Genomic DNA, 101,866 nt, shown 5'->3' on the forward strand with positions numbered 1-101,866 from the left:
AGCAAAAAATGAAAACCTTCCTGGCTCAGGGGCTTCAGTACAACTCGGATCAATCAGTGACTGATAGCTAAACTGTAATGACCCACGGATGATCCTTAGGATGCCAGGCTTAAAGTTAAAAGCAAGAAAAAATCCAAACAGGAAAAGTAAAGGCTGCATACTGTGGAGAAGCAGACTTCACAGAATTAGTATAGCCAAGTTACTAAACAACAGCAATAAAACCCGGAGCAGGGACAGTCAGTATCCAGAGTTGCAACAATATAGTATCTGAACTGTTCAGTTATAAGAGGCAAAGAAACAGGAACATGTGACCCATACACAGGAAAGAAAGAAATTTCCTTTGAGGGCATCATATGCTGAACTTGGTGGACAAGAACTTCAAAGCAGCTATTATAAATACATCTAAAGAACTTTAACCATGTTTAAATAATTAAAAAGACTATGTGATGATAAGGATATGAAAAAGAAACTATCAATAAAGGATAGAATGCATACACACACACCCCAAATGAAAATTCTGGACTCAAAAAGAGTGAAGAAAAATGAACAAAACCTTAGAGAAAGTGGTACACCATCAAGCACACAAACACACTCATGATGGGTATACCAGACAAGGAAACAAAGGGACAGAAAAAATATTAGAATAAATAATGCTGATAATGTGTCAAGTTTGATGAAAACAATCTATGCATTCAATAAACTCAAGGGAATACAGCAAATTAGATCCAGCCACATGAAAAGGATTATACTCCATGACCAACTGGGATCTATCTCAGTCATGCAAGGTTGGTTTAACATCAATGTAATCAAAACTGTTTAGGGATGCCTTGGTGGCTCATTTGGTTAAGTGTCTACCTTTGGCTCAGGTCATGATACCAAGGTCCTGTTATGGGGTCCCACATTGGGCTCCCTGCTTAGCAGTGTGTCCTATTCTCCCTCCCTTTGCCCCTCCCTGCTGCTTATGTACTCTCTCTCTCTCTCTCTCTCTCTCTCAAAATCCTAAAAAAAAAAAAAAAGAACCCTGTTTAAAAATACATCTAATAAATGCAAAGACATCCCATGTTCATAGATCAGTAGACTGAATATTTAAGATAACAATACTCCGGGGCACCTGGGTGGCTCAATGGGTTAAGCCTCTGCCTTTGGCTCAGGTCATGATTTCAGGGTCCTGGGATCGAGCCCCACATTGGGTTCTCCGCTCCACAGGGAGCCTGCTTCCTCCTCTCTCTGCCTGCCTCTCTGACTACTTTTGACCTCTGTCTGTCAGATAAATAAATAAAATCTTAAAAAAAAAAGATAACAATACTCCCCAAACTGATCTGCAGTTTCAGTGTAGAGCCCTATCAAAACTCTAGCTGGCATTTTTGCAGAAATTCACAAGCTGGTTCTGAAAATGAAATGGAAATCGGCCATGAACAAAACAATACTGAAAAAGAACAAAGTTGGAGGCCTTATATTTCTCTATTTCAGACTTTGCTACAAGGCTACACTAATCAAGACTCTTGTACTAGCATAAAAATACACGTAGATTGATGGAATAGAATTCAGAGTCCAGAAGTAAACCCATTCATGTAAGGTCAGTTTGATTTCCAACAGGAATACCAAGACAGTTAATGGGAAAAGAATAGTCTTTTCAGAACGTGGTACCAGACAACTGAATGTGAAAGAATCTGGTTGGACCCCTATATCACATCACGGACAGAAGTTAATTCAAATGGATCAAAAACTAAAATTTAATATGTAAAACTAGGGTGTCTGGATGGCTCAGTCGGTTAAGCATCTGCCTTTGGGGACGCCTAGGTGGCTCAGTTGGTTGAGCAGCTGCCTTTGGCTCGGGTCATGATCCCGGTGTCCTGGGATCGAGTCCCACATCAGGCTTCTTGCTCCTTGGGGAGCCTGCTTCTCCCTCTGACTCTGCCTGCCACTCTGTCTGCCTGTGCTCACTCTCGCTCTCTCTGACAAATAAATAAATAAAATCTTTAACCCACTGAGCCACCCAGGCGCCCCTAAATAAATAAAATCTTAAAAAAAAAAAAAAAGCATCTGCCTTTGGCACAGGTCATGATCTCAGAGTCCTGAGATCAAGTTCTGCATCAGGCTTCCTGCTCAGTGGGTAGTCTGCTTCTGCCCCTCCACCTGCTTGTGCGCTCACTTGCTCTCTCTCTCTCTCTCGTGTGCATGCATGCAAAAATAAATTTAAAAAAAGAAGTGTATGGGGGCCTGCTTCCCCCACCCCCTCTGCCTGACTCTGTGCCTACTTGTGATCTCTCTTTCTGTCAAATAAATAAATAAATAAAATCTTTAAAAAAGTGTAAAACAGACAAAAACTGTACATCTTCATGACCCTGGTTAGTGATTTTGTAGCTATGATAAAAACAAAAGCACAAACAATAAAAATTCATGAACTTCATCAAAATCAGAAACTTTGTGCTTTAAATGAGACCACCAAGAAAGTAAACAGAAAATGCACAGAATGTGGGCACCTGGGTGGCTCAGTGGGTTAAGCCTCTGCCTTTACCGCATCGGATGGTGATCTCAGGGTCCTAGGATCGAGCCCCACATCGGGCTGTCTGCTCAGCAGGGAGCCTGCTTCCCCCTCCCCCTCTGCCTGCCTCTCTGCTTACTTGTGATCTCTCTCTCTGTCAAATAAATAAATAAAATCTTTATTTAAAAAAAGAAAAGAAAATGCACAGAATGGAAGGAAATATTTGTGAATCATATATCTGAGAAGTGTCTTGTATCTAGAGTATATATGGAACTCTTACAACTCAGTAATAAAAAGATAACCCAATTAAAAGCTGGGCAAAAGTCCCAGACAGATATTTCTCCCCAGAGAATCTGGAAATGGATAATTTTAAAAATATGCTCAACATCATTAGTCATTAGGTAAATCCAAATCAAAGCCACAATGAGATACCACTTTACAACCATTAGGATGGCTATAATAAAAACAAGTGTGGATGTGCAGAAATTGAAACTCATACATTGCTGACTGGGCTATAAATGGCGTAGCCACTTTGAAATACAACTTAACAGTTCCTCAAAACTTTAAATGGAGATACTCTATGACTAATTACACTTCCGAGTATATACCCAAAGGAAATGAAAACATGTCCTCACAAAAATTTGTGCACAAATGTTCATATGCATAATGCTATCAAATAGCATTATTTATAATAGCCAACAGGAATCAATCCAAATGTCCAACTGATGAGTGAATAAAATACACTATTTCCATATAATGGAATAGTATTTGGCCAAAAAAAAGGGGGGAGGAATTGAAGAAGTGATACATACTATAGTATGGAAAAACCTCAAAAACTTATGTGAAGTGAAACAAAAGAGCACATATTGTATGGTTCTATGTATATGGAAATGCCAATCATAGGCAAATCTATAAAGACAGAAAATAAAATGGTTGTCCATAGGGCTGATGGGGAAAGGGAAGCAGATAATGTGGAATACTATACACTGAACATATGTGTCCCCCCACCTCCCAAGTTCGTATGCTGAAACCTAATCTCCAATGTGATTATATTTGGAGGTGGGGCTTTTAGGAGGTGATTAGGTCATGAGGGTGGTGCCCTTATGAGTGGGATAAGTATCCTTATAAAAAGAGGCCCCAGAGGACTCCCTCGCTATTTTCATCCACTAAGGTTATAGCAAGAAGATGGCTGTCTATGAACAGCAGGAAGTGGACCCTTACCAGTCACTGAATCTGCCAGCAGCTTGATTTTGGAATTCCCAGCTTCCAGAACTGTGAGAAATAAATTTCTGTGTTGTTGTTTATATGCAACCCAGTCTGTTTTATTTTTTTCTAGCAGTCTCAATTGACTAAGACAGGGAGTGGCTGCTAATGGTTTATGACGTTTCTTTTTAAGATGATGGAAGTGTGTTCTTAACTCAGTGAATACAGTAAAAACCACTTAATTTTATGTAATTTTAAATGGATGAATTTTATCTTACTAAGTTATACCACCAAAGTTGTTTTGAAAAAATGTGTAAGGATTTTCAAATCTGTTTTGAAAATGATGAGATGAGTAATCTTTAACATACCATGTTTGCATAATGATTACCCTAACTGTATAATAACAAATTTAGAAAAATTATAGTCATAAAATTATTTGCTTTTCTTCTGATACCTTGTCCTCTTCCAGTCTAAGAAATTAAGAATATACAAGCAGAATTATATGTGAGAATTATACGATTATCAAGTATTTTTAAAAATCTTGAGGGAGGGCGCCTGGGTGGCTCAGTGGGTTGGGCCGCTGCCTTCGGCTCGGGTCATGATCTCAGGGTCCTGGGATTGAGTCCCACATCGGGCTCTCTGCTCAGCAGGGAGCCTGCTTCCTTCTCTCTCTCTCTGCCTGCCTCTCAGTGTACTTGTGATTTCTCTCTGTCAAATAAATAAATAAAATCTTTAAAAAAAAAATCTTGAGGGATAAATATCAGATTTACATATTTGAGACATTTTAAAAGGGTCAGCAATAAAAACATAATGCTGAAATAATTTTCTAAAATACAGATAGGTGGGGTTTCTGGGTGGTTCAGTCATTAAGCATCTGCCTTCAGCTCAGGTCATGATCTCAGGGTCCTGGGATTGAGTCCCACTTCAGGCTCCCTGCTCCATGGGGAACCTGCTTCTCTCTCTGCCCCTTTCCCTGGTTATGTTCTTTGTCTCTCTCTGTCAAGTAAATAAAATCTTTAAAAAAATACCACAGATAAATAAGTAGAAGTAGTTTATGAGATCATATGTGGGTAAAAATCATTGTAGCATTATTTGTCTTTAAAAAGCTTTTGATCAGGGCACCTGGGTGGCTCAGTCAGTTGAGTGGCTTCCTTCAGCTCAGGTAATGATCTCAGGGTCCTGGGATCGAGCCCCACATTGGGCTCCCTGCTCAGCGTGGAGTCTGCTTCTCCCAATTCCTCTCACTCCCACTCAGTTTCTCTCTCAAGTAAATAAATAATCTTTTTTTAAAAAGCTTTTGATGAATTATAGAGGCACTGGCATATTTTTCTATCAAGAATAAAATATATGGGGCACCTGGGTGGCTCAGTGGGTTAAAGCCTCTGCCTTCAGCTCAGGTCATGATCTCAGGGTCCTGGGATCGAGCTCCGCATCGGGCTCTCTGCTCAGCAGGAAGCCTGCTTCCCTTCCTCTCTCTCTGCCTACTTGTGATCTCTGTCTGTCAAATAAATAAATAAAAATCTTAAAAAAAAGAACAAAATATATAATATAGCTATAATGTCTATATTTAAACAAATGGTACACAGCTAGATTTCTAAAAAACAGTTTAGTTAATTTCCTCTATCCTGAATGAGGATAGTGAATGATCTTTTAAACAGAACTGGGAAGCTCTCATGTTTTCAGGTGGATCATTCTTAAAAACATATACATTAATTTATTTAATTTCAGGTGAGAATGATAAAAACAATAGGCTTACTTCAAAAACTTAACTCAGTTTCTCATATGCTCTGTGTAAAAAATCTTAGTCATGTTTAGGATTCCTTGTTATTGTTGCCAAATCTAGGATAATTTACCATCTCTCCCTGCTGGACATTTATCACACTACAAGGAAGTAAGAGTACGACCTTTGCAACTTAGCCTCTACAAGTGCAGAGAAAGCTAGAATAGGGAAAATGAGTATATTGAGCTGAATGGGGAATTAGAGGATAGTTATGGTTTTCTGCTTTTCCCAACTTCAATGAGCCATTTCTCTTATATTTGGAAGTGAATTGAGCTGAAGGCAAGAATTTGAGGATTCTTGGACTATGACTTAGGTTCTAAAGGGTCAGATAATAATTAAATATTGCTGGGATCTATACTTGAAAAACTCCACCCCTAACAACCATTTATATGAGAGTAGACATATTGGCTAATAATTACATTAGCTCTTTTTAACCTAGGTCTTAGATTTTTCCTTGACTTTAATGAGCATTAAATGTTTTTTGTAACATTTTCTTACTGTATCAACAGTAGTTTTAACTTTGACTTCTTAAACATTTTATATTTTGTACTTTTATACTATTATGTTTCCTTAAGCACTTTTTAAGACTAGTTTTGGTATGATAATCTTTGTTTTACATTTTACTACTTTTTCTTATCCTGGTAAAATACACACAATATTTATATTTGTAATCATTTTGAAGTATACAATTCAGTAGCATTATATACACTTACAATGTTAACCATCACCAATATCTAGTTTCAGAACCTTTTCATCACTCTCCCCAAAATGTACCCATTAAATGACTGCTCCTCATTCTCCCTTCTCCTTCCAGCTCCAGGCAACCACCAGTCTGTCTCTTTCTATGTATTTGCCTATGCTGGATATTTCATATAAATGGAATCATACAATATGTGGCTGTTTGTGTCTGGTTTCTTTCACTCAACATTATGCAACAAGTATTAGTACTTCATTCCTTTTTATGGCTGAACAATATTCCATTGTATGGATATACCACATTTTATTATCCATTTATCATTTGAAGGACATTCAGGTTGTTTTCATCTTTGGCTATTGCAAATAATGTGTCTGTGAACATCCAAATTTTTATTTGAACACCTGTGTTTCAGTTATTTTGGGGTATATACCTAGGAAGAGAATGACAGGTCTAGAATTACATGTAATTCTACATTTAACTTATTGAGGAACTGCCAAACTGTTTCCCAAAGTATCTACACCATTTTACGTTCCCATCAGCAATGTGTGAGGGTTTCAATTTTTCTACTTCCTCACTAACACTTGTTATTTTTCATTTAAAAAAAATTATAACCATGCTAGTGGGTGTGAGGTGTTATCTCATTGTGGCTTTGATTTTCATTTACCTAATGATTAATGACATTGAGCATCTTTTTGTGTTTTGTTGGCCATTACATGTCTTTCGGAGAAATGCCCATTTGAGTCCTTTGCCCATTTTTAAAAATTGTGTTGTTAGTCTTTTTGTTGTAGAGTTGTAAGTCTTCTTTAAATATTCTGAATACAAGATGCTTATCAAATATATGATTTGAAAATAATTGGTTGCCTTTACACTCTATTTTTTCAAAGATTTTTATTTATTTACTTGACAGAGAGAGGCAGTGAGAGAGGGAATCCAAACAGGGGGAGTAGCAGATGGAAGAGGGAGTGGGAGAGGGAGTAGCAGATTACCTGCTGAGAATGGAGCCTGATGTGGGGCTTAATGAGGAGCTCAATTCCTGGGACCATGACCTGAGCCAAAGGCAGACACCCAATGATTGAGCCACCCAGGCACCCTGCCTTGATACTTTCTTAATAGTGCCCTTCAATGCACACAGTTTTTAAAGATTTTATTTATTTATTTGAGAGAGAGAGAGAGAGAGAAAGAGCATGAGTGGAAGATGGGGGAGAGGGGGATGGAGAGGGGCAGAGGGGAGAGAAAGGGAGAGAAACTCAAGTAGACTCCATGCTCAGCACATAGCTGGATGTGGGGATTGATCCCAGGACCCTGAGATTATGACCTGATCCAAAACCAAGGAGTTAGACACTTAACTCACTGTGCCACCCAAGTACCCCACAATGTACACATTTTTTAAATTTGTGGGACAATTTATTGTTCCTGAAATATGAGCAAACTCGAGTCATCCAGGAAAAGCTTTACAAAGAACAATGAAAGACTTCAGCATACTCCATCAGAGTTCCCTGGGATTGTGGTTAAAGTACAGACTCTGGGGTCATATCCCAAACCTACTTAATTGGAATTTCTGGCATTTTATTTTTATAATTTATAAAAATAATTTATAATTACCTGCCCCAGGTAACTCTTTTTTTTATTAACATATAATGTATAATTTTTTCAGAGGTACAGGTCTGTGATTCAGCAATCTTATACAATTCACAGTACTCCCCATAGCACATACCTCCCCCATGTCCGTCACCCAGCCACTGCATCCTTCCCACCCCCCTCAGTTTGTTTCCTCAGCAACCCTCAGTTTGTTTCCTGAGATTAAGAGTCTCTTCTGGTTTGTTTCCCTCTCTGGTTTCACCTTTTTTCATTTTCCCCTCCCTTCCCCTATGATCCTCTGTCTTGTTTCTCAAATTCCTCATATCAGTGAGATCATAGGATAATTGTCTTTCTCCTATTGACTTATTTTGCTTAGCATAATACCCTCTAGTTCCATCCACATCATTGCAAATGGAAAGATTTTTTGATGCCTGCATAATATTCATATATATTTATATCTATATATCTATCTATATATATATCTCACATCTTCCTTATCCATTCATCTCTTGATGGACATCTAGGCTCTTTCCATGGTTTGGCTATTGTGGACATTGCTGCTATAAACATTGGGGTGCATGTGCCCCTTCACATCACTACATTTGTATCTTTGGGGTAAATATCCGGTAGTGCAATTGCTGGGTGATAAGGTAGCTCTATTTTGCTGAGTTCTTTTATTACATAAAAGGGTATTGAATTTTGTCAAGTGGTTTTTCTGCTTCTATTTTGAGATGATCATATAGTTTGGTTTTTGATCTTTATTCTATTAATACCATGAATTACATTGGTTATATTTGTATGTTTAGTCAGCATTACATTCCTAGGGGCAAATCTTGTCTGTTCATGGAATACAATACCTATTTATGTGGCTGGATTCAACTTGATAGTATTTTATTGAAGATTTACAACATCTATATTCATGAGTGCTATTGGTTTGTAATTTTCTTGTGATATTTTTGTCTGGTTTTGATATTGTGGTAATACTGGCCTCATAGAATGAGTTAAGACATGTTTTCCCCTATATTTTGGAAGAGTTTGTGAAATATTGGCATTATATCTATATATATAGAAAATGAAACAAGGTGAAACCGGAGAGGAAAACAAACCAGATGTATATCTATAGATATATCGATATCTAGATCTAGATTTAGATATTGATATCTAGATCTAGGTATCGATATATCTGGAGATATATATCTAGATATAGATATAGATAATCTATATCAATATAGATATAGATAGATTGATATCTAGATCTAGATAGATAGATATAGATATAGATAGATATAGATATATATCTCACAACTTATTTTTTCATTCATCCATTGGTGAAACCTTAGGTTGTCTCCTAAGTCTTGTCCAATGTCTTAGCTATTGTAAATAATGCTGCTATGGACATGGAGGTTGCGGTTATCTTTTTGAATTAGTGTTTCTGCAAAAAATCCTTCCCATATGTTTGGTTTTGATGTCACACTTTACTCCTTTCTATATTGTGTATTTATTTAAAAACTATTATAGCTATAGTTATTTTAATACTTTTGACCTTTAACCTTTTTGCTAGGGTTAAGTGGTTAACACACCATCATATTACAGTATTAGAGTATTCTGAAAATGACTATATGCTTGCCTATACCAGAATATTTTATATTTTCATATGTTTTCGTGTTACTTGTTAGTATTTTTTAATTTCAACTTGATCTCCATTCAACATTTTTTGAAGATTTTATTTATTTATTTATTTATTTATTTATTTTTTAAGATTTTATTTATTTGTCAGAGAGAGAGAGATCAAGCACAGGCAGACAGAGTGGCAGGCAGAGGCAGAGGGAGGAGCAGGCTCCCCGCCGAGCAAGGAGCCTGATGCGGGACTCGATCCCAGGATGCCGGGATCATGACCCGAGCCGAAGCCAGCTGCCCAACCAACTGAGCCACCCAGGTGTCCTGAAGATTTTATTTATTTATTTGAAAGAGAGTGTGTGTGCACAAGGAGTGGGGCAGGGGCAGAGACAGAGGGAGAAGCAGACTCCCCACTGGGCAGGGAGCTTGACGTGGGGCTGAATCCCAGGACCCTGGGATCATGACCTGAGCTAAAGGTAAATGCTTAACCGACTGAGACACGCAGGCACCCCCATTCAACATTTCTTATTTTTTTTATTGTTATGTTAGTCACCATACATTACATCATTAGTTTTTGAAGTAGTGTTCCATGATTCATTGTGTATAATGCCCAGTGCTCCATGCAATACATGCCCTCCTTAATATCCATCACTGGGCTAACCCATCCCCCACTCCCCTCCCCTCTAAAGCCCTCAGTTTATTTCCTAGAGTCCATAGTCTCTCATGGTTCATCTCCCACTCCAATTCACCTCCCCCTTCATTTTTCCCTTCCTTCTCCTAATGTCCTCATACTATTCCTAATGTTCCACAAGTAAGTGAAACCATATGATAATTGACTTTCTCTGCTTGACTTATATCACTTAGCCTAGTCTCTGCCAGTTCCATCCATGTTGATGCAAAAGTTGGGTATTCATCCTTTCTGATGCCTGAATAATATTCCATTGTATATATGGACCACAACTTCTTGATCCATTCATCTGTTGAAGGACGTCTAGATTCCTTCCACAGGTTGAGTATTGGAGACATTGCTGCTGTGAACATTGGAGTGTATGTGGCCCTTCTTTTCACTATATCTGTATCTTTGGGGTAAATACCCAGTAATGCAATTCCTGGGTCATAGGGTAGCTCTCTTTTTAACTTTTTGAGGAAACTCCACACTGTTTTCCAGAGGGGCTATACCAACTTGCATTCTCACCAAGAGTGTTAAGAGGGTTCCCCTTTCTCTGCAACCCCTCCAACATTTGTTGTTTCTTGCCTTATCAATTGTTGTCATTTTAACTGGTATAAGGTGGTATCTCAGTGTGGTTTTGGTTTGAATTTCCCTGATGGCTAATGATGATTAATACTTTTTCATGTGTCTGTTAGCCATTTGTATGTCTTCTGTGGAGAAGTGTCTGTTCATGTCTTCTGCCCATTTTTTTGACGTGATCATCTGTTTTGTTTGCGTTGAGTTTGAGGAGTTCTTTATAGATCTTGAATATCAGCCCTTTATCTGTAGTGTCACTTGCAAATATCATCTCCCATTCTGTGGGTTGACTCTTTGTTTTATTGACTGTTTCCTTTGCTGTGCAGAAGTTTTTATCTTGACGAAGTCCAAAAAGTTCATTTTCATTTTTGTTTCCCTTGCTTTTGGAAACCTGTCTTGAAAGAAGTTGCTGTGGCTGATGTCAAAGAAATTACTATGTTCTCCTTAGGATTTTGATGGATTCTTGTCTCACACTGAGTTCTTTCATCCATTTAGAGTTTATCTTTGTGTATGGTGTAAGAGAATGGTCGAGTTTCATTCTGTATATAGCTGTCCAATTTTCCCAGCACCATTTATTGAAGAGACTATCTTTTTTGTATTGGATACTTTTTCCTGATTTGTCAAGATTAGTTGACCATAGAGTTGAGGGTCCATAATGCAGATCTAGTGATGATGAACTCCCTAAGTTTTTGTTTGTCTGGGAAAATCCTTATCTATGTTTAATTTCTACAGGATAATTGACAGATAAAGTATTCTTAGTTGGCAGGGTTCCCCCCACCCAGCACTTTGAATACATCATCCTACTTTCTCCTGGCCTGTAAGATCTCTGCTGAGAAATCCATTGAATGAGTTATGGGGGTTTCCTAATAAGTGACAAGATTCTTTTCTGTTGCTGCTTTTAAGATTCTATCTTTGATTTTTGACAGTTTTATTATAATCTGTCTTGGAGAAGATCATTTTGAGTTGAATTTGTTTGAGGACCTATGTACTTCATGAACTTGGACAGCCAGATGTCTGTCTCAACTGCGTTCAATCTTGGATTTTTTTTTCTTGCTTAAACAGTATGCTGGAACTTCTCCATTGGACTCTTCGACTTACACATAGGCTCTCTTAGCCATGGGTGATTGTACTGAATCTATATATCAAACTGAGTAAAATCAACATATTAAAATAATGAGTTTTCTAACTCATGAACATAGTATACCAATCCATTTATTTAGGTTTTTTAAAAGTTTCAGCAATACTTTGAAATTTTCTGTCTTCTGTAACCTTTAAAAAGCATTCTTTTATTTTTATTTTTGTCTTATCATTTTTGCTAATCTCAAGAAAACAGAACAAAAACACCAAACCACATTTACTTGGTTTTTCTGTTAGACATGATTTTTCTTAAATTCTGTATTCTTTCTCTATCTCCATTTCTTCTACCCAGTGTACACAGAAGTACCTTGAGGCATCATACTATGGTTAATAGTAAATTGAGGGCAAAAATAAATTGAGAGAGGTATAGTTGAGATCATTGTATTTATTACAAATGGCTGAAATTCTCCAGATAGAATTTGAAGGCTCTGAGAGAGATTTTTCATCCTACTACATGCTAATAGTATCAGATTCCACACTTCTTTCTTTAATATACTTTGATTAGGGGAATAAATTTTAGCAAAAACCACTTTGGTTATTAGTTATCTCTGTCACTTAAGCAACCTGTTAGTACCTTGGCCATCTTATAAAAGAAAAACTTCTGGTACTGTATTTAAGGAGGTGGTAGACCAGAGGAGGCTTTTTCTTAGCAGAATTTCGACATGAGGTTCCAAAGTCTAATGATATATAGCCTTTGCATTTATTCATTATTCACAAATTAACTCCTTCTCTAGAGGTTAATTTTCACTATGTCTTTAATTCTGTTTAAGAATCTCATCAGGAGGGACGCGTAGGTGGCTCAGTTGGTTAAGTCGCTGCCTTTGGCTCAGGTCATGATCCCAGAGTCCTGGAATCGAGTCCCACATTGGTCTCCTTGCTCAGCGGAGAGTCTGCTTCTCTGCCTGCCACTCTGCCTGCTTGTGCTCTCTCTCTCTCTCTCTCTCTTTCTAATAAATAAATAAATACAATCTTTAAAAAAAGAATCTCATCAGTAATTTTTTAGAAGTCCCATTTCTGAAAAAAATCATTCAGACTAAGTCCTGGTTTGGAAATTTAGGCTGATTCCTTTGAGAGTTCTTTGGAATCTCATTTTTTTAAAGCCTGTCTTCTAGTTTAATGTACCTTGGATCTTATGAAGTACATATATTTACCTTATCTTGTTTGAACTTTAGAACTCTGTAAGGCAGGTAACATTAGACAAATATGTACACACAGAAGCTCCAAGAAATTTCTTCTGGCTTTCCTCTAACTTTACATATTTGAAATCACCTTTTTCTTGGAAAGCTCCCAACGTTACCTAGCATAGGAATTGATTTTTAAGATTAGTGCAAAACTTGAAAAAAAAAAAAAGATTAGTATAAAACAGAAATGGCAATTTTCTAATTTAGAAGTATTCACATCATTTAGTTCTCATAATTGGTATGGTCAGTATCTACTACAGTTTCTAGCCTGTCTTTTCTATTGATTTGCCTCTGCTTGCTCCCTCTGAAAAGTTTCAACAGAAAGCTTGCACAAAATCCTGAGATGAAGATTATTTCTATAACTATTTTACTGCATTTAAAATCCCTGTGATGTGCACCTGGGTGGCTCATTAAGCATCTGCCTTTGGCTCAGGTCATGATCCCAGGGTCCTGGGATCGAGCCCCACATCGGGCTCCCTGCTCAGCAAGAAGCCTGCTTCTCCCTCTGCCACTCCCCCTGCTTGTATTCACTCTCTGCTGCCTCTCTCTGTCAAACAAATAAATCAAATATTTGAAAGAAGAATACCTGTGCTCAGGCAACTAAGCATACAGATCATTTTAATTTATCCTTATTTATCTCCAAGAACTTTATGGGATAATAAGGAAAAGAAAATAATGAGATGGCTGAAACATTTAAATCATCTACCTATTTGTCCTAATTCTGCCTTCTGAAAGTGCAGAGAATAAGTTCAGTTCCTCTTACACATGGTAGCTCTTTAAAAATTTTAAGATGGGCGGGCGCCTGGGTGGCTCATTGGGTTAAGCCTCTGCCTTTGGCTCAGGTCATGATCTCGGGATCCTGAGATTGAGTTCCACTTTGGGATGTCTGCTCAGCAGGGAGCCTGCTTCCCCCTCTCTCTCTGCCTGCCTCTCTGCCTACTTGTGATCTCTTTCTCTCTCTGTCAAATAAATAAATAAATAAAATCTTTTTTAAAAAGTTTTTTTTTTTTTTTTTTTTAAGATGGCTGTGGCTCCTTTTCTTCTACACCCCAATCTTTCTCTTTTTCCAGGCCAGTGTAAACAACTAGACCTTTATGGTCTTGGTATCCTTCAGAGCATGCCATCTAGTTCATTGATATTTTACTAAATGGTACCTACTTTATTAATTCAGCCTCAGATTAGACCTTGTTTGGTAGCCACGTTCACTCATACAATAGAATATCATAGAGTAATAAAATGTATTAATCATAGTTCCTTGCATTGGAATGGATGAATCTAACAAAAATAATGTTGAGTGAAAGAGGCCAGACACAGAAGTATTATATGTATATAATGTATATAATGGTTCAAAAACAAAACAAAAATAAACTAAGCTATTACTCTGTAAGCATTATCTGATGATTAACTAATGCTTAGGTGGTAAAGCTATAAAGAAAGATGACATGATTTTCATAAAAGTCAGGTTAACGGTTGCCTTTGTGGAAGAAAGAGGACTTTGTGATTGGCAGGATTATTCTGGGGTGTTGGTAATGTTCTGTTTCATGAGCTGGGTGCTGGTTGCATGGTTGATTCTTGGCAAACTATTGAGCTATATATCTCTGTGTGCTCATTTTTCTGTATGTGTTATTCTTTACAACACAAAGGTGTTTCTTAAAATGCAATGTTTCACTGCTTTTAATTTTTTAAAAGATTTTATTCATTTATTTGACAGAGATCACAAGTAGGCAGAGAGTCAGGCAGAGAGAGAGGGGGAAGTAGGCTCCCCATTGAACAGAGAGCCCGATGCAGGGCTCCATCCCAGGACCCTGGGATCATGACCTGAGCTGAAGGCAGAGGCTTTAACCCACTGAGCCACCCAGGCACCCCTGCTTTTATTTTTATGCTATTCCTGTAATTGTCACTTTCTCAAAGATCATTGATAGTGATCCAATAGTCTCATCTGTAAGTTCTTTGGAGTTCTAGGGTCCATCCAGATAAAGAGACATTATTCCTGGTGTTTCAAACAAGAAATTTAATAAACAGAATTAGTTACAAAGATTTTGAAAAGAATGGTAGAGCAAAAGGAGAAGGGGAGAAAAAAGGAGGAAGAGGTGATACAGAGATCAGAAACTAATATTTCTGGAGTGAAACTTGTATCTACTACTGTACTGTTAGAGACATTATTATAATCGAGTATAGATCTACCAAAATAGAATCACCTTAACCAAGTGTAGAAACTACTATTGTTGGCACTACAGGTCCTGCCAGCAACTACTACCAATCAGAGCCAAAAGCAGGAACCATCTCTCTTCCACCAGCCTTCTGATCTCTTGCTGGTGCCTCCTATTGGAAGACCCTAAGAGCAAGTTAAGTTGGCAAGAGAGCCTGGGAAATGTAGAAAGCAAAGTATAGAGTGGTCAGAGTAAAGTTGAGGGACAAAGGGTAACTAACAGGCACAGGCCCTAGAATTTCATTTTTACAGATTGCTGAGGTGTTGTCCTTAGAGTTGCTTAACTCATTTTTTGGATACAACATTCATACCAGTAATTGTTCTACCCTTTCTAGACCAATAAATAATCATTTTCTAACACAGAGAAAATAGAAGAATAATAGGTATTGGGTAAATCTGCTCTCTCTATTTCATTCTTTTAAGTTTGAGTGTCTGAAAGCTTTGAACAAAAACTTGACATAATAGTATAGTGTGTAAGAGAGCAGATTCTAAAGCTAAATTGCCTAGGTTCAAATCTAGACTCTGCTATACTCTAGGTATGTGGTCTTGGGCAAGTTACTTAATCTCTCTGTATCTTACTTTCCTTATGTATAAAATAGGAATAATAAAAGCACATTCCTGGGGCACCTGGGTGACTCACTGGGTTGGGCCTCTGCTTTTGGCTCGGGTCATGATCTCAGGGTCCTGGGATCGAGTCCTGTGTTGGGCTCTCTGCTTGGTGGGGAAACTGCTTCCACCTCTCTCTCTGCCTACTTGTGATCTCTCTCTGTCAAATAAATAAATAAAATCTTAAAAAAAATAAAAGCACATTCCTTTCAAGGTTGTGATAAGAATTATATGGACTCATATATGTAAAGCACTTAGAACAGTGCTTAGTATATAATTATCACTTGGCAAATGTTAACCATTATTATTATTACTTCTTCACCCAACTTATCATCATTCAGTACATTAAGTACCTGAGGAAACATTTTGCTTTAAATTATAGTAGTTGATGAACTCAGGATTCTTTTATCTAGCAATTCTCCTTTGAAGTAAGAATCTTTAGTTAAGATGCTGAGGATTTGCAGGGAGAAGTTGTGAGATTGAGAAAATGGTTAACCTGATTCTTGTTAATGGTTGCCATTGGTATATATTGTCAGAAAATAGCACCAAGATACATTTGACAATTCAGTGACTAGCCACTAAAGGGGAAAAAAAGGAGAGAAGCATTGGAAGGGAAGTGGAATCAGATGTCAATGGTCTACTTTTGTTAAATAGGAATAAAGATGTCTGTGGATTCTATAGCTACCAACAGAAGAGTTCTAGGGTAGACATTTAGAGATGAAAGAAAAAAGTACTTGACTATTAATTAGGATGAATGTCAGAATGCTTCATCACAAGCCTGCAATTACTGAACTTCTGTAATCAGTACTATTTCTGATTTTATAAAATCTCAATGAATATATTTCCTCTTTTAGAGAAACTCAGAACTGTTTGAGTCATCTAGGTTAGTTTCTCTGAATGCTTGTCCTAGGAGGAAAAACTTGTTAGACTGGATGATAGTATAACCAGAAAAGAAGATTCAGTATTAATAGCATGAGCTAGTTTACCTATGAGAACTTTAAAAAAAAAAGATTTTATTTATTTATTTGACAGAGAGAGAGAGATCACAAATAGGTAGAGAGGCAGGCAGAGAGAGGGGGGGTGGGAAGCAGGCTCCCTGTTGAGCAGAGAACCTGATGTGGGGCTTAATTCCAGGACCCTGAGATCATGACCTGAGCCGAAGGCAGAGGCTTAACCCACTGAGCCACCCAGGCGCCCCCCTATGAGAACTTTTTTAGGATACAAGATAGAATGAGGAAAGTGTCCTAGTTATCTTCTGTTGTGTAACAAACCCACCCCAAAATCAAAACTATTTTTATCTCCCACACATTTGTGAATTGACTAGGCTTGGCTGGGCAATTCTTGGCTAGAGTTAGATTCATCGAAGGATGTGATTGGGCTTGGATATTCAAGATGGCTCATTCACATCACTGGTTGATAATGCTAGCTAGCTGTGGGTCAGGGGCTTAGCTTGGGCTGTCAACTGGGGTGGCTACATGTGCCTTTTCTTTGTGGCCTGAGCTTAGCATAGTGGCTGGGTTCTGAGATGGAGGGGTCCAAGTTGCTCAGGTAACAGATATAAAGCTTCTTATGACCTTGCCTCAGCATTTACACACTTACATCTATCTGTAGGTCAAAAAAAGTCACAAGATCAGTCAAGCTCCAAAAGGAAGAGAAGGCTATGGGATAGGTCACATAGGGCATGAATATAGGGAGATGGGCTCATTGGGGGAAAACCAAGGGAAGAAAAGATAATAATGTATACATTTTGGCTTGTAAAGAAGTGTCAAAGTAACAGAGAAATAGAATGAAATAATGCCACTGAGGAATTATTGGAGAATATCCAGCATGGGAAAGAGTGAAGACAATTATCATGTGTCTAACTATGAATAGGCACTGTGATTACAAAGATGAATAAAACGGCCCTCCAGGAGTTAAGGATTTTGCTGGAAATATTTTGAAAATATCTCCTGCCAGCTGCTTTGCACTATGTGGTGGGTGGGTGGGCAAATGTTACCACAAGAGTAGTAGTTTTCTTTTGTTCAAGAGGGAGAATTATGGGCAGGGTCTTAGTCATAAGTTGCCCTTTGCACTAAGCTAAGGAATTCAAATTCATCTTCAATGGTATGAGAACCACAAAGAGGTATTAAATAGTGGAGTAACATGATTAGATTTGGGTTTTCAGAAAGCATCCACTATAGCATGAATATATTGGAGGGGACTAAACCTGAAGCAAGAAGACCAACAAGACCTTTGCTGCAATCAAGGCAAGACAAGGGCCTGAACTAAGGGAGTAGCAATAAGAATAGAGACAGATTAGAAAGATATAATTAGTAGAATCAATAGCGGACTTTGTGACTGACAAGATAGTAATGTGTTATCAGCCTAGTATTCTCAGGTTTCTAACCTAAACTACTGGGTAATTAAAATGGTACTGTTCACTGAGTTTGGTTTAATCAGAGTGCTTTGGCTACAAACAGAAAAAAAATTAAATTTAAAGTGAAAAAATTCTGACTGATTAAACTACAAAAAAAATGGAATTTATTGGAAGGATAGGTCACAACTGAAGGAAGTGCTGGGTCAGACCTTAGAAAGGACAGGAAAAGAGCAACTATGGGTTTCTCTGAGAGCAAGAAATTCTGGTTGTCTCTTTAAGGTGCTGACATTAGATAACCAAACCCTAACCAACTTTCATCTCCATATGCACTTGAGATTCAGTTTTCTTAAGAGACTCCAGCCTTGTTTGGATCACACACCCCACCACTGTGGTGGAAAGGAGGAAGTGCTGTATTCATATTTTCACAAGAACCAGTGAAGAGACTTCAGCCTTATTTGTATCACATACCCCACCACTGTGGTGGAAAGGGGGAGGTGCTGTATTCATATTTTCACAAGAACCAGTGAAATGGTAGAGGGCCAGTTTCCTCCAAAGAATGATACCTGCTTTTTGTAGAATAAGGACCAGTAGGATGTTAGGCAGACAGTAGTCTATTCAGGGGAGAAGGATGTGTATGTGTGGTAGGGGGAGGTGGCTATATGGAAAGGAGCTATGGGGAAGAGGTACTCAATTTTAAGCATGTTGGACTTGAGATGCCTGTGGAATACCCAAAAAGTTATCATAAGGAGGCTCATTTAAAAGGTGGAAAAGAGGGGCACCTGGGTGGCAGTGGTTTGGCCCTCTGCCTTGAGCCCAGGTCATGATCTCAGGGTACTGGGATCGAGCCCCACATTGGGCTCTCTGCTCAGTGGGGAGTCTGCTTCCCCTCTCTCTCTCTCTCTCTCTCTCTGCCTGCCTCTCTGCCTACTTGTGATCTCTCTTTCTGTGTCAAATAAATAAATACATAAATAAAATATTTTGGAAAAAAAGGTAGAAAAGAGTAGTCACTAACTCATTGTGTTGCCATTTCCATGCATGTAGGTATTTAGAATGGATGCTGACCCATAGAAGAACAAGTAAGTGTTGCTTCCTATTATTATTACATGGTCATCCTTCCAAAAAGTATTTATTGAATACTTACTATGAACTAGGTACTGGGCTAGATGCCTGTGGTAGTTGTGAGAAGGAAATAAGAGAATGCATAAAGAACGGTTAGCACAGTGCCCCAAGTGGAAATAAGCAGCAGCCAAGAGGTAGAGAAAAGATTATTGAGCAGAGGACGCACCCTGCTGGTTAGTGAGGGTAAAGAAAGGGAGAATATATATATATTTATTTATCTTTTTTAAATGTCAGAGAGGAGTTTATATTTGTGATTTCACTTTTTAAAAAAGATTTTATTTATTTGACAGACAGAGATCATAAGTAGGTGGAGAGGCAGGCAGGGCGGGGGGAGAGCCTGCTTCCTTGAGCCGAGAGCCTGATGTGGGGCTTGATCCTGGGAGTCTGGGATCATGACCTGAGCCGAAGACAGAGGCTTTAACCCACTGAGCCACCCAGGCGCCCCTGTGATTTCACTTTTAAGATAATATGAACTACCTCCAAGTCTTGTAGTAAAAAATGCATACTGTAGTGGACATATTATATAGTACAGAAGATACTCAATGTATATTTGTTAACTTAATAAATAATTCTCCTATTGCATTCCCAATGTCATAAGTAAATCAAGAATGGAGGAAACAGAGTAGGAAGATACTCGGGAGAAGATATTTTTGAGGCTTGGCTAGTGATAACACTGTCAACCCCCACAAGAAACCCCTTACTAGCCCTATAGAGAAAAGCTTTTCTCCGAGAAAAATCCACCACCAAAGATTTCTCATGTGGAGACTTCTTTAACTCCCATTTTTTCCTCGTGTCCCTACTGGGTCTTATCTCTGAAGAAGAGTGTTTCCAATATAAATGTTAAGATCAGTCCTCATTCATTCAACAAATATTTACAGTCCTATACTTATGTATTGGTCAGTTCAGGCTATCATAACAAAATATTGTAGACTTGGTGGCTTAAACCACAGACGTTTATTTTCTCATGGTTTTGAAGGCTGGAAAGTCCAAAATCAAGGTGCTGGCTGATTCAGCATCTGTGAGAATTCTCTTCCTGATTTGCAGCCACATTATTGCTCTGTCCTCAGAAGCCTTCCCTCAGTGAATGCCCATGGAGTGGTTGGTTGGAGAGAGATGAGAGGGGAGAGCAGAGGAAAGTGGAGTGAGGAGAGAGGAAAAAGAAAGAGGGTGCAAGTAAGCAAGAGAGTACTCGGGTCTTTCTTTTCTTCTTACAGGAACACTAATCCCTTGGATCAGGGACCTACCCTTCTGACCTCTTCTAACCTTAACCTTCACAAAGGCCCTATCTTGAAATACAGTCATACTGGGGAATAGGGCTTCCACAGACAAACTTTGGAAAGATACAATCATTTAGTCCATAGCATAGGTATAGACATTGTGATGTTAGAGTGAGAAAAAAAAAGTTCCTGCTGTGGTTTGTCTCCACAGCAAGCATATAGTGTAGCAAAGTGGTTGTGGAATCACACAGGCTTAAGTTTGAGTCTGGCCGTGTGCTCTTGTACAAGTAACTTAACCAATATTTCTTTCATCTGTCTTATAAGCTCAAGAAAACAAGAGTGCCTAGTCCACTCAGTCACTTAAGAGCTATTTGTTGAGCAACTATTATGTGCATGCTATTCTGCTAGACCCATAGGGTTCTTATGAAGGGGAAAGGACATCAAAAGACATAATATTCTTAGTATAGTGTTAGTATTCCATCAATGTAGGTTATTATTACAAGGCAGAGCCTCACTGAAAATTGAATTTCAGGGCTGGCCTTCCAACTCAGCATTATTAATTCCCTCCTGGTATGCCTCTTACCTCTTAGCCCTCCCCCATCCCTGACATACAAACTCTGTATTTCCTCCTCATTTCCCTCTCTCCATTCATTTAACATCTAAGGAGTCATCCAAATTGGACACATCCATCATCTTTGGTTTTTCTCTCACTTCCCCCACAACTAATCGGTCACTTCATGGGAGCACACTGGCTCGAAAGAGCTGATAGAGCTCTTCTCAATTCCACATCTGGTGATGTCCACTTGGTAGTTTGAGATCCACTGTGGGGGAAGAATTTATACTGTGGAAATCAACAAACACTATAAATCAGGGCTTTTTTTCTCTTTTCTTTTCTGGTGTTTACCAGTATATCCCTGCTTCTTACTGTTGCTCAAATCTACCACCTTTCAGTTCCCACTACTACTGTCCTACATATGGCTCTTATTTCATATCTAACCCTTTGCTAGAGGCTCCTAAATGAACTTACCTTTGCCTTTCAAACCTCCATACTGCCATCTCAGCTCATTTTGTAAATGCGGGTTGGATGTTGTGTCATCTGCTTGGAACCCCCCATCGCCCAGAGGATTGAGTCCACCTCCTCTTTAATGTGGCATTCAATGCTCTTTACATAATCTTCCCCTCCCTACCTCGATCCAGAGAGTGTTCCCCTGCCTTGTTCCCTCTCTCTCTCTGAAAAATAAATAAATAAAATCTTTTAAAAATAAAAGTAAATAAATATTTATTTGAAAGGAAGATAGAGAGCATGAGAGCATGAGCAGGGGGAGGGGCAGAGGGAGAAGCACTCTCCCGGATGAGCAGGGAGCCAGATATGGGGCTCTATCCCAGGACCCTGGGATCGTGAACTGAACCGCAGGCAGATGCTCAACCAAGTGAGCCACCCAGGTGCCCCTCAGTAAGCAGAAATATTTGGGATATTTTGACCTTGGTGAGTTTGAATAGAAGAAAAGATGAGACAGCATAGGTTCCAAACCTGGCTCATCTCTTGTGGGAGTCAGGAAAGATGACCAGAGATTCACATAGCTGGATGAAATGGTTCCTTTGCTTTCAGCAAAATGACACCTAACCGACCCCAGACTAGCAAAGAACTTTCTGAGAATGTCTTGTAGAAGAGAAAAATAATGATAGAAAAGGACTTGGCCTCGCCTGGTCTCTGCCCTCACTGTTGGCCTTCCTACCCGAAGTAGGAGGTATGAGGAACTTGAACACAGGAATCTGGGGAGCGTATCAGTGTGTGGGTTGGTAGCTTGTTGGTGCTTCGGGTTCATTATGCTCGGTCTGCTATTGTCCTCGTTCCCTCACAATTAGATTGTTCACAAATGGTTGTTCCCCAGCCCACTGTTTCTGAGGCTCAGCCTGTCAGGGGTGGAAAACAAAAACAGGGCCTCCAAATGGCAAAAGGACTTAAGAGAAAACAGCAGAGCTGGCACAGGATTGCCCAGTGATGTTTAACCCACTGTGTGTATGTCCTTGGGCCCTCCAGTCCTGCCCTGGGGGGACCAGAGATATTTCACTGGGCTTGTTGGTGTTTAAAGACTATGGAAGCAGAGAATTTTATACAGTTCTAGCTACAATGCTACAAGAAGCAGAAGTGCCATGCATGGTTTTATGTCACTCTCTGAATTGGGCTCAAGAGGCCCTCACTCTAAGTGCTCTATGTAAAATAAAAGCAGTTGGCGCAGCTGTTATCATTGTACTCCTTGGTCTTCAATTAAGGTACAGGCAGAAAATGCAGAATATTTTTCCCACTTCAGTTTAATCGTACTTTGGAAGCAGGAAGCTCATTCACTGCTACCTTGGTGTCTCTCTTTCTTTCTTATAAGATTTTATTTATTCATTTGACAGAGAGAAAGACAGCGGGAGAGAGGACACAAGCAAGGGGGGGGTGGGAGTGGGAGAAGCAGGCTTCCAGCTGAGCAGGGAGCCCGATGTGGGGCTCCATGCGAGGTGAGGGGGCTCGATGCAAGGTGGGGGGCTCAATGTGGAACTCACTGAGGGGGGGTCTTGATGTGGAGCTCAATCTATGACCTGAGCCAAAGGCAGACATTTAACAACTGAGCCACCCAGGCACCTCAGTACCTTGGTGTCCCTTAACAAATCTTCGCACTACTGTGCACAGAGTAGATGCTTGGTACACATGAAACCAGGAATGAGATTAAAGATTCCTGCCTGACAGCCATTAGTCTGGTCAAAACACTATTCTCACCTCCGCTCTCCACCCTCCCTAGTTCCTTTTGAGCCTTGCCCCAGCCAAAGACCCTTTACCTGCGCAAAGTGGTCTGAAATCCATCCTCTCTTCTGCTGGCCCATCCATTAGATTTTCTCTTAGCCACAGTTTTGCCTTTTCTTAGGGACATGTAGGGTACCCCAACTTGCAGGACTTGCCTAGGGGAAAATGCTATGGGAAGAAAGTTGGAAAAAAAAAAAAAAAAAAAAAAGAAAGTTGGAATGACTTGTCAGGGTCTAGAGATTTCCTAAAAATCACCTGCCCTATGTCTGCATTGCGCTCTTCATCATGTGATGGAAAACAGGACTGGTAGGGGCCTGGCTGCATTAGAGGGAATCCTTTACCTTAGAACAGAATGTTATTGACATGCACTAATTTCCTCTCTGGTGCTGACATTCTTCAGAAACTTCAGTCTGTATAAGAACAGCTCTCTGGCATCCAAGTGTCATTTCCGGTGTCCCTCTTCCAATCATGGCCCCTTTCCCATCACTCTTCTCAGTACAGGCATCTTCCCCAGAGCAGTTCCAGCAATGGGCCCATGAAACTGGCTGAAGACCTATAAAATTTTATTCACATCTGTTGATCCTTGACAGGTTTGCTGTGGTTCTGTACTAGCTAAGCAACACTAGCTAACATTTATGGAATATTTTCAGTGCACCAGCCCGTGTGTGAGGCACTGCACACAGAGCTCTCATCTCATCCTCGTATCTACCCTAGGTCATGAGTAATTTCATTATTTTCATTTTAACAAGAGGGACACTAAAGTCTATAAGCAGGCCTTGGAGTCAAGATCTGAACCCTGGCAGCTGACCTCCAACAACCGTGCTGGGGACCCCAATACTATGACTAAGGTGAAGTATTAAAATTAGTAAGTGCTCAATAAATATTTGAATAATTAAATAAATGACTGGAGGTCTCTCTTTTCCAAAGGGCTTCCTCAAGGCCTCCCTCGGGCAGAATCATGTGATTTTACAGTTCCCTGGCCCATTGCTACAAGCAGGGTTTAGACAGATGGCTAAGAGCAATTATGTTGTGCTTGACATTTTTCAAGTACAATTGAGTCCTACTTCAGAAAAGTAGAGAGCAGTTCAAAAGTGAAATTACCTTCTCTGGGCTGTTGAATATGAGTTAGCTCTGCTCAGGCAGCATGGTTACCCTTAGCCACTCTCAGGAGGAAGGCTTAAGACTTGGGGAGTAGGTACCCCAAACTCACAACCTTAATAGCTGCAGCTTTCTAATGAGTAGAGGTGATGGTAAGACAGGGAGAACACCCAGAACCTCAAGTATGATCACATGATTTAAAAACAAGTATTGGGCCATTTCACCTCTCTGTGCCTCCGCAACACCATTATGGAATAGGAGCAGTCTCTCGGGCTTGCTTTCTATTTCCAAAGCAAAACCCCAAATCAAAGTACTTGTAAGACTGCAGAAGCCCTCTGAAGGCGTAACTGCTTGTGAGCATTATCTCCTGAAGTTGGGGGGTGTACTGCAAAGAGGTGTGTAATGGAAATAATTCAGGTGAAATAGCAGATTGACGAGGGGGCAGTGAGGGACTGCTGGGGTAGGATTTGCGTGTTATTGGTAAGAAGGTGGTAGTGGGGGATTATTATTCATAATGCACTTTACAGCCATTCTTCAGTGCAGTCCTACAAATTGACAGAAGACTAAAAGTAATGAGGCCAAGTCTGAAAGAGTCAGCCAGTGGGTAGTAAGTATGAATAGTCATGGAAATGAGAAAGTAACAAATAGACCTCTTGGGCCCAGTGCAGTATATCTCTAAGAGCCTTGTTCCCTGCTCTAATAGCTGTTTCCAAGAAGACTCTGACCCCATGCTAGGACTGTGGAGGGCTGGAGAGCTGGGCTGCTTGGGTGACATTTGGGGCTGCTCAACAGTGTACTTTGGGAAGGACTACATTGGGCTCGCCCCAATGCCCCTCTGTACTCCCATTGCCTTAGAACACATCTCTCATTCTACTTTGTTTGAGGAGATGTCTGTCTCCCCTATTAGAGAATGAGCATGGCTTAGTCATCTTTGTATCTTGGTTTGGTGTTGGAAACGCTTTACAGGACAGGCCCCCCCTTATGTTTCCCCCAACTCCAGGATCCAAATCAATTCAAGCTGTTCTTAGTCCCGGATGGCCTCATAATGGGCAGATCAAGCATATGCTTAGGAAACCAGCTAAATAGAGGCATTAAAGATTTTTTTTTAAAGAATTGGTTATTTGGGGGCGCCTGGGTGGCTCAGTCGGTTAAGTGTCTGCCTTCGGCTCAGGTCATGATTCCAGGGTCCTGGGGTCCATCCCAGAGTCAGTGTGGAGTCTGCTTCTCCATCTCCCTCCGCCTCTCCCCTCACTGGTGTTCTCCCCTTCTCTCTCAAATAATAAATAAAATTAAACATAGAGTTTGCCATATAAGCCAGCAATTCCATATAACCTAGCAATTCCTATACTTGGAAAAACTGAGAACATATGTGTGTACAAAAACTTGTACACAAATATTCAGAGCACAAGAGAGGACACAAGCAAGGGGAGTGAGAGAGGGAGAAGCAGGCTTCCTACTGAGCAGGGAGCCCAATGTGGGGCTCGATGTGAGGTGGGGGGGCTCAATGCAGGGCTCAATCCCCTAATGACTAATAACCTAATAGCCCTAATAAACTAATAAGCTAATAAACTAATAACCCCAAAGTGGAAACAACACAAATGTCTACCAAATGAGGAATGGATTAAGTAAAATGTGGTCTATCCATGTAGTGGAATAGCATTCAGCCATAAATTGGAATGAAGTACTGATACATGCTATAACATGTGAGAACCTTGGTAATGTTAAGCCAAGTCAAAGAAGCCAGGCACGAAAAACCACATATTGTATGATTCCATTTATATAAATGTACAGAACAGGAAAACCTACACAGACGGGAAGTAGATTAGTGGTTGTCTAGGGCTGAGAGGGAGCTGGGAGTGACTGATATGGGGTTTTGGCAGGGGTGGGTAGTGATGAAATTGTTCTCAACTTGCTTGTGGTGATGGCTGCACAACTTCAAATATACTAGGAGTCATTAAATTGTATACTGGTTTTTCCCCCCACATTTATTTACTTGAGAGAGAGAGAGAGCCCACAGAGGGAGAGGGAGAGGCAGGCTCCCCACTGAGCAAGGAGCCCAAAGCAGGGGCTTGATCCCAGAATCCTGAGATCATGACCTGAGCCAAAGGCAGAGGCTTAACGACTGAGCCACCCAGGCATCCCTAAATTGCATACTCTTCAAGAGTGAATCATATGTCAATAAAAAAGAATTACAGTAATAATTATGGGAAAGATCAGATTTTTGTTGAGCTACCTTACACTTCTTTTACAGGTCGGTATTATTTTTATTTTGAGTTATATATGGGTGTGTGAGGTTTATAACATAATCTCTTTGGTGCTTTGGGTTTCTAAATATCTTGATTTGGCCTTGATAGACTCTAGCTGCCTGTCAACTGTCACACAGAATCTTCCCCTCTGCCTTCCCCTTCAAAGCCGTTTGCCCTGTGTCTCCTACCTGTCTGGTGATTAGAATGAAAGTGATAAACTAATGAGGATAATGTATAGTGACTGAAGAGATCAGTTATATTTGGAGAGATGCCTTAACCTGAAAGAAGTGATTAAGAGGGAACCATAGGCCTTGAGGCAGGGCCAGTGTGGGAAGTCATTTTGGTTAGTAATAGCATTTCAATCCTCCTTAAATCATACCAAGTTGGTACCTATGGACTCTACCCACTTCTGTAAGATTGAATTTAAGACTAAAGCTGAGGGGAGGCTAGAGTTTGACTGGTTATTGGCTGAACAACACTGTGTGAGGCATCCTTTTATCACTGACAGTTTCTCACCTGGAACTTTTAATTTTGCCTCTGCCAGGCAAGTATCTTGCCTTTCTTCTGTGTGCTGCAGGGAGCACACTAGCAGATGTCAAAGATTGATGGTCTTGTCTTTTAGGCCCAGGCTTACTTTAGATTCCAAAGCAAATTAAATTTAAAAGTATTTCAGAGTATCTCCGAAAGGGGCCTCTACCTGTTGGTTACCAAGGTACTGGCCAGATGTTATGCCGCTATAAGCTTCTGAATGCACTGAGAAGTGATTTCTAGGATGTGCCCTACTTTTTTTTTTTTAAAGATTTTTATTTATTTATTTGACAGAGATCACAAGTAGGCAGAGAGGCAGGCAGAGAGAGGAGGAAGCAGGCTCCTCACTGAGCAGAGGGCCTGTTGTGGGGTTCGATCCCAGGACCCTGGGATCATGACCTGAGCCGAAGGCAGAGACTTTAACCCAGTGAGCCACCCAGGTGCCCTGGATGTGCCCTACTTTTAATATTGAGGCCCCGTCTGGAAGGAGAGAAGTTGGAAGAGCATCAGCATTGGGAGTTGGCTGGGGTTGGGACAGAATCCCAGCTTGTGTTTCTTATCAGTTTAATACACTTGAACAAGTTACTTAACATTGCTGAGCTGTAGTTTCCTTGTTCGAAGAGTTGGGAACACGAATCCCTACCACACCAAGTGGTTGGGAGAATCACAGGAGGTAACACATGACAAGTGTCTTACACTGTGTTTGGCCCAGAGTATGAGTTCAAAAAATGTTAGTTCCCTTCCACTCTCAATGCAGGTTCCAAGCAAGAGATGCCTATCTTGCCTCAGCAACTTCAACATAATCAAAGTAGAAATCAGTAGCTGTTCTGTTTAGCCTAGAAAACCAGTAGTTCGTTTTGCACTGTATATCTGGAGTCTCATATGTAAATGTTGCTCGTACATGCACATGTGTCTAGCATTCTGGCCAGGTGGATGGGAAGATTGATAACATGAGGGATGATTAATAAGACTCTGACTGCCTTGTTGGTATGCCCTCTTAAAGCACCATAATATCTGATCTATCATGGAAACAGGAGCTAATTACATCCCTGGCACTGCTTCCTTTGCTATAATCTACTCTGGGTCTTGATGTCTTCTTCTTTTTTTTTAGTTTTTATTTAATTCCAGTTGGTTAACATACAGTGTAATATCAGATTCTTGGGTCTTCATGTCTTCTGAAGATTGGAAAATCACTAGGACCTTGAAGCAATAGAAATAACAATCTTTTATATTTGAACAACAGTTCACAATTTCAATATATTCAATATATGTTCCTGTTCATTATCCTGGTTTGATTCACATCCTAACCTAACCTGTGAAAAGGGCAGATACTATCCTCTATCTAGAAGAGTTAAAAAAAAAAAAAGCCCATGACTCAAAAAGGTTAATAGCAATACAGTAGCAAAATTGGGATTAGAACCTTTGTCTTCTGACCCCTGATTCAGTGTTCTTTCCACTTTAACTGTAACTGAAATGGTTTTGGCCTAAATGGAATATATTTGAAAACAAACAGAACATAATATTTGGTTATATAACATCCCAGCTGCTGGCTCTGATTTAAGCAAAAGCTTTAAGAACAGTAAAAGAGGATGGAAGGTAACCAAGTGTGTAAGATGAGTTCTGCATTTTGAGACGTTCAACAAAAGCTGCAGAGGATGCTCAGAACATTGACTAGGACAACACTGAGACTTCAGTTCTCTGTCTTGTCATGCCTTTGCTTTAGTCCTTGTCAACCCCAATGACAAAATCCCTTTTCAGCCATGTGCCCTGACACTCCTAATGGTTCCTCCAACTTATCTCCTCATTTCCTGCTTCCTTGTCTATGTCATACACACTTGATGAAACCCCTCCTCTTTCTGTCTGACTCATTCTCACATCCCAACTTCTGAGGAATTTCACCTTCATCTGTCCCTCTACTTAACCCTTTTGGTTTTGTTGCATGAAATCCCCCATTCGTTAGAAGCAATTTTTGCTAGATAAAGTGGTAAAAACCACTCAATGAATAACTGACAGAGGTTTATTCTTCTTATTTTGGGGGAGGGAGGGGCATAAGGAGTCAGGGAGAGAGATTCTTTTTTTTTTTTTTAATTTCTTTTCAGCGTAATAGAATTCATTGTTTTTGCACCACACCCACTGCTCTATGCATTACATGCCCTCCATAATACCCACCACCTGACTCCCCCAACCTTCCACCCCCCGCCCCTTCAAAACCCTCAGATTGCTTTTCAGAGTCCATAGTCTCTCATGGTTCACCTCCCCTTCCAATTTCCCTCAACTCCCTTCTTCTTTCCATCTCCCTATGTCCTCCATGTTATTTGTTATGCTCCACAAATAAGTGAAACCACATGATAATTGACTCTCTCTGCTTGACTTACTTCACTCAGCATAATCTCTTCCAGTCCGTCCATATTGCTACAAAAGTTGGGTATTCATCCTTTCTGATGGAGGCATAATACTCCATAGTGTATATGGACCACATGTTCCTTATCTAGTCGTCCATTGAAGGGCATCTTGGTTCTTTCCACAGTTTGGCAACTGTGGCCATTGCTGCTATAAACATTGGGGTACAGATGGCCCTTCTTTTCACAACATCTATATCTTTGGGGTAAACCAGAGGAGTGCAATTGCAGGGTCATAGGGAAGCTCTATTTTTAATTTCTTAAGGAATCTCCACACTGTTCAGGGAGAGAGATTCTTAAGCAGGCTTAAGAACCATGCCCGTGCAGAGCCCGACAGGGAACTCAGTCTCATGATCCTGAGAAGATGACCTGAGCCCAAATCAAGAGTCGGATGCTCAATGGACTGAACCATCCAGGATTCCCAGAGGATATTATTCTTATCTTCTGCATTTTCTTCCTTTTTAAAAGATTTTATTTATTTATTTGACACATAGAGAGAGAGAACGAGAGAGGGAACACAGCAGGGGGAGAGGGAGAGGGAGAAGTAAGCTCCCTGCTGAGCAGGGCGCCCCGAGCCTTGATCCCAGGACCCTGGGGTCATGACCTGAGCTGAAGGCAGATGCTTAATTGCTCAGCCACCCAGGTGCCCCCCTTCTGCATTTTCTTAATGCTGCTTTTTACTTCCCAGCCTGACCTAAAACCTGGGAATTCTTTGCCCTGATGATTTTACTTCCCTCTAAATCCTCTCCATCTTGTTTGTAAAAATAGTCTTGACAGGGCACCTGGGTGGCTCAGTGGGTTAAAACCTGCCTTCGGCTCAGTTCATGATCTCAGGGTCCTGGGATCGAGGACTGCATCAGGCTCTCTGCTCAGCGGGGAGCCTGCTTCCCCCTCCCCCCTCTCTGCCTGCCTCTCTGCCTCCTTGTGATCTCTCTCTCTGTCAAATAAATAAATAAAATCTTTAAAAAAAACAGTCTTAACACGGTTGCGTGTGTGGTGGTAGGGGGTAGGTGTGAGGGGTCCTTTCTCTAGTAGGGAAGCATTCTTCTCACTTCTCAGCTCATAGAAGTCAGTAAAATTCCTACTCCTCACATGTTTTTAGACAGCAGGGAAAGTGTCAGGGGCAAGGAAAAGACTGAAGATGAAAACAAGAGAAAAAAAATTTATGGAAAAAGTCCCAGAGGAGATAGGAAGTGGATGTTGTGAGATCATGAGCAGAGGTTATGGACTTTAAGGAGGGGGGAAATGGGGGTTTGTTTTGTCTGGGGATGTTAGAGGGGGAAAAAAACTGGAAGAAATTCTGAGGTTCTGAGGTAGAAAAGAATTTGTAGGAGTAGCTCCTACCTTCTCAGTAAAGGAAGAATGGAGATTATTTGCTGAAGTAGGTGGGCTTAGGTTGGGGAGAAACAATTTGAAGTAGTTTTAGTGAATGTGGTCAGGGAGCCAATGAATAAGGTTGTGGAATGACAGTAGGGATAACCTAAACTATTTTTTCCCCCTTCAATCCCCCACCAAAGGACGGAAAAGCTATTCACAGTTTATTTCTCTTAAGACTATTAGCAAGTAGTAAGGCTAGGAAGAGATGATAAAAGAAGAGGATCATATGACGAAGATCCACTGGAAGAGGGTACTGGTTCTTTTTTTTTAAGATTTTATTTATTTGACAGAGACAGCGTGCAAAAGCACAAGCATGTAGAGAGGCAGAGGGAGAGAGAGAGAGAGAGAGGGAGAAGCAGGTTGTTTGCCGAGGAGGGAAACTCGCTGTGGGACTCCATCCCAGGCCCCTGGAATCATGACCTGAGCTGAGGCCAGATGCTTAACCAACTCAGCCACTGTGCCCTGAGAGGGTACTGTTTCATCCTCCCGCCAGCTGCTCTGCTTCAGGCCCCCAGCAGATGAATACCTGCAACTGTGTCCTCCAATTCATCCTTCATTGCACTTACCATCCTATTGAAATGAATGCCATCAGAATAATATTTATTTAATTTTTAATTTTTTTAAGAATTTATTTATTTATTTGACAGAGATCACAAGTAGACAGAGAAGCAGGCAGAGAGAGAGAGAGAGTGTAGGGAAGCAGGCTCCCTGCTAAGCAGAGAGCCCGACGTGGGGCTCGATCCCAGGACCCTTAGATCATGACCCGAGTCAAAGGCAGAGGCTTTAACCCCCTGAGCCACCCAGATGCCCCAGAATAATATTTTTTAAAGATTTTATTTATTTTTGAGGTGCCTGGATGGCTCAGTCGTTAAGCGTCTGCCTTCAGCTCAGGTTATGATCCCATGGTCCTGGAATCGAGCCCTGCGTCGGGCTCTCTGCTTGGCAGGAAGCCTGCTTCTCCCTCTCCCACTCCCCCTAATTGTGTTCCCTCTCTTGATGTTTCTCTCTCTGTCATAAAAATAAATAAAATCTTTTTTAAAAAGGTTTTATTTATTTTTTGACACAGAGAGAAGGAGACAGCGAGAGAGGTCTCTATCCCAGGACCCTAGGATCATGACCTGAGCTGAAGGCCGATTCTTAACCGAGCCACTCAGGTGCCCTAGAATAATATTTCTAAAACATAAGTTTGGTTGTGCTGCTTGCTTTTGAAAATTATCTTGTGTGATCCTTAGCATGGTATTCTAGCAACTTCTTGTGTGCTTTCGTAGCTTCATCTCCTGCCACCTCCCATTTCTAACCTATATCCCTATCTTAACTTAGCAATACTTAACTAGTACTTGTAGTCCCTTAGCAAGCCAAGTTCTTTGAGCTTTGTGCCTTGGCACACGCTTTCTCTCAACCTACCGAGAAATGCCCGACCTATCCTTGTCCACCTAGCAGAGTCCTGCTTATGGCCCAAACTACTTTGATTTTTTTCTCTGCCCTCCTCAGGAAAATAGTTAAACTAGCCTATGTGCTTGCTCTGATTTGTTCAGATGTCCCCTGGGTGAGAAAGAGCCTCCTTGGGGCTTAAATGTCAGAGTGGACTTATCTTTCTAGTTGGTTAGGAAAGATCTTACTTCTTCTGCCACACAACTAGAAACTCTGTCTCTCCTATCACCCTCCAGGATATGAAACACACAACTCTTCTCCAAATGCTTCAGGAGATCAACAACGGTAAAGTATGTACCTTCGGTAGCCTGTGAGATGGCACATAGTGAAAAGCCCACAGAAACTGAGCAAGTTGACCAAATACAGGAGTGCTAAGCAAGGTGACCAAATACAGGGAAGTAGAGAAGTACTGTAGGCTATGTGGGAACCATGGCAAACCAGAGAACTCCATCCCATCTCAAGGTCATTGGTCTTTTCCTTTTAATACTCCATGCATGGTCTTAACTATTTCTTTCTTTTTTTTTTTTTTTAAAGATTTTATTTATTTATTTGACAGAGAGAGATCACAAGTAGGCAGAGAGGCAGGCAGAGAGAGAGGAGGAAGCAGGCTCCCTGCTGAGCAGAGAGCCCGAGGCGGGGCTCGATCCCAGGACCCTGAGATCATGACCTGAGCCGAAGGCAGTGGTCTAACCCACTGAGCCACCCAGGCGCCCCCTGGTCTTAACTATTTCTTTAAAATTTTTATTTATTTATTTGTCAGGGAGAAAGAGAGAAAGAGTGAGAAAGCACAAGCAGGGGGAGTGGCAGAGGGAGAAGCAGACTCCCCTGAGCAGAGAGCCTGATATGGGGCTTGCTCCCAGGATCCCAAGATCATGACCTGAGCTGAAGGCAGATGCTTAACTGACTGAGCCACACAGGCATCCCTCTTTATTTTTTCAATAAGATTTTATTTATTTATGAGAGAGAGAATGAGAGAGAGAGAGAGTGCGGGCAGGGGGAAGAACAGAGAGAGAGAGGGAAAAGCAGATTCCACGCCAAGCGTGGAGCTTGACGCGGGGCTCAATTCCAGGACTCTGAGATCAGACCTGAGCCAAAACCAACAGGCAGACACTCAACCAAAGGAGCCACCTAGGTGCTCCTTAACCAATTTCTTTAGTGGGTCCTCTTCACTTGGAATTCTTCAGAGAGAGAGAACTCTGGCTTCTATGGTCCCTATGTCTGTAACCAAAGGAAGGGAGAAAGTTTAAGTAGAGGAAATAGCTTGAGAAAGGCACAAAGGATGGAAAAACTATCTGGAGAACTCTTGTGCCCTAGTCACATTTGTCTCAGTGACCTGCCTATGCCTGGCTGCTCCTAGATGAATGGAATCAGTGGTTCATCAGGTGGACATTGTTCAGAGAGATCTAGGATAAGTCTTAACCTCCATAACACATTAGGCGTGTAACCTTGGACAAGTCCTTTAACCTTACTATGTCACAGTGCTTTACCTGTAAAGTTGGGGGGCATAAGAAAAGCTATTTTAAGTGTGTTGTGAGGATAAAATGAGCAAATAATGTGTGCAAAGCACTTCAAACAGTGCCTAGCTTATAGTATATGCTCAATAACGTTAACCATTATTATCATTACTAGTATAATCTAATAGCTAGCTGATAATGGCCTAATGTTTTTTGTCTCATAGGTAACATTCCCATTTTCACAGGAGCCATTGGTGCCATAAACAGAAATAAGGAGGGGAGGATTTTCCATCATGATGAGGTCAGTAGGAAAGAGATTTGGGGAAACCTTTTCTTATACCCCTTAAAACAAACTCTGCGGGCTTATTTTTACAGGGGCAGGTACTGTCCTTTTGTGTCTGCAGCCTGAATGATTTCTCTTGAGGTAGAAAAAGAAAAGGGTTATTCCAAGGGCCGCTTGTGATCTGGATAAGGCCGCTTGCAGTCCAAGTGGGAGCAAGCACCAGGAGCTCACTTTCCTTCTTCCTTCTAGACCCAGACTATGGTTTTCTTTGGCCTACTGGTGAGCTAGTGCCTGGCTGAGTAGTGAGTCAGGTTCCCATGGATTTGGTGTATGTCTGTTGTAGTCATTCTGCATCTGTGCAAGCCCAAATAATTTCTCAGAGTGTTCCCTCTGGGCTTTCTTCAAGCCAACTCTCCTTTCCAGGGCATACCAAGTCACTTGTAAAGGACTCCTGGGACCCTAGGTCTGGATGGTGTTGAGAAGCCCAGCAAGCTGCCATGGCTGAGACTGTGGCTGGGACTCAGGGCCAGTCCCAGGTTAGGTTGGGTAGCTAAGAAATGCTCCGTTGAGGGTATGTAGATTGAGAAGCCGGATGTCTTTCCAAAAGTTCCTTCAGAAATGAAAGGCCCTTTCTGCACCTGCATGGGGGCCTGGCTGCTACTGCTTTGGCCAAGCACAAGGGACCACTCACACAGCTATGAAATCCTATGTGTGTGGGGGGATTAAGGGGGACAGTGGGTTCCCATTTTGTTTGCTTGTTTTATAGAGATTCGTTAAACTTGTACTGAAACCAGCAGCTGAAGTTTTTAAAAAATTTCATCTCAAAAGAAAACACACACATAGCTTATACACTAATTATTTCCTACTGAGGATTTTTAATAACAATAATAATAATTCTCAGTCCCTGTAGACACTTTGTAAACACTAGACACAGGTCCTTTGCGCCAGGGTATGAATGTGTGCTCTGATCTACATTCCAGTACCATCAGAGCTTATAGAACTTTTAGATGCAAATCACTGAAGTTAAGCAACACCGCCCCACCCCCACCACCAAACCAGTCTTTCTCTCTTTCATGTACCCTGTTCTCAGAAGTGGAAGGAGGAAAGAAGAATGTTTCTCTTATCCTTTGCCCTGGCCTGGAGCTGCTAGAGCTCTACATATGAGTATGTTTGTGTAGAAGGATGAGGATCGTGGCTTTTTTTTTTTTAAAGTTTATTTATTTATTTGAGAGAGAGAGAGAGGGAGAGAGAGCAAGCTTGTGTGTGAATGAGCACACAAGCAGGGGGAAGGGGAGAAGCAGGCCCCTTGTGGAGCAGGGAGCCTAACATAGGGCTCCATCCCAGGACCCCAGGATCATGACCTGAGCCCAACAGACACTTAACACCTGAGCCACCCAGGCACCCCTGGCGATGGTGACTTTTTGACTGCTATTCAATCCATCCATCCATCCCATTTACTCATTTAACAAATACTAAGTAACCTACTAGGTGCCAGGCACTCTGTAAAGGGCTATAATATTCTCTGTCCCTTTAGTGGATTTTCCAGCTTCTTTCAGGGTATTTGGGCCTTATACCCTCTTCTCTTCAACAGGGGTGATTGAGGAGTAAGGGGCTGGTATGGACAGAAGGAGGGAGAATGACTGTGATAGTTGCTGAAGAGAGGCATGGAGGAAATATATTTTCTCCAGTCATTCAAGGTCCCCTTTTTTTCCCTCATTGTGGAGGTGTTTTTCTCTACGTAGCTCTAACAGGGGTGAGCAGAGAACTTTGGGGGTGACTGGAGGTCCACCCTGGCCCAAGACTGTACCTTGGGTACCAGTGACAATTCTAGAGCACAGTGTTTCAACCTCCAACACAGAAACCGAATCCTGGACTGGTTACTGAGGGACCCTGCCAGCGGCTGGCTCCAAAGTTGGCTCTGGCTCTGGGCTAGATTTGTGGAAGTTGGGGCCCAGGCTCCTCACTCAGCCGCTTGTATTGATCTCCGGGCCTCTTTTGTCTCCTCCTCCCCAGTGGAAGCCTCTCCCCCTCTCCCTGTCTCCCCCTCTGCCTCTCAGCCTCTTCCGCTTTCCTCCTCTGCTTCTAATGAATTGAAATCTCTGAAGAGAGCCGGGAAGGCTCTGGTAGTTTTACAAAACTGTCCTTGCTCTTTTTGCCTTTGCCCAGTCAAGGGTATCTTTGCCCGAGGTCGGAGCGATGCTGTGAGTCCCAATGTGATTGCATAGCAACACACAGCGGCTCGCAGAGGGGAGGAGGAGAGAGAAAGAGAAGAGGGCAGGAAGGTGGGAGAGACGAAGGGAGAGTGTGCATACAGCAGCTGTCGGCATCCCTGTCTCAGGGACTTCTTTGCTGATTCACAGAGGCAGCCCGGCGCCAGCCTCCCAGCTCCCAGTTGCAGCCTGCTCCTCAGACCTGCCGGAATCAGAAGGTAGGCCACGGAGAAACGATTCCCCAGCCTCGCCCTTTTTCGGCAGGCTGAGGGGGAAATGACTGAGGGAAGGCAAGCTCCAGAGATACTGTGTGTGTGTGTGTGTGTGTGTGTGTGTGTGTGTGTGTGTCTCCTCTCCTGCTGCCTGCATGTGCCTTTGGGGGAAAACTTGCATTTAAAAAAATGCCCACAATGAAGTAGCTACTGCTTGGATTGGGAGGGGGTGGGGGGAGAAAAGGTGCCCAGGAACAACAGAAACTCAAACCAATTTGAGCAACTAATGAATAAGAAGAAGGTCCACAGTTTGCTTCTTAGAGAGGAGAGGGCTATCATTTGTTTCCATGTTTGCTGGCTTGTTTGTTCATTTGTGTTTGTTCTCAATGACATGCTTTTTGTCCAAGGGTGGATTTCCTGGTGGGAGGGAAGGGAAGGGGTGTGGAAAGCCCAGGCTGAAAAGGGAGGAGGGAGGAACCCTGGGACCTCAGAGCAGGTTTCCTGAGCAAATGAATGTCTAGTCGGCAGACAGGACACAGGAATGCCTCCCTGGAGTAAACTGGGCTCTGCCTTGGGAGCTGGGTGTTGAAGGCACATCCTAATCTCCGCCCTTACTTCCTGGTTCAATTCATCTTCTCTGTGGCATTTTCCCCTTTGCTTCTTCCCTTAGTCGGTCCCCCCCCCCCCCCCCGCCCCACACCGCCACCACAATCAGGAGGTACCTCTCCACTCTTGAGACCATAGCTTGGCGTGCTTGCAGTGAGGCTCACCTGTCCTGAAGTCAAACACCCTGTTCCTTCTGGGCTCCTTACCTTTCCTGGCACCAGGCCCAACACCCCAGCCTGGTAAGTGTGCCTGAGACTGTGTGGGTAGCTAAGGTTTCTCCTGCCTGTGGTAAGCGGACAGGGCCAGGCCTCCTGGGTTTTGGGTTCAAGCAGGTGGCCAGGCTGGACTGGGATGAAGTAGCCGCTGCGTGTTTCCATCTAGAGCATAGTGCATGCCGAATGGAAGAGAACATACTTTTCTCTTACGTTCTTTTTTTGATCATTCAAGAGAACTGAAAGTCTTTAGAAAGCTCTAGGTCTAGTTCACCTGAGTTCCTGACTTTTCCAAAAGGAATCCTTGTTTCTAGATTAAAGGCCCTCAGGTAAATCACCTTTTATTTATTTATTTTTAAAGACTTTATTTATTTATTTGACAGAGAGAGACACAGAGAGAGAGGGAACACAAGTAGGGGGAGTGGGAGAGAAAGAAGCAGGCTTCCTGCTGAGCAGGGAGCCCGATGTGGGCCTCTATCCCAGGACCCTGGGATCATGACCTGAGCCGAAGGCAGCTGCTTAAAGGCTGAGCCACCCAGGCGCCCCAGTAAATCACCTTTTAAAAGGCCCTGTGAGAACCACCAACCTCAGGAGATTTTTTTCCCTCCCTCCGGGATTTGGATGGGAAGATGGTTCCAGAGAACTTGGGAGCCTTCTAAGGAAACCCTTCCTGAAAAGGAGGTGCGGTGAGTCAAAGTGATAAGTATTCTGTCCCCCAAAGAAGACAGAGCCCCTCTTTTCCTGGGTGGGTTCACCTCTTCCTTGCAGTCTGGCTTCCTACAAACTCTTGCTGGGGGGAAGAAGATACATGGAAAGTTGTTTCCCCAGTCATTCTGCTCTCTTGCCAAGTCTCTCTGGAGCTCTGCGCCAGAGCACCCTTCAGTTCCAAAACCACCCAGAGGAGGAAGTATGGCTCGAAGCAGCAAACTTAGCAAAAGCCCAAGAGCCAGAATTAGAGAGTGTATCTGGGATGCAGCACTTCTAAGTATAGATTCCCCAGAAGTTTCTGAGGTTCTATCTGCCCCAGTGCCAGATAGGAGGGGCTCTCCCTCACGAAGCCCAAGCAGATATCCTTCCAAACTTGCCAGGGACAATCAGGAGAAACCCACTCTATGGGAGCTATACCATGCGACGACATTCCTCCCTTATAAGGGATTCTAAACACACATCCGCAACTGAAATAGCAAGTGAGACAAATCCCTTCTAGGACAGCACTAACCACACTGATGTCTCACAGAACGCTGTTCTGAGAGAATGTTAATAGATTCTGTTTTAAAATAAGGAGTGGTGGTGGTGGTGGTGTGGGGGTGCATTCTGTGGTCCAATAATTTTTTTTTGGAAAACGCTTCAAGACCGAATTCTCCTCCTAAGAGAGTCACAGTGTATATAAGCATAACAAAAAGGCTCTGAGCCGGACTGCCATAAATAAATCCGTTTAATTTTGTTTAACGCAGCAGCTCGCAAACGGATTTGACCAAGGAACGCTCTTCTACATGGAAATCCCTTCAGAATCTTGCAGACACAGTTTTGGGAATTGCTGCTCAAAAACACAAAGCCAGACAAACAAAGAAAGAAGCTGGGAGAATTTGTCACGTGGAAAAAACTTAATAAGATAATCTAGTCCAATTCTGCCTTTTTCAATGAGAGAGAAACTAATAGATGCATCAAATTGGTCTCCTAGGCAAAGCTAATGAGTATCTGAGAGTGTGGAACCCTCATCTCCTGATTCTCAGTCTCTAGGGCAGCTTCTACAGCAGGTTCCCTCCTGTGAAATTAGTCCCAGGAAAATGGAACAGGTTGAAGGGATAATCTTGTCATTTGGAGGGCAACATGGGTATCTTACACATTTCTTTTAGTATTTTGTAACATCTGAAAAGTGTGGATTCTCTTCAGCATGGGATTTGTTGCATTCTTTCAACCAATGTGCTGTGAAAATTTTGTCTCTGCCAAAAAGATACAGAGAATAACGTAAAAAGAATCAGAATGCCCACCACCCAGCCTAAGAAGAAAACATCACCAGTAGAATTGAAACCCTCTGTCTGTCCTTCTATGGTTAAAACTTCCTCCTCCCCACACCACCTCCCTCTGAATTAACCACTGTGTCCCGCATTTGGTACTTATGATTCTCATGCACTTATATATACTTTTGCTACATACATATGTGTCTTTAAACAGCAGAACCATTTCTTTGCATGGTTACATTTGTGTTATATTTGCAGTGTTACCTTTGTGAATCATCCGTGTTGGGACATGTGACTCTAGGTCACTTACTTTTTTCACTACTGTATAACATTCCACTTAATGAATATGCCATAATTTATTCATCCATTCTGCTGTTTATGGACATTTAGGCTGTTTCCAGTTTTTGGCTCACAGCTCAAGCTATCCTTATCATTCTTTTGTAGATATTCTTATGTGACTGTTGCTATTGGGTATATATCTAGAAAGGAATTGTCCCATCACAGTGTATGAAAATATTCACCTTCGAGAGATACTGTCAAATTGCTCTTCAAATTGGTTGACTAACTTATACTCCCACCAGCAGTGTTTAAATGTTTCAGATGTGTTGCATTAATTGGGCTTAGAATAAAATGCTCCCCATGGGGATGGATCTCTGATTCTTTTCACTGGAGAATACACTTCATCTTGAAATTCCTTGACAACTATGTGTTCTCAGGAACACATTTCATTCTTTCTGTTTGTAAGTGAGGGGTTTGGGGGCACTTGGGTGCCTCAGCCAGCCAAGCATCTGCCTTCAGCTGAGGTCATGATCCCAGGCGCCTGAGATCGAACCCCCTCATCAGTGGGATCGAGCCCCGCATCCAGTTCTCCACCCAGCGAGGAGCCTGCTTCTCACTCTCCATTTGCCATTCTCCCCCTGCTTGTGCTCTCTGGCTTTATCTCTTTGTCAAATAAAGAAATAAAATCTTAAAAAAAATAAATGAGGGGGTTGGACTAGATAATCTCTAAGGCTCCTTCCAGTTTGACACTCCGAGTCTCCATGATTTATTCATTAAGTGAGAGCATTTGAAGCAGAACCTCAGTTTTTTGCTACATTGCAAGAATTATTTTAGGAACACATAACAAGGTTCAGTACCAGTGAGATGTGTGTCTTCTATCTTGGTGCCATGCTGTCAGGTAGAAAGGCAATGCTGTGAGAGAGGACGCCATCATTCATTGTTACCTCAGGTTGGAGAGAGGAATCTATAGCACATGGGAAGGGGGTCTTCTTCCCACTACTGTGTTCTTTGCCAAACTTCTCGTGATTTAAAAGTCTTCACTATTTATTTTCCTCCCAAGAATAATAAACACTTGGTATAGAATACATATAAATGTATGTGTATGTATCTATGTATATATATGTTTGTATGTATATATACATACGCAAGATATATAAAGTCTAAGGGAGAGTCCCCCTCACACAACTCTCCAGAAATACTGTTACTGAGCGGTTTTGTGTCTCCTTGCAGGTTTTCTTTCTATGCATATGCTCATGTAGATGTTTTTCAAAAGCTTTTTGCATAATTGGTGCTCTCTCAGACATATGATTCTGAACTTTTCTTTTATCTAAAATATGTATCTTCAATATCTTTTCACATCAGTATATATAGATCTCTCTCTCTCTTTTTAAAAGATTTTATTTATTCATTTGAGAGAGAGAGAGCACAAGCAGGAGAGGCAGAGGGAGAGGGAGAAGCAGACTCCCCCCCTGAGCAGGGGGCCCGACGTGGGGCTCAATCCCAGGACCCCGGGATCATGACCTGAGCCGAAGGCAGACACTTAACCTACCAGGTGCCGGATCTACCTCTTTTTAACAGCTACATAATATTTCATTTCATGAGTGGCTGTAGAAATAGGTAAAATGTGAGTACTTACTAGATGTCAGAAAGTATGAATGAACTCCTTGCAACCAGGCTATGAGGTAGGTCTTTTTCTTATCCCTGGTTTACAGATGCAGGGACTGATGCACTGTAAGGTCAGGGGGCTTGTCTAAATCTGTGCTGAAGAGTAGTGGAGGCAGGATGCAAATCTGGGTGTCCTGGCTCAGAGCCCACACCCTTGCCTGTCACACTGTGCCACCTCTCTGACAATAGCCCACTTAACCAGTCCCCTGGTAATGACCACTTGAATTGACTGCAGAGTTTTGTGATTGCAAACAATACTGCAGCAGATACCCTCACCCATTTCTGCAAGTATTTCTGTAGGATAGATGCCTAGACTTCTCTAGTTCCTAGGGGGAAAGACTTTATTTGTTCATTTAAAAAAATATCTACTGAGTTCTAAGGCACAGGAGGAGCTCAGAGGTCAGACTAGGAGAGTTGACCAGAATTTTACTTCTCGGATGTCCTAGGAAAGTCACTGAAAAGCTGTGTAGGGTTTACCAGCTGGGTGATCCCCCAAATCCCAGACTCACTGCATCCTCTTAATTGCTTGTGTCTTTGCCTGGGTGGGAAACAGCCTAGTTAAGTGCTTGGGCTTCCACCTGGTGGTCCATAACCCCCCCCCCCCCAAAAAAAAATCTCTGCTTGCTAGAGGTGCATGATTACAGTGCCTCAGTGCTTGGGTTCTAGAAGTTCCAAAGGCAGAATAGTGTTCACAGTGAAGAACTTGTGCTCTGGGACACTTTTGCCTCAGATACAAATCCCAGATCCTCATCCCATAATTCACAGTATCACTTTGAACCATTTACTTACTGCCTCTGTTTCTCTGCCCAATGAAGACAATAGCAACCACTTCATGGGGTTGTCAAAAAAATTAAATGAGTTGATTCTATAGACTGATTAGTTAATGATATAAAACATGCAGTACAATGAGTTTTAACTGTTCTTATTTATCTGGCTGTGGAAAAGCCACTACACTAATCTTTACAGAAAACAGTTGAAGATGTCCACGGCATGTTGGTGAGGAGTGGGAAGGGAGGGAGGAAGTGGCTGTTAAGTAGCTAATATATTGACAGGGTACAAAAGTATGTTCAGTACAAACTACATCTCTTGCAGGTGGCCCAGGGCTTTTGTGGGTGTGGGTAATTATTCTGTTTTTCAACCCAAGCAGTGACTATATGGGAATTTGCTTTATGATATTTCAGTATATTTTACACATCTGCCTTATGCATGCACTCTTTGTAAGTATATTATATTTCTCAGGTTTAAAAAGAGAGAAAATCCATGGGTGCCTGGGTGGCTCGTCAGTTAAGTGGCTGCCTTCAGCTCAGGTCATGATCTCGGGGTCCTGGGATCGAGCCCCATGTCAGGCTCCCTGTTCGGTGGAGAGCCTGCTTCTCCCTCTTCCTCTGCCTGCTGCTCTGCCTGCTTGTGCTATCTCTCTGTCAAATAATTTTAAAAAAATCTTTAAAAAACATAAAAAGAGAGAAAATCCCAAAAGAATGGAGGGAATTCTCCCACCTCTGTCTGGTAGCCAATTGGCTCCCTTATCCAAAGGCAATCAATATTAACAGATTCTTTTGTATGCTTTTATTTTATCACATGTAAATTTTTTGCATCGATACCACATACTTTCCTTTTGGTTTTACACAAATGTGAACTAACTACCTTATTTTTTCTTCTTTTCTTTTACTTAAAATTATGTCCTGAGAGGTTATTCCATATTGTCACATAAAGTGTTATTACTTGTGGGTTTTTTTAAAGAATTATGTATGTATGTATGTATTTATTTATTTATTTATTGGACAGACAGAGATCACAAGGAGGCAGAGAGGCAGGCAGGGGCAGGGGGGAAAGCAAGCTCCCCGCTGAGCAGAGAGCCTGATGTGGGTCTCGATATAAGGACCCTGAGATCATGACCTGAGTCGAAGGCCGAGGCTTAACCCACTGAGCCACCCAGGCACCCTATTACTTGTGTTTTTAACCGCTGTATAGAGATCCATTGTATGGATATATCAGTATTTATTTAACTAGTCCCCTACTAATGAAAATTTAGGTTGTTTGCAATTTCATTTGGTGCTTCAAGACTTGCTTCAAATGCTAACATTCTGTATACATCACTTCACACAAATGCAAATAAATACGTGTATCCAAAGTGTTTTTCTTCATCCCTTCTGGGATTTGTACCTACAAAGTTGAGGACCTGTACACTGACCTAATTGGAGTTTAAATCCATAAATCAAGTCAGGAAATGTTCACCGAGTGCCTGCTGTGTACTTGGCACCATCTTAAAAAAATATGTGAGATTGAAATAAATATCAGACATAAACCTTGTCCTCCAATAGCCACAATTTTGCTTTCATGTTAGAATCCTGGTATTTCCCAAATGTTTTTAAAACTTTTCTCTCTGCCCAAGAGAAATAACGTTTCCCCTGCTGAGTCTTTCTGGAAGGGCCTGTCTGTGGCTTTGAAAACCAGGAAGAGTGTTCCTAGTAGCAAAAAGTCACAGGTTGGTATCTAGCAGGATCCTTAGGGGAGAGAACAGAAGATTTAGCTCTACCCCCAAAGCATCCTTCACACTACTCCATGTGTACACATCTTCTCTCTCACCTCATCTCAAAAGGATCTCGTCCATAAATACATCCTAAATCCCTCCAATTTAAGGCACATGCTTCCTCATCTGTGACCTCTCATGGCACAGTTTCTGTGTCCCACATAAGGTCTGAATAATTTTTTTCACCTTAAGTTATACTTTTAAAAAACATGTCTTATTTCCTACACTTGGCCATCTGGGGACTAAGATTCATCTCCAATTCCTCCCAGCCTCTGCAAATTGAAAGGAGGAACAGGAAGAGAATCAGTATATACAGGTGGAAATGTGGGATGTCATGGAGGTAAACTGAGAGGCAGAAGGAAGAATCTTTTTGTAGAACAAAGAGCACTGACCAGGAGTCAGGAGACCCAGGCTCACTTGTGTCTCAGCATCTTCATATGTCAAATAAGATCATAATTCTGGCTGGGCCAACCTTACCAGGTAGCACTGAAGATCGAGAATGACAGCACAGCCAGCTATAAAACGTGCTCTACAAACACAGGGAATGCTAGTATTTTGATGTTTGACAAGTCTTGCACGTTAATGTTTTACAGGGTTACAAACCAAGGTCTAGAGAGGTGGAATGACTTGATGTCACAGTCAGTGGCAAAGTCTGAAAACAGCAGAGAATAGTCAAAGTAGGACCAGAAAGAGTTTAGGCCTTCTCTTCCTTCACTGGGATCAGAAGATCTGAATTCTCTGTCTGTGTTTGTTTTATTTTTGTTTTGTGAAGCATCAACCAGACATCAGGTTAGTAGAGGAATTAGAAGGAAGGAAGTTAGTTTGTAGAGAGGTGAACCTCAGAAGAGACAGAGATAGTTCATGAAAGAAGAAACACAACTGGTTACCAAAAATGTTGGGCAAAGGTTAAGCATCATTAGCAATTAAGGAAATACAGAGAACTTTTCAAGATGCCATCTTCTCTTATAAAAATAGGAAAGATATTTTATTTTTTTAAAAGATTTTATTTATTTATTTGACAGAGAGAGATTACAAGTAGGCAGAGAGGCAGGCAGAGAGAGAGGGGGAAGCAGGCTCCCTGCTGAGCAGAAAGCCCGACGCGGGACTTGATCCCAGGACCCTGGGATCATGACTCGATCCAAAGGCAGCGGCTTAATGCACTGAGCCACCCAGGCGCCCTGGCAAAGATATTTTAAAAATAAGAATACTCACTATTGGCAAGTGTGCTGGGAAACTGGCACTCTCATTCATTGCTGGTGTTAGTATAAAGTGATCTATTTCTTCTAAGGCAATTTAGAAATAGGCATTATGAGCCTGAAATTGGTTCATACCCTTTGGTCCGGGAATTCTCCCTTCTAGGAAATTATCATAAGAAAAGAATCACAGATATGCATAAGGCTGTTCATGGCAGTGTGACTTACATCTACTTGTTAAAAATATGGTATATCCATTCACCTGAATAGTATACAACAATGTTTACAGCTAACACTTACTTAGCAGTGTACTATTGCCAGACACTGTGCCAAGTTATTTAGATACATTATTAATTTTAATAATTCTATGAAGGCAATATCATTGTCATCTCCCTTTTGCTGATGAGGACACTGAAGCTCAGAGAGGTTAACTCATCCCAGGCCACAGGGTGAGTAGTGTGGGTCTAAATCTATGTCTGTATAATACCAAAGCCAATGACCTCAAGCATAGTGCTCTGTCACCTTTGCAGCCATTAGAAATCATGTTTTAGAGGAATAGTTAGTGACGTTCTAAAATGGCCATGATATAAATGGCCAATGAAAAAAGCACAATGTGATCTGTATCATAGGATGACTACTGGAGATGTATGGATATAGTTTTTTTCATAGAAAAACTACTGCAAGTCTCCACACTTATTAGTAGTAGCTATTTCTGGGTAGTAGTATTATAGGTTATTTTAATTTTCATCCTTGTGATTTTTTTTGGATTTTCCAGTTTTCCTATAAAGAACATGCATTACTTGTGTAGTCAGCAAAAATAAACATGTTAACATAAAAAAGTTCTGAAGGCAGACCTTTTGTAGCCTTCATGCTTATAACACATCTAGAGTAATACTTCATTTTTTATCCGAATTACTAATTATTTTATGTTGGTGTCAGATAAAAGGGGAGCCATCTTTTCAACCATTTTTTGGAGACTCTCTTTGGGCATGAGGAGCTATGTAGCTGTGTAATCTCTTGAGACTCATAAACTGTCCTTCAGACCATAAACTCTTTCATCTTTATGATCTGTAACAGTCCCCAGTCTCAGACCAAGGACCCCTGAGGAGGGGAGAAGGACTCTCAATGCAAGAAGTCCATAGATCTTTAAATGTATTAATATTTTTTCTCACTCTGTAAGTACTAAAAGTACAGCTACTATTGTAGGTATGAGTGGGTGAAGTGAAATTCTTTTATTTTTTTAATCTTAAGAGGCCCTTATACCTAAAATGTTGGGAACCACTGAAATAGAGACTAAAAATGGTGGCTCTTTAATCATCAACATCAGGAATCAAAGATGCTCACTTCCTACTCTTTGGATCAGGGTTTGCCTGCCCAACATTTAAAGCTATCACTTTGAGCATTTGCAAACATTGTCTTTGTTACCCATTCCCATCCCACTTGTGCACATTCGCTAAACTGTCAACTGATTTGCACATCTAACTTTTTCACTCATGTCTTCCTTTTCTCAGCTCATCTAAAGCTGAATGTGTCTCAAGCATAGCTTATCATGGAACACTGCCCAAGCATGGTTTATTATGGAACACTGCCCTCACCCCCAACCACACCAAATTTGCTCCTTCTCCTGTCTTCTCTCTCTTGCTGTTGGCAACATTATCAACCCAGGTCCCAAATTAGAAACTTTTCACTCCTCCATCTCCTTCACCCTTCACATTCAATTGATTACTGAGCTCAATGTACTTTACCTCTTTGGTAAGTATCTCATAATCCCTGCTCTCTGCTCCCTCCTCACTGTTGCAGTGCTTGCCAATTAGAAGGTCTTCTCAATGGGTTCTTCCCTAAGGAGAATTACTCCACAAAGCAGGCAGAGGGTTCTTTCTAAAATGCAAATCTGCTCGAGTCACTCCCCTGCTTAAAATCTTCAGTGCCTCCCTATTGCCTACAAGATAAAGCCCAGAATTTTCCACTTATCATTCAAGGCATGACCCAATCTGGCCATGACCAGCCTCACCTGGCTGCTTCCCACACCATACATTTCATTTTGTGCTGTTTGGAATTATTATTATTATTATTATTATTATTACTATTATTATTACTTTGTCTTATCTCTCCCGCCTAATGACAGTCTTGATTTCTCTTTCATGGCTCACCTTATAAGTGTATTTCATCTAGGGAGACTTTTCTTGGCATGACCAGATAGAACTAACCTCATCTATCCCTTCACTCCATCCCATAAATACTTCTATTATTAATGCGAGTAGCAGTTTATGGCTTGATTTTTCCCATGTCTATTTTTTGTATATGTGAACTCCTCAGGGGCAGGCACCATGTCTTTTTCATCTCTGTGCCTCCTAAACTCTAGCCAAGTGGAACTTACTGTGCTCTGAACATGCTATGCTTTTTTTGGTGACATCCATTTTTGCATAGGTGGGTTCCTCTGATGGAACACCTTCTCCCTTTTTCACCTTCTCTGCATAGGCAAACATCTACTTGTCCTTTGAGACTTGGCTCAAATGTCTTCTCTCTGAAATCTTCGCACATTCTCAGAGTTAGTCGTTCCCCTGTCTGTGCTCCCCAAGCCTTCTGGTCAAATCTCGATTATAACACTTGTTGCATAAGCATTTTATTATAGTTACGGGCTTATATGACTGCCTCCCCTCATCCCAATCTCCCCCACTCTCTTCTCGAGGCTGTGAGATCTCAGACAGAAAATCATCTATTGTGCACAAAGCACAATAGATAATAAACACATACTTCTTTGGTCAATAATTAAAGTCTCTTATGGTACATGGCAGCTTGGGAAAAACTACTAGGTAGACCAGTAAGCTTTGAATACTGATTTACATAACTGGTCAAGGCACCATTGGGTATGTGTTGAGTTTGTAGGCCTTTTCTAGGTCTCAACTCTGAGTCTCTCCTTGTTGCTTTTCCAGGTGCTTATGGTCAACGGTTGGTGCACTGCCCATTCTCACCCCCCATGAGCCTTGGTTCTGATGCAACCTATGGTCATGCAGGGATGCCCTTATACCCTCCCACGATGTCATGAATGGCGAGCAGCTGACCAGTTCCATCACAACAGCAGCCTCCGAAGCACCTGCCCCCAGCCTCAGGTAAGAGGATGACAGCAAAACAAAGTCCTGAGGAGAAAGGGTGGACATAGGATTTGTGTGTGTTCTTGTGGGTGTCCATGCTTCCTAAGGCTCTAGGGCACTCTCAATATACCCAAAACCCTGGAGAGGGCAAGGGACCTCCTTCTGGCTCATCCCTTGTCACACATGAAGCCTTTTATAGGGGCATAGGGCAAGGAAATGTGTTGGGCTGGGCTGGGCCCCCATGACTGAGGGAGACTAGTTCCATGTTAACCTCCCAAGGGAGGTTCCAGAAGAGTGACCCTTCAGGGTATGACCTAGGACAAGGAAGGACCTTTCTTTACCTTAGATTCTTTATGGCATACTTTACATTCTGCACCTACAAAATATTCTCTATTCTTCAGTTGGCTCTTCCTCTCAAGTCTTTAGTCTTACAGCTCCTGGCTCAGCCCCGCTGACAGTCTCTTGACCTTCATACCTGTTTCTCCTTTCCTCTCTTCTGCCTAGGAGTGAAAGGGTGGTGCTGTGTGTTCCCGCCTATGTATGTTGGTGGGTGGGCAGAGGATGTATGAGAGGCAGTAATCCCAAGAAGATAGCCCCCCTTCCTGACAATGAGGAAAGTCCATGGGAAGTTAACTGGACAAGGGGGAAGCATAAACACATTTTGGCTTGTCCTATTGTGCTTTGGGGTTGAGAGGAAGAAGGGAAGGAGAATGGCCTTAGGGATGGAGAATGTGGATTCTGGGGAGTCCATTTTGCAGAGAACCATGAAGGAAAATTTTGGAAAGACATAACAGTGAGGTCTTCTTGAGCCGTCCCCCCCACATTTAACCAGAGAGAAATTGCCACCTCTAACATATTCTCAAGCCAGTGTCAACTTCGCATCTCCCAGTGTACCTACCCCTTCCCCAGAGCGGGACTGACATAGGGTCAAGGGATTGAGAAGCCTGGGCCCTTCCAAAATGCTTGCCCTGCACATCATGCCCCCGACTCCAAGATTCACCACCTCGGCAGAGGGACTTGAGGGCTTCATTTTGTAATTGAGAAAGCTGAGACCAACCCCTCTCCTCTACCACTGTCCAGTTTCTTCTCTTCCTTCCCAATGGCTCTGACTTTGTCTTAAAGTTTTAAGAGATTAGGAGAGAGCCCTTTGGGGATTGCAGTGAGAAGCAAACATCTTGGCCACAAAAGCCAGAAGTAGAAGGCCAGTGGTAGGGAACGAAAAATGTCATTTCTTATTTGCCTTTTGTGTGCCTGGCTCTACTAGAGGGACTTGTGAATATAAGGGGGAACAAGGAGGGGAGAACAAGGTGATGAGGTATAGTGGTGGGGGGGGCAAATGGGGATTTGGGAAATGAAGAAATCTGAAGGGAATGGAAGGCTAACATGGGTGAAGCCCTGTTCATCATGGGCACTTCTCTCAGAAACAGGAACACTTGGTTGTAGCTGGGTCACGAGGAGCCATTTTGAGCTCTGGGGGCATTCCCCATCTAGGGGACTCTGTGAGACTGGCTTGAGCCCAGTTATCCCAGCATCAGCAGAGCTGTGACCCAGAGCTAGAGCCCCTCCCTACTCTTGGCCTGCCATCCCCTGCCATCCCGGTTCCACCCAGAATGGCTCCATCCTGGACCCTCAGGAAGGGTCAGGCAGCTGCTCCAACTATTCCTGTAGGTGGGCCTCAGCATGGAAACAATGTGGAACTGTGGAAAGCCCAGAAGACTCTGTGGGAGATAAATGAGGATGGGAACAGAACCCTTTTTGGTAAAAGCGAAGTGTTTTCCCTCAGTGCTGAGTGGTGGGGGCCTAGCTCGGGAATGTTAACCTTTCCCCCAGGCAAGTCTGCTGGAGAAAGAGAAGAGGGGCCACTTCCAGAGGGGCCCTGTCCCTGAGGCCAGTGGCCTAGGGCAGCACAAGCAGGGCACAGGGGCCTCCCTCGCACTGGATCCCTGCATAGAGCTTCTGGGTTCCATTTTTCCCTCTCCCTCCCCAGCAGAGGTCCAAGGGGATGCCCCAAGACCCATCTATTTCCCCCTAGCCTTAAAGTGCAGTGAGAATCTGGGGAGGTGGAAAATGATTATCCCTCCATTCCCCTCTACCTCCCAAAGGCAGGGCAGAGCACCCCCTTGTTTCCACAGTGGGCTTGGATGAATCTTCTGCTGTCCAAATTCCTGATCCTGACTTCCCATGGCTCTGTCCCCAGGTGTGCCACACCCATTCCTCACTGCCTCTGGGCATACTTCCTTAAAGACAAGCCCATCCTCCTGCTAGGCTTTGAGGAAGTACTACCAGAGGTTTGTCACCAAAGTGGTCTGATCCTTTCCTCTCTCTGGGGAGTGGAGAGGTGGGAGGCAGGGGCTGTAGGCAGTGAGTCCCTTCATGTCTGCTGTGGAAAGGGAAAACAGATGAAGAGAAACTCCCCTATGTACGCCCCTCCTCAGCACCATGGAATGCCCAGTCCCACTCCCGCTGTCCTTGCCAGCCTGGGAGGGCCCTCCTGGCCCCGGTGTGGCGGGCCCAGGCGGGAATGAGCTGGAATTCCCCAGGGACAAAGCTCTGATTCACCCGCTGAGCCCTGACATAGCCGCCCCCTCCAGATTCCTGGGGGGTCAGTAAACAAACAGGGTGATAGCTCCCGCCTCCTGACCTGGCTCAGCTCTGCAGGCCTCCCCTGAGGAAGCCTGCTTAGAACCTATCAGACTCTGCCTGCGGCTCACAAGGGACTGATTCTGCAAGCTGAGGGATAATCATGGAACTGCCGAGTCCTGCAACCAAGTCTTCAGGCAGCACAGGTAGGGTCAGCTCATGGGGACACAGGGGGACTAAATTCAGAACTTTGCCCTTGAGCTGCATTGCTCCCTCACTTCCCTTTTAGCATGTGGCTGTGAGCTGGCGTTTTAATGGGGTGATTGTTTTCCTAGATTGCCTGGAGAGTCTTGTGTGGGAAGGCACTACCATTTGGGGGGAAAGGGAGACTAGAAAATCTCAGGCCTCACCGGAACCATGTTCTTTCTACAGAGGGCAAGCAGGTAGATAGGCTGGCAGGGAGGTGGGTTTCCCTATGCTGGGATTGAGTGGCACAGACTGAGATTTCCTCCTCTATACTCTCCTTCCCTCTACCCACCTCTGGCCCTGGCTGGGCAGTCCTGGCACTGTGCTAGAGGTAGCTAACTTCTTAAGGGCCATTTGACACAACCTCATTCCCCCAAACTTTTTAAGACCCTTCAGGGCGAGCAAATGATGGGCTCTGAGCTTGAGGGCTCAAGGGCGAGCCTTCGGCAGGCTCCACAGCTGGTCCCCTTACCTGCTGACTCTGGTCAGGGTCCTTTGGAGATCAGAATAAAAAATGTGGCTTTAGCTCTTTCTCAACCCATTGTAGATGAACAGTTCTCTTTAGGACGATTTCTAGGCTTCCTGACCAGTGGAAAATGCAGGTGGGGGAAGAGGGAGAGGGGACACCAAAACCTAGATTCATTTGCAAAGTAAGACATCTATTATAAATGGCTCTCTCTGGCTAATCTATTATGTCTCCCTGAATCTCTGAGGCAGCCCCTCAGCTTTCTTTTATGGAAGGTTGGCTAAACTGTGGGACACTGAAGCATGAGCCTATGGCTTACCCTGAATGCTGTGGTTGCCAGTGATTGGGCAATTCCGAGCAGCTCTTGTCTAAAGCAAGTACTTCCAGAATCCCATCCAGGCAGTAAGTAGTCTTGGCATAATTTACAGTAATAAGAGTAATAATGATAGTAGTCAGCAGTTCAAAGTGACTAACCTGTGCCAAGAGAGGACCTTGCAATGAGCAGAGCCACGGAGGCTTCCTTTATCTCACCCTGCCTCCCGCTCCCCCAAACACACCCTGGGACAAGCCATTCTCTCCCCTTATTCACATTTGTCCCATCCCTGTCTTGGTGCAGACCAGGGTGTGGCACACTCCGGGGATCACAGAATGTCTGTGTTTCTGTCCAGGTTAGAGCTGCTGCTACCACCCCTGCACCTCCTCAGGATGGTGCTGGGGTTTCCTGCCTAAGCCCAAAGCTCTTCAACGGGTCTGTTGGTGCCGCTGGACCTCTAGAACCACCAGCCATGAATCTGTGTTGGAATGAAATAAAAAAGAAGTCTCACAACCTCCGGTAAGGCCTGGCAGTTGGCTGGGACAGTGTTGGGCTACTTTTGCTGCTGCTGCAGCTTACCATTCTCCTCTCAGCCTGTGTGTCCCCCTCTCATCAGCCTCATCACCCACTTCTCCCTTTCCTTCTTGGTCTTTGGAAAGGACCCTGGGTCAGAAGTCAGGAGACTTGGATTTGAGTCTCAGTTTTAAGTAGCTATGTCACCTTGGATACATGGTTTGGGTTATGGGGATTTCACTTTTATTTTATTTTTTATTTTTTAAGAAAAATAAATGAGTGAAGGAACAATACAACAGTGTTGTTGTAAGGATTCTTTCTTTTTTTTTTTTTTTTAAAGACAGACAGAGATCACCAGTAGGCAGAGAGGCAAGCAGAGAGAGAGGGGGAAGCAGGCTCCCTGCTAGGCAGAGAGCCCGATGCGTGGCTCAATCCCAGAATCCTGGGATCATGACCTGAGCTGAAGGCAAAGGCTTTAATCCCAGGTACCCCTGTTGTGAGGATTCTTATAAGATACAAAAATGCTTTCTGGACTTAAAAGCACTGATGTATAAATGAATGATATGATTACTCCCTCTTCATCTTGTGTTTGCTCTCCATATTGGTAGATCTTATCTGCTCTCTTCCCAATCCTTTTATACCTTCTACTCCCATCCATTGGTTATCAGCCCATCTATTCCTCCCCAGACCAGGGCAAATCAGGCAAATCAGTAAGAGCATGAAATCCATTCCTATATTGGTTGTTCCTCTTTTCTTTACCCCTCTACATAACTTACCCCCACACATTTCCTCTCTACTCCCTATTATCAAAACCCAAACTCCTGACTGTTGTTAGGCTTTGGCTGGAATGAGGCAGCACAGAAAAGCTGAAAGAATGCAGTTCTCTGGGGTAAATGAATCTGAGTTCAAATCATAGCTCTACTTACGATTTAACTGTGTGACCTTGGGCAAATTACTTAACCTTCCTAGGCAACAGGAGGTTACTTACTTTGAAAGGTTGCTTCTCTGATAATTAGTGGAAGCAATCATTTAGGTAAGGGCTTAGCCCAAGTGGTAAGGAGGCAATGAATAGTTATTATTGTCAGATAAGGGGAATGAGCTTGATGCCAGTACCTAGGCTGGCCTCTAGCCTCCTACCACTTGGTCCTCAACTCAAGTTTCATTTGGGGAGGGGGCATACTGAGATGAGTATAGTGTGTGCATTTTTCTCCTTCCATATGTTAACTCTCTAGCCTATGGTGCTGTCATCTTTTAGAACCCTTGGGTTGCATATATTTATGTGTGTCCTCATACATGCAAGTGCCCACGTTCAGTTGCCTGACTAAACCTTTCTATTTACTATATCCTTTTCTACTCAGAGGTTAGGGTCAGAGAAGCCTCTGTTGATGAGTAATTTGGCATGATTTGAGTTCCTCCAGGGCAAGACAGCAACCAGACAGCTGTCCCCACTAATGCCTTTGCTCAGTTTCCTCCCCAGCCTGATGCTGGGCACACAACTGAATTAACTGACGTCCGCACTGATGTTCCCCACCCATGGACCTCCCCACTGGTTTTTAGTACTGTACTCCATGTGAAGGTGTCTTGGGAACTTCTTTTTTTTTTTTTTTTAAAGATTTTTATTCATTCATTTGACAGAGAGAGATCACAAGTAGGCAGAGAGGCAGGCAGAGAGAGAGGAAGGGAAGAAGGCTCCCTGCTGAGCAGAGAGCCCGATGCGGGGCTCAATCCCAGGACCCCAGGATCATGACCTGAGCCAAAGGCAGAGGCTTAACCCACTGAGCCACCCAGGCGCCCCTCCTTGGGAACTTCTGTGGGTGAGGAGAAGGGAGGACTCTGGGCCTCCTCCCTCTTCAACCAGAGCAGCTCCTCTTTAATCTGTTTTATGTATTAAAGCTCCACATAAACATTTGGGGAAAAGTGTTTTGCCACTTAAAAAAAAAAGGAGATTAAAAATCATTGGTCTTATGCCTTGTGTGCAGCGCTCGCCTTGAGGCCTTCTCGGACCACAGTGGAAAGCTTCAGCTCCCCCTCCAAGAGATTATCGACTGGCTCAGCCAAAAAGATGAGGAATTGTCAGCTCAGCTGCCCTTGCAAGGGGATGTGGCCCTGGTGCAACAGGAGAAGGAGACACATGCGGTAGGTTTGAGTTATGGAGACTGTGGTGTGTAGCCTTTCAGCTGGGAAGGGATATTTTTTGCAGGATTCTGACAGATGGGCCCCTAGCCTGTGCTTAGACACCTGAAGTAATAAGAGGCTGGATCCAGTTTACTGTTTTGGACTTCATCAGAGTAAGTCAAACCTTTTCTCCCCAGCCCTTTCATCAGAAATTGGCCTTCTTTCAAATCCTGCCCGATTTTTAGTGGGCACATGGGTAAATGAACATAATATAATGTTAAGTGAAAAAAAAAAAACATAGGATACGAAGCTATATAAAGGTGGATCTCAAAAATTTGTATAGATGTGTGCGCATGTATACACACATACAAAAACATATGAAGGAACTATATATAAAAGTTCACAATGGTTAATGCTAGGTGATGAAATTAGAGTTCTTTCTAATTTTCTTCTTCATACTTTTCTGAAATTTCAAAGATTTTGGTGACATATATTACCTATTGTAATCAGAAACTAGCAATAGTTTTTCCTGTTTCTTTTTTTGAAGATTTTGTTTACTTATTTGACAGAGAGAGATCACAAGTAGGCAGAGAGAAAGGGGGAAGCAGCGGGGGAGAGCCCAATACGGGCCTCAATCCCAGGACCCTGAGATCATGACCTGAACTGAAGGCAGAGGCTTAATCCACTGAGCCACACAGGCACCCCAACAGTTATTTCTTAAAAATGAATACAGGATGCACTAGAAGAAGTACTTATGTGATAGAGCAGAGGTGTAGCTAAGGTGACAATGGCAATCACATTGCAATATAAGTGTATCAAATCAATATGTTGTATACCTTAAATTTATATAATCATATATGTCAGTTTATCTCAATTTGAAAGGTGGATGCAGAATGGAATACAGTACAGCAAGAAAATAAACTTTAACCCCATGCCACAGCATGGATGACTCTTAAAAGCAGTATGTTTAGTGAGAAAAAGCCAGATACAAAAAGAGTACTTACTGTATAATACCAGTTACATAAAGTTCAAAATGAGCAAAACTAATCAGTGGTATTATAAGTCAGGACAATGGTTACCTAAAGGGGAAGAATGAGATAGTGACCAGAAGGGGCCACCAAATGTGCCTTCTAGGATGCTGATGGAGTTCTGTTCTTGACGGAGTTCAGTACTGATTACAGATATGGAATCACTTTATGGAAATTCCTCAAGCTGTCCACTTTTGATTTGTATACTCTTCTCTATATTTCAACAAAAAAATGAATTAAAATTATAATATAAATCCTACCTATCTGGTTTTGATTTCTTTAAGCCCCTCATTGAGAACTTTCTGGGTCTTCCAGAGAACCAAGATTCCCAACCCCAAATCTCCACATTTCTCTCTACCTTGCGGCATATACAGACCCATGTCATTCTAAAGAGACCTCCCAGTGTCAGAGTCATTCTTCTGCCTATACGGAGGACTGCACCTCTTTCTGTCTGGGTAGCCTGAAGATACATAATGCTAAAGGATCAAGTTGCACTGAAGAGAAGAAAGGTCATCAATTACAGAATGGAATTTAAAGCAATGGAAAAATTTTACTTCCCTGTTGACCATGTTGCTAAACTTCATAGGCCTTTATGGAAGATGTCAAGTCTCGGGGCCCCTATATCTACTCTGTGCTGGAGTCAGCTCAGGCCTTCCTGTCCCAGCACCCATTTGAGGAATTAGAGGATCCTCGTTCTGAGAGCAAAGGTGGGTGGTCTTCCCCTCTTTTGCCTTCTTAGCAATGAACTGCTAAACACCCTCCTGCCTTCCCCAAACTCATTTTCTCAGCTGTTATCTAGGAGGATAATTTTCTCTTAGGTGTCCAAAGTTGGGAAGGAGCAAGATTCACATTGCAGGAAAAAGCAAAGAGAACAGAAGCTGGAGTAGGAGAGACCAGTGTGTGGCCCAAAGCTGTATGTGGCTCTGTGGAGCATCATGTATGGCCTTCTAATGAGACATAAAAAGGAAAAAAACACAAAGGACTCGAACACATTGAGCTGACTCAGTGAATGAAAGTAGTAGTAGTATGTCTTTTAAAAACGTACTGCTTCATTCCAACATAGACATGAGGTGATGTGCTAACAATAAAATAATCTTTCTAAAATCTAAAAAGGTGATGACACTTCAGGAAAAAAATTTATTGTGCCTTCTGGTCCTGTTCCTGGGTAAAGTAGGCCACTCTAGGTCTAGGTTTAATTAAAGTAGCAGTGGGGGATTCATGGTGATTGGGTATGAGTGGTAGCCCAGTAGGCCCTTTTCCCAGAAGAGTCCTCAGCTTCTCAATACTGGCTATGAATGGCCTGGAAGAGCCCTTTTTTTAACTGAGTCCTTTGTTAAAGCTTTGACTAGCTCTGTTTACTTCCAGCCCCTCAATAGGAGGCTAGTAGTCAATTTACTGACCAGGGGGCCTCAGATAGGATAAGCCTGGAGTTTTGCGGGTCTAAATCTCCTCCTGAGGGGAAATCTGAGGGAGAAAGAAGAAGCCTCCAATTTAGATGCCTAGATGGAAAAGCTGGGCGAGTTATGCTAACCTCTCCTGAGCATAAAATGCCTCCCTGGTTTGGATGGAAGTGGGCAGCAGACACTAACGCAAAATAACGTTCTAGAGTCATGTGAATAGAACTCTGGATGATTTGCCTCGCTGCACCTCTTAAAATATTTTACTCATAGTCTGCCTTGTCCATTTTCTGAGAATATGAGGAAATCCTCATAGTAGGGGGAAATTAACAACATGGTCTCTTGACTGTGGTAGGGGATCCATGAATCAACACATGTGATAAATCACACAGTGTTAAGTATACACACACGCACGCACACACACACACGCACACACACACGCTTAAACACACACATTTTACAAAGGTCTCTCTTTGTCTCTGTCTTTTCCTGGGCTGCCCCTGCCAGGTTGGCCTGACCCGGCTTCCTGCTTGCTCTTACAGATACCTCTCCCAGACAACGGATTCAGAACCTTAGCCGCTTTGTGTGGAAGCAGGCAACAGTAGCCAGTGAACTATGGGAGAAGCTGACAGCCCGCTGTGTAGACCAGCACCGCCACATTGAGCGCACTCTGGAGCAGCTGTTGGAGATCCAAGGAGCAATGGAGGAATTAAGCAATACTCTGACACAGGCTGAGGGAGTCCGAGCCACATGGGAGCCCATTGGGGATCTCTTCATTGATTCACTACCTGAGCACATTCAGGCTCTTAAGGTATGCAGGCCTGTAGCCTGACTATGGTCCACCCTGAGACCTGACACTCCTCCCAGTCCCTGCTACTGAAGCTTCACTTCACCTACAGAAAGGTGGACCAGACAGCAACTGAGTCTTTCCCAGTTTATGTGCTGGATGTGGGGGCTGGTTTAGCTGGAGTCTCTCCTCTGTCCTTCCACTGTCTTCTCTTTCCCTGCTATTTTCTGAGAGTTGGAAAGGAAGAGGATAAGGACAGTGGCCACCCACACCTGAGTCCCAATGGCCTAATACAAGCACCTGGGTCGTGCTGTTGAAACAAAAGTTTGTGGGTGAAGAGGGAGGACTTGTGGTGAATGACTAATGGTTCCTCTTTCCCACTCTCTGATTGCTGTGGGACTTGGGTTCTGGTTCTATAGCTGTTCAAAGAAGAATTCTCTCCCATGAAAGATGGAGTGAAATTGGTGAATGATCTGGCCCACCAACTTGCCATTTCTGATGTACACTTGTCAATGGAGAATTCCCGAGCCCTGGAGCAGATCAATGTCCGCTGGAAACAACTACAGGTAGAAGAGAAGCCTGGAGTGAGCCATAGGGGAAGAGCTTAGATATAACTAGGTTGGGGGAAATATTCTTCAGGCCAAAAGAAAGTGAAAGGGCATTAAAGTGGGACCTACGTGGGAAAAGAATAGTAGAGTGTTTTGGGCCAGGGAACAGACTTCTCAACCTCTAAGCTGCAGGGAGTAATTGAAATGAAGATCTGAGAGGGGTCTGTCTAAATGCAGGCATTCAGGTGGACAAGGGCAGATGAGGAGTGACTATGACCTGGAATTAAGGATGCTCTTCTCTGACCCTTGGGAGTGATGTGGAAGAGCCAGAAGATGGTGACCATGGGAGGAGATAGCCTGTAAAGGACTTCACAAAGATTTCCAGAGGTGCCTGGAAATCCTGCACTAAATCTCTGGAATGAACTCACTGACTCTCTGCCTCTTTCCATAGGTGTCAATTGGTGAGAGGCTTAAGCAGCTCCAGGATGCCCACCGGGACTTTGGGCCTGGGTCACAGCACTTCCTCTCCTGTACGTGAGACAAACTAGACTTCACTTAGCAGAACCTCAGCTACCTTCCAAGAGAGTCTACTCTCATCCCTTCAGGGCCTGGTAGGAGCCCAGGATATCCTGGCATCCAAGAAGCTGTAAGGATAAAGCAGCCTAGTAGAGCGGTTGAAAAGACAGGCTCTTAGGTCAGAGGCCAAGTCTGAGTCACTGCTCCTTGACTTAATAGCTGGGCAAGCTTGAAAAAAAAACACAGATTAACCTTTCTGACCATCAGTTTTCCCAATATGTAAAAAGAGGACAAAATATTACCTAACTCATAGGGTTATGGAAGTTAAATACCTTCATTTTTTCAACATTTATTGAGGACCTAATGTGGGCCCTCATAGTGTTTCAGGCATTGGTGCTACCTCAGTGAATGAAACAGACACAAGTCTTTAGACTTGTAGAGCTTATCCACTAGTAAGGAAAGCTGAAATGTAATATATATATATTGCACTTACTTGGTGACAAGTGCTGGTGACAAGTGCTGTGGAAGAAAGTAAAGCAGAGAAAGCATGAAAAGGCGGTGCTGTACTCGATGAGGGAGGCATTGCAAATTCAAATAAGATAGTCCAGAAAGATCTCACTGAGAGCAGCACAATTGAGTAGAAATCTCAGGGACACAAGGGCATGAGCCCCGTGGATATCTGAGGGAGGGAAGAGCTATTCCCAGGCAGAGGGAATAGCAACTTATAGGACTTTAAGGCAGGGACATGCCTGAGGAACAGGAGGGAGGCTGAGGTAGAAGTAATACAGAGAAGAGGAAGTAGGAGATCAGAAGGGTATCAGGAGACCAGGGCACAGAGTACCCTTGTTGGGCATGGTCAGACCTTGGAATTATACTCAAAATGGCATTGGGAGACTTTGGAGGGGTTTGGGCAGAAAGATGACATGATCCGACAGAGTCAGGGTGTTGGGGGGCAAGAGAGGGAGTAGGATGACTTGTTAGGAAGCATATGGTAATCATCCAGGTGAGGGATTATGGTGACCCAGGTCAGATGGCAGCAGTGGAGATGGTGAGAATATACGGATATGAAAATCAGCTATGCGCGCAAAGCACTTAGCACAGTCTCTGGTTCATAGTGGGAACTCGATAAATGTGAATGGTGGTTAGAACTCTTGCTCTTATAATCACTGGCATGCAGCTCTACCTCCAGTGGGCTCTTATTCAAAGGGAAACTGTAGTGAGGAGGTTGGCCAGGTCACGAAACCCTCCTTCCATCTGGAAGATACAGCCATGGAACAGAGAAAGGCATCCTTTTCTAGAATTCTTCGCCAGAGGGAAACGGGCAGTAGCATTCCCCATTGCACCGCAGTACCAAGAAGCTTGACCTCGTGGGGAAAGGGCTTTGAGGGTCCACTTCGTATCCACAGCAGCACAGAATGGGTAGAAATGGCAGGCTTCTCAGGGAAGAGATCGTCAGGGTGGCTGAGGCCTGGTATTCCTATTCAGGCCCTTGCTGCCTCTCTGAAACATGAGGGTATCCGTGACAATTTCTTCTTCCCTTGGCCTAACATCAGGGAGACAGTGTGTCCATCAGTTTTTGCTGCACCTTCAGGGGCTGTTAAGAGCTGGCAGGGCGAGTCAGGCCTCCCCTTTTGGGTTTTACCACCTACTCAGGAGGAGAGTGCAGGGGACTCCCTGGGGATCTAAAGAGCATAAGCAGCCAACTTCCTTCTCTCTTTCTCTTCTCTTCTACCAGCCTCTGTGCAGGTTCCCTGGGAAAGAGCAATTTCACCCAATAAAGTTCCCTACTACATCAAGTGAGTGACCATCTGAATTAGAAGTGGGCCATTCACTTGCCCACAGCCCCTCCCTTGCCTGTCTTTTTTTCTCCCTATCCCTCCTTATCTGTTGGGATTCCTCCATCCTGTCTGGCTTTTCCTCCTACTCATCTCAAGAGCTCAAGATTCTACCTGGCTAAAGGTGAATGCTTGTGCTTTGGGATCATCATGGGTCACCCTGGGATCTGGCAGCTCCTTGCATTTAACCTATCACCAAGTGACACACACATGTTGGGGGGGTGGTTATGGGGGGTGGCTTGGACCTTGGTATTATTGATGCTCTGTTTGTAGCCACCAGGCTCAGACCACTTGCTGGGACCATCCCAAGATGACGGAGTTATACCAAACCCTGGGTAAGAATTTGGGGTTCCTGTGTAGGGTGGAGATCTATACAGCTACCATTTGCCTATAAGAACAGAAGGGAATTCCATTCAGCAAGCAGGCGGGGGTGGAAGTGAGTGCCTTCTCATTTCTCCAGCAGCCTTCTTTCCTTTCCCCTCTGTAGCCCCCTTCAACTGGAGGCTCTAATTCCTCCTGGACCATTTTACTATCACATTAGGGAATTTTGCTTAGAGATGTGAATCAGATCTGCTTTGAAAGACGCTGTCCAGACTATGCTTAGTGTGACTTTCGCGCACCTTAGTGTTGGCTATTAAGAGAGAGTCACCATTAGGTTGCAGATATTATCTGTGTTGATGCATGTGAATATGGTTCATTCATTCTGCCTGCTGTAGAGTGTTCCATTATATATATACACCACAGTTTCTTCATCCAGTCTACTGTTGATAGACTTTGGAATTGTTTATCATTTGCAACTCATTAAGAATAGTGCTGCTAAGGAGCTCTTGTACACGGGTTCTGTGCATGTTTTTCAGTCTACAGGTCTAACATCATTTCAGTGCATTGTAAATAGACAAGGAAATTTGAAAGCCCAACAGATCCTTAGCAAGAGTCATATTTACTAGTAATTTGTTATGTTTTTACTCTATAAAATCGAGCAAGATATTGTTTCCTGAAATGTTTGATTCAGTTATTTATACATGCACACATGGGTGTAATATTGGACCATGATGTCCAATGAATGCATGTATTACCATGCATCTTGGTCAATAAATGTTTGAAAATCACTGCTCTAGGATACACAGCCAGCTGGGCTGTAGGCTACGTGAATGTTCAATTTTACTATGTAATACCAAGTTGTTTTCTGAGGTGATTGTTTCAGTTTACACTTCCACCAGCCTTACTCATTTATCCACGTCTTTTTTGACACCTGCTATTATCAGACTTTTATTTTGTGCCAAGCTGGTGGGTGTGATATGGTATCTTGTTGTGGTTTTAATTTGCATTTCCTTGATCTGAGTGTGGCTCTTTCCATTCTTTGCAGCCGATCTGAACAACATTAAATTCTCAGCTTACCGCACTGCCATGAAGCTACGCAGAGTCCAGAAAGCACTGCGTTGTAAGTTTCCCATTGCACATCTCCGTGCCCTTCACCCCACCCCCACTCTTCCTCTTCTGTTTGGCTGTTTTCCAGTTTTATCCTGCCTCAGCCTCAGGGTGTTGACTGACTGGTGGGAATTCTCCAAAGGCTGGGAGATGCTGGCTGTGGGTACCTGCTTTTTCCAGGCACCTTCCATTGTCCCCAGACCCTAGACTTGTTTCCAAAGTAATCCATGATGATCATCCTCCTTGTCCTTTCTGTGCCCAACATGGAGAGTCAAGCAACTGTTTTGTGACAGAAAGTATCCCAGCCCAAGCTTTGGAGCCATCTTGCCCTCTTGCAGTTACTGAACATGGCGGAGCTATTGAAGCAAGTGCCAGTCATTATGGGGAAACGTGGCTGTAAATAAAATGTGCTCTCTGGGCTTTCCTAGGGACACAATCCGTTCAATATTCCTAGCCCAGGCATGTCTGGCTAGGCTGATTCCAGGTTTGGGGGTAATGAGAAAGTCTTCCTGAGGTCTGTCACGTTTACCCGGGCATACCTGAGCCTTCATAACTGGTATCTCGATCCTCAGAACAAGGTTCACAGACAAACCTATTTGCTAGTGAAATGTGTGTGAAGGCAGAGAAACTTAAAATGGGATTTGACCCCTTAGGAATTAATTTAGCAAAGGAGGTGAATTTCCTCACATCCTACCATCTTCTTGAAACTGATGTCAGGCTGGAGACTAGAACAAAGCCATGTGCTAGATTTAGGATATATTTTGATTATAAGAAATTGTATCCCAAAATTTTAAAGGAAAAAAAAGCTATATGTATACAAAAAACAAGGTTAAATACAATGAAGGGACAAAATATAACAATGAAAATTTTAAAAGATTTTAAAAATGTATTGATAAGATAAAATAGTTAAAAACATGAAAATAGGAAAGAGGAAAAATTTTAAAAATAGAATAAGAAAAATATAAAATTAAAAAAATTTAACTTTGAAAGACTAAAGGATCATGGTAAAAAAACCCCATGAATTCTATTTGAAACTGATGTCAAAGAACATAGGGGTATATACACATTTTGGGTTAATTTAGGGGGCCTTTTGCTGCCATCCCCCTTTTTTGGATAAGGGTCTCGGTGAAGGGCAATCTTGGATCTACTTACAAATGGTGGGTCTGGAGATCGAGTCAAATTTGGTGATGCTGGTGTGTTAACTTCTTGATTAGACTTGGGGGTTCTGCTCTTGGCTAATCTTTCCCTGTTAATTTTCCTCCCCAGTGGACCTGGTAACTTTAACCACAGCCCTGGAGATTTTCAATGAGCATGATCTGCAGGCCAGTGAGCATGTCATGGACGTGGTAGAGGTCATTCACTGCCTCACAGCCTTATATGAACGGCTAGAGGAGGAAAGAGGCATCCTGGTCAACGTGCCACTCTGTGTGGATATGAGTCTCAACTGGCTCCTCAATGTTTTTGATAGGTAAGGGCTGCTATCCCTGGAAGCCTCCAAGATGGAATCCAATGGGACCATTGGAGGTGGGCATGGTGAGAAGGGGTTGTTCCCACAGTGGACTTGGACTTAGCTCAGTGTGGGACATGGTTGGCACAGAGCCCTACTGGGATCAGCTCTGTGAGGGAAATTAATGTCAAGAAATTAACTTGTTCTGTGTATTCGTGTTCTCAGTCTCTTCTCTTTAACCTAGTGGTCGCAGTGGGAAGATGCGGGCATTGTCTTTCAAGACTGGCATTGCATGCCTGTGTGGCACGGAAGTGAAGGAAAAGTTACAGTGTGAGTACACCTCCACAGTCTGGAGTGGAATGGGTCAGAGGGAGAGGTGTAGTGGCTGGAGGAAGGGCGGAAATAAGCAGAAGGTAGGTCTTAGGACTCAGCAGAACATGACTCAGGCTACATTATAATGGTGGTCCAGGCTATTGCAAAAAATGCATGACAGCTGATGGCTAAGATGGGTCTAAGGCCTGCTGTTACTTCCAGTGTCACTCCAAGGGGGTTGGCTTCATCTGATCCAATGTAATTAGTTGACCAAGTTCTGAGTGGGCATACTGGGGTATCCAAGAGCCTGACTTTCTGGTGCCCTTCCCCTGTGGCCTATCAGGCTTAGCCCTCTCCCAGTCTGAAGGTCAAGCCATGTCACACATTCTACTGGAGACTTCCCCTGTGATTTCATGGGCGGGCACACTAATCCTCATCAGGATTATTATTGGAGGTAAATAGTATGTATGTCTGCAGTTTGTAACCTCTTTGGTTTCTAGTACTTTTCCTCTTCCCCTCCATCCCCTGTCTTCACTACAGCATTTTGTGCTTTTCTGTGCTAAGTGCGGTAAGCACAAGGTTCTATTAGACATGATCCTTGCCTCAAGTTGTTGACAGTCCAGAGGAGGCGATGGAAGTCCACAGAAAGCATTTTTGAAAGTGCTGATTAGAATAATCTGAATGGCAAAGGGTATGTGCTGTATCAGATCACAGAAGAGAGATGACAGGGGTCTGGGAAAGCTTTGTGGGGAAGGAGACAAAGCAAAGCAAGTTTGTAGCAATGACATTATTGATTTCTCCCAACATTCCTCTGAGAAAGACTGGACAGTGATTATTTCTCCTGGATTTACAAGCAAGGGAACTGCAGCAGAGAGAGGTTTCTAACTTACCAAAGGTCCTCCAAGCTAGTCAGTCATGGATCCAGAACTAATACTCAGGCTATCTGCCTTCTACTTCAGAGTATTTTCTAAGCCATAGATCATGTATGAGACAGACAAGAACCTTTGAAGGAGCTTTTCTAAGGTTGGGATCGGGCGGGAGTAGTTCTCACAGGGCAGATATAGCCCATATTCCAATATAAATACCATAGTCTTTTCCACAAACACTTAGAGGTAATTCTTAGATGATCATCTCTTTGCGGATTATTCATGCCAGTGTTTCTTTCCATTTGTGTGGAGAATTGAGTGCTTATGCAGTGTCAGACTCCATGAGCTACATGAACAGGAAAGGACTCATGTTCAGGCACCCTTAAGCCCCACATCTTGCTTCTTGAGAATCTGTTTTCCCAGCAGTGTCATATCTGTGTCTGGCATAGGTCTCAAATGCACCCTGCACTCTGTCTACATCTCTCCCTATGTTTATGATTCTCTCTCTCTCTCTCTCTCTCTCTCTCTCTCTGCATCCGTCTCTCCTTTTCTCTCTGAACTCAGAGAATGTTCATTTTAGAACTCATGGTCTTCTAGGAGGTCAGGGAGGGATCTTTACTTTCTTTTTTTTATTAATATATTTTTTAAATTTTTTATTTTTTATAAACATATATTTTTATCCCCAGGGGTACAGGTCTGTGAATCGCCAGGTTTACACACTTCACAGCACTCACCAAAGCACATACCAGGGAGGGACCTTTAACTATTCCAGTTTTGAAAGTCATTAGCTAAGTCAATGTGCTCTTTCCCTGTCTTTCTTTTCTGCTCCTTCTCCTTACACCATTCTCTGGCATTCATGCTTCGGGGTTGGCCATGACTTATGGTACGGCCAACAGACCTTTTCAGCCAAGTAGCCAACTCAGGCAGCCAGTGTGACCAGCGCCACCTCGGTGTCCTGCTCCATGAGGCCATTCAGGTGCCCCGTCAGCTGGGGGAAGTGGCAGCCTTTGGGGGCAGCAATGTGGAGCCCAGTGTCCGTAGTTGCTTCCGTTTTGTGAGTATGGAACTGGGGAGGGTTGATGAGAGGGAGGGTGGAAAGTAGGGAGGGAGAACTAAGAGCGAGGCTTCTGATATGAGATGAACTACTCAAATGTAAAAGAGTTTGTTCAGATGGAACAACAAAGCAGAGGGTTCTCTGGGCTTTTAAGGTCAGAGTCCTGCTTATGGGGGAGGGGGTTGCTAGCTCAACTAGGACAAGGCAGAAAGTGGATACCTCTGTAGAAAAGGCCATGGGCTAACCCAGGTCTTGCTGGTTCTCCTGCCCCTCTGTGAGCTACCATTGTGGGGACAAGGGCCTCAGTCATTGCCATTGGGTTTCTTGTTTCCCTAGAGCACTGGGAAGCCAGTCATTGAAGCTTCACAGTTCCTAGAGTGGGTCAACTTGGAGCCCCAATCCATGGTGTGGCTGGCTGTTCTGCATCGGGTCACCATTGCTGAGCAAGTGAAGCATCAGACCAAATGCTCTATCTGTAGGCAGTGCCCCATCAAGGGCTTCAGGTAGGGAAGGCAACACCTGTGGACTGATAATAATAAAGAGACCATGTTCCATATAGAATCATAGATTACGAAACAACATATTCCATAATTATATAATTACAGCTCATCCATGACACACCATTCTATATTGTTGTAATCCTTTCCACTGCAGAACGTTTGACATCTTAAAAAATCGGAAATGGTGAAATACTTCTTTTGTTTTCATCTGTCTTATGAAGTATTCCAGACCTACAAAAAGATGTACAGAAAAGTAAAAGGGGGTGGGATGGGGAAACAGCACTGAGAGGGAAGTCATTTGTTCATTGTGTCCCAGGGAATGTTAAGTATGCTGGCAAATGGTTCACAGCGGACTCCCCAGAAAGCAAGATAAACAAACAGAAACCCAAAGCTGATTTGTAGTATTTGCTAATTTCCATGGCATAAATCCTCCCACTGTGGCTGATGTCCAGCTACCCACAAGAGGTTGAGAAGAGATGCATAGTTGTATATTAGTTTTTTTTTAAAGACTATTTATTTATTTGTCAGAGAGAGAGAGAGTGCGAGTACAAGGAGAGGGAGTGGGAGAGGGAGAAGCAGACTCCCTGCTGAGCAATGAGCCTGATGTGGGGCTCAATCCCAGCACCCTGGGATCATGATGTGAGCTGAAGGCAAATGTTTAACTGACTGAGCCACCCAGATGCCCCAGGTTGTATACTATTGACAGCATTTCCACATTGCAGGTATGCTAGTGTTAGACTGAACCTCAAGAGTGTAGATAATAGAAAAATAATCAGGAGAAAAATAATCAGGATGTGATGAGTTCTGAGTATTTGTGACCTCTGGGGTATTTGTTACACTGGGGTATGCACCCACCAACAAGCTGAAGAAAGAAAGTGTGATCACAATACCTTTAAAGTTTCCCTAGTTATATTCCCCTCCTCCTCCCTCTACCCTGAATTTGGCTTTCATCATAAAATGCTCAAGTTTTCAACTTTTGAAAGCATGAAAGCATTCATTCTCTTTACAAGCTGCTTTTTATAAGCAAATGAGGCACGCAGGTGGTGTGTTACTTGCCCAAGTTCACACAGTTGGTGAGTGTAGATCCGGGACTAGATTTTGGATCCTCTGACTTCTTTAAGTCTAGGCGTTTCACCTTTCTGTACTACTTGGTCTGGGCAGTTCAGCCAGGCCTTGGACCTGGATCTGAAGGGCTAGTCAATATTCAGTAATAATAGGATTATTATTATATTTATTAATTTTTTTTTTTTTTTTTTTAGACAGAGAGAGAACATGAGCAGTGGTAGGGGACAGGCAGAGGGAGGGGGAGAAAGAGAATCCTTAAGCAGGCTGTACGCCCAGAGTCAGCCTGACATGGGGCTCAATCTCACAATCTCAGGTCAGATCCTGACCTGAGCCAGAATCAAAAGTCGGACACTTAACTGACTGAGCCACCCAGGTACCCCGAGTTGTTATTATAAACAAGTTTTGGAAATAACTTAGCCAACTTTCCCAGGGCTGGTAGAATAAGATCCTTTGTCCTTTAAGTGTAACTTTTCCAACGTAGGTGATGATACCTGTGAGACGGGACCCTTCAGAGACTTCTTCTTTCAGAAAGCTATTTGAGGGGTGCCTGGGTGGCTCAGTTGGTTAAGAATCTGCTTTTGGCTCAGGTCATGATCTCGGGGTCCCGGAATCATGCCCCACATCAGGGTCCCTGCTCAGTGGAAAGCCTACTTCTCCCTCTCCCTCTGCCCCTCCCCCTGCTTGTGCTGGCTCTCTCTCTCTTTCTCAAATAAATAAATATAATCTTTTTTTTTAAAAAAAAGCTATTTGATATCATGAGCTCTTTACCCCTGCCCACTGCCTCCTTTTTGAAAAAAGATGGTGAAGCAATGCTGTTTCCCACACTTCCTGGGACTCTGAGCATGTAGATTTCATGGAGGCTTATGGTCTTTAGAATACAGCTAGTCATCTAGAGAGGACGCAGCCACTGTTATGTGTGGGAGGTTGAGCCCATTATGACTCCATGCCTTGCCTACTTCTAAAGTACGTGCATATATCTGGAAGTTCGAGAAATGGGGAGGTCACTAGGGTATGTTGAATTCTCTGTCATAACCACCTCTCGTCTCCCCAAGGTACCGGAGTCTGAAACAATTTAACGTGGACATCTGCCAGACATGCTTCTTGACAGGAAGGGCCAGCAAAGGCAACAAGCTTCACTACCCCATCATGGAGTATTACACCCCGGTACGGAGTCTCTTAGCGGAGCAGGAGGGGGAGGCAGCAATCAGGTTCTAGATCCTTGATCCACTTGGCGGAGCATGGGCTAAATATATTCTGCTCTCCTTTGGGGAACATTCTCCCAACAGTCCTGGTGATTCACCAGTTTGGGGAATTCCTGGCTATAGCGTCCCAGGACACTCATGGCAATTTAAATAGCATTTACTATTTTTGTGCTGAGCAAAGTCTCGGGAAAAAATAGAGAGAGCAAGGCAGTTCCAGGCAACTGGCCTTCCTTCCATTGCTCCCCTGCCTAGCTAGCTTCCTGCATTATTCCCATTACCTGGTCTTTACCTGCTACTTTGTTGTTTCTTCCATCCCTGCTCATCAATTCCAAAGTTTGTGCTCAAATCAATTACTTAGTCTCTTGGAGGTTTAAAAAAAAAAAAAAAAGGAGTATATTCATTACCCGGGTCCCCAAATTCCACTTGGTTTTCATTGAAAACTGCACCCTTCATAGCCACCTGAGCCCAGGTTGGTCAGCATTTCAGACTCCACACACAGAATTTCTTCTCTGCTATGTTCCGGACCCATAGCTCCAAAGTTAGCTCCCTGAGTGGGCTCTACTCCCCAAACTCTTTTATCCCTTTCTGCCCCACAGATGCTCTCAAAGTCCCAATCTTTCAACATGGTTTCCCATAATCCATCTCTCCACATCGTCATCTCTTTTCCAGAGTGTGTTATCACAGGAACGTGTGTGACCCAGTGGGAGCAGGGGGCTTTTCCTTTATTTTTATTTTATTATCATTTCAAAATAAACATACAGAGAAACCTAGCTTGAGATGGCAGACTGATAATCCTCTATCTCCTCCTCATCTTCTACACCCCCAGGAATTATATCAAGATATTTTAGAAATTAACAAGTTTATACTTACTGTAAAAGATTCAAATTCTGTAGAGGTGTATAAAGTCAAAAACGAAAGTCTCACCCCCACTTCTCCAGTCTAACTTCTCAGAGGCAACCAGTGTTCACAGTTTGGCAGTATATCCTTTTCGGCCTTTCTCTGGGAGTGGGGTGTAGTAGACCTGAGTAAGAGTAGATGACCCGTCATGTTCCCTGCTCTAGGGGGCCTCCTCACTTCCCCAGAATCCCAAAGCCATTGGGATGAGTCCCTCTGCCCTATATCCCCCTAGACCACATCCAGCGAGAACATGAGGGACTTTGCCACAACCTTAAAGAACAAATTCCGCTCAAAGCATTATTTCAGCAAACACCCTCAGCGAGGTTATTTGCCTGTGCAGTCGGTACTGGAGGCTGATTACAGTGAGACGTGAGTACCAGGGGCTGGGGGGGTGGTGGGCGGCTGGGGGCCCTGTCGAGCTGGGATGGGTTGCCCTGTGTAGGGGCCAAGCCCCCTGGATGGGCTAGAGGGGTGTTCGAGGCAAACCCGACTAGCAACAGAGAAAGTCAACTTGGGCCTGACTAGGGAGCTGGCCCTAGAAATAGATTAGAATCCAGTCTCTATGTCCAGTTCCCATCAACTCTTACCCATCTGCCTAGTTCAGTGTTGGGGGTGGTGCTTAGAGAGGGTGGTGACAAGGAAACAGACAGCTCCGCTGCCCATTCCTTGGTCCTCTGAGTCCACGGCTTTCTTCTAGGCTGGCTTCTTCCCCGATGTTGCCACATGCTGACACACACTCCCGCATTGAGCATTTTGCCAGCAGGTACTGCCAGGTTTGGGGGAGGGAGATTTTAAAGAGTCTAAGGGGGAGGGGGTCTTCAGTGAGGGCAAAGAGAATGGAGTCAATACCAGGGGGGTGTGCACGGTGGGATATGTGGCAGCCAGGGAGGCCCCACACTCAGAGGTGGTTGGGCAGCCCCTGAAGCTGATAATCCTGCTGTGGGATTTGAGTCCTTGAGATGAAAGCAGGCCCCACATCCTGCATTCCTTTCTGTTCCTGCCCTTCTTCTCAGGCTTGCTGAGATGGAAAGTCAAAATTGTTCCTTCTTTAATGACAGCCTGTCCCCAGATGACAGCATGTAAGTATTCACAGCTGCTTATTTGCCAGGAATAGTTCTCCTTGGGATCCCTCTTCTACTGTTTGGGAAGGATGTATCCTCAAGGGGAGGGACATGTGGTTGTTAGGGTCCTTGAGGCCCCAAGGAAGGAAGGCTGCTTTCTGGGCACAGTGTTTAGTAATAGAAGCCCTCTATCCACTGAGCTGCCATCTGCCCAGGTCCTTCCTCTTGCAAGAGCCTGTCCTTCCCTGCCTAACTCTGAAGGCAGAAGAATGTGCCCTCATCTAAAGTCGCAGAAATGAGCCATTATCTTCTGCTCAAAGCCCTGTCCAGTGCCACACCCCAGGGAGACACTGCGGACTGGACCGAAGTGTGACCAGAGAGATTCCCTGGTGCTATAGCTCAGAGAAGGGACCCTTATCCCTAGAGAGGTCTCTGGCAAGCTTAGAGGGCTTAGGAGCTACTACCCAATGGCTCAAGCTGGCCCTGATGGGAACTTAGGCAGTGAGTACCCTTGGGGGGTGAGGAAGTTAAGGAAGAAGTGGTGAGGGAACAGCACAGACTGGGAGGTGACTGGCCCATTGCTTCTGGCCCAGAAGCCCCAGTATCCTGAAAACACTCCCTCCTCTATCCTCAACCATGACCTCTGCCACCTTTAAGCACTTTCATCCCTCTTAAACCTGAATATATAGACTTTCCCTCTCTCTGTGACTTAGAAGTGAATCTTCCAGCCTATGTCTCCTGGGGCCTGAGCTGGGAGCTGAGAACTCATGCCCTGAGATGTTTTTTTGGTTCACTGCCTAGCCACTTCCGTTTCTCTCCCCATACCCACACAGAGATGAGGACCAGTACCTGCTGCGGCACTCCAGCCCCATTACAGACCGGGAGCCTGGCCTTGGACAGCAGGCCCCAGGCAGCATGGCCACAGAAAGCAAGGGGGAGCTAGAGAAGATCCTGGCACACTTGGAGGATGAGAACCGGTGGGTGTGGTGATGGCACAGATCTGTGTGGGTTGGAGAGTCAAACAGTTTAATTTCAAGTCTGGACACTTCCACATCCCACCTGTGTGGCCTTGAACAAGCGACTTCCATTTGGTGATTCTCCATTTCCTCACCTACAGAATAAGAATGATGGTAATAGGGTCCCTAGGATCCTACCTCCTAGCATCATTTGTGAATTTCAAATGAACTCAGGCATATAAATGGGCTAGCCAGTACCTGGCTTATTGTAAAGGTTCAATAAATGCTAGCTATTCTAATCATTATTTGAATCCTTTCAACCCAACCCAAATATTTTCAAGTACCCAGTAGATGCAAGTAGAGAGTGCAAACACAGAGAATACAGAAGAGTGAATGCATGTCTGTGCCCTCGAGGAACTTTCAGTGTTTGAAATGGAAAGAGGTACTTATCACTCACTGAAAGTAATAAAACAAGAGAAGGGTGACATTGCATGGAGTATTTGAGGACTGCAAGGGGGAAGGTGAAGATTACAAGGATGACATTAATCTCCACAAAGTACAGGTGTTAGTAGGGCCCTGTGTCAAAGGGTCCAAGCCACTTTGGGGGCATTTGCTAGAACCCAAAGTATTGCTCAGACCAGTGCGTCTCAAACATTAACATGCGTACAAGTCACTTAGGAAGCTGGGTAAAATGCAGATTTTGATTCACAGGTCTGGCATGGGGCCCAAGTTCTCCATTTTTAGCCAGCTCCCAAGGGATGCCCATGCTGCTGGCCCCCAGACTATCTGGAGTGACAAGTCCTTAGAACAGGGCTGCTCTGCCTAGTGTTTGCTACCAGTTCAAGACAAGATAAATACAGACATAGAATGTCAGCTTCTAGAAACTTGTATAGCAACTCGACATTGCCATGTCTTCCAGGCACCCAGTTAATGGACTTTTCATGGAATCAGGTATAGATCCGTTAGAGTGCTGTTGAACTTGTGTGGCAAGTTATGAATGACATGAGCTGTGTACTAGTCATAGCCATAGACATTTGGACCTCTTATTGGTCCACAGTGATTGAACGAACCCCCAACTACAGATAGTTTGAGAAACACTGCATTGGATCAGCAGTGGGTCGACCCAGGGAAGCACTGGGGAGAGAGCGATTCTGTTGCAAATCAAACACAATGTTCTGCAAAGTAGACCTTCTCTTCGGAATCTGTTTCTTGATGACTCAACAGGAGTGTTCAAAAGGGGGTCAAAGAGGAGGGTAAGTGGACAGAAGAGGCAAGATGGGTGATCTCTTGTTTGGCTTCCACTGGAATCTAAAAATCTAAAAATGGAGTAGGTGAGTCAGTGGCCCTAATGCCTAACTTATTTGCACACTATGTTTCTACACAATTTGAAGGTCGGAATTAATCCCCGAAGCAGCACATCAAAGCCCTGCGATATTTGTTAAATGAAATGTCAGTTCTCTCTGCTCTGAGGCCCAAGGATGGCAAAGGAAATGACGTGCATGCTGGAGAAGAATGGATGTGGCCATGCACAACTGAACACAGCTGGGTTGGGGGGGGGGGCTGGGTCAGCAAAGGGGCTGCTCAGCACTCAGTATAAAGGGACATCTTGGAGCTGGACAGTCAGTACTTTGTCAGGGCCCAAGGTCATGGCTCCTCTCTCCTTGGCAGAATTCTCCAGGGAGAGCTGAAGCGCTTGAAGTGGCAGCACGAGGAGGCTGCTGAGGCCCCCACCCTGGCTGAGGGCTCTGCAGAGGTAGCACAGGACCCCCGCAATGAGGAGCTGCTGGCTGAGGCCCGGATCCTCCGGCAGCACAAGAGCCGCCTGGAGACACGCATGCAGATCCTAGAGGATCACAATAAGCAACTGGAGTCCCAGCTGCAGCGCTTAAGGGAACTGCTCCTGCAGGTGAGCCTGGGTGAGGTGGGGAGTAGGGACTAGAGTTGCCCATCCCCCCACCAATTCCAGAGACATGGGGAACTGGGGGTGGTGCCACAAGCAGAGGAACAGTTGGTTCCTCCTTGGTGGTGGCTATTGGATGACTTTCTGAAGAGAACTGGGCTGACGACTGACTGACTGATTGCCAATGATTAGGGAAGGCGGAGGAAGGAAGAGGCTGGTGTGCACTTTGCCAGGTCTGAGCGCTCAATTCCCCACAACCCGCTGGAATCTGGTATCAAAGGAATAAAGCCCAAATAATCATCCAAAACCTTGATTTCGCTGCTGTGATGTTTGCTGGAGAGGAGAAGGTTTGGGCGTGCTGGGTGAGAGAAAGATGTTGGCCAGGAAGGGGGCTCTTTGTTCCTATTGGTTGCTTTCCTCTTGGAGAGCTCATATATGTGACCTAGTGTAGCTCTAGAGCCCTGGGTATGAATGTGGCTCAGCCATTCTGTGACTGCCAGTTGTTAGGAAATTTACTTGGCCTCACTTACCCCCAGTTCTCTCATCTGTAAAACGGGGATAACTTCCCAACTTCGTGGAATTGCAAATGAAAATGAGATAATGTATTTAAAGAATTTAGCATGATGCTAGGATTGTAGTGAATGCTTTGTAAATGTTACCTATTACAGATGACCCTTGAACAACACAGGTTTGGACTGCGTGGGTCCAGTTATATGCAGATTTTTAAAAGATTTTATTTATTTGAGAGAGAGAGAGAGCATTACATACACACACACATGAGTGCCCGTGTGTGAGGGGGGAGGGGCAGGGACAGAGGGAGAAGCAGGCTCCCCACTGAGCAGGAGCCCAATGTGGGGATGTGGGGCTGGATCCCAGGACCTAAGGATCGTGACCTGAGCCAAAGGCAGATGCTTCACTGACTGAGCCACCCAGGTGCCCCTATATGTGGATTTTTTACTGTAGAGTACTATAAATGCATTTTCCCTTCCTTATGATTTTCTTTTTCTTTTTCTTTTTTTTTAATAGAGGGAAAGAGAGGGAGAGGGGCAGACAGAGAGGGAGAGAGAGTCTTAAGAGGGAGCCCGACTTGGGGCCCGATCTTACAACCCCGAGATCATGACCTGAACCGAAACCAAGAGTCAGACACTCAACCATTTGAGCACCCGGACACCCTCTTATGATTTTCTTAATAACATTTTTTTTTTCTCTAGCTGACTTTATTGTAAGAATCTAGCATATAATGCATACAAACTGTATGTTTGTTTAGTGTTTATGTTATCAGTAAGGCTTCTGGTCAACAGTAGGCTATTAGTAAAGTTTTGGGGGAGTCAAAACTATATGTGGATTTTTGACTGCACAGAGGTGGAGGTCAGGACCCCTAACCCTTACATTTTTCAAGGGCCAACTGTATTATCACTATATGTGCCAAGTAATACCACCCCATGCCTCTCCCCTGGACCTTCCAAGGGATAGCCTCTAGATGAATTCCTGGAGGTCTTAACATATATTATATCATGAACTGAGGATCAGGTATGCAACTCTCTATTTTCAGCGAGAGCCAAGTTCTAACTAGTTTCCTTATAGCTGAGATGACAGCAAGAGACCTTTAGGTACAGTGTCATCCTTTTAAGAACTGGGAGCCTTTGACCTATGTTGTTGAAGGAAGAAGGTAACTGGTAACCAAATATTCCAAAAAGTTTCTTCAGAGGGGAAGCCACTGTTTGGGACACTACCAGAAACTTCTTCAAGTCCCAGGGCAAAGGAATGGGCATGAGGTCTTTAAAACCACTTCTAAGTTCAGGAGTCTGTTAAAGTAAGGTCAGAAAAGCAAAGCCACTCAAGTCATGCATTCCCTCTTGCTAGCCACCCACCGAATCAGATGGCAATGGCTCTGCAGGTTCGTCCCTAGCTTCCTCTCCGCAGCAGTCAGAAAGCAGTCACCCCCAGGAGAAAGGACAGACCACTCCAGATACTGAGGCTGCAGGTAAGTTCCCTTGGCCCCGCCCATCCCCTTCCTCCATGGCTTCATTCTGCCCCAGATCTGCCCAAGGTCCTGCCAGGGCTGGGACTGGTTTCTCCTCATGGCTCTGAGCTTAGCATCACGGATCATGGGCTTACTGACCACTGCATTTGTTTGCTTATTACACGCATGTATACTGAGCACCTCCTATGTGCTAGGCGTTGTGCTGAGAAGACTCAAATGCTGTAGCATTGTCCATCAGTGCGCAGCCTCCCACCTCAGCCCCTTGCCCTCAGCAGGAACTCTCTAGTTCTCTCCACAAATCTCTCTTTTCCAACTTAGATGATGTGGGGTCAAAGAGCCAAGATGTCAGCCTGTGCTTGGAGGACATCATGGAGAAGCTCCGCCATGCCTTCCCCAGCGTGCGAAGTTCTGACATGACTGCCAACACCCTGTTGGCCTCTTGAGGGAGCCAGATCCCCATCCTATAATCCATAGCCCTCTCCAGTTCTGGTCCAAGTCTTCCTTCAGCCTTCACCCAACCCTTCCAGCCCACATTCCTCAGCCAGAGTTAACTGAGCTCTGGGCAGGAGCAGGGATCTGCTCGTATGTGAGGAGGATGCTTCAGGGCTGGGGGAGGGAGAGGCATGGTTCCTCCAACTCTAGAAATGTGCCCTTTAATCCTCAAGTTTGAGACCAATCCCTTACATATGTTTCTGTTGCATCCATGCAAGTGGCACTTTGAAGGCCATTCAGATGGGGAGCAGAGAAGCTGTCTTGCAGAGCTAAGCAGTGCTCATTAGCACCTTTCCCGTCTCCATAGCATTATGGACATAAGGAAGCCTCACGACCCCAGGGTTCCAGCATTATGAATCTCCAGGGGTTAGCCCTCCTCTCTTCCCAACTCAGGGAGGCAGACGGGTATCCCCCAAGACACCTCCCCCCAAAAAAATGCCCCTGAAAATGTTCAGGCAGCATGTGACATATAACTTTACTCTGATGGCATCTTTCTGGCCATCCTGATGCTACCTAGATGTTGTTTCCCCTCCAAATATCTTCAGTTCTTTCTGCCTCAGGCGCTGACAGACGTTCCTCAAGGGTTTTGGTTGGGGAAGAGTTCATTCAGATTCTTACTTACTGTACCTTTGGGAACATTAAAGACATACTTATGAGCTTAGTGTTTTCCCCAATCCTCCTCCTTCCTGAAGACCTCAGCATCCTGAGACACCAGCTGAGTAGCTCTGGGAATCTAGCTGAAGCCACCCTTAGCTCTTCTGGGTCTGTCCTTAGAGCCCTGGAGTAGGGGCAGCAGCTTGCTGGGCAAGGGGGTCTTGCTCTCCTTGGGTGAGGAAGGGGAAGCCACTACTAGCCTGGAGGAGTGTGACTGCCCCACACCCTTGCAGGCTGGGACCCTTCTTTCTTTCAGGTAGAATCAGCTGAGGTGGCTGATTGTCCCTGGCCAATCATAAGGCAGATGCAAGTGGCGACCTGAAACAGGGGTCCCTTCCTAGGAGCCGCTGGCCACAAATCAGGAAGCTGGCCACTTTCCACCCAAACAATAGCAAGGCCTTCCTTTGCATAAAACTGGTCTTTCTAACTCTGGAAGCTGAACCCGATCCTCCAAGTAAACTAACTCTTCTTGGGCTACAGATACCATAATCCCTTTATCCAGAAACTCATTCAGAGTAGATAGCAGGGGATGGGGGTGGGTGGGCGAGTGGGCTTGGAAAATTTGCACAGAGTCGGAGCCCACTTAGGCAGCTTTCTACAAAAGGAGCTTTATAACCTAGAGCCCTGCGATTTACTTAATTTGCCTAGGTTTATATACATACGTATCTATCCTGCAGATCTACTGTACATCAGTACCCCCTGGCCTCACTCACATTAAATTCTAAAGCTCTTAAAGGATTAATGTTCTGCCTTGCTCTTTGTTAGCCCCAGCCTCTGGCTGGACGGAGAGATGCATCCTGGCTGCTCCCCTAGGATGTCTCTCCAGTCATGTTTGGGGTGAGCTGTCCTCAAGACCAAAGCCACAGAAGCCTGTGGCCACAGTGGAATCTAACAGGAAGAGTCACTCTGTTCTCTTCACTCCTTCCAAATCTTGTTCCCTTGAGACCTGGGCCTTGGATGACTATTCCTGGGTTTCCCCTAAACAATGGTTCAGTTGCCTAGAGCATCTACTCATCCCATGCAGACAAGAAGGAACAGATCGGCTCTTGTTGGCCTTTGCGAGGCTACAACCCAGAGAACACCCTCCAGCCCCTTCTAGTTCTTAAGTCTGGCTCAGGGTCTTAAAGAAAGCAGTGGCTACCACCAAGGTCAGGAGGGTGTGAGATAGTTGGAGTGCTCTGTTATAATCAAGTAGTGGGCCAGTGGTTAGAACTATTAGGAAGTTAGATTTATCTGCTGCAGGGGAAGGGGGGCATCAGCTTGGGTCCAGAAGCCTAGGATTGCTTCATTTCTAGAATGGCCAGGGAGCACTAAGCCATAGGTCTGGGGTATCAGACCTAGTCAGACGTCTGCCTTAGTGCTCATGAAGACTCTGGATGGGAGGACTGAGTATCTGTATGTATGGTGAACAGGTAGTAGGCAGGCATCAGACACAGAGCATGGGCATCTGTCCAAGGCAGGGGTGGGGGAGGATGGGGGTGGAAGGAGGTTATATTTGTAGGGGCCTAGTTTGTGGGCAAGAAAGGGATAGAAGAAATTTGCTATAGGCCAGAGAGCTCAGGGTCTTTGAGGCATATCCTGCCTAAGCCTTAGGAGGGCAGATGTTACAAAACAATCTTTTACCAGGGAAGTTCTAGAAAACCTTTTCCATAACCCCCACTCAGCCAAGAGATCTTGGGCTGCTGAGGGCCTGTGGCAACTGCAGTGGGCTAGGCATGGTAGGGAAGATGTAGATCTTGCTATGTAGGATTTGTGCTGTAGGTGAACTGAAGCAGCAGAGTAAGAGTTGAATTCTCACTAATGGGGCCGCTGATACTTTGTGTGTGGTCCTGTGTGTACCAGAGGTGAGTATGTCACTCAAGGGTCCAGTGACAGTCACTGCAGCATTGTGTGGGCCATTTGCCCATGGTGAGGTAAAGAGATCCTTGGGCGCCATGAATCCAAATGAGGGTGAGATTTACTGAGGTATGTTGCATGTTGTGAGGCATCTGTCATGTAGTTTGTCTCCTGGAGGTATTTTTTGTGATGTTGCATTAATTTAGGGCCTTGTGCAGGAGCAGGAGTAGAGGGGGTTTCCAGGGAGGCAGCCTAAAGAAAACCTCTGACTTGTGAGATCAGCATCAGTATGAAGGAATGTGAGTGTTTGGGGTGGTTGCCAAGTAGTATCAGGGAACAGTTAGGTTTGAGAGATGATTGACTCTCGACAGAATTTGACAGAGGCCAAAATGCCATTCTGAGGGGGCTCTGCTCCGAGAGCAGAGTAGGGTCATGTTGACTGGGTGGGAACTTGTCAGAAAAGGCTGACTGGCAGAATATCAAGCTGTCTGTTGTATGGTTCTCTGAGGAGGGCCCTACCAGGCAAGACACATGCCCTTTCCTCCAGGATGGCAAGGCTGAGATCAAGGTTCTCAAGTGCCCATTTCCTTCAAGGCCCAAACTTTGGAAATACATCCCTGTAGAGAAACCTGTTTTGAGTTTCTTGGGCTCCAGGAACTGGGCTGGCAGGCCATGGTAATGAGACACCCTGAGGTCAGGCAGAGACCCGTGCTGGGAGATTCCCCCTCCCCCCCCCCCGATTCATTTTCAGGAATACCTGTGCTGCCCGAGGGGTGTGTTTGGGACCTGGGCTCCACATCCAGCTTCATGCCAGAACATTCCTTGAACATGCATTCTCAATGGCTGACTTGTGTCCTCTGACACCATTTCAAGCCAAGAATCCCATTAAAGTTCCCTTGACATGGGTGACAGCTAGTCAGGAAAGCAAGCTGCCTTAAGATAAACCATCCTGGGGGAGACACTGGGGGTCCTGCCCTAGGGTTGTGGAGACTTATGCTCAGCAGGGCAGCTCTATCTCTAGGCTTCTCTGCCAAAATCTGGCCCTGGGAACAAAGGAATACTTAAGATCCTTACTCTTTTAACACTACTGGCTGTGGGAGAGGGAAAGGTTCAAGGACAGGGCTCAGCTCCCAGCCTCCATCTCCTCCCACAGCTGCTGCATTGGGGGGGGGGGCTGCTGAATGTCCTTGCTGTCCCCAGGGCAGTATTGAGGCCAGAGAGGAGCCCTGCCCTGCTGCTTGCTGGCTGCAAGAACTGGTCTCGGGAATGGAAGCGGGGAAAGGATCCAGGGGAGGGGGAGGTGGCAGGGGTGGCACAAGAGTCTAGAAAAGTTTGGGACAAAGGGGCGGAGCTGGGAACAAACTGGTTAATTTTGATTGCCACTCACCGTGGTGCTTTTCCTTTCTCCCTGGAATTCTGCTTGGAAAAGAATAAATTTGTATTTGTTTACTTTGGTTCTTCTGGTTATACTCTGACTCTGGTATTCCACATCCTTCCCTTATTTGGGTGTGGGAAGGGAGGGTGGGCCAAGAAGCCACAGGGATACTACAAAACATAGGCTACCAGATGAGTTCAACACCTGCTGAATCAAAAAAGAAGAAGGAGAAAGAGAAGGAGAAAGGAAGGGAGGGAGGAATAAACGGAAAAAAGAAAAGAAAAGAGGGAAAAAGAAAAGAAATGAAAGAAACCCACCTGCACTAGCCCCATCCACTATTGTTACCTGGATTGGTTGCCTCTCAAGGTCCCACACAAATTAGCCAGTTATCCTCTCCTGGAATGGTACTTAAATACCATTCTCATCAATCTGAGGGATTTTTCCCCAGCCTGAAGTAATATGAGAAAAATCAGGACAATGCAGTGAGTTTCCACAGAGTTATATTTATTCAATTTAAAGGTCTTTTATTATGGGTATATATATATATTTTTGGAGTGTTAAAATGTCCTTGTAACTATGGCAATAAAACTATGAAAATAGGTTTTTTTTAAAGCTATTTTCTGGCAAAATAAAACCCTGTGAGTCCCTCTTCCCCACCACCAATTTTTTCTCACCAATCTATAACAGCTCTGTCCAATCAAAATATAATGAGAGCCATTGACTCAAATTTTCTAGCAGCTAAATTTAAAAAATAAACAGGTGAAACTAATTTTAGCATTTAACCCAGTATATCCGAAACATCATTTCAATGGGATATCAGTATAAAACAATTACTGAGATACTTTGTATTCCTTTTTTTTTTTTTTTACTAAGTCTTAGAAATTGTCAAGCAGGCTGAAGAGATTCAGCTGGAAGAAAAAACAAAAAACAAAATAAAAAACAAAAGGGCCCCCATCGGTTCAAGATAGGGAACAAAACAAGAAACCCACATAGCTCCAGACAGTTTAGTACTCACAGAGACAGCAAAAGCAAGATCAGCAATGGTATCACTTCCCTGCCTCCCTCATCCCACAGGATGACACCTAAACAAAAGGGGCCCAAGGACATGTAGCGTGAATGGTGGGACATCCTACTGCTGAGTGGCCTATTCCACACTGCAGCTAAGCAGTTTTATGGCCTTTACCCTGTACCCTTTGCGGGTGGTGTGGCAGGCCGAAAGTTCTGTGCCTCATCCGAATGAGGGAGGCAGAGGAGAACCTCCCAGAAGCTTCCCTCAAGATAAGGAGGTGAGTAAGAAATGGTCTTGAAGTGACTTCTCATGAGAGGGCCTATCTTCCCGTGTCCTGGGAGGACTGCGGGGCATTCTGCCAAGGCCTGGGGCAGCCTGCAGTGGAGCCTTGCCTATGTGGCCTGTGTTACTAGTGCAAGGTTGGCAGGGCCTCAGCCCAGAGCGGGTACCCTACAGAAACCCAGTGTGTACTTTACCCTCACTGCACGTCTCAGTGCGAGCTAGCTAAATGTCAAGAGCTCGAAGTCCACTTGTGGTTGGTGGATACCATACTGGCCAGCGCAGGTCTGTAACATGCAAAATTCAGAATCACGGGACTGTAGCAAAAGAAAACTTCACAAGGTATCGTGTGTGTGCGCGCGCATGCGCATGTGTGTGTGTTGGGGTGAGGTGGGGAGTCAGGGCAGCAGTAAGCCTTGGGTAACTGGAGGGCAGTGGTGAAGTAGTTATCCGGGGTTACAGTGAGATGGGGCAATCGAGGGAATGGAAGTTCACTGCCGGTGAATGGATTTGCCCTCCTTACCCCTTGGCTGTTGTCTTCCCTTCCTTCCTGCCTCTTGGCAGCACAGTCATGGCGGCTCTTGGGCTGTAGGATTGGACAGAGGCTAAACTAGGGCTCTCCTACCTTTCTCACCTCTAGATGCCACCTGTGGCATATATGCCGCCCTCACTAGCCTCAGTCTCTCCAGCCATGTGCCCAGGATGCTTTCTGTTTCTGCTCCAGTCCCCTACCTTCCTTCAGCTGGAAAGGCCTGTCTTTTCAAACTTTGCTTCTTCCCCAACACCTTCTGCCTCTGATACTCAATTCCTTTCCCCCACTCTCCTCATCTTTTAAAGCCTGGGTTTCTGAAAACAAAATTTTTTTTGAGAGAGACTGCGAGAGCACAGGGAAAATGGGGAGAGGGAGAATCCCAAGTAGGCTCCACACCCAGCGCAGAACCTGATGCAGGGCTCAAGCCCATGACCCCGAGACCATGACCTGAGCTGAAACCAAGAGTCAGATGCCCAACCAGCTGAGCCACCCAGGTGCCCCTGGAAAAAAAAATCATTTTTATATCATCTTGGTTTTTAAGCTGTCCTCTAACTTTTCTACTAATCTTAACTTCATTTCACTTGCCCTTAAGATGTGTAGCCCCCTTTGTTCCACTTCTTCCCTGCATTTGCCCTCAGCATTCCTTCCATCTTCCATCCTCTTCTATGGGGCCTGCCCATACATATGGACCTGCTCTTCACTGCCCCATCTTACTAACTTCAATTTGGAATGGGAGCACTGAAAATGGCACAGAAAACTTGGGAGTACATTTCCTAGAGCAGCACTGAATCCATCAACTGGGACCAGATTTGGGTCTAGCTGGACTACCTTCAGAAAACACTCAGATGCCTCTTGGTCATAAGCATTATCATCCTTGATTTCCAGATGAGAAAATAACAGAGGCTCTAAGAGGTATAGGGACCTGCCCAAGGTGAATGGCAGAGCCAGGATTCCAACCTTGCATGTTTATCAGTACAATGTAATGGAAATTTGATGCAAATATGGGAGCTTCCATCTTTCTTGAAATCCCAGGGCTATGCGGTCAATAGGAGATGACTCGCTTAGTTCATTAGGGGTTATCCCAGGGGCTATTTCGAAGGATGCCCCAATTGGACACCATCTTCTGTCATTTCCTAATGGTAGAGTTTTATTGCCGGTCTCTCTAGTTTCCTTTTGGGTAGGACTGCACTCATCATGGGAGCAGTTTAATGAAGTGACAGCAATCCATTTAAAATGAGAAATTCATTTATTGCTTAAAGAACACAGACCAGAACACTTTAACAATACAGCAGACAAAAAATCCAAAAACAACCCACCCAGGGTTTTTAAGGGACTCTTCAGAGGCTTCACAGGCATCTGAATTTTCCTAACCTCTTCTGCAGGATGAAGAGGCTCAGAATAAGGATAATAGCCCAGAATTTCATCTCTGCTCTAAATATTCTCTTAGCTGGCAAATAATAACCAGACACAATTCTAAAAATGCAACAGAACAAAGATAGCAGCAAGAAATCATCCCTGAGCAGGAAAGCAGCATCTATTACCTTAACAGAGACAGTATACAACCTAGCATTAACTGCTGCGAGGTAGACACTTAATTCACTGTGGCAGGTCCTAGCCTTTGGTAGAAATGATTCATTCTATGTTTTAGGAAATATTTAAAATTAACAGGGTAAGGGAACTAGAAACATATGCAAACCAGCTGGATGGCCTTCAGGCTAGACTATCTGTCTTTGGTAAGCATGGCTAAATCATTTGATGGCATCAACAGAACAAAAGCAATAGAAGCAATTCTCAAATTGATAAAGAGAAGCCAAGTTCCATATTGAGTTGGGTTTTTAGGTCTACTACTTTTTTATATTCTGTCCCTTTCTCCACAACCCTAAACTTCAAATTTGACTAGCAGACAAAGGTTCAGATAAACAAATACAAATGACTCAACATAAGGCAATGAAAGGGACAGAAACACATACAATTCATTCAGTCTTCAGCAGTCTAGAGAGTGAATCCAAGGTTCATGTGCCAGGCTGAAGGCTCTCTCACTTCAAAAAATATTTCAGTTGTTCCTGTAGGGAAATGAGCTGAAAGGAGAGGTGAAAAAACATGAAAAATTCACCTGAAATCTTAAGTTCCATTACTTGATCTAGAATTTACTTGTAGGAACCCAAAAGAACTACTGTAACTTAGTGTTCATAAGGTTATCTTAGTCTTGCAATGTCCCAAAGAATGGTGCATGGTCGAAAATGCATGTACAGTGCTGCATGCTGGGTTTCTTTCTTTCTTTCTTTCTTTTTTTTTTTTTTTTTTTGGTGCCAAACTTATAAAAGGAAGCATTAAAGTTGAATATGTGTAAAAATGAAATATGCTTGCTGTTAAGACTTCGTGCTTCTGGAAAGAGTGTACAGAGGTATCACTGTAGCTTTATTCGAAGAGTCCAAAAATAAAGCAGCTGGGATAGCCTTTTGTCCCACTGAACATGCTGGCTCTTAAACTAAGTCTTAGCTGCTGCTTCTTGCCATGTTATGAGACACTTAGAAACTGAGCCAGGTATCTGACCAATAGGGAGCCTGATGATGTTCTACCTGTTTTGATTCTTTCTAATTCAGAAGTCCTGAGCAGTTTGTGGCATAGGATTTAATTTTTTTTCCCTTGAAATGGCAAAGTGACAGTAACATTAAGAAAGGTGTACTATCTTTGGCACAAAGATAGTTTCTGAGTATTACTCAGTTTAGGTCACTCCATACCAGTGTAGATTTTCATTCTGTGAAATGAAAGGAATGGAACATTACAAAATGATTCTATGCTGCACATCATCTACCAAATGGCTAGAATTGCTTCCTATGGTAGTTTAGAGGCTCTTTCAGCTCAGATGCTGACATGATTACAACCACTGACTGTTTCCGTTCTTTTCCCTTTGTAGGCTCTTTCTCTCGCCACCCCAGGTTCAGACTTCTTGCTAAACAGTCGCCCTGGCTAACTCATCTATCCCCACAACGTCAGTGATCATTTCTCTGCATGAGCCAGCCTCTACTCTCCCATTTTCAAAAGTGCTTTCAACACACCGCGCTTCCAGTTTAGCTCATCAACTTCTCCACCCTCCGTCCCTCATAATTCCCTTCCTGGTGTCTTCTCTTAGAGGCATACCATTTTCCCTGTACTCAGGCTTTGGACTCCTCTGTGTTCTCCTTCTTGCCCTATAAATCCAATCAATTGTTAAGCTCTGATTCCTTCTATCACTTGGAGCTTCCTCTAATCTTTCTCCACTCTAATGTCATCTACTTGCTGCTGGCAGAGAAGTCTTCCTGAGTTACTCCCCAGGTAGAAAACTTTGATGGCTTATTACATCCTACACCGAAAGTCTCAACTCTAGCCTGTCCAGAGCACTCTGAGCCATTGTGCTTTCTATACAGAACACCCTCCTTTCCCTATATCCTTATTAAAACCCTACCACCTTTGAAGGCTCCAGCCAAACACCATTTCTCCATGGAGTCTCCCTAATCTCTATGGACAAAAGTGAGCCCTCATTCCTTTAAATTCCTGTCCCTTTCATGGATCTCTCCCCAGCTGGAGGCAGAGACTGGGTTGTAAGCATTTTGTAGCTCCCTGCAGAGCCTAGATTAAGGCAGGCACCCATCTACACTGACAAAACGAGCTAACATAAAGGACTACGAGTGAATCAAGTTTATGGCTACATTTCTGTGTTAAAAATAGCACTTCGATACTATTTACATGGATGAAAACAAAGATGTTTGGTGAGTGCTAAAGCAATTTGGCACTAATTTTTCACATGGTTGTTTGTTTATAAGCAGTGTTTGGTTAAGTGATCTGCTGAGGGGAAGGAAATATACGGAAGAATTCCCCTCGCCTTGCTGGTATGGGGAACGGGGATGAGGGATGCTGTCTCTACCTTAACAGCACCATGTTAAGCGCATCAACATATGACCTCAGTTCCTTTATAACTTTTATCCTCAATTTTTTAGGGCTTAAGTCAACATACATTTCCTGTACAGCTACTTGACCCTCACTCCCACATTACTCTCTTTTCTTTTCACTCTGATGACTCTCTTGGGGCTTTATTTATTTATTTAAAAGATTTTATTTATTATTTGACAGAGAGAGATACAGCGAGAGAGGAAACACAAGCAGGGGGAGTGGGAGAGAGAGAAGCAGGCTTCCCGCTGAACAGGGAGCCCGATGCAGGGCTCAATCCCAGGACCCTGGGATCATGACCTGAGCCAAAGGCAGATGCTTAACGACTGAGCCATCCAGGTTCCCCTTTCTTGTGGTTTTAAATACAGTTGTTCAAGTTAGAAGTCTGGCATGCACCCTTAACACTTCCTTCAACACCCACTAATTGACCCAACTCCCATCAACTCTATTTTTAAAATACATTCTCTCATATATGAATTTTTGCGACAACATTATTCATGATAGCTAAAAAGGGGAAACCACCCAAATGTCCATCGATGGATGAATGGATAAACAAAACATGGCATGTATGGTATGGACACACACACACACACACACACACACACACCATGGAATATTGGAATATTATCCACCCACAAAATGGAATAAACTACTGATACATGCCACAGCATGGATTAAATTTGAAAGCCTTATGCTAAGTGAAAGAAGCAGATACAAAAGACCACATATTATTTCCTTTTAGATAAAATAAGCAGAAAGTACTTCCATGGTTGCCTAGGTTTGGCAGGTGGGAAGAATCCAGAAGAAATGGGGAGTGACTGCTAATGAGTATAGGTTTCTTTCTGGGGTGATGAAAGTTGTCATTACCTCTTATGAAACCGCCACACAACCTCCTAAAGTGGCCTCCCTGCTTCAACTCCTGCCCCCCTATAATCCATTCTCCCAATAATAATCAGAGTGATCTTTTAAAAAATTTGAATTAAATGTGACCCTCCTATTGCTTCTTGGCCTTTTGGCTAGGATCAAGTGTAAATGTGACCATCCCGTTCAAAACTCTTCATGGGTTTCCCAGTGCACTTAATATGAAAACCCATCCTCCTTCCTGTGGCCTGCAAGGGACCATACGCTATGGCCTCTGCCTACTTCTGCAACCTTATGTTAAGTCACTCTCTTCCTTGGTTTAAATACTCCAGACGTCCTCCAAGAGGCCAAGTTCTTAACCAATGTGGGACCTGGCATATTCCCATGTGGGACCCACCCAAGAGGCTCTCCAGTCCCTCTTCACCTGGACTTATCCTATAGGTCAAAGAGGAAATATTGCTTCCTCAGAAAGGCCAATCATTTTAATTTAATTCTGTTTAAAGCACTACTCTTTTTATTCAAATATCACCATGGATTTTTTTTTCTCCTTCACAGCATTTCTTCACAATTTGTACTTTTAGATTTGTATGCTAATTTTTTCACTACCAGTCTTCCATGTTAGACAGTCATCTCCACGAGGATAAGAAGTGTCGTATTCAACACTGTTTGTACATCTTATGCTTTTCACTTAACAGGCATTTGATATCTATTGAATGAGTGAATTTTCACAAAAACCTTGCTCCAGCCTGCTACCTCTCATTTAGAAGATTTGGCCATTACTACTCCTGTGACAGGAACAGCCAGAAATGACACTGGGGGTAGGGTGGGGGAGTCTTTGTAGCAAATGTTTCCTCATTGATTGGAAAACACACCCACCTGCTCATTTTTTTGCATTTCCTGTAATGTAAGCTGCTCCAGCACAGACTGTAAATGATTCTGGAAAACAAAATGCATAAATGATGAATGCTGAGTCTCAAGGGAAAAGAGAACCAAGTGACACAAAGAGTTTGGCAAATAATTTGATAAGAAAACTGTCAGTTATAACAAAAGAATACTCTCTTTAAAGGATTTAGAGTAAAAAAAACTGTACCCCCTAACTACAAAGCCATCTGATTTGCTTTTATAACCCTACCCACAGTACTTTTTTTTTCTTGCCATAAAATAAATGGTTAGAATGCCTTCATGTTAACTTTTTCTAGCACAAATCTTTTTACTATGGTGAACTATTTAAAAAGCTGGCTTGGAATTTGATGCTGACTCATTGACTTCCCTGCACTAGGACAGAATATTACTATTCCTAGCTAGTACTTCATACAACATCATAATAATGCCATACAGCTGTATCTTCCAAAGCATGTCCACATGTATCATCTCACTTGGTTATTCTAAAGGACAACACTCTAAATAGGTATAGTTCTATGTCACACCGCTCCATTTTGATGACTACAGCTCTCCAGAAAATGAAATCTGGCAAGGAATTTTCCAGATGCTTCAGAATTTCCCTCACTATAAAAAAGATGCAAACAAGGCCTAAACATACATTTTCCTTTGGTTGAAATGTGTATTAACAAAAATAAAGCAAGATATTTATTCTTGTTCAGGCATGCATCATAACACTTAAATATGAATTTAGTTAATTTTCTTTCACTGCAATGAATACATTTTGGTACAAACAATGGGATTCAATCTATGTCTTATACTTATTGTGGTCCCTGGCAAGTTACTTAACCTCTTTGGATTTTCAATTCCTTATCTATAAAATAGGACTAGTGACAGTGCCTGTGTTTCAGGAATGTGAGGATGAAATGAGATGATACATGGAAAATAGTTATGCCTTTCACATGACAGCTGTTCAGTATTGGTAATTACTATCTTAAGTTTCCTGGTCTCCTCCCAAAACTGCTTATGCGAGATGAGCAAAACTACTCAGGTAAAAGGAATACGGTTATATTCTCTTAGGGGTTTTGAGGAGGTTGATTAGGTATGCAAATGAATAAGAATGCTGCATAGAGACAACATGAATAGAAACACAATGGGTTTTCAAAAGTAAGATATCAAGATATCTTTATCCCAGCCAACAGGAATTTACCTTGAGCGCCAGGTTTTCCACTTTCATTATGAGATTCCTCTGTCTTTGTGCTTTGCATCGAATCTCTTGGAGCTTTTTCTCCATGTAATGAATCTGCTTCTGAATATCCATAACTAACAGAGATAGACAGAAATTTTAACTAAACATAGCCTAAACTAGTGGACCGAGATCAAAATCAACTAAAACTCCACTACATATCTCAGCAATAACTTCTCAAACCTAGCCTTGCATCTAACATGTATTTATAGTCCATCTTCAGCACTGCTGCCCACTCTGTCCTACCCCTTTGGTTTTTCTTCTATAACTTACCTATTGAACTGGCTCCTTCCTTTGCCTCATACTGGCCAGATGCAAAGAACTTGGCCTGTAGCTCCCTTTCCAGATCCTCTTCATAATAATCTTCATCCTCTTCCTCAATTTTGTACTCATCATCATAGTCATCCTCTTCATCCTCATCCTCCTCATCCTCTTCCTCATCCTCCTTATTGTCGTCATCTTCGTCGTCGTCGTCATCATCATCGTCGTCATCATCATCATCACTGCTAGAATCACTGAACACCTCCCGAAGCATACCATATCCTACTGGTTTTAAGGAAGAGGAAGATGAAAGTGTATGAATCTTCAAATGACTCCCAGTCTAACTGTAATTATACTCCCTCCCCTCAAATTCACCAGACAACCAAAGACTTTAATAATTTTATCAAAGGAAGATTATTTCCTTCCTAGAACAATGATGGGAAATGCAAAACACTAACATTCTTTCATGTATTCAATGATCAAGGCATTTAGAATACCAGGGATGGATGGGAGATTAGAACACCGATCTAAGGGTGCCTGGGTGGCTCAGTGGGTTAAGCCTCTGCCTTCGGCTCAGGTCATGATCCCAGGGTCCTGGGATGGAACCCACATTGGGTTCTCTGCTCAGCAGGGAGCCTGCTTCCCCCTCTCTCTCTACCTGCCTCTCTGCCTACTTGTGATCTCTGTCAAATAAATAAATAAAATCTTAAAAAAAAAGAACACCAATCTAAAACCCCTAAAGTGCTGAGGGACCAATAAGAGGAAGAAAGGAAAAAGCCTCCTTTTTCTGTGATTGGCCTGTTAGTCTCTGGAAACTGTCCTTTCACACAGTCAACAACTGTCCTCTCCGAAGTTCTTGTTTTGCCTTTATAAACATACCTGATGAGATATGATCCTGCTTATAGTCACTCATTCCTGGGGATAGTGCAAAGCCTTGGATAGAGCCCTGACTCTCTATTTCCTTGGTTTCACCTTCAGCAATGACTTCCCATCCTGAAAGTTGGATCAGTTAGGGAACAAGCAGAAAGAAAGAAGTAGGCACAATTGAAAGGGAAGAGGCTCTCTGGCTGAAAATGCTATTTAATTTAGTCCAACTTCAGGCCATTTGTATCTGTATTCCTAGTATGAAGAAGTACCTTATACTGAGTTACACAAGTAAATACATTTCTATCACATGAATTTACTGTTCCTAGCTAGGAAGTAACATTTCCAAAACCTTAAGTTCTACACATTAAAATGTGCACACAAATACCAGAAATAAGGGTTTGTAAGCAAGTGCATATGGGGTGGAAGAGACTACACAGAAAAGATTTAGTATAAAAGGATACGAGCACTGACAGCTTCAGCATCTGAACACAAGAGTCTTTTCACTTCCTTTTCCACATCAGGAGATTCAATGTACTGAACCAAAGTGGGGGATGGGGGGATACCAGTAAGGTCGTTTAACACCCTGTGTTTTGCAGGAATGCTCTTTTCCTACATACAAATGAATTCAAATAATTAGGCTTCTCTAATATGCATGCAATCAAATTTCAACATTAAATCATGCTATTTACAAAGGAATCTTTGACTAGCATCTAGGTTTTTGTATAGTAAGCTTATCCACCCCCCCAAAAAAATTACTTGAGACATTTAACTTTTTCAATCTGCAACTCTGTGTTAAAGACCTCTCTCAGAAGCACAACCTTTAGGTCTCATTTATTAACTATTTTCTCTGACACATATTAGCAAAGAACTACAATTCCTTATTTGTTATTTAGAAGTGATTTGGTCTAGAGATCCAAATTCCCAGAGTTCACTTCTCCACATCTTTATTATTAAAGATCTTCCTATAAAAACTGGGTCTTAGCTACATGTTCTCCCTTAAATCCAATTTTAGACAATTATCTCCACAGCAACCAATTCATCATGCCACAAATAGAAATCAGAACTTTGAAAGGGAAGAAGCAATTGCAAACAACTGCTAGTAAAAGTGAACCCTGGCTTCCAAGAAATGGGTTTTAAAGTAAGTACCAGAACAAAAAAACAGATTAGAATACACAGTCACTAGTCAAATTTTATCTTTTCCTCTAGGAGTTCTCACACATTAAACAATGAATCCATTTTTAAGTGAATCAAATTCAGTCTCTGTGCATGGCAGTAGAAGTTAGAGATGAGAAGTCTGGCTTAAAAGTAACCTTTATGATTTCTTTGATTTGCTTGAAAGTAATAAGCAATGAAATAAAACACACTAAGGGTAAACAATAAAGTTATATTATGATTGTTCTACCTCAGGAAAGCTGATTTCTTCAATTTGTTTGAAATCGGTGAGCTACGAAATAAAACACAATAAACAATGAAGTTATATTACGATTGTTCTACTTCACTAAAGCTTAAAGAATTCTAAAATAATTAACTTAGTTTTACATTCATTTAGTAGGCACTCAAAAAATGCTGTTGACTGATAGTAGAAAAGCCAAGGCAACTGTGTTCATAGACTAAGATATTCAACTCAATAAAGTTGTCAATTCTCCCCAAATTGATCTATATGTAGGGTTAATGCAATTCCTACAAAAATTCCAACAAAATTTTCTGTGGACCCAGAAAACGTTTTCTAAACTTCAAACATACTCTAAAATTTATGTGGAAAGGTAAAGGCTCTGGAATGGCTAAAACAATCTTGACAATGAAAAATAAAGAACAATCTTCTTGACCTCAAGACTTACATAGCTACACTGTGATATCAGTAGAAGGATCAACATACAGATCAATGGAACAGAATAGGGAACCCAGAAACAGACAGATACAAATATGCTCAAGGGATTCTGATATGTTATAAAAGCAATACAGTGGAAGAAGGATAGACTTTTTAACAAATGGTGCAGGAGCAACTGAACATGCAAGATGCAAGAAAAAAAAAATGAACATTGAACTAGGGGTGTCTGGGTGGCTCAGCCGGGTAAGCACCTGCCTTCAGCTCAGGTCATGATCTAGGGCTCCTGCTCAGTGGGGAGTCTGCTTCTCTCTCTCTCTGTCCCTCCCCCTACTCGTTTTCTCAAACTCTCTCACTTGCTACCTCTCTCAAATAAATTATTAAAAAGTCTTCAAAAATTAGGTCAAAAATGGATTGCAGGCTTAAATGTAAAATGTAAAACTTTAGAAAAGAGAAAATAGGAGAACATCTTCAGGATCTGGGCTAGGCAAAGAGTACTTAAACTTGACACAAAGGGACGATCCTTAAAAGGAAAAATTAATACTTTGGACTCAACCAAACAAAAAACTTTTGCTCTTTGAAAGACCCTGTGGGTAAGATGAAGAGACAAACCACAGAATAGGAGAACATATTTTCAAATTTCTACATATCTGACAAAATGCTAGTATGTGGAATATTAAAAGAACTTTTAAAACTCAATAATAAAAAATCCATTTAGAAAATGGGTAAAAGACATGAACAATCATTTCACTGAAGTGAAATATATGGGTGGCAAAAAAACATATGAGAAGGTGTCTGACACCATTAGCCATCAGAGAAATGCAAATTCATAGCACAATGAGATCACTACACATCTATCAGAATGGCTAAAATAAAAAATAGTGACAAACACCTAATTCTGGTTAGACTGTAGAGTAACTGGATCACAAGTATACTGCTGGTGGGAATGTACAATGTTAAAGCCACTTTGGAAACCATATGGTAGTTTCTTAGAAAACTAAACATTCAAGGGGCATCTGGGTAGCTCAGTCGGTTAAGCATCTGATTCTTGGTTTCGGCTCAGGTTGTGATCTCATGGGTTGGGGGATTGAGTCCAGCATCAGGCTCCACACTCAGTGAGGAGCGTGCTTGAGTCTCTCCCTCTCCCTCTGCTCCTCTCCTCTCCACCCGCATGTGTTCTCTCTCTCTAATCAATAACTCTTGAAAAAAAAAAAAAAGATTCTCCCTCTCCCTCTGCCCCTCCCCCTTCTGAAAACAAAACAAAACAAAACATTCAAGTACCATAGGACCCAGCGACTGCACTCTTGGGCATTTATTCCAAGGATACCAATACTTAGGTTCACACGAAAACCTGCTTGCGGCTTTATTTAGAATAGTAAAAAACTGAAAACAACGCAGATGTCTGCCAATGAGTGAATAGTTTAACAAGCTGTGGTACAACCATACGATGGAATACTACTCAGCAATGACAGGAACGAACTATTGATACATGCAACGACTTGCATGGATCTTAATGGAGTAATGTTTAGTGTGGGGGAAAGCTGGTATTAAATGTTACTCATTGTATGAGTCCATCTATATGACATTCTGAAAATGACTACATTAAAGAGATGGAAAACATAACCGTGATTGCCAGGGGTTAGAGACTGAGGGAGTAGGGCAGGAGGGAGATGAGTGTGACTATAAAAGGGCGATGGGGCACCTAGGTGGCTCAGTTGGTTGAGAGTGTGACTCTTGGTTTCAGCTCAGGTTGTGATCTCAGGGTCATGAGATCAAGCCCTGCATCCAGCTCCACATTCAGTGGGGAGGTCTGCTTGAAGATTCTCTCCCTCTGCCTCTTCTCCCATTCATTCATTCTCTCTAAAATAAGTAAATAAGTCTTTAAATTTTTTTTTTAAAGGGGCAAGATGAGGGATCCTTGTGGTAATGGAACTGCATAGTATTTTGACTTGTAGGCGGATATTTGATCATATACATGGGATAAAACTGCACAGAACTAAACACACACACACGTACAGGTAAAACTGGAGAAATCTGAATAAGATTGGTGAATCATATAATATCAATTTCCTGTTTGTGATAATGTACTGTAGTTTTGCAAAGAGTTACAATGATGAAAACTGGATAAAGAGCACAGGGTATCTCTCTTTTATTTCTTTCACCTGCATGTGAACCTACAATTATTTCAAAATTTAAAGTTAATTGAAAAAAGAAAAAGCTGGGGCACCTAGGTGGCTCAAGTGGGTTAAAGCCTCTGCCTTCAGGGGCGCCTGGGTGGCTCAGTGGGTTAAAGCCTCTGCCTTCGGCTCGGGTCATGATCTCAGGGTTCTGGGATTGAGCCCCACATCGGGCTCTCTGCTCAGTGGGGAGCCTGTTTCCCCCTCTCTCTCTCTGTCTGCCTCTCTGTCTACTTGTGATTTATCTCTGTCAAGTAAATAAATAAAATCTTTAAAATATATATATATATAAAATCTTAAAAAAAAAAAAAAAGAAAGAAAAAGCCAAGCCACAATAATCCTGTAGCTTGTCCAAGGTTCTCCAAGTCTGAGGTAAGGTTAGGAATATAACAACAGGTCTCAATTCTCAGTTCTTTAAAACTAGATCCTGCAACTGAAAACTGAAAGCATTAGCAGGAGTTTCAAATTCATGGCACATCCAGATCCCTAAACGATCGGGTCTGGTTTTTGTGCACTATAGAATCACAGTTGGTACCACACAGTGCCTGGCATTTATCTCACAGTAAAACTTTATTGAACCTATAAAGGAATGAACAAATTAATCCCCAACTGACTGTGTCCCTTTCCTCCCCACTCATAATCCTCTTCCAATGCACCCAGTAGACACAGAAGTAGCATGCAACTAACCTTTTTTGTTGTTTTGCGGAACCTTTTCTTTCTGACATTCTTAAGTGGTGGAGTAACTAAAATAAATTCAACATGGTGAAATGTATATAGGACTGTAGTCACACATCTATCTGAATTTGATAAAGAGAAAGGTCATGCTATAAGCTACTGGCTCATGACATGACCTGTTCCTTTAAGAGTATCTAGATGCCTCACAAACCAAACACCTAAGTGTGGTAACAGGTCCCTGGCTCACAAGTAATTAGGATTCAGCAGATAAATGTAGTCATCCATAATGAGCAAGGGGATAGTGACTTACTGCCATGCTTCCAGACATATTTTTTCTGTCTCTCTTTTTCATTTTTCCTGATTACTTTAAGATCAGTAGAGGTAACTGGTTCTTCTGGAGAAGAGTGGAGATCACCATCAGCAGTGCACACAAGCATCTACATTTAACAAAGATAAAGAAGTTGACTATGGCCCCAAATCTTGTGTTAGTTATTAATTGTGATCATTTTTACTACCAGAAATCTGGGCGCATAGAAATAAGGAGAATGTTACTTGGCAATTCCAGAAAACCAAGTATTAATATACATCCATATTCATTCTCTCTGTCTCCACAGCTTTGTATATAGATTCTGGGTTTTGTTTTTGTTTTTATTTGTTTGTTTTAGCTCAAAGGCTTACCACTGCAGAGGAAATATGTTCCAAACAAATATATTTTAGCAGTTTGATTTAGAAGACAAACAAGAAATCAACAGTTAAGATAATGAAAAAGAACAAACATAAATCTACAGATTTCACAGCATCTTGCTTTAGCAGAAAGTTCAGAAGATCCCAGACCCTCATTTTTTTTTCAGATGAAAATCATTATAAATGGCAAACATAAACCTTTATTAGCTAAAAGCTATCTGGATAAAATTAAGTAGTCAAAAATTATGGATCAAACACCAAACACCATAACATTGTATTTCTGTGCAATTGAGCTGGAATTAGAAACGATAAGCAGCCATTCACCAAGTGGGAAGAAGAACTGAAAGAAAGAGAAAAGTAGGGAGAAAGGGATTCCTTGAAGCATGTAAGAGCTAGTAGATGAGGAAAACTCATCCATACCTGAGAAATATCTGCTGTTTTATAAAAAGTTTTTTTATCAAGAGTTTTCAGACTTCCAATAACACATGGCAAATCAACCACCTTTGCAGCTAGTGAGACATCTTCTACATCAACAACTGCATGACGTCCATCAGCTGAAGAGAGGTAGGAAAAATTAAAGTTGACATCTTCCCAATGCCTTCTTAAGCTTGCTAGAGTTTCAGTAATGAAGACTTACGTGGGACAGACTAGGCTTTCAGCAAAACCTACTATCATCATGCTAGAATTGCATATATAATTAGTAACTTCCCAGAGCAAAGAAGGCAGGGTAGATGTTTATGCTACTTGATCAAAAATAGGTAAGTTTTTTTTTTTTTCCTAATCCCTGTGAACTAAATGCGGATGAAGTGGTAAGTGTTCTCAGTCTCCTCCTGAAAGGCAAACTCCATTCAAACCCATTCATTTTGACACTATTAGAAGCACTTGGTTATGTCATCACACATGGGTATTTTCAAAGGGTCAAGTGAAGGAAGGGTTGATCCCAGAATGGTCCTAGTAAACCTGAAGTTATAATCTCTAGTTACCTTCACAAAGATATTATCCTACACAATATCCATATATAGTAGGAATACATATATTCAAATGTTGACAACCCTGATTCCTGCACAGATGTCTCAAACATGAATGTCCTTTAACACAAGAAGATTCAAGTGAAATCTTCTAATAGTAAGTGAAAAAGAAAAATGCAGAATGATGTAGGATAGATTCTTTTTGTGTCTTTATTTCTTTAACTTTAGGGGTGCCTGGGTGGCTCAGTCATTAAGCATTTGCCTTTGGCTCAGGTCATGATCCCAGGATCCTGGGATCAAGCTCTGCATCAGGCTCCCTGTCCAGCAGAAGACCCTACTTCTCCCTCTTGGACTCACCCTGCCTGTGTTCCCTCTCTCTCTGTCTCGCTCTGTCAAATAAATTAAATCTTTAAAAAATAAATAAAGTAACTTTAAAGATACAGATGATTTAAATGTTTGTTTTGTGCATAAAAATTTTGTCTGTAAGGAACTACAAGGAGAAACAATTATTATTAGTGATCTTTGGCATTAACATTGGGGCATTGCAAGGGAGAGGTTCACTTTATTTTTTGAACTCTTCTGTTTTATATGAATTTTCTAACCATGAACTTGTATTACCTGTTTAAAAATGTTAATAAGGACTACCTGAGTGATGGTATTATAGACCATTTAAATAGTCTATAATTTTTTACTTTTAAAAAACTCTTTTACTTTTACTTTTTTTTACTTTTATAATACTTTTAAATACTTTTAAATACTTCTCTGTATTTAAAACACCTAGTAAATATTTAACACAGAGAAAGATATGTGATTTTTATAAACAAAGAACAGTATTCATTTGTCATTCCCTGGACAGTCAGAAATCACAAAGCCTATATGTAGGAGACAAACAGCAGTATATAAATCTCATAGTTGGCCCCCATGTTTTTCCTTATATACACTATAGTGATTACCTCAAATTACATAATTTCTACTTCCTTTCCTCAATAAGAAGCTATGAAAGTGACCTAAGGCTTCTTAAGACTTCTTAGAGTCTATCAAGGCAGAGACCATATTCTGCTCTTTGTCATATCCTTAGTATCTAGTATAGTGTCTGGCACATAGCAATCTCCGAATAAATTATTGTTCAATGTATGGCAAATGGATATTAACTACTTACAAGATAAGTCAATTTTGAGTTTATTCTTCATGGCAACACTTCTAGAATGTAGTATCTTCCTGACAGCAGATGCATGTTCCTAAAAAGAAGGGAGGTTGAACAATCAGAAGGATGAATAGTCTGCTTGGCAACTAATGGAGATGTGTCACAGACAGTGCTCCCTTAAATAAAACCTTAAACCTCCCAAATGTTAAGAACAATGCCATGCACCATGGCATACCGTGCACTGTGCAAGGAAAGTTAGGATGAGGCTGACTCTAGTCTCAGTGTTGTTTCTTAGCAGCTACAGTTCTTCTAGCTCTACATTCCTGCCCTGCAGCTGTAGTTGCTAAGGAAAGGCTTAAGCTTCAGTTTACTGGGTGTATTAGGTAGACCTAACTGGGAAAATACCTTTCTGAAACCTGTCTTTAATATAGCTTGCTTAGACTAAATACTACTTTAATGCAGATATTAAAGGGAGAAGAGACCCTAACACAATGTTAAGATGAGCTTCAAAAGCCTGGCATGCTGATGAATTTGAGGAAATAGTGATGGTCCCCCTCACTGCCCCTTTGGAGGTGACAGAAAGGATTTAAAAAGTCTTATCTCCGCTGTCCAGTGAACAGGCTGTTAGCACCTCTGGTAAGTGACTGAATCCCTCACTGTCACAGCCGTTTGCCAGGAAATCAGCCCACGTGATAGGCAGCATGTACAGGATGAAAGATATTCTGCTAAAAGAGTACACACTAGATAGGACTGTTGAATAGAACGTGATTCCTGGGAGACAAATGTTCTTAGTTTTTATAGCATACCTTAAATAGAAATGCCACAGAATCCAAGCAGAGCTAATACATATGCACTGAAGATATTTGTCTGAGATAAAAGGGTTTCTTACCAGAGGCAGACGCAATATAAACTGGTTCTCAAGTTCGTGAGGAGGTTCATCCTGGCTTTTACTCATCTCTTTGTTTTTGAGTTCATGAAAGCAAAAACAAAATCGACAGAAAGTGACCAAAAACTCGTCTTGCTCGCTCTGCTGACCACTTCTGGTAGCACTGGTTACATTATACAAGATCTTGCTCATAACCCTCACTGGAATGATGTGTGCACAGCTCTGAAGTATCTTACTTGACATAACTTGATTATTTCTAAAAGGCACTTCATCTCCCCTTCAATATATGCAGACTTTCCAAGGAAAGCCCAAATTACACGATAACAAATGAAGTAATAGTTGTTATGAAACATGATTTTGTCTTCTTAATGATATCCTTAGACTGTTAGGTAAAAGACCATCAACTCAGTGGTGGCTACTGAAGCAAATTACATGTCTCCACAGGGAAGAGGGACAACCAAAGGCCAAAATCAACCAAAACCATGGGCGGAAATGTTCTATGATGAACGGCATAATTTTTAACATTTCATTCACTTTAATGGATTGGTAGAAATTAAGCCCATGGGAGAACAGATAGCTTTTACAACTCTAAAGTCAGCATCAACAGCTCTGAGCTATCTTGGAAAAAAGTTAGGAGTCCAGTACTTATGGCTAGGCCATCTATATGAGTACACTTAAGTCCATGGAATAGACACTTTCTTGAGGCTAATATGAAAGATCAGAAAACCCAATTAACCAATTCATTAGTAACATTTACTATGTACATTCTATATGCCAGGTACTTCACTGTATTAGGTCTATCATTTCATTTAATCCTCACAACCACCACTTACTTGAAATACCTCTAAAAGTTATTTAAAGGAATCCTAAAATGGATCCCTTTATTAAAAAAAAAAATAACCTCCTGTAAAGTACATAATCTCATCACCATTCATCTTTATTTTTAATTTAACTTTCTATCTATTTGGGATATATCTGTAAGTGGCTTTCATGCTGGGTTTTAGGGCTCTAAGGACTTCTAAGGAAATTTTTCTCAAAAGGTGGAAAGAAAGCAATATACATATGTGAAACCTGACAAGGTCTTCCTATGCTCTAAGGACATTAACCTATACACCAAGTTATAAAATCTTACACCTTAAGAGTAAAATCTCCAGTTAAGTGCACCTCCTAATACTCTGTAAACCATTTGAATCCCACTTAAAAGCATTGGAACCATTTTTCAAAACACATGCAAGTGAGCCTAAGACCGTATTATGGTGAAATCATTAACCAGTCCTTCAGAAACGACTTCAGAAACTACCAGAAAGGTATTAACCAGTCCTTCAGAAACTGACTTCAGAAACTACCAAAAAGGCATAGAAAGCAAGAGATGTCAGCAGTGGAAAAGGAGACACCCAAAATGAGAGAGAGATTATTTGCCATAGTCAATTCTTCTTTTCCTACGTATATAAAGATATATATATATACATACACACACATATATGTATGTATGTGTGTGTGTGTGTATGTATGTATACACACAGATACAGAAACAATGTGAACATAAGGAAAAAATTAATTAAAATAAATAAAATAAAATTCTTGGAGCTGGGCACACTGCCTAACAGAATGAAAAGTAGCAAATACCAGGTTGGGGGCAGAAATACAGATTATTTGGGGGCGCCTGAGTGGCTCAGTGGGTTAAGCCTCTGCCTTAGGCTCAGGTCATGATCCCAGGGTCCTGGGATCGAGCCCCACATCGAGCTCTCTGCTCAGTGGGGAGCCTGCTTCCTCCTCTCTCTCTGCCTGCCTCTCTGCCTACTTGTGATCTCTCTCTGTCAAATAAATAAATAAAAATTTTAAAAAAATTAAAAAAAAAAGAAATACAGATTATTTGAAGAACTAGCTGCTAAGCAAGATTTTATCAGATCAGAAGTAACTTTTGCATTTTTCAGAACTAAGACTAGGGCATTTTGTTCATTTCAATGCCTTCCAGCAACTCCTCTCTTAAGAAATAAAGAATGTAAGAATCAAAACCATTTCAGGGGCGCCTGGGTGGCTCAGTCGTTAGGCGCCTGCCTTTGGCTTGGGTCATGATCCCAGAATCCTGGGATCGAGCCCCATGCCGGGCTCCCAGCTCCGCTAAAAGCCTGTTTCATCCTCTCCTAGTCCCCCTGCTTGTGTTCCCTCTCTCACTGTGTCTCTCTCTGTCGAATACATAAATCTTAAAAAAACAAAAAAGCCAAAACTATTTCAGAGAAGGTGGACAACCCTAGCTGAAATGACTTTTTTTTAAAGATTTTATTTATTTATTTGACAGAGAGAAATTACAAGTACACTGAGAGGCAGGCAGAGAGAGAGAAGGAAGCAGGCTCCCTGCTGAGCAAAGAGCCCGATGCGGGACTCGATCCCAGGACCCTAAGATCATGACCTGAGCCGAAGGCAGCGGCTTAACCCACTGAGCCACCCAGGCGCCCTGAAATGACTTTTAATTAGTTGTAAAATTTGTTACCTTTTACCTTCATTTACGCAACGAACCGGGTGTATCGTATTTAAGAAAAGGCATCCATTTTTTTTTTTCAGACTAGCACTCTGATAAGTAATTAAACTAACAGCAGCGCTCTCCACCATTCACTCCCAGCTCCATCTCGTTTCAGCGCAATCAGAATTGGAATTAGAATTACAGCTAACTGGAGGGTGCCTAACAGCATGCTCCAGGCAGCACAAGTCAGCACAAGCCTAAATGAGTATTTTCTCAAGTTCACAGCCTCTGGCAGCAGTTTGAAACCAAGGACCACTCCATCCTTATCTCAGGGGCACTCAGCTTCCAAGGAAGAGTCCAGATCCTAGGTTCTGATCCAATTTCCCTGGAAAACCTCCCGCGGGGCCCAGGGTCCCCAGCCTTCGCGCCCGCGGTCCAGGCGGGTTGGGGAGGGAAGTGCGGCGCGCGGGAGCTAGGCGCTGACCCTATGCGGGAACCCTCTGACGGCCGCGACTCACCCGGTGCTCCGCCGACTCGCGCCAGGACGGGAAAGGCAGCGCGGGGGGAGCCAGCCTTTATTCTTTGGGTGGGGTTGGGGGGCGGGTTCCGGCGAGGGCATTAGTGGGCTCACGGGCAGCGGGCATGGAGGCTGGCTGCGGACCGACCGCGTGGCGACAGGTAGGAGACGCGCGCACCGCCCTTCCCAGCCTAGCCACGCCTCCTGGCCAGGGCCGACTGGACCCGCGGGTGGCCTCCAGTTCACGCGCGTGCCTGGGCAAGGAGGCTTGAAAGGCGCTGAGCTTGGCGGGGACCTTGCTGAGCAAAGCTTCCAAACAAATTCATTTTACGAGGGGGCGACCTTCGGGGCGGCCGGGACAGTCTTAGCAGTACACTGTGGTATTTGTAAAGGGGGCGGTTCATTCGGTTGCTCCTCAAAGCCGTTAGGTTGGACCAGTTTGTTCCTCGGTGAGACGACCTCGCCTGGTGACAAATACGTCGCCGTGCAAAACCGTTAAATAACTAGAATCCGCGCCCAAACTACTCTAACATAATTAGCTGTTCTCTTCTCCTCAAGAGAGTCACCTTTGTACCTCTTTCAGACTGGGATACAAGCAACACAGCTTATTTATCCTAAAGGGAGTCTCCGTTCAAATAAACTTCTAGCAGTTTTCTCCCAAAAAATAACCTTAGCCTGTGAGGGAAAAAAAAAAAAAAAATTAGGCCACTTACCTTTCCCTTCTGGTAAGTTTTCCTGAGGCGCTGTGGCGCCAGCTTGGGTGCCGCTATCGGCATCAGCTTTGGTGACGTGGTCAGCAGCAGTTTGGGTGACTTGGTAGCTGGCATTTTCGGCGCCCGGGTAGCCAACGGTTTCATCCTCGTTGTCGACAGAAATTTGGGGATCTTTTGAGCCGGTTGCTTCCGATGTTGAAACTGTTGGTGTTGAATCATTTTCTAACAGATCTGGAGGCTGTCCCTCAGGGTGCTCCATGGTCTACTCCTTGAGGTTGTAAAATGGCTTCCTTTTTAGTCATGTGACCTTGACGGTTCCAGAACTTTCATAACATGATGTCAAAGGTATCCTCCTTAAAGACATAGGGATAATATAAAGAGACATTGCTGATGCCTGTTAAAGATGATAGCGATGAAATCTCTACTTCCTAATACATATCTAAACTTAATCAGATAAACATTTTGGGAGGACTGATTATTGTACAGTCATTTCTTCTGGGTAAGATTTTCACTCAGTGAAGGCAAATTATCAGAGTTTCAGACCTAGACAAAATTGTTTTGGTCCCTTTTGGAATCCCTCCATATAT

General features: G+C 43.1%; 2 protein-coding genes across 4 annotated transcripts; one reads left to right on the plus strand and one right to left on the minus strand.

Annotated features, from left to right (window-relative positions):
* Positions 1-36,049: 36,049 nt before the first annotated feature.
* On the plus strand, positions 36,050-79,406 carry DRP2 (dystrophin related protein 2). Of its 3 annotated transcripts, XM_059158014.1 has the most exons (24): positions 36,050-36,463; positions 47,837-48,013; positions 51,956-52,119; positions 54,093-54,249; positions 55,843-55,963; positions 57,196-57,464; positions 57,860-58,006; positions 58,440-58,518; positions 60,240-60,300; positions 60,613-60,674; positions 61,706-61,780; positions 63,034-63,235; positions 63,459-63,544; positions 63,870-63,980; positions 65,289-65,446; positions 65,783-65,949; positions 68,064-68,175; positions 69,343-69,479; positions 69,808-69,873; positions 70,124-70,189; positions 71,005-71,148; positions 72,796-73,033; positions 74,891-75,011; positions 75,330-79,406. In XM_059158014.1, exons 2-24 carry the CDS (start codon positions 47,897-47,899, stop codon positions 75,452-75,454), a joined length of 2,985 nt encoding a protein of 994 aa, XP_059013997.1. In that variant the 5' UTR covers positions 36,050-36,463; positions 47,837-47,896; the 3' UTR covers positions 75,455-79,406. The 3 variants fall into 3 exon arrangements, with proteins under 3 accessions (XP_059013997.1, XP_059013998.1, XP_059013999.1); XM_059158015.1 differs by lacking the exon at positions 63,870-63,980 and having other exon boundaries at positions 36,051-36,463; XM_059158016.1 differs by lacking the exons at positions 36,050-36,463; positions 47,837-48,013 and adding an exon at positions 50,697-50,781.
* Positions 79,407-82,467: 3,061 nt separating this feature from the next.
* Positions 82,468-101,538, minus strand: TAF7L (TATA-box binding protein associated factor 7 like). Its single transcript, XM_059157928.1, has 13 exons — positions 101,280-101,538; positions 97,592-97,659; positions 96,718-96,796; positions 95,011-95,144; positions 94,217-94,343; positions 93,919-93,974; positions 90,632-90,673; positions 89,691-89,838; positions 89,242-89,355; positions 88,375-88,647; positions 88,066-88,178; positions 86,853-86,912; positions 82,468-83,266 (listed from the first exon to the last, which is right to left on the minus strand). The coding sequence occupies exons 1-13, from the start codon at positions 101,536-101,538 to the stop codon at positions 83,225-83,227; spliced, it is 1,515 nt and encodes a 504-aa protein (XP_059013911.1). The 3' UTR covers positions 82,468-83,224.
* Positions 101,539-101,866: the final 328 nt, after the last annotated feature.

This window comes from Mustela lutreola, chromosome X (assembly GCF_030435805.1).
Source record: "Mustela lutreola isolate mMusLut2 chromosome X, mMusLut2.pri, whole genome shotgun sequence".
In the NCBI taxonomy this organism is placed as follows: Eukaryota; Metazoa; Chordata; class Mammalia; order Carnivora; family Mustelidae; genus Mustela; species Mustela lutreola.

Excerpts from the sequence above, each read along its gene's own strand:
- DRP2 (XM_059158014.1), top strand. The coding sequence starts at position 47,897 with ATGCAACCTATGGTCATGCAGGGATGCCCTTATACCCTCCCACGATGT. Across the intron at positions 63,236-63,458 it reads CTCCTCAATGTTTTTGATAG|TGGTCGCAGTGGGAAGATGC; the intron begins GTAAGGGCTGCT and ends TCTTTAACCTAG. Across the intron at positions 75,012-75,329 it reads TCCAGATACTGAGGCTGCAG|ATGATGTGGGGTCAAAGAGC; the intron begins GTAAGTTCCCTT and ends TTTCCAACTTAG.
- TAF7L (XM_059157928.1), bottom strand. The coding sequence starts at position 101,538 with ATGGAGCACCCTGAGGGACAGCCTCCAGATCTGTTAGAAAATGATTCA. Across the intron at positions 89,356-89,690 it reads TGCTGAAGCTGTCAGTGCTC|GATGGGAAGTCATTGCTGAA; the intron begins GTATCCTTTTAT and ends TCCAACTTTCAG. Across the intron at positions 86,913-88,065 it reads TGGAAAACCTGGCGCTCAAG|AATCATTTACAGTCTGTGCT; the intron begins GTAAATTCCTGT and ends TTTGTTTTCCAG.